At 43.4% G+C, this 130,420-nt stretch overlaps 1 protein-coding gene across 1 annotated transcript; it reads left to right on the top strand.

Annotated features, from left to right (window-relative positions):
• Nucleotides 1-55,850: 55,850 nt before the first annotated feature.
• Nucleotides 55,851-129,387, top strand: RHOJ (ras homolog family member J). The gene is made up of 5 exons (XM_087819991.1): nt 55,851-56,047; nt 107,173-107,231; nt 115,893-116,057; nt 117,900-117,995; nt 126,950-129,387. The coding sequence occupies exons 1-5, from the start codon at nt 55,885-55,887 to the stop codon at nt 127,094-127,096; spliced, it is 630 nt and encodes a 209-aa protein (XP_087676117.1). The 5' UTR covers nt 55,851-55,884; the 3' UTR covers nt 127,097-129,387.
• Nucleotides 129,388-130,420: the final 1,033 nt, after the last annotated feature.

Below are 130,420 nucleotides of genomic sequence, written 5' to 3'. Positions count from 1 at the left end.
GAGGTGACAGTTAAGCTGCAGACTAGGGGAGGGAAAGAAGCTAAGCCCGAAAGGAGTAGAAGGAAGGGCAGTCCGGACAGAGGGAACGGCTCGTGCATGGGGCGTCAGGCGGGGAAAAGTTTGGGATGTTAAATAAACCCTAAAAATGTGGGGTTGGAACGAAGTGATGAAGGGCAGAGAGATACAAAGTGATGTAAACAACAAATGCTATGTAAAATATGTCATTTATTTGTTAGAGATAAATAAATAACAATATTGATATGACTCCCCAAAAAAGCCTTTGAGAAATATATACACCAAAATTTGACGGTGGTTACTTTCAGTGGTGAGATTCTGGGTTTTAGTCTCTTTTTCACACTCTAATAATGCATTACCAGATTATTTTTACTATAAACACACATTTATATGTTTGTGTGTGTGTTCTTACATCTGCTGTATAATCAGAAAAAAACAAAACAAACATTTTCATATTTTCATTTAGGAAGATTCAGGCAAACAATGGTGTGGAAACTTCAGGTGGAAGCCAGAAAGAGATAGGTGGCAGCCAGCTGCTCTGCTGCTGCTGTGATCAAAACTTAGTATTTACTCAATTCAACAAACCCTTCCCAAGCACCTACTCGGGCCAGGCTCCAGTTAGGTGATGAGGAAGCATCGATGAGTCTATCTGATTCCCTGACCTCAATAAACTCACAAGGAAATAACCTGGCTTTAATACACATTTATGGAAGATTATATTACTTTGCTGGGACTGCCATAACAAAATGCCACAGACTAAGTGGCTTAAACAACAGAAACTTATTTGCTCATAGTTTTGAAGGCTGGAAGTCCAAGATCAAGGTGTCTGTCGGCAAGTATGGTTTCTTCTGAGGCCTCTCTCCCTGGCCTGCAGACGGCCACCTTCTCACTGCATCCTCACATGGTCTTTCCTCTGTGTGCACCACTCTCTGGTGCCAGTGTGTCCAAATTTCCTCTACTTATAAGGATACCAGTCAGACTATATAGTAGGGCCCACCTTAAGGGCCTCATTTTAACTTCATCACCTTTTTAAAGGCCTTACCTCTAAATATAATCATAATTCTGAGATACTGGATGTTTTGCCTTCAACATATGAGTTTTAAGGGGACACAATTCAGCCCATAATAAGAATCTGCAAAATTAAACTGTCAGTAGTAAGATTCCTATTTATTTTGTGATTTACTATTGATGTCTCTTAAATTTTCTTTGTGAAATCTGAACCAGATGTTCAGAAATACCTGACAAAATCATTAATAATCATATCAATAAACAAAGAAAATTAGTCTTGTCTTCTTATAAAATAGATACTATATGGCACACTTAGTTTTATGCTTTACATTCAAAATATGGAAAAATTAATCAAAATGTAATTATTTTAAAATGAAGAAATTTTCATTCTAGTACCTATGAAACCTAGCAAAGGATTACTTGGAATGAAATTTCCAGAGAGTGAGATTATATTGATTAACACAATAGATCTATTAGTAACCCCTCAAATCACTTTTGTCTTATGTGTAATGAGGTGAATCAGGCTTCAATAAAATCAGGGATTAAAAAGCTGGAACCACCTTCAAGATTTAAAATAATTTTTCCATATGTCATATTCAAAAATTCCACTCACTTTGTTCAGGATTACTCAACATCCAATCTGCCTTGAACTATATTCCATATGGAAGGAAACAGAAAGAACTTCCTAACTGGTGAAAAAGGTGGCCTCCCAAGGTGGCAGAATCAAATTGTATTCTAAATTACAAGCAAGTTTCATTCTCTCCCAGCAATATTCAGGGTAATGCCAGTGACATGTCCTCCTCAGCTTATTTGAGAAAAAAATCCCCTTCCCACCCTCTCTGCATTCTCTTTTGTCCAAGATCTTGCCTGGTAAAGAGGAAGAGAGCCAGCAAGGCTGCCAAATGAGCAGCAGCATCCACCACCCCAGGCCAGGGACAGAGTAAATACTCAGTAGAGGTACAGTGTGCGTTTGTTCGCCCCTTCTCTCAAGTGTATTCCCCTCTAGCCCCCTCTCTTTCCTCAACTGTACCCTAAGTTCCTTTGGCAGCATCCATCTCCCAACCTCAGTGCTACGGTGTAGCTCGTCTTGACTGCACTGCGCTACCAATTCTAGAAGAGGGGCTATTTAGCTTAAGTCAGTCAGCATCCCCTCTCTGCTTTGTCCATGATGACAGGTTTAAATATGACCACATTGCTTAAAGTGAAAGAGATGTGAAAAGACCTGACTGAACACTCCTGGGAAGGAGAAGCTTTCTCTCTCTTGCCTAGTTGATAGATTATGACGCTTAGAATTAAAGCAGCTATTTTGGTAACTAGGAAGGAGGGAGGGAAGGAAGGAAGGAAGGAAGGAAGGAAGGAAGGAAGGAAGGAAGGAAGGAAGGAAGGAAGGAAGGAAGGAAGGAAGGAAGGAAGGAAGGAAGGAAGGGAGGGAGGGAGGGAGGGAGGGAGGGAGGGAGGGAGGGAGGGAGGGAGGGAGGGAGGGAGGGAGGGAGGGAGGGGGAGGGAGGGGGAGGGAGGGGGAGGGAGGGGGGAGGGAGGAGGGGGGAGGGAGGGAGGGAGGGGGCGGGGGGGAGGGGGGAGGGAGGGAGGGAGGGGCAAAGGCAGAAGCTGGAGCTGTTTGTAGGTCTCAGACCTCTGCTCTAGCTTTGAGCAGAGCAGAGGGATGTTAGGGAAGGGGGTAATCAACTAAATTCAAATTAAACGATATTTATACTTGTTTATATTTATCAGATGGGCTAAGCTATGTTTGGTTTATGAGGAACCCATGTTTATTCCAGTGTGTAGAAATGGTCCTCCACAGATTTCTTGTGGTACTTGCCCTGGTTGATAATTTTCCAATACATCAAAATCATTTTTGTAGACTTCTACTTCCAGTAGCAAAGACTATGATTAAAGTCTGAAGCCTACCCCATATATTCCCATGATCTATTTGGATCCTCCTTAGACAACCAATTGGCCTTCCCTTCCGTTTGGGTAGGAGCTGTTCAACTTTGCAGTATTTAAAGAATTAGTCACATATCTGGTCATTGTCAAGGATGAAGAGTTTGAAAACACTGTAACTAAAGAAGAGTGTTGCCTACTAATATTTTTTTCATAAAGGTATAACAATAAAAAAGAAGAGAAAACAAAAACATGCACAGAAGCTCATGGCAGTCGGGGGCTCTTGGAATCTGGGAGTCTTATGCCAAAGACCTGGGGAGGAAGCAACCTGCTGGATTCCAGAACTAAAATCAAATCGTTAATATGGCAGCATAAAAAACTGGTCCAAAATTCAGTGGCTTGAAACAACTCTTAATTGCACATGGGTCTGTAATCTGAGCAGGACTTGTTAAAGGCAGCTCATGGCTTTACTAGTCATCGGCTGGGACAACTTGAAGGGGACTGGAACCAAGGGAAAGCCGCTCAGTCACTTGGCCAGTGGTGAATGCTGGCCATGGACAGAGGCCTTAGCTGGAGATGCTGGCCAGACACTGGATGCATGTGGCCTGGCTTCCTCACTACATGGTCACAGGTTTCCAAGAGTGAACATCCTGAGAGGGGCAGAGGGGGCAGGGGGAGGTAAGGGAAGAGGAGGGAGGGGGAAGGAGGGGGGTGAGAGCAAGAGAGGCAGAGGCGTGGAGGCGGAGGGGGGGGAACTGCTGCAGTCCTCACTCAGAGTGTCTTCGTACACTTTCAACAAGACACATTCCGGATCTGAATCTCGCATCAGAGGTCTTTAGGTGAATGTACTGAAGGGGCAGAAACCCCTGCGGATGAAACAATCAAACGCCAAGTGCTCTGGTTAATTCAGTGTAACAGCTCACAGAACCAGAATGGAGGGCAATGGAATCCTCGACTGAGCTCTAGCACACAATCAATTTTATGAAGATTTAGTCACTGATTAGGCTGGGAGAAAGATTTTATTATGAAAAGTGAGAAAACTGACAAACCTCCAGGCCTTTAATTTATACCATAAACTATATTATGATTGTCCCGATTTACACGAGTATTAAAACCTAGAAACAAAACCTTTCTGAAGATATTGTCAGCCTTTGTACATGAATGTGATAATGCTTATTTTAATATGAAAGATGTACCATCATTGAGATCTATTCATATTAACACATTTTATTCATGCATAAATGCCCTAGGAAGGCTGAAACTCTCTCTTGATTTGTTGGTTTCATGTATTGTTCCTTTATCCAATGTTTGGTAAACTCTCACAATAGTTTTGAATTAATTAAAATGTTGAGAATGCCAAGCCAGCATAATTATTCCTATACACTGTCTTTTATAAGGATAAAGGGGGAGAAAACCTTTGTGTCTCCTGGTGGCCACTCAGGAAACCCAAAGATCATTTAGACACAAAGGCCATCTTAATAATTTTATTATTATGAATCTAAGGTTTGAATTTAGGAAAGGCAACCCAAGAAGACTTGTCAGAAAAGACAAGAACATAAGCCATAAGTCCAAAGACAAAAAAAAAAGTTACAGGCAATATTTTTAAATAAGTAATCATAACTATTAATACCTTAACTAAGTAATCTTTTTTCCAAAGTAATTCAAGAGCATTCAAAAAGCACAGAGTTAGAATAATTTATTAATAAAATAAACATATTATCTGGACATAGAATAACTTAGCTACGTAAAAGAAAACAAAAAACCCTCAAATTCTAGCTTTATTCTTTGTGAATTTAATCTATGTGACAATGTGCAATGGAGGACCCGCAAGCTTTTTTTTATTTATGTGTAAATCCATACAAAACTTTCCACACCTTTCTCGCTGCTTTTCGGATCTTTAGATGAAGGCATTACAAACTTATAAGAGAACCTCAAATTTGTCTTCTTTAGCTTTATGAAGACCAACATCCTTCAGGAACATAGGTGCAAAATTCCTTTAGAAACAACTAGCAATTGAAATCCAACAAAACATAAAAATGCAAATACTGCATGACCAAGTGGAGTTCACCCTAGAAATGTAAGTCTGGTTTAACATTCAAAAATCAATTGATGATATTCATCGTGTTTTAAAAAAATAAAGGAGAGAAACCACGTGATCATATAAATCAATGCACAAAAGCGTTTAATGGGATTCAATAGCTGTGTATAATAAATCTCTGCAAATGAGAAAAAGAAGGGAACTTTTCTAACCTAACAAGGGGCATCCGAGACCCTAACATTATATATAATTGTGAAATATTTAATGCCTCTCCCCAAGATCAAGAACAAGACAAGAGTTTCTACTCTCGCCACATCTATTCACACGGCATGGAGGTCCATTTAACCAGTGCAGAGGCATAAACAGTAAATACAAGTCCGAAAGATTGGGAAGAAAGAAGTAAAACAATCTATTCACAGATTACATGAGCGCTTAAGTAGAAAATCCTAATGACCCTAAATAAATTTAGTAAGGTCTCTGGGTAGGAAGTCAATATACAAAAATAAGGTGAACAGCCCTGGCCAGTTGCTCAGTGGTTGGAGCGCTGGCCCTCGGACTGAAGGGTCCTGGGTTCGTACCTCGGTTGCAGGCTCGATCTCGCGTGTGGGAGGCAACCAGTCGATGTGCCTCTTTCACATGGATGTTTCTCTCTCTCTCCCCTTCCACTCTCTCGAAAAAACAGTGGAAAAAATATCCTCGGGTGAAGATTAAGTACATAAATAAAAATAAGGTGAATATACTAGCAGCAAACCATTGGCAGAAAAAAAGATTTTTAAATATGATTTACAATAGCACCAAAAATTAAACAATTAGGAATATCTTTAACAAAAGACATTTGAGATATCTACAATGAAAATTTAAAATACTGCTGAGATTTAACAAGACCTAACTAAATGGAGCAATATATCATGTTCAGGTATTGGAAACAATATTAAGAGGTCAACTATACCCATATTGATATAGCAATTCAACACAATTCTAATTACAATCCCAGCAAATGTTTTGTAGAAACTGGTGAGCTCTTTCTAAAATATATATGAAAAAGCAAAGAACCTAGAATATCCAAAGCTATCTTGAAAAGGAAGAATAAAGTTGGAGAACTTAAACTCCCTGAAATTCAAACTTCCTACGAAGTATTATAATCAAGACTATAGCACTAGCGTCAGGATAAAATAGGAGATCTGTGGAAAGGAGAGAGAACACGGAAATAGACCCCAATTCTGTGGTCATTTGATTTTCAACAAAAGTGCCAAAGCAACTCAATAGGCAAAGAAAAGGTTTTTTTATCAAATGGTGCTGAAAGCAAGTAGATGTCCATATAAAAAAAAAAATTAAGCCTCAACCCCTAACTCAAAAATAATTTGAGATAGATTATAGATTTAAAGATAAAAGCTAAAACTATAAAGCTGTTAAACAAAATTTTTCAATATATAGGAGAATCTCTTTGAGACATTGAGATAAGCAAAGATTTCTTAGGATATAGAAAGGAAAAATCATAATAAAATAAAAATAATATTCAATTAAAATTTATTAAAATGAAAACTTCCTCTCATCAAAAGGTACTATCAAAAAACATGAATAGAGAAGCCACATACCAGAAACAAATATTTGTAATACATATTTCTGACAAAGAACTTGTATCCAGAATATATAAAGAGCTTCCAAGCTCAATAATAATATATATAATAACTTTCAAATATATGTTTAAGGAACATTTCATAATGGTAAACAGATCAATTCACCAAGAAATCATAGCAGTCCTAAATATGTAAATGCACTGTGTGGATCTGGATTAGAATGAAGAAGACATAGTTATTAAGATCAATGTTGGGCAACTGATGAAATTTTAATATGAACATAAATGAACCCTGACAACATGTTAAATGAAAGAAGTCACAGATAACCACATATCGTATTATTCCATTTACAGGAAATATGCAAATTAGGCAAATCTACAAAGACAAAAAGTAGATTAGTGTTTGCTTAGAGCTGGGGAAGACGGTTGGGTAGAGGGGTGATAGCTAAACTGTTAAGAGTTTTCTTTTTGAGGTGATGAAATGTTCAGACATTGTGGTGATGCTCACACTCATCTGTGACTATTCTAAAACCCTTGATGTGGTCCCTTTAAAAGGGTGAATATATGGTATGTAAATTTTATTCTCAATAAAGATGTGATTTAAAAAACCCACGGTCCTTCATGTATGCCCTTTTTCTTATACATACCATCTAGGTTTTCATCATTGTCTTAGGTCATGTTCCCTGGAAACAGAGCTGGAGCCTTGGAGTCTAGTGAATATAATGTGTTAAGGGGGTAGGACTGCAGCTCTGGTAGAGGCAGGAGTCGAGCAAGGATAAAGTTTACCTCTGAAGCCTAAATCCCCCTGCAGAACTGTCCCCACCTGGAATCAAGCGGGCTGGTCTTTATGTGCCCTCATATTGGTCCGTTTTTGGCTGAAGCTGCCCCCAGTGATTGGAATCGTAACCTTGTGGGCAATGGGTTCCCATCAGCCGAGAGCAGTTATCTGTCTGGTGAAAGGGGGTAGTTGTTTATCAGCAGCCGGAACAGTCACTGGGGCGTGGATGCACTGGTCTGTTTAGGGGGGTTGGGGCAGTTTAAAGCTATGAAATCTTGTCAGGGTCATAGCGGGTCATGGAAAGTCTAGTACTCACTGAATGTTAGACCCTTTTCATCTAAGAGTGAAAAGCTCTATTAAGTTCACAAAGGTATGACTTCACAAAAGTAAGTAGGCCACCAACTCATATTGGAAAAAATACTGAAGAAATATATGGAAGCAAAAACATACAAGTGCCTAGAAAACCACAGAGAATATTTAGAAATTCAGAATAAAATGATCTGAAGTCAAATAACCCCTGGCTGTCTTCCTATGAAAGTAAGTTACAAGTTTCAATTTAAGGTGCACCTTTCTTAGGAATTTATCTCTTTAAGAATTTTCCTTTAAGGCATGAATTTAAAGTGTTCCTATTTCATTGACTTGAAACTTGAGCATGAGGACCTCTTCAATTTCAACAGGAACCCATGGGATTTATCTATAAACATTTTTTTACAAATAGATCAAAGAGAGACACTGTCACAATATTGAACATAAAAGAAAACTATGGAAGAGTATGAGGGTGCTGTGATGTGTGTTATTTTTCAGTTAATATTTCATTCTTTAGAGGGTCATATAATTGTTAGGCCAGGCAGTGTCTCTAGGCTACTGTGAATCTCACTGTGCTCAGGCCTGGAGTGACTTAAACCATGTCAGATAGATGGGGCCTCTATCATTTTAAAAGAGCACTGTGATAACTTCTAGGGGTTCACAAACCTAAATCATAGCAACAAAATTCATAGAACAAGCTTCTTGAAGATTGCCTGAACTTGGGTGAGGGCAATCAAACAAAATGAAGCAACTGGTACTGGTATGGGCATCTCTCAAAGGCCATTTGTCCAGCAAACAAATTCAAGGAGTGAACCAAGATGACTGAATTGGGCCTTTGGGGGGTGGGGGTGAGCTTTCTTTATACAGTGATCACAGATAAGGGCAAATACACTACACTGGGGACCACTTAAACCACACAAACCTTGAATGTGAAACCCGTCAATGTGGTAAAATGATAGTTTTCAAAGCCATCAGTGAAGATAATGTCTTAAGCCCAAGCTTGAGTCTTGATAATAGATCAAGTCAAATAAATTGGATCAATATCATAAAAGTAAATTGTTGGCATGAAGGTCACTTATTAAGAAAGATGAAAGGGCTGACATACCAAGGACGGGTCATAGGGTATGTGGAGTAGTATAAAAGTCCCTCTTCTCTCAGACCCTTCATTGGTAGGTTAGATCCCTGAGATACAAAGAGAAAGCTCAAACTAGAAGCAAGTACTTTTAACACTGTGTGGGTTTTTGTAAACATTCCATTAAGTGCAGGTAGAAATGCTCTAAAAACCAGAGAATTCTATAAAGGATAGGAACACATTTATCAAGTAATAGTAATTATTCTCTTATTATGAATAATTTTTAAAATATCAGTATTTGGCATCATGCTTAAAAACTACTTTCGCATTCATAATCTCTTTACACCCCCTATAAACTCCACACGTGTGTTATTGCTCCCATTTTACAGGTGAAGAAATGGAAGTACAGATGTTAATTACCCTGACCAAGATAACACAGCAGGCAAATGGCCCAGCTAGCATTCCATGTTGTGTTCTCTAGTCTCACAAGTTCATTCAGATGGCATATATATGACATATTTAACAATCTCATTCAAAAATATCATAGGATAAAAATTAAAATCATAAAGACCCAAAAGTGCAACAGGAGTCCAGAGATCATCCGTTCTTTGGAGAATAGTGGCCATGAGAGGCCAGCACAGGACAGTTATTATTACTCATTAAGGGGAAATCATTCTCTGGTGGCAGTTAATTTACTGTAGTGTTAACAAAGCTTTAGAAAGCCCAAAGGATCGTTCATTTGGGCAGATCACACATGACCAAGGACACCCTGGGAAGCCTGCTTGTCTCAATTGCTTTGCCTTTTTTTTTTTTTTAATTCATTGTCTTTACTTGGCCCAGTAATTACATTTGGAAGTTTCACAGCACAGAGAAGCTGATGTAGCAAGTAAGCCGATTTCAATAGGCTTTCAGCGTTTCCCATAAAAGCATGATTTGCGATTACAATGTTTTCCTTCACAGAGTGCCTACAGTGATCAAATTCTCCCTTCGAGGAAGGAAACAGAATCAGCCAGATTGCATGTTCTCCACGTCTGCCACCATGTTGTGATGAAGGCTCTCATTAGGTTTTATTCTTTCTTGAATCTAAAATACTAACATAAAAAGACATAACATCTCTACCTCTATGATTGGATAATGCCCATCCTATAGAGCTGGTGATGAGCTTGACACTTTGCCATTTTCTTGAATTATACTGTGGGACAATTTGCAAGTATTTTTCTTAAATGATTCATTTCACACATTAAAAATATCCCTCTAATACACAGAATGAGCACCTAATGAAGTTTCTCCTTATCTGAAATCAGTCACCCTCCATTCCTACCTAATCAATGTAACCAAGATTCCACAATACTGAGACTCATTCAAATGTAAAAGACTGATTACAAAATTCAATGTTTTAACAGGCCGAGTAACATCTGAACAGAATCAGAGGTGCAGCAAAGAACATTTCCGAAGGGAGTCAGGGGAAAGGACGGCACACACAGAGTTGGCTTTCTCAGCCTTGGACTGAGCCTTGGACATGCCCAAACACTTCGGAAGAACCCCGAAGGCCAAAAACCAGGAGACACCTCTGCGAAGATAGAATCCAGGACCCAGAGGTGGCAGGAAATGCCACCAAGAGCAGAAGTGGGTGGCTCCAAGGATTATTCATCACCATTTCTAGAATTCCCTTATAAATGCCTCGCAAGCGGACATCTACAGCCCCGTGTGACCCAGATGCACTGAGATGACGAAGATGCTTCGTTGGCCTCCGTCCCGCACACAGTGGAAGGGGGCTCTGTTGCCCATCGTTGCCAGGGATTCTGCATAAACGAGACAGGGCTGGGAGAGGGGAAATGGTTGGAGAGGTTGCCTTTGTCTTTTCTAGTAACACTGACTCTGCCCTCCCTGTCTTGTGTCAGAGAAAGACCACCAGCCCTTCTTCTTTGATTTCTACCCAAAACACAAGACATGAAGGTTGAGCGCTATGTACTGCATGGCAAACAAACTCTGAACCTTAGGCTTGGTGCTTCTCTGCTCCCCACCTCTCCTCCTCCAGGAATCTTCTGGAAACTCAATTCCCCCTTCTTTAATTTGCAAAACATGGGAGCTCTCTGCTCCCTGTGGCTTGGCTTGGGCATCTCACTGCTTGTCTAAGATTCATTAATGTGCTGTGCTTGACAATGGACCGCCTTCTCTGGGTTCCCTGATTTATCTGCCCAGAGAGGGCAGAGATCCATTTTCTTCTCTTTTCCTTCCCTCCCCCCCATCAGCTCCCAGATAGAGGTTTATTTCTCCCACCTATGTAAATTATTCTACCTACTTTAGATTTTTTTTTTTTTTTAATTTATTTCAGAGAGAGGAAGGGAGGTGGGGGGAGAGAGAGAAAGCAATGGAAACATCAATGATGAGAGAGAGTCATCGATCGGCTGCCTCCTGCACACCCCCTGCAGGGGATCAAGCCCACAATCCGGGCATGTGCCCTGACCGGGAATCCAACTGCGATCTACTGGTTGATGGGTCGATGCTCAACCACTGAGCAACACTGGCCAGGCTATTGTACCTACGTTAAAAGTCAGATGCTGCTCATTGTAATTTGGGGTTTTATTTCTTTTTTTTTTCTTTCTTTCTTATTTTTTTTTTTTTTACATATCTTTATTGATTTCAGAGAGAGGAAAGGAGAGGGAGAGAGGGAGATAGAAACATCAATGATGAGAGTCATTGATCGGCTGCCTAGCCCACAACCCGGGCACATGCCCTGACCGGGAATCGAACCTTATCTCCTGGATCCTAGGTCGACGCTCAACCGCTGAGCCACGCCCGGCCGGGCTGGGGTTTTATTTCTTTTACTGTCTCTTACTAACACCTTCATTACTTATAACTTACTGATACTTCAATTGCACAGAAAACATCCATCTTTTTGAATGGCGGTGGCAAGAGGTGCTCTTACCATTTCCCCAGAGCCACTGGCAGGCCAATGCTGTTCTTAGGTTGTAACATTTTAGAGAAAAAAATATTATATTAATCCCAGCCCATGCTATTAACATACTGAGTTAATACCTTCCCACCCAAGCTTCAGCAATAACAATTTAGTAACAAAGGGACTGGTCTAGGTTTTAGTCACATGGGCTAAGGGGCAGCTCTGTAAATTCCTATTAGGGCACCACAGGCAGCAGGGTGGCTCCAGGAGGTGAGGCCAGCTCAGCAGTGTGGCTGGGCATTGCCCAGACCCTCACTTGCAGGTTACATCGGAAGCGAGAGAAGGGAAATGAGCTCCTTTGAGACAAGGGGTAAAGAGGAGAGTATAGAGCAGAGCCTTGGGGGGGCCCTGTTTCACCAATGCAGGAAGAGCTAAACAATATTTCTACTATTTTTTTAAGTTAAGTGGTTCCTGAAAATAAGATTGATGTTTTATCTAAGTTCGGCCTTTGTGGCTGCTGGAATTTTATATCTAATATCTGCCTTCCTCCAAATGATGCTCTTGGAACACTTCTCTGAAATCTCAGAGGTAAAAGATAAAGGCAAGCCAGGACCTCCAGCATTTGTTAAAATGTTTTGTGTAATCCATCCCAGTTCATTCTGCTCCTGGGCTGGCTGATTTTAATCCTCATATGCAGTCCATTCTGACCCTCTGCCCACAAAGATAACAGGAGTCAAGCTTTTACAATAATGGAATATCATATCTGAAAAGGATTCCACAAATCCCCCTGTGAGATTTGTACGAAAAAATCCAATTTAGCGAAAGCTTTAAACACACAGGCGCGCACACGATGCAGTGTACCTCTGATCCATACGCTCATGGTGCAGAAGGGCAGGTGAGACCCAAAACCTGAATTCCCCAAAGGCACCACTTCACAACGCAGGTCTACATTCTGCATTTTTTTAAAGTGACACTGAACTAGTTATTAAATGAGTATTAAGATCTTTACACTTTCTTTTTTTTCCCTCTTGGTTCTGAATCTTAGACGATCAAAACATAACATTTCTGTTTTATATTAGGAACCTCCCAATCTTTCCTAGGAGAATGGCTAGGTCTGACAAACTCAATTTTGCTTTTTCTTCTCCTGTAGGATACAGTGCCATGAGATTTCTGAGTAAATTCAAAATCTTTTCTAATTTTAACCTTGCTGCTTTATGCTCATAGTATTATCCAGATCTAATGGAGAATTAATAAACAAACAAACCCCAAAACCAGCCTAATGGTTTGCCAACCAACAGCAGTACAGATAAAAGCAGTCGGTCTCCCCGGGCAGATTCTGACCAACACGATCCCAGAATCTTTATCCTATGCAGTGATCAGCTCCCCCTAAGGCAGCCACCCAACTACCTGCCTGAGCTATTAATCTCTTTTCACTGCCTTCGCTTTTGTCCCGTGTGTGCCCCTCCCTGCCTTTGGGCTCAGACAGTCGCAGGCTGGGGAAAGGAGATGAAGTGGTAGAGTCCCCTGCATCCACGAAGCGAAAGCGCTGGGGTCCTGGGGGGCGGCGCTGACAGAGGCTTTTTTTGTGTGAGAGCCGTCGAGTTGTATAAAGAAAATGTTTTAAATAAAATTCTGTCTTGTCTTTGAAGAGAGCACTGCTTATTTATTCCACGGTGAATTCTTTCATATAAGCAAATATTATTTGGTAACATAGTTCATCTTACTCTAATTTATCTGTTTACACCCAGATGTTCATTTATTTGATTTCCTAGAGTGATTGTCATTGGTTCACAAATTTGGTCTTCATTCCTTCTTTTGTTTTTTAATCCTCTCTGGAGGATATTTTTTCCATTGCTTTTCAGAGAGAGTGGAAGGGGGGGGAGAGGGAGAGAGAGAGAGAAACATGGATGTGAGAGAGACACACCTTTTGGCTGGGACCGAGCCTGCCCCGAGGGCCCTGCCCTTGGCCGGAATCAGCCCGAGACCCTGCAGTCGATGGGCTGACCTCCAACTACTGAGCGCCCAGCCAGGGCTTCACGCCCTTCTGATCCCGCCGCATGCCCTGTGGCAATCTCTCGGTCCTGTCCTGTAAACTCACTCTCCAAGGCATTCACAAAAGCCATCTAGGCCCTTGGGCCTGGCCCGCCTTCCCCAGAGCACCCGCAGGCCCGCAGCTCCTGCCTCCAAAGCCCTCCGGCTCCGCTGCGGGCCTCCTACTGTAGCCAGCAGCTTGCGTGTCTCGTCGCTACCAGCCGATCATCTCGATCCTCTCGAAGGTCAGAGCGAGTCTGGCCTCGTTTTTTATTACCCAGAGCTTACAAAATAGGCTCTGAAGAATTATTTGTTGAATGTAAACGAAACTATTTCTCTCGTGATCACCCAAGCTTCCTGTGACATGGGTTCAAGCAAACTGAGCCACAGCACAAAATCTGAATACTTTCTGTAGCACACACGATTAACCATACACTTGTCCCCGAATCGGCCTTATTTTGAAGCAATAATCTCTCCCATCCACCCCAAACTATATGCCCAACCCATACGTACTTCAAGCCAAGTTCCTGAAAGAGCAATGTCGTGTATTCTTTTAAAAGAACTGGTCATATAACGTGAAGCAGATCACTTGTCCTTTCTGCACTGTAACTTTATCTCAGTGACTTTATTCTATGACTGTGCGTTTCCTGCTTTAGTTTTTGGTCCCCCAAACCCACACTGCCTTACGCTCCTGTGCTTCGGCACATGTCCCTCCCTCTCGGGGCTCCCGCCCTGCCTGCCTCCCGTTTCCGCAGCATCCCATGATGTCAGCTCCACCCCTGTGCCCTTCTCTGCTGTATCCTCAGCACCTAGGCAATGCCTGGCACGTACACGTTCAATAAATATTTATTGACTGTATCAAGGAATAAATGGGTTTTGAGGATCATCACCTTTATACCAGAGAGCAGCTGGATCCATTACGATCCTTTTAGCTGCAAGTATGGATGATCCCACTGGCAGAGGTCTACACAATAAAGAATGTTATTGTATCACACAACTAGGAGACCAAGGATAGGGCAGCTTCGGGCCAATTATTTCAGCTTCAGAATAATATCTTCAAGCCTCCAGGTTCTTTCCTTCTCTCTGCTTGACATGCTCAGCATGCATGAGCGAGACCACCCCCTCTAGTCACAAAAGGAATGGAGCATTTCAGATATCACAGGTAGACGACAAGATCCAGCTAACAATACGACTGTTTCCTCCATTCAGCTCTTTGCATTAAAACCTTTCCCAGAAGCTCCTCAGCAAAACTGCCCTTGGTTCTATAGGCCAAGATTGAGTTGCATGTCCTACCCATTCCTCACTAGCTCGCTAAGAGCTAGTTAGGGAGTAAGACTGCCTCAATTAGACCAATTATCATTTATCCCTTGGAGATGGGAGGAAGTTCACTTTTCTCAAGCAGTAAAAGAAAACAATAAAACAAAAACAGAGTTGTGCCAACAATAAAAAGTTGGGGGACAGGGAGAAATGAGAAATGGAGCTGACAAGTAAAAGGCAACCAACAGTGTCTGCCACCAAAGAATATCATCATCGTTGTCAAAATTCAGAAATACTGTTGGCCAAAACACATTGTCTCTATTGAAATGAGTTATCAGGACTTGGGTCTCTAAGCAAAGACTTAAAATTAATTCTAAAAACATTTTTGAGGTAGGTAACTTGATATGTAAATGCAGAGTTTCTGTTTATAACTGACAAACTTCAACCAAAGTAGCTATATTTCACCTTTTTTCTGTTTATTATATTGAGGCTCCACAAAATATTTCATTTGAGAAAAGGATTCTGTGGCTTTAAAAAAGGAATTTAAAAATTACTGATCTATGTGATATTTTCCAAATGAGCAACTGAGTCACAGAGAGATTATATAATTTATTTAAGTCACATATCGGCCAAATAGCCTGATAAAACAGAACATCTTCAGGATCCCAAGTCTCAAGGCAAAGTGATAGACCAAATTCAAGACACCAATAACCCAAGGTAAGGTGTTTGGTAACAATTTGCTTGAACTCCAATTTTTTTTGAGAAAAAAAATCAGTATTTATTTGAGCTCTAATATGTAGTTTGCCCATACATACAACTCTCTAAACGTTTTCTAATTAAGAGAGAGCCCAAATTCTTAGGATGGCTGGCACTAAGCTTCCAGGTGAAGGTAACACCGTCATCTTATGACTCCTGGTTTTCCTCCTCTCTCTAACATCCCTTCTCCATCTGTTTCTGGTTTCCTCTTCAACGTGTTTCTTAAATGTTAACTTACCACAGTCTCTTCTTTCTGTACTTTTTGCCTCGTATGCTTTCTTTCTTCAGCTTTGACTACCAATGTTTTGCTAATGAACAGAAATTTCTACCCCCAGCACCTCTCTCCCACTTCAGATGTGAACTTGCAATCACTTGCTGGTGATCTCCAACTAAATATCTCACATACACCTCTAAATCCACACCTTTAAAAATTACACCCAACACCTAGTATCTCCTCAGTCACCCCATACTTGCTCTTGCTCAGTTGTTCCCCATGTAAAATATCTCCCCATCCATGAAGAACCCAAGCCAAAAAGCTGGCCAGGCATGTTCCGCCCTCTCTTTTCCTCGCCTATACATCAAAAAGTTGTCAATACCATCACTTTCAACACCTAAATCTCTCTCAAACCAACTCTTTTCCACCCTGCTCCCTGAAAACTACCCTCGTCATTTCTTGTCATGTCTTGTTTTGTAATAAACCCTCTGGTGGTTCATCTTCCCCCCATAGTCCATCCCCCCTCCTACAACTACAACAATATTTCTAAAACAAACATCCAAAGTTATTTTCTTAACAATTTTGTCCACAGCTACGGGATGAAGTTCAGCTCCTTTGGGGGCCCTGAAAGCCCTATCATGATTTGGCTTTCACTTTCTCTGCAAACTATAAGCTCTAATTTTTAATATATACTACTTACAAGTATTCTGCTGAAGTACTTGAAATTTTTCTACTATTCATTTAGAAATCTTTGTTCTTTGGGAATGGCATACGGGTAAACTCCAAACCAGCCTTTGTTAAAATTACTTATTAGTGGCATCTAAATAGATGAGATTTGCTTCTACTAATTTTTAAAAACACCATCAATTTAGCAGCCAACAATATCATGAGCTGGCAAGAAAGGTGATTCAGTAAAAGTACTTTACTGAGCTGGTGGACCATGTCCAATTTTCTCCCCTTTGTGTTCTAAATATCCATGCTGGCTCTCTTAACTTCAGAATAGCTAAGTTTCAACTTAGTTTGAATGCTTCTCCTTAGAGTAATAACTCTTTGAGAAGCTGGAGCACCCGGGTACACTGTAGTAAGAACACAGCTTAATATGGTGGGTGCAATGCACAATTGCATGCCTGTTCTTCAGGGGGTCTGAAAGTGTAGCTGAGGAGAAGCTCTGCAAATGCCCACCTCCCCGCAAGTAGCAGAAGATAAGAGGAGCTTGGAGATCCTGAGTGCGTGGGCACCGGTGATTGTCCAAGAGGCACACTGCAGGGGAGGTCAAATATAACCTACCATATATTGTATAAAGTATTAAACAAGGGTAACAAGATTTAAGAAAGCCACATACAAAGAAAGGAATGTTGGAGAAGTGAGGCAGTGAAACCTGGTGCAAGGTAGATGCAATTTGGGCATGAGACAGGCAGAAGGTGGAGCCCAGGTCTAGTGAGGCTGCTTTGACTCTTGCACCACACGTAAGGCAGATTCTTTGGTATTTCTTTCTAACATAAGCCAACTCTAGAAGTCAAGAACGTGACTTCCTTCCCCATTAGTTTACAGCCACGGTGTGCTGGTGAATATCTAACAATGAGCTTTCTTGGTGTAGTTCTGACGTGAATTTTAGTTGATGTCTTGGTCAGTGTCAGTGAGTTGGATGAATGTGAAACAATTAAGATATTGAAATTTCATGTTTGTCATGTGAACAACTTTGCTGAACCAGATGATTTCCTAACGCTGAAATAACATTTTCTTAATTTTTTTGTGTTGTTCACAGTGAAACAGCTAAAGGCACCACACACTTAGGTGTAATCGGAATTGTTAACATTTTTCTTCATCACTTTTTTAGGTCTAGGTACACAATCAACAAAATAAATGCCTTGAGCCTTAATTTGTAGTGTTTATTGTTTGCTATAGCATAAATATTCCTCCATGGCCCTTACCAACATGATGTCTTTAAATGCAAAATTGGGAAGAGATGCAGAATCCCACACTATTATTTCATTTTCACCATAATGATAAACATAAATAGCATCAAGGATATAGATAATAATTACAGAGCAAAATAATTAAGAAGTGATGAGTTTTCAGTATTTTTCCTATATTTTTAATGTAATTCATTTCATTGTAAGTTTACATAATTTACTCTTAATTGTGACTTTGTTTAACAGCCAGCTTGCAAAATTCCTGAAAATTCAAAACCAATTCTTGGAGGATAGTAGAGCTGGCTCCATCCAGCAGACCACTGGTCCAGTCATGGCCTAAAAATGTAAAATGCCATCCTGAACAAGAGTAACATGCAATCCACAAGTATCCTTCAACATATGAGTGTGTGTGAGCTTTAGAGACTTCAGAGAACAGGATACTGTAGGAAAGAAACAGAAGGCGAAATACAACAACAAAAAGTCGGAGAATATTTATAACACCTTAAAAAATACAGGAATAGCCCGGCGTGGCTCAGCGGTTAAGCGTCAACCTAGGATCCAGACGATCGGGGTTCAATTCCCAGTCAGGGCACATGCCCAGGTTGCAGGTTCAATCAATGACTCTCTCATCATTGATGTTTCCATCTCTCTCTCTCTCCCTCTCCTTTCCTCTCTCTGAAATCAATAAAGATATATTAAAAAAAAAAAAATGCAGGACTAGATACAGGGCAGTTCATATGTCAAAAAAGGTTGTTGCATTAAGCGTTCCATATAGATGAGACTCCCAGTTACCTACTCAATCAAATCTGTTCTCCTTATAGATGAGACAGCCAGCTGCCTGTCTCCCCTTCCTGTTTACAAAAAGAATGCCATTGTTAAGAGCACCCATGTACCCAATTAAGAAAATGTACTTTCCAGCCTTTGCAGCTAGGGGAGGCCATGTGACAATTTAAGCCAATGAGAAGTAAGTGAAAGTCATTTAGTGGGGCTTCCAAGAAAGCTCCCCTAAAGGAGTCATTCAGCTGACACATGATATTTGTTCTTTGGTCTTTTTCTTCTCTGTCTGAAATTCTATGTCAAGGCCCTGAGTCCTTAAGACTGAGAATCCATGCTGGAGATATCTGAGCAGAAAGGTAGGTCCCTAAAGACATCCTGACATCCCTACCCTGCCTACCTCCAACTCCATGTAACATGAGAAAAAAATAATAACAAACCTAATTAGATTAAGCTAGTCTCACTTGGCTTTTCTGTTACATGCGGCCAAACAAAAAATGCCTAATTAATAAGAGATCAACATGAGATGACAGTCAAGCTGAGCCATCAGCATCACCAATCCAGTTTAAAGTGCAACCAAGAGGCATTCATTAACTCTCACTCAACCTCCCAACTAAATATGTACAAGGACCAGGAGAAAAGTCAGGCTGACTCTTAATGCATTCTAAGAATTTGGAAGGAATTTCAACTAACTGTGAGGCTGTTAAAGTAGGAATGGGAAATAATTGGTGACTTATGAGTCATGCTTTGCTACCGAAGCGTAGGAACAATACCAAAGACAAGGCAGAGACACTCTGCCGCTGTCCCAGCCAATGCTTCTTTGTTTCCAAATAGGAAAGATCCAGCTCAAATGAGCATAAAAGTTCAGGCAGAGGGTAAGCTAGAGGACTGTATAGTATCATTAAGACCCAAGGCCCCTTGGTGTTTTAACCGTTTCTCTGGTGTTCGCTGAATGTCATGTCTCTCTGGCTCCGTGTGGCGGCCACTACAGCTCCAGGATCGTCCTGTCTTGGGCTCACACGCAGAGCAAAGCGTCTTATCTCTTTCTCAGCCTGAAGCATTGTGTCTCATCGGCTCCGCCCTGGTCACAGCCCACCCTTGAATGAGTAACTGTGACCAGGGGGACGTGCAATGCTCTGACCTGCCATGCCACAGCCACCTGCGTCCTCCCTAGGGCCGGGGCTGGGGGCTCCTTTGACAGCTCAGGTTCCACCAGCAGGAGTGAGGGTCCGCAAAGCGGCGCCTCGGCCGCTTCCTCAGTGCAGCTGACCTGCCAAGGCCTCGTTCTGGGAAAATGTGCTCCAGTGAAACAGCTGTGTCCCTTTTCCCTGGAGAATAGAGAAGGGGCATTTCTCTCAAAGAAAAAATTAAATTTGATACCAGAAAAAGAGAGAATACACGTGGGATGGCAAAAATAATCGCCCCTATGCTCACTGTGGTCTTCGGATCAAAAATCCAGATTCCGTCCCTGGCAGGAAGGACAGTGAGGCAGCAGATTTCGTTCCAAGAGGCGACATCCGCAGTGTAAAACCGTGCAGGTCGGTAGAGAAGGGATGAGCAGCCCTACGTGAAACAGACGCTGGGGATTATAATTTCCCATGTGCCACAGTGATTCACGGAACCAGAGGTGGTAAAACGTACACTAAGGTCCTGCCCCAGCCTGTGAGGCGTCGGCCCCTGCACCAAAAGGCGGCGGTTCGCCCGGCAAGGGGCGTGCAGGAGGCAGCCCATCGACGGCTGGCTCTCACATGGATGTTTCTCTCTATCTCCCTCTCTCTTGCTCACTCTCTAAAAATCAAGTAAAATATATTTTCTAAAATGTTTCTAAAAACAAAACAAAAAATACACTAAGATCCCTCCCCAGTGAGGCAGGGCCACAAAACGTGAATGCCTCCCAGAGAGCAGAAAACAAACCGAGAGCACCTCATGTCAAAAACAAGAGGCTCACGACACAGTTATCAGGTACACAGGAACCAAAAGTAAGCCAGGGACACAGCCCGGTCACAGGCAGAGGCTTGAATAGCACAGAGTCGGGTTTACGTTGACAAGAGAAACAAACTACCATACATCTTTATAAGGCAACTATATAAAGCATAACATATTGTTAGAAGGAAAACTGATCAAAACATTATTTCAGATTGAAAATAGCAAAAATAAAATCGCTACATGTCAAAACTTCTCAGTATTGTAAGTATTAATATAATAAAGGATCGTTTTAGTGATTTATTCATTGAAGAAACAGACTACCCCAGGACGAAGATTTTAAAATCGGTTCTCTCTCTCCTTTATCATCCCAATTAGCGACCTACTTGAAACTGAATAGTCTTGAATGGTTCTGTTTTTCATAATGGACTTTGTTCTCCTTAGAAACTAATATGATATTGTAAGTCAACTGTAATTTAAAAGTTTTTAAAAAATTAAAATTAAGAAAATCTCTACTGGAAAAAAAACAAACAAAAATAAATCCTTAAGCATAAAAAAAAAAACCCACCAGTACATGTATAGGTACTTTAGGTTGAAAATTACACAGCTCTGATCAAAGAAATCAAAATTAGGTCAAAAAGATCTAAATAAATGAAAAGACATACACTGTTTATGGATTTGAAAACAATAACTGTTGTCAATTTTCTCCAAATTTATCTGTAGATTCTACACAACCCCAGTAAAAATTCTAGCATTTTTTGGTACATTAGAACAAGCTCTTTCTAACATTTATATGAAAGGCAAAGGGGCTAAGGCAGTCAAAAGAATTTTTTTAAAAAAGAGCAAAGCTAGAGAACTCCTATTACCTGATTTCAAGACAATGCAAAGCTCTAGTAATCAAGATAATACAGTGCTGGTGAAAGGACAGACACAGATCCAAATATCAGAGTAAATGTTCCAGACATATAAACTTTTAGCTTCATGGCAATACAGACTTTTGACAAAGATGTTAAGGCAATTCAGTGAGGAGGGCATAGTTTTTTAAGCAATTGGTCATGTATATGAAAAGAAAATACTCTCAAAAAAACTAGAAATAATTAAATTCCCATCAACAGTGGAATGAATAAACTGCAGTATGTTCACACAATTGAATATTACACAGCACTAAAAAAGAACAAATTACTAAATACTCAAAAATATTAAATTTCACAGACACAGTGTTAGAAGCCTACATATGTAACAGACTACATACTGTATGATTCCATTTTTTATGACTGTCTAAAACAGATAAAACTAACCCATAAAAATAGACATCAAAATAGTGTTTTCCTTGCCTGGCCGGCATGGCTCAGCGGTTGAGCATCAACCTATGATCCAGGAGATCAAGGTTCAATTCCCGGCCAAGTCACGTGCCTGGGCTGCAGACTCGATCCAGCAGGGGACACACAGGAGGCCACTGATCAATGAATCTCTCTCATCATTAATGTTTCTCTCTCTCTCTCTCTCTCTCTCTCCCCCTTTCTCTGAAATCAGTAAAGACATTTTTAAATATATATATATATAGTGGTTTCCTTTAGGAATATTGACTGGGAAAAGACCAAAGGGGAGCCTTTTGGGGTAGTAATAAATTTCTGTAACTTGACCTTATAGTGGTTACACAGGTGCACACATACGAAAAAAATTTCAACGAGTTGAACGCTTAGGATTTGTGTACTTTCCTGTATATATATTGTTATACCTCAACTTTTCAAAAGGTAGAAAGCAGGGGAGAGAGAGGAAGAGAGGGAAGGAAACTCTATATGCTCTACTATGATGTGATGTGATCTACAAGATGTATCACCAACCGGAAAATCAAATCGCAGAACTATATTCATTATATGACACCTTTTATCTAAGAAGGAAGGTAGAGAGGTACAAATATGTGTATTTACAAAAAAGCAGCCCTTGATGAATAAACCACAGGTGAATGAAGCATTGCCCACGGGGGGGAGGAAGGGTGCCAGCAACAAGATGAATGCTATGGCTCCAAATGTACTTTGTTTATTGTTTCTATTTTGGAACCATGTAGATGTTTTCACATGATCTTTAAAAGTACATGTTACAAAGCATACACTGTATAAATAACAAACTGAAACAAATGTACCAAATAGTGTATCAAATTGATAGTAGGAATACCTGGAGAAAAATTATTTCCAGTGACTCTAAAACATTATATCACACACAAACAGCATTTAGCTATATTCTTTTTAGTGGAAATGTTGCCACTGTTAACCTTTTAAATACTGTAAATAAGAAATGTCACTAGGAAGTAATATCTTCAACATAAAAGAGATACAAACATAAAATCAAAAGCAATCTGTTTTAGTCTCAATTGTTATCCCTACATTTCTTCGAAATGCCCGTTACCATCTGGGTTGTGGCCTGGGAGCAAGCCCGCAGGTCTGGGAACCCGGGAATCAAGTGTGGGGCCCAGGAGAACCTGAGGACCAACCAGCACTGCCTTACACAGACCTGATTCCAGTGAACAGTCAGCCCAGAAGCGTCCTGAGTCTGGTAAGAACTCAGCTGCGGCTTAGTTTTGAATCTTCCCACCATAAAGAACAGCAAGAAAAATGAAAACTAAACCCATCCGTTGTATTTTCAATGAAACCAGGAGACAGAAAACTTCAAACTGCAAATAACTGCTGCCCAAAGATGGAGCAGAACCAGAGGGAGGGGTAGGGAGTGCAGAGGAGGCCCGAGGAGGAACAGCCTCAGAAAGAGCAGCAAATATAAAAAATACAAAAGCGTGGGTTGCCCTGGAAGCCTCTGTCTCTTGCTGCATACCGTCTAGGTGAGCCCAAGGCTGATGAGAGAAATAAGAGGGGGCCACACAAGAAGCCATACTTTAAACCTTTTTCTAGGGCAGCAGAAGAGGGGGCCCTTGAGCTGTAAGCCCAGAAATCCTCCCCAGCCTTTTGCTTCCACGGGACCTCCTGCTAAACATCACAAAAACCTACCTTACTAAAATATGAGTAACAACAAGGCATAGTCTCTGTATTCACACAAAGATACTACAAGGAAAATAAAAGAGATGAAAGGAGCCAGCCTTCTTAGAGAGCTTGAGAACACCAGAAAAATATTGACACAAAGCAGATACAAAGTACAACCTAACATTCCAACTGAGGATTTTAACCTTTCTGCAGCAATTGGGACTCTAAAGGAGCAATACCAAAATTCAACTCAGAAAAGAAATAGAAGAAAAGACAAAGCCATTTCAGAAACAAAGACTCAATGATAAGGAATAGAAGGAAGAACAGACACTATAAAAATCACCTTAAGGATGTAGAGGACCGAAATGAGAAAATCAAAAATGCAAAATAGGCCAGGCCGGGAGTGGCTCAGCGGTTGAGCATCGACCTAGGATCCAGGAGATCGGGGTTCGATTCCCGGTCAGGGCACATGCCAGGGTTGCGGGCTCGATCCCCAGTGAGGAGTCATGCAGGAGGCAGCCGATCAATGACTCCCTCATCATTGATGTTTCTATCTCTCTCCCTCTCCTTTCCTCTCTCTGAAATCAATAAAAACTTTTTTTTTAACGCAAAATTAAATAGAAAAAGAAAAAAAGACTACATAAAAACACACATTTAAGTCAGGACTAAAAGGTCATATAACATCAAACTCACAGCCAACAGCATATAATTCATGTTTGAACGAACCCTATAAGGTACTTCACAGCTTTCCTGCACTTAAAAACATTAGATAGCGCTTCATCACTCTGCTTAGGGGCCATTTTAAGTAGTGAAATCACCAACAAAAGCACAAAAACGCAAAAAAGATGGGGCTAAATAGACTGCAGGATGAAAGCTGAAATGAGAAGGCCAAGCATTGCCTTGTCCGCCCTCAGCTGGGCTGTGCGCATCAGGTGACAAACTGCTGGGCCCTGCACACATCCACCAGTGACCACAAGTCACCATGAGCGTGGATTTGGGTTTACAAATTAAAACTCCCTAAGTATCAAGGGGAAATGACTATAATCAAAAACATTTTTAAAAAGATACATATACTAAAAGTTTTTAAAACTTTTATAAATAAACCAGAAAACATAACATGAAATAACAGAACTAAGACCAAACACACATTTTCTATCAATACATGTACATAAGCTTAAGTAAGCTATTAAAAGGAAAAGATCTTCAGATAGTATCTTCAGATAGTATCCAATTCTGTACAGCATACAAAAGACATGCCTAAAACTAATTTTAAGCAATTAAAAACAAAGGAAAACACACCAGAAAAAGCAGAGGTTGTGACTGTAACATTGCATGTGGCAGAATTCAGTTCAAGCATCGAAAGAGACAAAGAATGGTACCATATTACTAAAGGGTACAATCCACAATGAAGACATAAATTACATGTTTTATGCCCACCAATCACGTTGGGTTTAGTGACAGTGTTGAAACAAGGAAGGCCACACTCCAAGTTTCCCGGTGAGTCATTCAGGGCTTGCATAGGACTGGGGCCTGGTAGGTGAGTGGGAGGGATATTTGAGGAAGCATGGTTTAGCTCTGGATGGGTGGTGTCTGCAAGTGGCAACAATTCTATGACAAGGTATCTTAAGATGCTTATCTAGGAGGTGAGAATTCACAGTAAAGCTAACGCTGTAATTGGTAATTGTGATGGTTAATTTTATCTGACTTGACTGGGCTAAGGGGTGCCCAGATAGCTCGTAAAACAATATTTCTGGGTACATGCATCAGTGAAGGTATTTCCAGGAAAAACTAGCATTTGAATTGGTAAACTGAGGAAAGATCATCCTCACCAGTGCAGGTGGGGATTATCCATTCCACGGAGGGCCAGGATAAACCACAAATGTGGAAGAAGGGTGAACTTGCTCTCGGCTTGAGCCGGGGCAAACATATTCTCCTGCCCTCTGACACTGGTGCTCCTGCTTCTTGGGCCTTCAGACTCTGACCAGGACTTACGTCACTGGCCCCCTCAGTTCTCGAGCCTTCAGATTTGGACCAGAACTATACCACCAGCTTTCCTGGGCCTCCAGCTTACTAACAGCAGACCATAGAACTTCTCAGCTTCCATAATTGTGTAAGCCAATGTCTCATACTAAACCTCTTTCTATATATCTATACAGATCCTGTTGTTTCTGTTTCTCAGGAGAACCCCAACTAATAATCACAGTGATGAAGCAGCAGTCTCTCATGTTAGCTGGGAGGGACAGACATGTGAACATTTTTCTGATGTGTACAATGTCCTTATTTTTGCCTTTGTTCACACATGATTACAGAGTGGTCTTGTTTGGTCAGACTCTATCCTGTCATGGTCAACATGTGCCTGATGTTGGTACTCTGTGAAATAATGAGTTCAACAGCAGAACATCATTGCCTAGCTGGAAGGGTCAGGCCAGGTACCAACTGTCAGCCATCGGGGGCTGCTCTATTTTTTTTTTTTTTATTTTTTTTTTTTTCTGCTCTTTTTTCCCTCAATATCTATGCAGAAAAAAGCAGAGCAGCAACTTTCATAAAACAGAAATTACAGAAGGCTATAATGAGATACTAACAAAAGGAGATTTAAATTTATCTCTCTTTGTCTGAGATCAATTTGAACAAAACGAAGAACACAGAATACCTAAACAACATAATCAATAGTGTAGGCCTGATTGATATATTACCAAGTTTCCTATCTGAAAACAGAAAATAGAGCTCATCTTTGAGTGCCCATGGAGCATTCATTAAAATTGATTACATATTAGTCTACAAGGAAAATCTTAATAAATCCCCAAGGAGTAAAATGAATATAGAGACTATTAGCTAATAATAATGAAAGAAAGCTAGCAATTAATTACAAATTCAGAAAATAAAGACTTTTCTGCCGGGGGAGAGGGGATCTTGATCTCATAAGACAAATGAGTAATGCAAAGAGAAAATAGAATTTTTAGAAAGCAATAGTAATGAAAACACTACTTATCAAAACCTACAGGCTACAACTAAAGCAATGAACAGAAGAAAACTCCTGACTTCAACATGCTCACATCATTAAAACATGAAAATAAATAATGCATAGGGCTCAAAAAAACTTTAAGGGAGTAACAAAATAAACCAAAGAAAAGCAGTAGGAAGGAATTAACAAAGGCAAAGCAGAAATGAATGAGTTAAAACAGAAAATCAATAAAACTAATACATAACACAACATTATTATCACTGTTAATAAGATTTCTACCAGGCAAATTGCTTTCAAAGAATGACTCGGTCCTGGTATGAATTATTTTCACGTCCCTATGTCTCTATTATTGCAGCTGACTCTGAAAGATAAAAGTTTCAAGATAGTATTATCTTGAAAGTAGAGAAAAAAATGTAACATGTATAAACAAAATGTACAAGCACATTTGTATTTGCGTGCACATTGCATTTGCCTTGAACTCACGATTTTTAGAAAACAAAGCCATAGGAAACCAACGCTCCAAGTCTCACCCCTAGCCACCAAACAGTGTAGAACAAGGTCAGCAAACTTTTTCTGTAAAGTACCAGATAGTAAATATTTCAGGCTTTGAGAGCCATATGGTCTCTGTCGCCACTACTTGATTCAGATGCTGTGCTCTAAAATCAGCTATAAGCTGGGAATGTTGTTAGAGGAAATCTGAAGGTACCTATTTCAAGGGAGGTCGTTGTCTACATTAATTCAAGCACCAAAATGGTGCTTGTGCATATCTTGTACCATATCCCCTGCGCCAGGTGCATATCCTATAACCTGGAAGAACCTGCCCATTTTGATTTCTCATTATAAATTTGCATCTACAAAAAAAACCCTTGCATCCTGGTCGTATATTCTATTTCCCAGGCAGTGTGATGAGAGTACAGTTTGAGGAGCCACTCAACCGGGTTTAAATCCCAGCCTTCCCACTTAGTAACTGTGTGACTTAAAGGGAGTTTGTCCAATCCTTTAAATTTAATTCCTCATTTGTAAAACAACAACAGTATTTACAGGTTGTAGAAAGTGGCAGGAGATCACATATCTAATGCACCGAGGGCCACACATGGTTCCTTTTCCTCATTCTGTTTCCAATTTCAAAAAATATTTCAAAACCCATCTGCCACTTTAAAATTAAGTGAATTCTCATTTTTTATTTCTCCCTTTGTCTGAAACAGGAAGATTACAAGAGGAACCGCGCATGTTTCTAAAACTCTTATCACACATTAGTATAAATGATCACAATTTATCTACATTTAAAAATGCCTTTTAACAATGAAGCTGATTGTTCATTTTATGGAAACATTTTGGATGCCTCTGTTTTTAAAGTGGAGAGATTCATAAGAACATCCAAGAATTAACTTCAAGGTACAATATATCAAAAAGTTTCAGAAATCATGCATATTTTTCCTTGTAAAACATTAATATCCTTTAAAGTTGTCAAAACATGCATCTACTTTGTTTTCTTTTTAGAAGTACAGTTCTTTAAAATTGTGGCTCTTCCCATTCCATCAGACACCAAACCGAAAAATCTCCTGAGAATTCTCATCACCAGACTGGAAAAGGCTGAGAGAGAGAGAAACTCTCTTGGCACTGAAGGAACAGCGATCTATGGACATCACAGCCAATCAGTTGCACTTGCCCAGCTATTCTCTCACTTGCCCCTTAGACCTCAGTTTTAGCAGACAGAAGGTTCTGGAGTCAGGCTATCTCTGCTCAAATCCCAGCTCTTCAACTAGTAGGATGAATAACACTGGGAAAATTTAGTAACCTTCTCTGTACCTGTTTTCTCATCTATAAAAATAGGGTTAAAGATAGTACTATCTCAAAGGAAGGCCTGTTGTGATAACTAAGCGTGTGTCTCGCCCTGGCCGGTGTGGCTCAGTTGGTTGAGCATCACCCCATGCACTAGAAGGCCGCAGGCTCGATTCCAGTTGGGGCACATGCCCGGGTTGTGGGCTCCGTCCCCAGTCGGGGGCATGCAGGAGGCAGCTGATCAATGTTTCTCTCATCATGGATGTTTCTCTCTGTCTCTGTCTCTCTCTCCCTCTCCTTTCCTCTCTAAAATCAATAAAAACACATTAAATGTGCGTCTCAATTTGGGTTCTCCCAAAAACCAGAGCCTGAGACAGGACTCGGGTTCAGGCAGCTTGTTTTGGAGGCGCTCCCAGGCGGCAAGGGGCGCGAGGCAAGGGAGGGAGGAGCGCCACGCCAGCACCAGACACCGCGGCTCAGCCGGGGCCTTCTCCGAACGGCGCCCCTGAAGGACGGGAGCCTTGGGGCATTTATCCACTAATTCCCACTCCTCATTTGTTGGGGTTCACTCCTGGGAGCTTTAACTCCCCCCCACAACCTGGCTGGCTTGATCATTCACTGGGTGACCAGCTTCAGACAAGGCCCGGTGACAAGTAGAGGCAAGTCCTTAAAGTGAGAACTTCTCACCACAGCTGCACCAAAACCAAGCTGGCATGGGTGGAATCAGGCATGATCTGGTCCGAGGCATGAAATACTAAGCACAGCGTATGAAAAACAGTCACTGCTTAATAAATCATAGTCCTTATTAATATTAATTTTGTCATCAGAATCTACACTGTGCTGTGGGAATACAAGCACCATTTGTCCTCTGGATAGTGACACAGACCAGATAGGAAATGCAGGCAAGGGTGCAAGCAGAGGAGGCCACAAAGCAAGGAGCTCCGTGAGGACTGCACAGGGTTCTGGGTGCCGGCAGGACGTCGCGGGGGGGCTCTCAGCGGACAGGCAGGGGTTCGGGTCTGGAACTCAGGAGAGAATGGGCGAGAGCGGGAGACGGAGACCTGGGAACCGCCGGTGTCTACATCAGAGTTCAAGTACCCGTGCGTGATCATGGAGGAAGGCGAGTGGAATAGGAGTAGGCACTCAGGCCAAGGTGGTGTTAAAAGACTCTGAAAGGAAAGCACACAAAAAATAATCCAGCCAGGGTAGTACAATCAGGAAAGGACATTGTCATGGAAACCAGAAGGGAGGGAGAAAGTTTCTAGAAGGAAGGAGTATTCAACAGTGTCCAAGTCTGCCAAGCCCGACATGAAAACAACTGAAAAATGCTCATTACGTGCATATTATAAAAAGATATATTTGTTTTTAATGAAATATGATTTAGTTGGGTAAAGTAGAAATACTAAGAGCAATTTAAAAATTGAGGTGCGGGGGATCTATCAAACTCAATTCAATGAGTAATTTTATTGAGCACCTACAGTGTGCAGAGCATAATCGAGACTGATTATCCAAAATTCACATTAAAAATATTCACATAAAATGAATAATTAAAGATTCTTTAAATCTCTTCTCATTTTTCTCTGCCCTTCAAAGGTGGGTTTCACAGTGTGACTATCTGGTATTATGACATTGGACCTGGTATTATGACTGGCGTGGAGCTCTAATTGCACTTGCATTATGTGATCGGCAAGCGTTCCTCACTGCTCATGAACGCAAAGCGCGTCATCTGAGCAATGGAAGCCCTGCAGCCAACCTAACTAGCAACACGCCCACCAGTTTTCCCAAACATACGCTTAAATATCTTCTTCATTCCAGGATTCCATGGCCTAGTATCAAAAAACATAAAACCTCACTTGTTTCCTTGCCATAGTAACCAGTTGTCGTTGAGCTCTGTGGTTGGGAGGCACTGGCCACTAGGTGGAGAAAGATACCCAGTGACCCCCTAGGAAAGGGACTGAGCATTTAGTTCCCCAGATCCACTCAGTGACTTCCCTAGACAGTAGGTTGGATTCAGTTCTGAACAAAGGAAATCTCTATGAATGGTGAGGCCAAGTATTCCATGAACTTTGGGTCAATCCTCCTTTCCCCGGAATCTCTGCATTCACCCTCCAAGAATGAGTTCCCTCCCCTCTTGATCAAGATAACCCTCAGAATTTGAATTAACAAGTTACTGTTCTGCCCCTCAGCCTTTAGCCTTCTACACAGCACTGGTGAAATAGGGGGGATTTATACCCCCTTTTTCTCTTCCTCCAGTCCCTTCCTTGCCCTCAAAAAAAAAACCAAAAACACCAAAAAACATAAAGGACCGTACCCTCCAGAAATATCTGCATTTTTACTGGAGACTTCAGAAGAACAGAAAATCTTCAGGATCTAAAGGAATAAAACTCTTCAGGGTGAAATTTGAGAGCCATGACCTGCACACCCGTAATCCACCCTAAGATCTGTCTGGACCTGAAATCACAGTAATTTTTCCCACTATCTTTGCAGAATTTATGCGAATAGCATTTTATGAAGAAATCTGTTCCTCCAGCTAAAAGACATTTTTATTCAAGTAAACTAAAGAAATTAACTCTATGAAATGCCTTTTGCTATATTTTTTATCTCTCAAACTTTTTATATCAGAGCATAATTTTTGTGGTTTTTTTCGTTCTAATGCTTTCCTCTGAATACACATCTCTCCTATTTTTAATACCTTAATCACTTTCACAAAAGACCTTAAAGATTTTTAATTTTCTCTTTAAATGAAGTTATGTACTTTTTTCATCCCTCATCTAAACAGTTAAGCATGTCCAAGTATGTGAGTTATTTACTAGAAACTCTTTTTCTACTTTCCAACTGATCACTGTTGGCAGAGAGAAACAGTAAGACTGTTTCATATGTTCGATTCTCTTCTTGTCCAAGAATATTCCAGCATCAGCCATTTTAAATCTTATATTAATAAATTTTAAAATGTAACAGAGTAGATCCTAAGAGTTATCATCATAAGGTAAAAAACTTATTTTTTTACATCTATGTGAGGTGATGGGTGTTAACTATTGTGGTCATCATTTCACAATATACTTAAGTCAAGTCATATGCCATATACCATGAACTTATAAGAAATGAAAAGATAAAAGTGGAAGAGTGGATGGTCAAAGATAGGTAGAGAGGAAGATAATGCTAAAAAAGAAAGCCAGTGAAAAAATAAATGAAATAAGGGTTGGGTGGGAAAACATCTGACGGGGCCTGGGGTTGGAGCTGCAGACCTTGTTGCTGGGTTTTACCCCAGGCCTGTCCCTTTCTAACTGCAGGTCTTTCCATGGTTGATCCCTTACTCCTTTTATTTCCAGATTCGCTCTCCTCCCTGATGTTTTACTTCTTGTGGAGATACCAATAGATCTAAAGATGGCCATTAACTGATTATTTCAAGAAATCATTATAATTAACTTGGTGATTAACTACCAACTTATTACCTTTTTTAATCAACTTAGCTGGTCTGAAAGTGCTGAGATCAAATCTTTTACTCTGCTAGATCACATCATCCTTCAGTGGGCCCCGTGCACACAGGCAAACTCTGTGCACACACGAGATCACGGAGATCAGTGGAGACCTTGGCAAGATCTAATCCTGGCCCTTTCATCAGCAGGACAGGGCACAAAGCCTGGAGGAGAGAAGCACCCCGCACGTCTGCTGGCCCCGGGCCATGGATTCAAACCTTCAGCAGTGCCCCCCACTCCTAGTCCAGGGCTTGTCCCGCACCACGACTCTCCTGAAACAAAGACAAGTTCAGCCTAAACGCGCGTCTTTTATGCTGATAGGAAAACGGCAGACACTCTCCAATCTTTACCAGCAGAGATGGAACAGCGGTCCTTGCAGCCCAGATGTCTCTCACGTTGGGGGTTTAGCACATGAGGGCCGAGGAAGGCCATTCACCCAAGCCTCAAATTTAGACTTTTCACCTTATTTCCAAATAAGGTTAAGCATTCAGTTATAGAAAGACACAAACAGAACTGAAAGACATTCCCCACCCAACTTTCAACTTGGGTCCCTTCCAGACCACCCTGTAGGGCACCGGGATCGGATAAATAACACAGTTATGTTAGACAATGCTGTGTGTGTGTGTGCGTGTGCGTGTGCGTGTGTGTGTTAACAGCATTGACTTGTTAAATGTAATCATGAAAACTATATATCTACTTTTGTATTTCACATCCTCATATAACAGAGGATTCAAAAATGAAAGTGTTCTGACCTCTTTGGACATCCAAGAGCCTGCTGACAGGAAAACCAGGTTGTTTTGTGGGAAAAGAGAGAATTCCTTCAAAACAGAGGCACCATTCAAAAACCCTCTTCTGGACATTCTATGTGGAGCGCTGCAGTATCATATCATGTGATAGCATGATCCCATGCAATCCTCACAATACCCTCTGACGTAGTACCCAGTTCACAGATGAGGAAAGTGAGGCTTAGGTCAAGTGCTCAGGCACAAACAACTAGCACGAGGTTGAGCCAGGCCCAGGAAGAGCCCAGGCCCGGCTGACACCACAGCCATGTTCCAGCCACTCTGGATCACCACGTCCCAGGAAAATCACCTGAAGGTTTCCACTCCTACCTAGCGGCCTATCAGTCAGATACGAGGCTCTTCCCATCAGCCCGCACTGCCCTTCTGAACATGGAGGCGAGGTTCCCCAGCCTGTCCTGCAGAGGCGGGCAGCTCTGTGAAGGTCTGAGCGTGACCATGCCGCTCCAAGTTTAATGTGAGTGATGTGTGAACTAACTGCTAGTTCACTGACTATGACCCTGCATCCTTTCCCTACCGTTGTTCCTAACTCACATCTGACACTATGTTTTGGGTCCCTATTTTACATGATAATCTATTGAACTGGTGCAGCTGTGGCTCACTCCTCAGCTTTTCTGCCCACTGCCAAGTAACACCCAAGTCCTGTTTCTGTCTCTTTCTCCAGCGACCCTAAAGGACACTGTTTTTCTCCAATATTCTCTCAACGCTCATGATGTGCCAAACCACAAAAGGCTAAAGTTATGTGAGCTGCTAGCCCAGGACTGGGACAAGGTAAGAGCAGAAAAATGGGGAAAGCTGTCCTCAGCACTTACCTCTACTTGTTCCTTGTAGAGGTCTCTTCTGTTCTGCTGTCCCTAGACCTCTTGTGCCAGCCTGCTACCCTAGATTCCTGTAGTTAGGAAAGACAATGAGATTATTAACTAATGGCCACTCGCTGGTCACTGTCCCTTGTCCTTGCAGAGGACTCCGAGAGTGAGCAATGCCTTTGGTAGAAATTCAGACACTGAGCACCTGGTAGAGAAATATTTTAGGAAGGAGTAGTCATTATAGCACATAAGCAGTTATTTGCCCACATAAAGTTATCCCCTCCCAAAGCTAAGTGCTACTTCTTAGGAATGTGCCCTCTTCTCTGAACAGCCTGAGGCAGCCCAGGAAAGAAAAGACATTAAACCAGACCTGCCCAATGGAGGGAGCCAGGCCTCAAGGACAAGTTCAGCCCAAGAAACAGAATACAGTACCCAGAGGATTTAAGGCAACAGAGTTGGGAAGTGGCTCAGGCAGCTGTTGATTCCAGAACATAACACAAATTGGCAAATGCATCCAGACAGGAGGAGATTTACCCTGGAGAGGGTCACATTCTGGGATCCAAGCAGAAAAGGCATTGGGAAAACTAGACGCATCAACCAGGCTGGGGAGCAGGAGCACTGCTGAATCCCTGGCAAGAGGATGACCAGACCAAGATAGGTCCCTAGCTCTAAAGGGACCGAGATACCAGGCATGTGTCTGAGATATCAATTTAGCTCAGAAAATAAGATAAGAATCTATCTCTTAAGTGGGGAGCCTGGGATACAGGGTAAAACCTCCCTGATCAGAATGGAGAAATGAATTCAGGGCCAGACCTGGTACTCTGGCCCCTGGACAGAGCCCTACAAACACTCTCTGGTTTGCAGTCAGGATGGAGCCATCCTGGAACTTGAGTGCTGCTAGCCCAGCAACTGAGAGAGCGGTGGTCCCAGTTTAAAGGCCTGAGATGGGGTCAGGTTGGGCTATCAACCCATATAACACCTTATAGCACTTACTTAGGAAAAGGCATCTGTCTACACTGAGATAAACCTGTGGGCACAGGCTTGGCAAGTGGACAGCATCTCTGTATTATTTGTAAAAAGGTGCCCCTCCCAGTCAAACGCAGACTTGTGCAGGCCGGGCACAGCCTCGTGTGTGGAACATGGGCAAGATTCTAGCCCCCACCTGTTCATCACTCAGCCCCCCTTGGGCAGTAAACAAGCTGTTCAACCACACCCATCACACCTGGAACGTAAGTGGCATAATAGTAGGAGAAGGTTCATTCTGGAAAGGTCTAGAATCTGGGGCAAGGGAAGGGTTTTTCTTCTGTCCTCTAAACTGTGACCAAGCCTCCTCCTCACACCCTATGGGACATAAAAAGTAGAATCAAGCACAGCATGCGTTCACAGCTGATCAACAGACGTTTTTTCCTCCCAGAAAGGACATTTCAATATGAATTCAAGCTGAGAAACTCCAAAATAAAATAAATGCTCTGGCAAAAACACATATTCCATGATTTTCTTTTCATTGTCGAGTTATCTTCCTTCTTTGTTTTTTCCGGGCCCTCCCAGCAGAGTTTTCATTACCAGGATCAAGTAGATGATAAGTTGGACAGATGCACCATTCGGAGGCCAAGTCTCACACAGCAGTTTTTCTGGAAGTAACATCTGGCTCTATAGCTCTGTTCCCCTTGGAGACTCGGTGGCTGTGGACGTGGCCGGCTGCTTGGCTTGCCTCCCGGCTGCGGAGTCGCTTCCCGAGTTGCTTCTGGCATAAGCTGTCGCTGGCCAGCTGGCTTCATCTTTCCAGCCTCCCCCCCTTCCACCTGAGGCAGACCCGGCAGGAGTCAGGGGGGTTGCTGTACAGTGTCGGCGCCCTGGCCCCAGGCCCCGGCAGCCACTGGAAGTGAGAGACCTGGCTGGGTGGGGACAAGCCTTCTGCACCACGTTGTTGTTTAGGAAAGAAGTTAGTCCCTCCCATCAGGCTAGACCTGAGGAGAAATAAGTTTCCATCCTCTGGGACATGAAGCGAAAAATCCTTTTGGACAGCAGGGACTTGTCTGTCAGTGAAGCCTGGAGGTAAGAAATGAGGAAGAAACATAGATACTTAGAGAGAAAGGAGCGCAACAGCCTCTAAGGGTCCCAGAAATACCTTTAAATTGGGAGAACTCCAGTATGGTAATTTTTTAAATGTTTTCATTTTCCAAATGGCACATATTCATTAAAGAAAATACAGAAAAGAAAAAATAATGCATACCTAGAAAGAACAGTATTTCTTCCATCCAAACTCAGCCCATTTGGGGTATTTCCTTCTTACCCTTTTTTCCTCTATATATGGAGAGGGGGTTGAGTTCCCTTCTAGATATAATCATACATGATATATGTTTTTTTTTAATATTTCTACTGATTTTTAGAGACTGCCTCCTACACCCTCCCCCCCCCCCGGACTGAGCCTACAACCTGGGCTTGTGCCCTGACTGGGCACCCAGCTGGCAACCTTTCGGTGCCCAGGAATACACCCAACCAACTGAGCCAAGCAGGCCAAGGCATAGTCATGGTTTACAAATGTTATCATGTTAACACTTCTTTTTTAATTTGATTTTTCAATTACAGTTGACATTCAATATTATTTTACGTTAGTTTTAGGTGTACAGCATAGTGTTTAGACACTTACACACTTCCTTACAGTTTTTAAATGCTACATCATTGAGTAGTTTTATCAATTTTCTAAATCATTCTAACATAATTTAGATTCAGTGGACACTTAGGAGACATTTTCAAAGAGGAAACAGAATCAGTGAAAAATTATTGGATTTAGGCAATAAAAAGGCAGAAAAAGTTGATGCAAACTGCAAGATATACACAGCCCAGGAAACTGGCAGGGTGGTGACATCAATAGCAGAAATACTGAAGCTAGAAGGAGCCTCAGGCTGTCTAGCTCCTCACCACTCAGTGTGGTCCATGAACCACCGGCACCAGCATCACCCGGGAGCTTGTTAAAGATGCAGCATCTCACCCCAGGCCTACCGACCCAGAATCTGCATTTTCAAAAGAGCTCTGGGCCGTTCCTGTGCACATTCAAGACTGAGAATCCCTGGTTTAGAACAATCGTTTCCCCTAACCAGAGCGTTAAAGTGTGGCCACAGTCACTCAGTGATAAAGTGATGGACCTTTAAATAGGGAAATAAGCTGGACTAAAATAGAGCAAATGTCTATCCATCCATCCATCCATCCATCCATCCATCCATCCATCCATCCATCCATCCACCCACCCAGAAGGGGACGGAGTCCCCTTCTCTCGTCTTCCTCTTTCACATATAAGGCCCTTTGTGATTACACTGGGCCCACGCACATAACCCAGGATAATTTCCCTATTTAAAGGTCCATAACTTCATCACGTCTTCTACTACAGCAAAATGTATCTTATTCAACTAATAAAATAATAATGAATAATATTTATTGATGACTATGTGTCAGGAATTATTCTAATTGCTTTATATCTAATTCTTACAACAACCCTATTAGTGTCCTCCTTTTACAGATCAAAAAATAAGTTTTAAGTAACTTGCCCAAGATCACGCAGCCACTGGCAGACTGAGCCCCGGCTCCAGTAACTGTGTTCCTAACCACTGAACTGGACAGACAGGTGAGTGGGTGGGTGGGTGGGTGGATGGATGGATGGATGGATGGATGGATGGATGGATGGATGGATAGACATTTGCTCTATTTTAGTCCAGCTTATCTGACAAGAATCACATTTAAGTATGTTCGGGACATACTTCAGTATTCCCTGCTTATTAGATTTTCTATTATTTTTTATTTACTCTTTGGTTTCTTCTCCCAATTCCCTCATTCACTTTAATCTTTATCATGCCCATTTGTTCTTTATTAGCTATTACAGCATTGCTCAGGAGATTATGGTGATCAAAACATTCTGCTCCCTCATAGAGTTTGCAATCTAGAGGAAACGTCAGAGATTAAATAAATAGTACATAAACATATATTTCACTTCAAGCAGCGCTATGAAGGAAAACCACGCAGAGGGTCAGAACCTCACCTTGGAGCCAGCCTCCGTTTGCTCTACCCTCCCCGCAGTTTCACGCTTCCTTTACCTTCTTCACCCGTCTCTCCCCTCAGACGGCAAACTCATTTTGCAAACATCTGCACTCCTCCAAATCCCATAACCTCCTAACACCCCCCTGCCCACCCCATTACATTTGGCACCTGTACTACTTTCCTACTGCAGCTCTAATTAATTACCACAATCTTAGTGGCTTGAAGCAAAACACATTTATTGTCTTAAACTTCTGGAGATAGGAAGCTCAGAATAGATTTCCCTGGCTAAACTCAAGACCTTGGCAGGCCTGCGCTCCTTTTGGAGGCTCCTGGGGAGACTCGGGGTCCTCCAGAGGCTGCCCCCTGCTGGCCAGCAATCGCGAGGCTCCGATGTCTCCTGCGGCTGGGTGTCCTCGGAGTCCCCTTCTCTCGTCTTCCTCTTTCACATATAAGGCCCTTTGTGATTACACTGGGCCCACGCACATAACCCAGGATAATTTCCCTATTTAAAGGTCCATAACTTCATCACGTCTGCAAAGTCCCCTGTGAAAACGTAGTGAAATTCGCAGGGTCAGGAGATGAAGATGTGGCTATCCTTGGGGCCATTCGTCTTCCTACCCCAGCAGACAGCCCGTTTCCCTCGCCCTGTTCCCAGACCCTGTTTCCATCCAGTCCCTCACCCTGTCCCCACCATCTCCTCCTCATTCTTTCCCCGCATGATCCAGCCACGTAACGATTCCAGAAACACACCAGACAGACAGGAAAAAGGAAGCGTAACGGCCCAGCGGAGCCATGACTTCCCCACTGCAGCGTAACCTCTCTTCTTTTTTTCAAACAGTGCTTTTGTCTCGGGTTGGATTTTCTAAACTCCAAAACAGCCCATTTCCTGGCTCAGAATGTGCCTACAAACAATAGGAAGACAATCATTTTTTCCAGGTACCTTTTAGAAAGGAAACCGTTACGCTGAAACAGTTCATTAGTGGTACAGACACCGGCAAGGTCAATTAGGATACAGCGAAAGGAGCTGCAGCTCCAGAAATCTATCCTAATACTCATTAGGGATGAGCACAAAGATGTGCATTTGTTTATAATGATGAGCAGAAAGCAACCTAAATATTCAAGATTCAGGACTGAATTATGTCTGCGCAGCAGTTCGCTGTGCGGCCTTTAAAGTAACATATACTAATGTGGTATATGCGGCACTAAGTGACACGGAAAATAGAGCAGTGGGATCCGTATTCAGAGCACTGCAACGTGCTTGGTAAACATGCACGATTCTGCCCAGAGTTATATAATAAAATCATCACAGGACTTCGTTTGTATTATTTTTTTGGCTTTATCTGTGGCTTTCTAATTGCTCCACGACAACACAGATTACTAAGCAGTAAAAAAGCTGAGTTATGACAAGTAGGGTTTAGTGGTAACACATACAGATATTTAATAATATATCTCTAGTATATTATTAAATATAATAATATATTAAATATAATATATTATTGAATATAACATAATGACTGAATATAATATTTTTGTTTTGTTTTTACTGCTTTCCCGGAAAGTTCTTCAAGTCTCCTTGTGTTCATTCCTCTTCATTTATCCCATATACATGAATAATTTAAACTTTATCTTGGTTTTTAGCTGTTGTTGTTACCATAGAAGCAGATTTCTTCCTATTCTTCTATATCATAACCAGAAGGAGAAGGTTTTCTACCCTGATTCTGATACATACCCTTGCAATGTAGCATATAGGAACTCTAAAGGCAACTTATACAAAAACTCAGGGGCTGCATCATTGTTCTTGGGTATATGTGTCCAAATTTGGTTCAACCAGACAGAACCTCTTGATGTAATCAACAAATCTTAAACACTAGACAGTGTACGTAAGAGCCAACTAACAGCTGCTAGCAATGCTGCTCACAAGGAATATTACTTTGCCCAAAATGATAAACCTCAGTGACAAAAAGAGAGAGGAAATTTAAAAGTTAGATTTGATAGCACGTGTAAAACTAAGGGCAACAAAGAGCTACAGAATTGATGCTAAGAACAATATCGCCATATTGAAAAAGACTTGAAAATGTGGAACTAGTTGTTGAAAATCAGTAATTTAGTACAACTGGGATCATCTGCCTTCAAGATTTGGGGATTTAGCTATATAATTTAGTAAAACCCCTATAAAATGCCCCACTATGTCATGAATTTGGCTTTTACTGAGAGTCAAATTATGTCCATGAATGGGCACATAGAGACTGTATTTCCCATAAGATCAGAGACCATAACAGAGCGGTACCATGGCTCTTTTAAGCACCTTTTCCCACTAAACGGGCAGAGAAAAATCCCTATGCCCACCCCTCACCTCCACCCCACCCACCACCACTACCACCCCCACCCCCCATTTTCAAAATCACAAATTCTGGCCAACTAGCCTCCAGGCCTTTTTGTTAGCACCCACTACTACAAGACTTTATTAGTTAGGAATTCTCTGACTTCTTCAGTATAAAGTTACTTTACTTAAATAAGCATTTATGAATATCTGCACATGCTCAACACTAATTTGCCTCTAAGGACGTGAGGATAAATGGGAGGCACTCACTACCCTTGAAGATTTCAGGAGTAGTTTATCTCAGGTTTCCATTTGCGGTCTCAGCTCTTCTCAGTCTCCTCCTCTTCCATGCTCCCAATCCCAAATAATCCCCTTGTCCATCATGTCCAATAAACTTTACTTCCTACTGTGGACTGCCTTTCAGATCCCTGACTCCTACTTGAAACAACTCTGGCCCCTCTACTTTGCCCTAGAGAGAGTCTCTACTTCTCACAGTCTCTCCCTAAGATCTAGGTCTTTTTATTCAGGAAACATCTCCTGGTTATGTCCCAGATGAAGCTATTCCCAACCTCGAGTGCCCTCTAAAAACAAAACTAACGCATATCCACTCATTAAGCCTCCTAGTTCCTTGAACACACCCCAAAAGGTAACACATTATGCCGTAGGAAGCCAATGGCATGTATCACCCGTTCAGAAGCAGACATTCTGTCTTAGTCTCTTAACCTAATCCCGCATGCTTTCTGTCAGGATCTTCCCTTAGGACAGAATGAAAAAGGGAGGACCACAGACCCTATATATCTGTTATATGAATTTCAGACCTGAATCAGAGGATCTCTTGGGCTATACTTTTCCTAGGCATTCTCCAGTTCTAGATTTTGAGAAGTGAAATTGCCTAGTACTTGCTGTAAACTGTTCAGAAAGATGGTCACAACAGTAGCCCATCCCATATACCTGTAGCAGCCGAGTTTTCCACTTTTCTCATAAAGCTGTGGAGCCTCCCCTTCAATGAGAATTGGCCCTCTGACTTGATTCTATTAAAAGGTTGCAGTAGAGTGTGGCTCCAATGCCAGGCTTTCAGAGAACGTACAGCTTCTATTTCCATGCTCCTGGACATTCCCTGCTGGAATGCTTCCTTGAGAATACAGCACTATAAAGAAGCGCAGGCTAGTCAAGAAGCCACAGGAAGCCTGGCTGGGGGTGACTAAGTGGTTGAGCATCCGCGTAGGATCCAGGAGTTCGTGGTTCAATTCCCGGTCAGGGCACAGGCCCGGGTTGCAGGCTCCATCCCCAGTGGGGAATATGCGAGAGGCAGCCAATCAATGACTCTCTCATCATTGATGTTTCTGTCTCTCTCTCTCCCTCTCCCTTCCTCTCTCTGAAATCAATAAAGATATATTTTTTAAAAAAAGAAGCCACTGGAAGAAAATCAAGGTGTCCCACTTGCAGCTCCAGTTGAACCCAGTCCTGAACCAAACCTCCAGCTGAATGTAGTCACATGAATTACTCCAGGGAACGGAACAACCACCCAGCTAACCCGCAGAATCACAAAACATAAGTACATTTTAGGACCACTGTCATACAGCAATGAAAACTGGAACCATATTCAAGGCCAATATTTAAAGAACAAAACTGCCAGGGTTTGAATCCCACTTACTCTTCCACTCACTAGCTGTGTGACCTTAGGCAAGGTATCCAGCCTCTCTGTGGAGCTAGGCGGCCACCCCTTCTTCCAAAGGAATACAGTTTTCACTGGGTACACGGCTGGCCAGCTGGACCACATTTCCCAGCCTCTCTCCCATTTAGTGACCACGTGACTAAGGAATGAGAGCAGGATAGCTGCGTGTGCCATCTCTTGGTCTGGGCCTTAAAGACACTGGGCATGCACTTCACGTTCTCTTCCCTTTCTGAGGAACTGCAACACAGATGTGCCCAGCACCCAGCTTCAACCAAGCAAAGGCAGGCCACATCCTAGAAAACAGTGGAGAAACAAGATGGAAGGAACGCGGTGTCCTGAGCCAGCACATGAAAGCGACCTGCCTGCCAGCCTAGATTCACTAGACGACACACAGCACGAGAGAAATACGTTCTGTGCTCTTAAAGTCACAGTATTATCCAGTTTCTTTGTTATGGTATCTTAGTCTTAACCTAACTAATATACCCTCTGTGACTTCCACCTTCTTCCTTCCTCCCTCCTTCCTTTTAAACAATGCTTGAGGTCAATTTGGAATTAATATTCTTTTTATAAAGGGGAAATGATAGGAACATTATAAAGTTATCTAGGGTCTTTAATAATCCCCTACAGAAAAAAATGTCTTGCTGAAGTTGAACACTATAAGATAGTCCAAAACAATGTTGTGCAAGAAAGTTTATTGTAATTTATTATAAAGCACAATGTCTTCAAGGCTACCAAAAAGATATTTTGTGCAATTGTGACTTGAGTTGAAAAGGATTCTAAGAGCACTCATCGCATCCAACCTACTACTGGGCTAAGATTAGTTGTTCATGTTAGCAATGTATGTGTGCGTGTGCATGTGCGTGTGCATGTGCGTGCGTGCGTGCGTGTGTTTGAAGTGTCCAATTTCAATTCTTGACCAAGTGAGGGGAGGTTCTTATTGCAACTTGGATAGTCGATATTTTTTAATTTAGTAATAGTAAATAAGGCAATTGATTTTTACCAAATTTGATATACTACTTAACAGCATAAGACATACTTTCTATTTTGTGGTTCATTCCATTACCTTGGGGGTCAATAGTGAAGACAATATGACTAAATGGAATAAATTTTCCCTTATTGTTTTTGACCCAGTGGAGTTCGTTTGAGGGTCAAATAACTGGAAACGCAGGACTAAAAAGGCAATTTTTATGAAAGAGAATTAAGCACAAGTGCTTTACTTAAATATTTATGTTTGAAAGGAATTCCCTCTGAAATCTCATTTAGAGCTGTCCTTATACAGCAAGAATTTTGGTAAACTTGTCGCAAGCTTTGAACAGATGTGGAACAAGGCAAAAAATGTGTCCCAATGTTATCAAAGTCGGAAAAATCACAGAGCTGTACTATTATTTCACACTAGTCTGCTAACATTCATGCTGGATGACTCATTAGAAGTTTATAAAATAAAAATGGATAAAAAATGCATAAAGCGTTACACAAATATGTTGTTTTTTCATGTTTTTAATGGTTACAGAATTTGTGTTAAAACTGAGGATAACGGCCTGAGACAATAACCATTTAATTCAAGAATAAAATGAAAATAAGCTCAGCTGTGTATTTCTTCATACTTGCATGAGTAGATTCTTGATGCTTTAAGGTCTGTTTTGGCATTTGCAGAATGACAAATGTAAGAAATAAGAAACAAGGGGGGAAAGCCAATACCCAATCTCAGGACATTAAGAATATTAGAATCCATGTAAAGGGGAAAATAAGGCAATGGGAATTCATGTGAAATAGTTGGGATGCATACTGAATAAAAATCAGGCAACTTCTCTTTAGAACTGGATTGTGAGGGAAAGTAGGTGGCACAAAGACCAGATGTTCTCTTCTGCCTAAGAATGGGCTGGAACCACATCTGACTGATCTCGCGCCACCACCCTTCCACTCGGCCTGTGGTGTGACCAGGACCTAACGCAGAGGATCAGAGGCCGAGCAAATGAACGTGGGTCCGCAGGCCAGGTTCCCTTAGCTGGCTGCTGCATTCCTCCTGAGTCTTCCTCCTGGGGATCTGGCAATTCGCAAACCAGATCTTGAGTTGTGGATACAGCTTTTAGGGGGAAAGTTTCACCTTAAAATTAACTCTTTCAGATTACTTAATATTATAAAGAAACAAATTATAACCTAATATGAGGAAACCTGACAAATACCACTCTAACCAAAGTTAACATCATCAGCAGTCAGGCAAACTGGCACCACTCACCTCCTGACATGACACACTGAGAACAACACACCCGGCTCTTACACTGTTCCCACCCAAAATGCGTCACCTGAATCTGATCCTGAGGAAACCTCACATAAACCTAAAGCGAGGAGCATTTCACAAAACACTGGTCTATATTCTTCAAAATGTACACCTTGAAAGACAAATAAAGGCTGAGAAACTGTCCAAATTAAAAGAGATTTGAAAAGACATGATAACTAAATGAAATGCATGTTCTTAGGTTGGATCCTCTATTGAAGGAGAAATTTGCTATGAAGAAATTGGGGGAGTTTTTTAAATAATTTTTTTTTTTCAATGACAACTATTTAGAAATTTGAATGTGAACTGCAAATTATCAAGATGTTATATTTCCTGAATTTGATAAATGAGCTCATTCTAAGGAAATACATGCTAGGTATTGAGACATAATAGGATATAATGTCTACAACACGGGTCGAATAAATACTATGTCTATAAAAGGAGAAAAGGCATAATAAAGCAAATGTGGCAAAATGTTACTAATTGATGGATCTGGATAAAGAATTTATAGGAGTTCTTTGTACTATTCTTGTAACTCTTCTTTAAATTTAATAAATTTTAAAATGCTTAAATGTAACTCTTTTAAAACATGAGGTTATTAATACTTAAAATATAAAAGAAGTTATTAATGTTGGTGAAGTCAATAACTTAGAAAAATGTTTATGTCTTTGCAAACTAAGACTACAGATCATCAGAGCTATTCACTAAACAGTTTTAAGTCTTCACGCACATGTTTGAAATGAAAATTTTTCAGAGTGCTTTTCTTTCATAGTAGTTTCACTGAAAATATCTGAGGATTAAGACTGTTTTGAGTGGATATTATTGACCACCTAACAACCATATTATAATATATAGTGCACTCCAAATCCAGAGTTCCATGGCTCTTCTACATATCCATTCCTTCGGCATATTACTGGGCCCCATTATATATCAAATACTGTACTGCTTATGGGCCAACTCAAAGCCCAAGTATAGTTTCCAATAAAATGCCAGTTCCCAGATGGATATCTCTAGCCCAGGACGCTCTCCTGAGCTGCAATTCCAATTGGGCCACAGCCTACCATATACTTTCACGTGGATGTGTCATAGGCATCTTAACCCGCACATGCCAAACTGCACTCTTGATTTTCCCTTCCAAATATGCATGTCCTCCAGTCTTTCTGTTTCCATTAATACTGAATCCTTCCAGTTGATTAAGGGAGCAACCTGGGAGTCACCTCTGCACGATCCACTTTCCTCACTACCCACAGCTAATCAATTATCAAGGCTTCTTGATCCTATCTCTAACACGTCTTTATCTACCTTTCTCATCTCCATCTAAGAGAGGCAAGTTAGTTTAGTGACTAAAGTCATGATTTACAGAATTGGATTACTTGGATTGAAATCCAAGCTCCAATCTCATAGCTACGTAACCTTGGATAAATTACTTTGCCTCATTGAGCCTCAGTTTCCTTACCTATAAAGTTGGGACCAATAATGGTGTCTATTTCATAGGATTCTTATAGAAAGTACTCATTAAGTGTTAAATATTACTGTCTACCTTGCCACCACTGCAGTCCAAGTAACCATCTTCTCTCAAGTAAACCAGACTTTTATCGATCTTCCTAATTTCACATTTGTACCTCTCTCCCCAATACAACAACTAGAGGATCTTTATTAAAAACACTAACAAAAGGCCCTGGCTGGTGGTTCAGTTGGTTAGAGCACTGTCCTAGACACCAAAAGGTTGTGGGTTTGATTCCTAATCAGGGCACATACCTAGGTTGCAGTCAGGGAGCACATGGGAGTCAACTGATCAATGTTTCTCTCTCACACTGATGTTCTCTCTCTCTCCCCTTCTTCTCTCTCTAAAATCAATAAAAACACATCCTTAAGTGAGAATTAAAAAAAAAAAAATCACTAATGAAGGCATGTCAGTCCCTATGTTCCAGTGGCTTCCCATGGCCCTTGAATCCAGTCTAAACATTTTTCCAAAGGCAATATGCGTGACCTAGCCTAGTGTTTCCCCACCTTTTGACAGCTGAAGCCTTCATGATGGGCAGTCAATTGACCAAGTGCTATGAATTTTAGGTTGATAAAAGAAACAAAGGCTTATCCCAATACTAAGTAATAAAAATACAATTAAAAAATAAAAACAATGATGGTTATGAGAAGTAGAATATTGTTCGCAATTTTTCAACAAGGCATCCAACTCCATGTCACCTCAGATCAGTTTCCATCCACTTACAGGTGGCTTATTTTCTGATATTTTATTTCCAACAAACTTTAAAATCCTAAGTCAGAAGTGAGGACATCAGGAATGGCAATTTAGGACGGAGCTCATAACTGAATTAAACAGAAGATCCAAAACATATAGCTTGAATTTTCACCAATGACCACTCTCAAAGCTCTGTCAGGTGCTAAGTCAAGGAACATATCACACATAAAGGCTGAAAGGTTCGCGATTTGAGCCAATTCCCAGTCCACTCTGACAGCCTCCAATCCTGACAGCATTTTTTCAGGCTCTCCTATAGCACTTAAATGTGATTTTCAAATATACCCCAATAATACAAAATTTTTTTATTTTTTATTTTTTGCTGGGACCGGTGAAGAACATCATCATATCATCATGTGCTGGTGGAAAAAAATCAAACTCTCAGGAATGAAGCCTTTTTTACTGTAGATCATTCTTTGTAACAAATCCCATCATTTTACCCTTAACATTAAAAATCTTGATATGCCAGCTTTCAAGGAATGGATCAGGCTATTTGAGATTCTGATAGCACTAAAATACACCACTTGAAAACATTTCAATAACACAGGGCTGTCATTATCAGACCATCATAAAGAAATATTTTATCTCTTTGCTCATTGCAAAAACTTGTAAAGACCTTTCCTCTCACCCCCAATTTTCCTTCTATCTTCTATATCAATTTTTTTCCTTTTTATTAGGTCATTCCCATCAGCACATAAAACTGTGCTGTTATTCTAGCTTTAAAAAAAAAAAATAGCTCCTTTTTCTTTATTCCTCCCTTAAACCTCTCCAGTCAGGTTTTTGTACCCATGAACTCCAGCAAAACCACTCTTGTCATGATCACCAATGAGAGGAGATTAAAGAGGGTGGCGGACTGAGTGGAAGCTACACTGACACTTTCCTGGGATCAAATTGGAATTACAACTAAAATATAGAAAACCCATCCTGAATAATCAACCGCAACTAAAGACGAGCTGGAGAGCACCCTCATAACCAAGGAGGAAAAGTGGAGACCACACAGAGACGAGTAGGAAGCACGGAGCCGAGAGAGCTGGCTGGGCTCCCACAGGCAGCAGCTGAAGGTCCCAGAGGGATATCTCAGCTGTGGGGGGTTCCCACTGAGGACTCTGGGGCCTAAACCCCAGGCTGGGCTTCCCAGCCAAGAGCACCAGAACTGAGAAAGGTGCCCACATAACATGTAGCTGTGAAAAGCAGCAGGGTTTCTGTCTGCCAGGGAGAGACAGCTGGAAATGCAGGCATCCTCTTAAAAAGCCAACACACAGAGTTTCATGTGCAGCCACTCACCTTGGGCTCCAGCAGAGGGAGGGCAGAGTGGACTAGAGCTGTGTGAGGAGAATCTAGGGGTGTGGGCTCTGAAGGTAGAGCTCAGAGGGCACCCCTCTGGGCTCCTGTGCCGAGTCATCCCCCCATACTGCAGAGGACATCTTTCTCAGGCAGACAATTTGCTGCTTTTGCCTGAGGGGGAAGCAATTGCCCCACCCTGCTAGAAAACCTCTCAGCCCACCTAGAGGCGTTTCTATAACCTGAGGCTCATTAAGAGACTGATAACAACCAGCCTCCCCACCCTGTGGAGTTTCTACAGACTGAGGCTCATTAAGAGAATCAGATTAATCAACCTGCAGGCAGAGGCAGACCTCAGAGTACTTTGAATCTTTGCCTAATCTGCTTCTGGATCTGGGCCTTGGAAAAGCAGACTTTGGTGTGCACTTTGGTCCTGTCCAAATGCACTCAGCCCCATTAGAGGAGACCTCAAGCCCAGGGTTGTTGAGAGCGCCAAATGGGGTACTCAGGGTCAGTCACAAAATGTGTCTGACATCGGCCTGCACCAGAGACCCTCCAAAAGACTGAGAGTCCTAGTAGATCTACCTAATACATAGAAACAAACCCAAACAGGCAGCCAAAATGGGGAGACAAAAAAACAAGCCCCAAATGAAAGAACAAGAGAAGTCCCCAGAAAAAGAGCTAAATGAAATGGAGATAAGCAATCTATCAGATACAGAGTTCAGAATTCTGATTGTAAGGATGCTCAACAGCATGAAAAAAGATATGGAAACTATGAAGGAAATGAAGAATGGCATAGCAGAAATAAAGAATACATTGGAAGGAATAAACAGCAGATTAGAGGAAGCTGAGGATCAGATCAGCAAATTAGAAGACAGGGTAGAAAAAAAAATCACTCAATCAGAGATCCAAAAAGAAAAAACAATTAAAAACAGGAGGACAGTTTAAGGGAGCTGTGGGACAACATGAAATGTAACAGTATTTGCATTATAGGAGTGCCAGAGGAGGTTGAAAGTAAGCAAGGGTTAGAGGACCTGTTTGAAGAAATAATGGCAGAAAACTTTGCTAACGTGGTGAAGGAAAAAGTCACACAGGTTCAGGAGGCACAGAGAGTCCTAAGCAAGAAGAATCCAAAGAGGCCCATGCCCAGACACATCATAATTAAAATGCCAAAAATTCAAGACAAAGAGAGAATATTAAAGGCAGCTAGAGAAAAGCAATCTGTGACCTACAAAGGAGCGCCCATAAGGCTGTCAGATGACTCCTCATCAGAAACTCTACAAGCCAGAAGGGAATGGCATGAAGTGTTCATGGTAATACAAAACAAGGATCTGAAACGAAGACTACTCTATCCAGCAAGGCTATCATTCAAATATGATGGTGAAATAAAGAGTTTCCCAGACAAAAAAAAAAAAAAAAGGCTAAAGGAGTTTATCACCACCAAACCAGCATTGCAGGAAATGGTAAAGGGACTGCTATAATAATAATAAGAAAGAACGAGAGAGAGAAACATAGGCATAAAGAATTAAAATGGCAAAAAATAAGGACCTATCAATAATAACCTTAAGGACTTTAAGGGAGAGATCAACAGCAATACAGTCAGTTGTGGACTTTAACACCCCACTTTCTTCACTGGATACATCTTCCAGGCAAAAAGTCAACACAGAAATAGTGACTCTAAATGGCACACTAGATCAGATGGATTTAATTGATATTTACAGAACATTTCACCCCAAAGCTGCAGAATATACATTCCTCTCAAGTGCACATGGGTCATTCTCAAAGATAGACCACATGTTATGGCACAAAACAAGTCTCTACAAGTTCAATAAGACTGAAATCATATCAAGCATCTCAGATCACAATGGCATGAAATTAGAAATCAATGACAGTAAAAACATTCAAACACATGGAGGCTAAATAACATGTTATTAAACAATGAATGGGTTACCAATAGGATCAAGAAAGAAATAAAAAACTTCCTGGAAACAAATGAAAATGAACACACAACAACCCCAAATCTGTGGGACACAGCAAAGATGTCCTGAGAGGGAAGTTCATAGCACTACAGGCCTACCTCAAAAAGCAAGAAAATTTTTTAGTAAACTATCTAACCCTACAACTTAAAGAATTAGAAAGCTCCCCTATGAAGCTGTCCCGACCAGGGCTTCTGTTTGCTGGGAGTTTTTTTGTTACTGCTTCGATTTCATCAGTTGTTATTGGCCTATTCAGGTTTTCTGATTCTTCCTGATTCAGTTTTACATGGTCCCACTCATATGTGGAATCTAATAATCAAAATACACTGAGGAACAAAATAGATCCAGAGACAAAGAATCATGGAACAGACTGATGGATCTCAGAGGGAAGGCAAAGGTGGGGGTGTGGGTGGTGAAAGATTAATCAAAGAACTTATGTGCATATATGCACAACCCATGAACACAGACAATAGTGTGGTGAAGGCCTGGGGGGTGAGGGGTGGATGCAGGGTGGAGGGATCAGTGGGGAACAAAAGGGGAATATCAGTAATACTTTCAACAATAAAGATAAATTTAAAAAAAAAATCACCACTGACCTTCACATTGCAAAACCCCAGTCAGTTGCCGGTCCTCCTCTTGAATGTCAGCAGCATTCGGCACTGTTGGTCACTACCTCCTCCAGGAAACGCGCTCCTTACTTGGCCTCCTGGACACCACACTCTCTCAGGTTCCTCCCTGTACTCTCTGCTCCTCTTCAATCTCCTTTGCTCCTCTTACCTGAAGAGGTTTCTCCTTTCTCCAGGGACGTAGATCGACATCTCCAGCCCAGCTCTCTCCTGAAATCCAGGACCATATATGTCCCTATTTGCCTTATAGACACACCATCCCCAAAACTAAAATCTTGGTCTTTCTTACCCTCAAATCTCCACTCACAGACTCAGTTCATAGAAGTTCCATCTTCCCAGTTGCTCAGGAAAAAATCTTTAGGGTCCATCCATGACTCTTCTTGCTCTCTCATAACCTACAACCAATCCTTTCGATCATTGGTATGCCCAGAATATGGCCTCTTCTCTCCACTTCCTCTCTGGTCCAAGCCACCACCATATTTCACTTGTATTATTACAACTGAGCTCCTTGCTTTCATCATCCCCTCACTTCCAGTCTATTCTCTTCACAGAAGCCAGAATGATCCTTTTAAAGTACACCCGATCGTATCACTCCTCTGCTCCAACCCTTCTGAGGCTCCGCATCACACTTGGCCAAAATCCATACCATGACCTAAAAGGCTCCTCAGACTGGTGCTCTGCTCCCTGCATCGCTCACTCTGTTCCAGGCACACTGGAGCTCAAACATTTTAGGGATACCCTCACATTAGGGCCTTTGAACTGGCTAGTCCTTCTGTCTGAAATGCCCTTCCCTCACATATCAGATACCCCCTATTAAACATTCGGTCTTTGAGAACCCACCCCTCTTCTCTGGCCAATTATTCTTATCTTGCTACAGTCTTCTTATTTTCCCATAGCGTTTATCACCTATGAAAGTAATTTACATATTTACTCTGTTCGTTGTTTGTTATTTACCTCTTCCCACTAGAATGTAAGTTCCATCAGAAAACAACTTTTTAATCTGATTTGTTCACCACAATATTCCCAGTACCTGGTAAATGCTCAATGAACATCTGTTGCAGAAATTATTAAATCCATGGAAAACTGTACTTCCAGCCATTTCCCCAGACCTATACTATACATTTAAAAATCATATAAACAATTAGTTTTTAGTAATGATTCTAAAAAGACTTGAAGAGCAAGTGTGATATGGCCTTCAGATTTAGACTGGGACTTGAATCCCTGCTCCATCATTTAACCTACCACCTCTGTGACTTTGGGCCTGAGACTGTTTCCATTTAAGAACAGTGGGAATCGTGACACCCGCCACTCTGATTAGTGAAAGGGTTGAATGGATTAGGTGTGCACAGTTTCTTAGTACAGCGTCTAAATAATAGTTGTTCATTAAATGTTAGAAGATCCATCTCCCTTTTCTCCTTCCTCCTTGATTACCTAGGAAGAGTTACTTTCTGTAGCTGTGGAAGGTTGAGCAGGGTTAGAAAAGGATTTCACTTTATATGCCCACCAGTCTGTGACAGACGCTCCTGGAGCACAAGTTTGAGAAGGATTCAGAGGCCTTGTCTGGATTCAGCGGCCTTGTCTGGATTCAGCTGGAACACGCACCATGGTGACATTTACCCTGGCAACATAGGGGAGATTGGGGGCATCTGAACAGAATCTACCACCCTGGACTTAATGGCTTAGCCTACCGCCTCATAGAAGAGCTTCTGCTCCTCAAAACGCTCCTTTGATTCTTCTAGCATAACTGTGAGAGGAGCTGTATTACACCAGCATCGATTGTAGCATTATTTGTGAGGTTAAGGAAAGGCTTAAGGAATGAGTGTCCCTGGTGGCAATGACTCACTCCCCCAGGGGAGGGGCAGCTCCTTTCCGGGCTAGTCCTAGGACAGTATGTTAAGTTTTAGCAGCGCCCAGTGGGAGATTTAGGTCAGAGCTCCTACAACTAGCAGCCCCTCCTGCCTCACACCATACCCACCACGACTAGAGGCCTGACTCTGGAATGGGGGTGACTCGTGATGATGTGCTGAGCATCCTGAATCCTAGAAACCACAGGACATTCCTACGACAGAGTTAAAGCAGTCTCCTAAGCAGAGGTTAATCCAGCATCAGAGTGTCTGAGCCAATTGCATTATTTCCCTGTGTAGCTTCGAGTTTCAAATATAAAAGAAAGAAAAAGCAGAGGAGGAAAGTCTAGGCTCTTTTTTCTTAAGTCACACTAAAGCCGGAAGCAATCGGAGGAGTCAGAATTGTATGCAAAAAATGTTCTGTTGGCATTTGGCAAAATTCATGTGAGCCAAGAAATTAAGATCTCTTAGAAATAGCAGGAAATACCGCCCAACAAAACTTCACCATGTACTGGTGAGTTTGTGTAAACTTGGTGCTTGAGGTAAACCAAATAATTAATGGCTCTGAAACCACTACCCAGTCATTTCACATGGCCCAGGATCCTAAAGTGTAGGCATCGGGTAAAGACTATTTTAGCAAATGGTCTTCATACCACTTCTAAATTCATACCTATAAACCTCTGGCATTAAAGTATATTCTTTACCATTCAACTGGGACAAGTAATCACAATTCTTTAAACTCATGAACCTACAAGGATAACGCTGAATTGTCTCTTTTTTGTAAGATTCTGTTATTCTGCTTCACGTCTATCTTTTAATATTTAAAAAGATTTATTCTCACATGGATAAAGTGATCCATATAATGAGCAGGCTATTAAAATTTTAACTTTCCTGCCATTTTTACTAGAATGTCTCAGACATCTTTCCCTATAAATATTCAGTAGGGTGGGGGGACAAGTAAGAATGATGAAGCATGTTTGAGAAATATAGCCCATGTTCTCAACAGGCTTGGCCATCTTTGCATACTGTCTAATCCGGCAAATGTACCAGTCCTTTGAGTCAGAGGTAAAAGGCTGTTTGCGTCAAGTCTCCCAAATGTCTCTTAAACTGCAGTCCACGTAGCAATCAGCATACACTTAAATATCTGTGTCTGATGGCCCAAGGTTTAGGTTATACATGAACATAGCAAAATTTCACCCTATCCGGTTTCTCAGTTTTTTCTTAAACCAGGTGTTCAGTGGGCTGGGGAATATTTGTAATGTAGGACTACAGGCTGGGCCCACAGTTTGAGAACTCTGTATTTAAACGGTGTACTTACCCCAGGCCACATTCACTGCCTGATCTCAGAGACAATATCAAAGGCAGAACTCCCTCAATGGTCTGCCAAATTTGTATCACATCACATTGTGCTCAAAGGGGCCTTGTTCACTTCAGGGTGGAGTTCTGACTATCAGTCACTCCTTCACCTGCACAGATTTATCTGCCGCTTTCCCACTTGAGCCTATTTTCTAGAAGAAAAACATAAGTTTTCAAATTGCAATTTCATTACCACATATTCCAGATGTTTCAAGTAGACTAGATGAAAATATAATTCTATAGATCACATGCAGTAATGGGTGCTTTCAAATGCTTCAGAAGGGCACTAAGCATAAGCAATTCAGCTTTTGCACTGCTAGCTCAACCTTGACTAAATGAGCCCTGGCTTTCCAAACCACCTCTGACCCCTGGACAGAGCCCTACAAACTCTCTCTGGTTTGGAGTCAGGATGGAGCCATCCTGGAACTTGGGTGCTGCTAGCCCAGCAACTGAGAGAGCTGTGGTCCCAATTTGAATACCTGAGATGGGGTCAGATTGAGCTTGCAGCCTGTGTAACACTTTATAGCACTAATTTAGGAAAAGGTATCCATCTACACAGAGGTAAACCTGTGGGCACAGTGCTTGACAAGTGGGCAACCAAGTCCAGAAGGAAGCTCTAAGAACCAATGCCACCTCACTACATTGATTTCTTCCTCTGTCACAGTGATCATCAATGTTCTCAAAATCCCAGAATGAAGGTAACAAAAATACACAATGTAGATACGTAAGCAAGACATACATGTGTTATTCTATATCATTGAGCATTGGAAGCTGTTTGTTACAGCAACATGACCTAGTAGATACACCGTAACCTGACTTAAACACCAATCCTTCATAGGAAAGATTTGGGGACATTAAGCATCATGGCAAATATAACCATAATCCAAAAGAGAAGAAACCTGAGACTGTTTCTATTACACGGTAGCATACATATGTGGATATATAGAAAGATTTCCCTCCCACCCTCTCCACACACACACACAAAAAGAAAGAAACCTCCTCAAATCAATTAGATAATCTGAATACTTAAAAATCAGTGCTCCAGCCCAGCTTGTGTGGCCCAACTGCTGAGGACCAACTTATGATCCAGGAGATTGCAGTTCGATTCCTAGTCAGGACATGTGCCTGGGTTGTGGGCTCCATCCCCAGAAGGGGGCGTGCAGGAGGCAGCCAATCAATGAATCTCTCTTGTCATTGATGTTTCTATCTCTCCCTCCCTCTCCCTTCCTCTCTCTGAAATCATTTATATATGTGTGTGTGTGTGTGTGTGTGTGTGTGTGTATAAAATCAGTGCTCCAAAATCTCTAAGAAACACACAATTTCTCCATCAAAAAAGGACTTGACCCATTTGTCAAAATCATTTGCAGAGTTCCACTTCCTTTCTAAGACCAAGCACATTAATCAAGTGCAGAGCTTCAAAGGGGCTTCGTTTTGAGGGATCCAACAGACAAATAAATTAGCTGCCAGTGACTCCTTTGTAATTGAAGGGAGCCAGCTGATTCCCTGGATGGGGCTAAATCCAAAAGGGAACCGTCCCAGTCAACGCAGCATTTGGGGGCCTAAAACAAAACCGTGACAGCATCCCACACACTCGTTTCCAAGAGAAAGGGTGAGCCAAGCACATGCGTGTTTAGTCACTAATAGGAGGACGCAAATGCCCCGCGTCTGATTGATTTATGTGCTACGGCAGTAAAAATGTTTGTGTCTGGAAGACACCTTTGTTTCAGCCAGAGTTGTGCTCCACCGTGGCAACTTATAAACCTGATCGCACACAGTACACCTATGATCTGCGTTTCCCTTTGAACAGTGCAACTCTGGGAAGTTTTGTGTGTGTTTGTTTAATTGCGGGGAGGCATTGCTGAAGATTTCTCATTTAAGTCCGTGAAGAAGTGTCCATGTTTAATTTACAGAGCTTTTCACTGGTGACTCAGCGAGGGGTGAGGTCATTCGTTATCCTACAAGGGCTGGTGGGGTTCTCCCCGCTCACTTACCCCCCCCCCCCCCCCCCCCCCCGCTTCGTTTCCGTGGCGGACCGGCCTCCAGCGTCCACGCTTCCGTCCGCCTCCTCCCGCCGCCGCAGGCAAGCGGCCTCCCCGCGGTGGGCGCCACGGAGGCCTGACGGCTGGGGCCTGCGGGGGCGCCCCCACTGCAGGTGCTGGCAGCGTCCCCCAGGGGTGCGCGCACACACAGAGCCCCAGAAGTGCACACACACACACAGTTCCCCAGAAGTGTGCACACACAGTACTCCAGAAGTGCGCGCGCGCACACACACACAGAAGTGCGCACACACACACAGTTCCCCAGAAGTGCGCACACACACACATACACACACACAGTTCCCCAGAAGTGCGCACACACACACACACACACACAGTTCCCCAGAAGTGCGCACACACACGCGCGCACACGCACAGTTCCCCAGAAGTGCGCACACACACACACACACACACACACACAGTTCCCCAGAAGTGCGCACACACGCGCACACACACACAGTTCCCCAGAAGTGCGCACACACACGCACCCGCACACAGGCCCCATTGTTGCCGCCTCCGGGCCGCGGGCCCTAATATGGAAAGCAGCAGGAAACCCATGATTTCCTGACGCCCGCGGGCTGGAGGAAGCGGGGGAGCGCTGGAAAGCCCGGCTCTCCTCCATGTTAGATGTGGGGCGGGAATGCGCGGGCAGCCGCCGCCTCCCGCGTCCCCAGCCAGGCCCGCGGCGAGGAGGCAGCGAGGCGGCCGGCGGCGCCCGGCGGGGAATGAGGGCGTCTGAGCCCCGCCCGGCAGCGGCGCGGGGCCGGCGCGCGCAGTAGTCGTCCCGGGCGGGCCTCCCCGGCATGGCCAGCGAGGGGCCGCGCGCCCGCCGCCTCGCTCCAGCCCGCGGCGCCCCGGGCGCCCAGGCGGAGGCCAAGTGATGCGGAGCCCGGCGCCCGCCGCCCGCCGCCCCGCGGGCTCTGGGACCGGCGCGGGCTCTGGGACCGGCGCGCCCGCGGGGGCCGCGAGGATGCACTGCCGGGAGCGCGGCGACGGCGACGGCGACGGGAAGACGATGCTCAAGTGCGTGGTGGTGGGGGACGGCGCCGTGGGGAAGACCTGCCTGCTCATGAGCTACGCCAACGACGCCTTCCCCGAGGAGTACGTGCCCACCGTGTTCGACCACTACGCAGGTAGGCGCGGGGGGGCGCGCGGGCTGCGCGGGGGGGGGGCGGGGGGGCGCGCTGCGGGGGGCGCGCTGCGGGGGGCGCGCTGCGGGGGGCCCCCCGGCCTCCCGGGGCCCGGCTGAGGGCTGCGCAGCCCTGGGTGCGGGCCTGGCAGCCCCCAGGGCGCCCCGCAGGGCACACGACCGAGGGCTTTGCTGGAATTATTAGAGCAACTGGTTCATCCGTCTGTATTGTAACAGCCCCCCGCCCCCCCAAATCAAAGGAAGAATCCTGGAGAAATTCCCTGAAATGCGCCTTAGATCTTGGGGCCAGAGGTGTCACTCAGCACGCGCCTAAGACGTGTCAACTTTTTATTCTGAATGTAGTGCAATTGCACCACGATCCTTCTTTTACCAAAAAAAAGATCTCCACTAAGCACACAACTGGCGAAAGACGTGTTTCGCCGCTTTCCCCTTTCTCACCTCAGGCCATTCATAAGGGAAAACGCTGAGATCAACACGCACGGGGCTTGCCGTTCTCCGTAACAACTGCTGCTCTACTACTGCGCTTTGATTTTCCTGGGGTTGTGGGGGGCGGGGGGGGCTATTAAAAGAGTTTAAATATCTTGAAGGTAAAGAAACACTTTTAATTGATGGGTTTTAAAAAGTAAAAATAAAGAGAAAAATAAAATCAGAAGTGTTTGAAAGTATATGCCAAACGGACAAAATTGGGGATAAAATATGTTGAAGCCTGACAGTTAACATACTATAGTCACAACTTAATTCTTTCTGGTATATTTATTTTTAAGTGTTTTCCAAAGTTTAGCTTATCAGTGTGATATCTTATCTAAATGTTTCCACTTTACTCTTACTTTTTCTCTTAATTTCCAAAACAAATCTTACTCGATTTCTTAAAAGCAAGTTCATGAAATTCTTCAGAAGTTCACAATAGCCTCGATTTTATAACTTGTGTAACACAGTGATCAGCCTGGTGAGTTAGCAGAGATTCGAGGTTTTGTAAGAGGAAAATTTCCTTCACCTTGGCTCTGTGTCAGATGCGGCGGAGGGGAAGTGGCCCACAGGAAACCTGTGTGAGTGTTGGCTTTGTTATGTGGCCTTTTGAAATCCTCTGTCTGCGGGAAGTAGCTTCTTTTCCAGAGCTAAACAATCACCTAAGTCCCCTCCTCCTGCAGCTCCAAGATTGATGACAATATCACAGAGCAGGCGGGGAGAGAACCGTGGAGTCCATTTCCCAGCAGGTTTTCTGTATTTGTAGAAATTAAGAGCAAATTCCAATGCTGGTCCCCTGAAGCTTTTCTGAAAATGTAACGACTACGCCCAGGGAAGAGCATTTTAATGAGAACAGGATAAAGAGAAGAACAGGTAGGCTTTCACCTTGGGGGAAGAAAAAAAAAACAAATTATGAAACTATGGCATCTGTGACTTAAAGTTACTAACTAGGATAGTTGACTGTAAATGTTTTAATGAGGCTATTTATTCTCCACCCTCTTTCTGCCAGAAAAGGAAAACTGGCTGGTACCTAATTTCAAAAACAGACCAAAGGTGGACCCCCAAATCTACAGTGTCGTGTGAGAAACAGAATAAAACGATCTTCGCAGATACGGTCAGCTTATAAACGAAAACATCCGAGCTCAGAGGCTGCACCACCACCAAGTTCCACGAAGGTCAATTGTCTTATAGCCCATGTGTACCTATGTGGTGGTGTTTGAGCGTCAGAGCATCTTAAAGGTTTGGGCTACTCCATGATTTTAGTTCTCAAGAAATCACAGCCACTGCACCCGCCGCAATAATTTGCGCATAGTAGGCATTGCCGAACATTGTTGCTCCGATTTACACTTTGTGCCTTTTTAGTATGCAGTCTTTTCATGTGCTTGCAATTAGGTTATAAAGGAAACGAAGACATGAGTCAATACGTCTAAGATAGTAATTTTCCGTCGATAGAGGGATCGCCTCCGTCACAAAGACGCTAGCTCCTTTTACCACCATCCCCTGAACATAAGAGCTACATTCTGACACTGTCATGTGAGAATCTACAACCAACGGTAAAAAAAACTAATGCTCTCTTCTCCATGTGGAGAAGTAACCGGTATCCAGTCGCTGGGTCCTACCAGACTACGCTGAAATGACAACCTGCCTGCAACTAGTTTACTGAGTCTTTAGAAAATTGTAGTTCAAGTCCAAGAGAGCCTGTTCCTTGAAAATGTTTCCCTAATAGATGCCCATCCCAGGAAGGTAGAAATGTAATAGTAAGGACAGAAATGCAGCATGGCCCTCAAAATGGTAAGCTCTGAAGCCAGAGAGCCTGGTTCTAGTACTGGCTCTTCATTACTGTGTGGCCTTGAGCAAGTAATTTAACCTCTCTGTGCCTCAATTATCACAAATGGCATAAAAGGATTGTTTGTGAGGACCAAATAAATTAATACATGCAATCCTTAGAACAGTGCCTTGCAATGATAGGCTTTAGGTGCATCGTAGCTATTATTATTAAGAATAGGTTCTCTACACTTACGCACACTTATAAAAGGGAATTAAAGTCTCATTAAAAGATAAAAACTATAACAAGAAAAAATTTAACTCCAAGAGTAGCCTCCAAATGGAGTAGTGTGTGATGGAATGTGTGACTGTCCTTATAGTCATCATGTGTATTGATAATTGATAAATGTGTCCTTATAGTTATTATGAGTATTGATCATTGATAACTATGTCTACATGGAGTAATAATAGTGGGATATTCACTTGGGAGAGGAAATATTAGTTTTGCATGAGTGATTACAGAAAAATCAACAACCAACGAGAAAAAAGTGTTTTAAGTTTTGTCAATCTTAGTCATTTTCCCTCTTCCCACGTATCAGAATCTGGAAGTACATCTCCTCCATGTAACTTTCCTTGACTCTCCAAGGGGAGCTCCTTGCTCCGTCTCCAACCCACCTCCAGAAACTTGTTGACATTTCTAGAACACAACTTCCACCACTGGGTAGCAACTTATCTGTTTCCTTATGTTCCCACTCTCTCTGTGCTGTGAGCTCCTGAGGAAAAGGGTCATGTCTTTCCAAATCAGTGTTCAGTTCTCAGTCCTCATCATACTTGGTCTCTTGGAGGCTTTTCTTATAGTTCGTTACTGCCCTTGAAACACTGTCTTTACTTGGTTTCAGAGACACCACAGTTCTCCTGGTTTTTATTCCCCTCGCTGGCAAATCTCTCTCCATCTCGATGCTGCCTTCTCCAGCTCTCCCAGCCGTGAGTGCTAGTCCCTGGCCCTCTTCTCTACTGACACTCGTGCCCTGGCTGATTATATCTTGTCTCAGAGCTTTAAATATTACTTACACCCTGATAACTCGTAAATCTATACCTTCACCCCCAATAACCTCCTGAGACCCAGACTCATATGTCCAGCTGTCCATTTGGATATCCAATAGGCATCTCAAACTTAACCTGACCGAAACAGAATTTTTATTTCCCCCAATCTACTCCTCCCCTAGCCTTCCCCATAGAAGTACATGAACCCAGTTGCTCAGAACAAACAAACAAAAAATTGGTATTCTCCTTAAAGTCTTTCTTTCATTAACAATACCCCCTGCCCTCTCCATCCAAACCTGCCAATCAGCTCAACATTCACAGTACATCTCAAACCTGACTACTTCTCCCCACTTCCATTGCCTTCGGGCTTACGGAGCCAGCGTCATGTCTCATCCAAACTACTGTAAACACCTCCAGATTCCCTGCTCCTAAGCTTCCCCCTGTGGTCACTTCTGCACATGGCTCGCAGGGGGACTGTCCACAGCCACGCTCAGACCCCATCATTTATCATGGTCTATAAGGCACACCGTGACTTTGTCCCTGTTATCTCTCCAAGCTCACCTCCTAACTCTGCTCTTAGTATTTCTGCTCTAGCCACACCAGCCATCTTGATATTCTCCAAACACACTCACCTCCTTCCACCCTTGAAGACTTTGTATTTGCTCTTCCTGCAGACTGACACTTTCTCCAGATCCTCCTCAGCTTCAGCTGACCTTGCTGTTTAACACATTCACCACATGCAGAGTCACTCTCTAGTCTCTTATCCTGCTAGGTCTTTCTTCATTACATTGAACACTACCTGGCATTATACTTACATTTATTTGCTTACCATTTTTAACCCACACTGATATGTAAATTCCATAAGGGCAAGGACTTTGTCTTGTTCGCTGCTCTATCCCCAACTTCTAAAACAGAGCCCAACACAGACCCTTGATAGAGAGTCATTGAATGAATGAATTAGTATGTCTTAATCATCTTAGGCCCTCCAGTGCTGAGATAATTCCTGGTCCATGAAAGCTTTGATGAATAAATTGCTGGTCCAATAGATAGCTCTTTAAGAATGAACATATAAAAATATTTAATACATTTATTATATTTATGAACTATTTTGTTCACATATTAAATGAATATTTCATCTCTGCTGGAATTGTAACACATCATTGGATTTTCTTAACCTAAGTGGCCAATATCAAGTCTATCAAATATGTAACTCTAAATGTGTACATTTCATTTGGTAACAAGTGGGATGTACTCAAATTCCTCCATATACCCAAAAGCCTGCCTAAATTTTGGGTGACACACTCAAACACTTAAGTTCTTATATAAAGAACATGCTCCAGAGTAGCCTCAAGTTCAACTAAGGGCTAGGGCTAAAAATTGGGGGCACTAGGATGACAGTAGAAAGGGTCACTCACGCTTTTTACAGGTGTACCTAAGAAATGTCTCTGGGCCCTGCTTCCTGCTCCCCTCCAGGATGACCCAAGATGTCCTACCAGCCTTTAGAGCTTTCACAGCTCACCATGGAACAACCACATTTCCTCTCCCAAACTATCTTTTTACCCTGTCTTTAGCTTTGAGTTTTGTAGTGGACCCCTCACGGAGAAGGTACTGTTGATTAATATTTCACATGACGTGACAAAAGGCTAGCATTTCCTTTTTGAGTGTAGTCAGGCTGCATGTTGAGTTAGACTGTGTCCGTGGTTTGTATGTTCCTGTGTGTGTGTGAACTAAGCTGATTCAGCTGAAACCTGGGATGATGTACCTCACGCACCATTTCCATCACTCTCAGAGTCAGAGTTGATTGTGTCTGCGGCTCTATCTTCTATCATCCATCCCTCCTAGAGTTTGTCGAAAACCACCTGTGTTTGGAAAGTCCTTTTAAGCCACTATTTGCAAACTCAGGCCACCTATGCAGGAAATTAACACAATTCATGGAAAAGGGGGGAAATCTAGTTGCTCTATCAACTGAGTGATATATAAAAGGAAATTTTCACAGAGAGCTGAAAGTCAACTCTAACTTTTTCCACCTGATTAAATGGTGGTCCGTCTAAGGTAGACTCAGTCACAACCTTTGGCCAGAGTAGAGGGGGAGTCGCATCCGCAGGGGGAAAAAATAACATAAAAGAATAAAAAGTGAATTAAAGCAAAGCCCCTGGCCTATGGAGGGTTGTGGCACGGTGCTACCCATTTGGAAATATTTACTCAGTAGTTTCTCTTTTGTTCTTTCTGAAGACACCCGCGAGTCTCTGGAGAATGGATGAGATTCATGTTTTGTAATCCAAAAGGAAACCTAAAACAACTCTCATGGGACTATGAAATAATCATCAGGATTTTAACTTTAAACAAAAATATAAAAGAAACCAGTGGAAGAGGAGACAAGAATGGGCCAGTGGAATCATTCACTCTGTTCCTCCTAAGTGCAATCATGCTCAAAACCCTGACTCATAATATTTTTTTTATTGATTTCAGACAGAGGAAGCTAGAGGGAGAGAGAGAGAAAAAAACATCAATGATGAGAGAGAATCATCTATCGGCTGCCTCCTGCATGCCCCCTACTGGGGATGGAGCCCACAACCCCGGCATGTGCCCTGACCGGGAATCGAACCGTGATCTCCAGGTTCATAGGTCAATGCTCAGGCACTGAGCCACGTTGGCCAGGCCCCTAATATCTCTTTTTTGCGCCTGTGTGATATGTGGCTAATACTTTTTCTGAACTCTTGGAGACTTCACCCAAGGTGTAGTGACAGGAATTACATGGCTAGCTCCTTCCACAGTCTACACTACAACGCTTATGAGAGCAATCACGTTCAGAGGCTCCCGGGGTAGACCTTACACTCAGAAAGCGAAATTGTGAACTGCTTCTCTCAGGAGTAAAAAAGAAGACTAAAAGAGGAAAAAAGAAAATTAAGTACCTATGACCAGAGTGACCCAAAACAAGCCATGCTCCCACGTTTAGAAACTGCATCTGCGGGTTCTAATGCTCCTGCATCCCAGCTTTAGCTGCCCACAAAGCAAGGACTGTGACCAAGTCAGGCTGCTGCGGACAGGCTCCCAGCGACCAGGCCCTCAGCGACCCATGCTTTTAGTTCCACGGGGCCTGGCTCCCTTCGCTGTCCAGCTAGGAAATGCTTCATCACTTTTACAATTTAACTGCCCATTGAGGTTGGGCTTCAGGTGAACAGTATTTTATTTCTGAGATAGCTTTCTCAAAATCTGCCGTCTCTCTCTTCTTGTGAGTCAAATAGCAAACTGGGCTTAGAGATAGCTTAGTACACTGGATGTCTATGTTTTTGGATGTCGCCGGCCTGTTCTACACAAGCAGCATAAAGCTGGACAACAAACATGAGGCCTCTTGGGAAAGGACAGGAAAGGAAACCCAGCAGAGACTGTGTCTCTCTTCAATCATGAGCCCAAGATCACAAGGATTTGTGGAGGTCCTGCCCTCTGCGTGAGGATGCAAGTTCTGATCAGGCAGAAACTTTACTTTCCCACAAACAAAAATCCACACCACCCCCCCTTGGGTTAGTTAGCAGAATCCAAAGAGTTAATTTTCCGGGTGTAACACAGGAGAAATCTCATCATGAATTCAGTAGGGACCATCTGTGAGTCACGGAGAGGCCTGGCATCATTCCTGAATACTCTGAACTTTTGGATGTGTCCGATTTTCACGAAACAAAAAGAGCTGATTCATGGGCATTCACTCAGCATTTTGTCTTGGTTCACAACACAGCTTTTATTCGGGGTGTTCTTCACTCCCAGTCTCAGTGTGCGGTAGTATTAATTACGAAACCCAAAGGCCACGAGGATGTGTGTTAACAACGATAAGCACAGCAGTACACTCCCATGGCCCTGCAGTCACACTTGGGTTCATACGCTGACTCATTGCCTCCTCGCAATGACCCCACGAGGTGCTATTATTTTCCCAATTTTACTAATGAGGACATCAAGGCACAAAGATATCTGCCAGTTTGCCCAAAGTTAGATACCTTGTGATGGAAGAAGTGAAGGCCATGAGACAGTAAAGAATTAAGCAGTGTATCGGTGGTATCAGTGGTACCCTAGCCAGTGGTAGCTAGGGCACACTAACCTGCTACAACAAACAGACCCAAACATGTAAAGGTTTAACCCCATGGCAGGGTGTTCCTTGCTAACGTTGTGGTCCTGGGCAGGGGTTCGAGTCAGTGGGGCTGCTTACCTCCACGGGGCCATTTAGGGACTTGGACTCCTTCCGTCTTGTGACCCTGCCTTCCGCTAGGATCTCAGTTATCTGCATCCAGCCAGCCCGGTGAGAAAGAATACAGAAAAACTTGAATGGAAAGTTTTATGGGCCAGCTCTGGAAGCGAAAGGCTTCATTGCTAGTCACACTCAGTGACAAGGCCACACCTCACCCTGGGCGAGGCTGGGAAGTAAAGCCCACCTACGTGGCCAAAGGAGGGAAGAATGGATTTTGATGGAAATTAGCCATCTCCGCCTGCATCAGACTCGCCAGCCATCAAGTATCCTTGCACACTTTTTCCTACAGGCAAAACAATCCCACCCTTTCCTAAAAGGAACCGCCCAAAGTTCCATTCTGTCACTGAAGCGGGTCATCTGCAAGTGGCACACTGTCCTTTCCATCTGATGGAGATGTGGCTCCTTAGTGTCCAATGGAAGACTAGTGATCTGTCCTATATACACAGTCACCCCTTGGACAGTGATAGAAGGGGGGTGGGATAACCAAAATATCCAGACCCCCTTTCAGAAAAGGGGAGAACGGGAGACACATCGCGATAACAGACCCCCGATGGCCAGCACAGGGAGGACCCGTGCCCTGGTGGTGGGAAGTCTCTTGCATTGATCTCAAGGCTGTTCTCCGAGAGGAATTCCTTCACCCATTACTCTTGACTTTCCCTGGCTAGGCTCCCCGGTGGCTTTTCTTCTTCAGCTGCTGTCCTCTAGGACTCACATTCGAACTGGGCCTTAGAGGGTATGTCTTCCTCGGGGCTGCACAACTTCAGAGCCTGTTTCTTGTGCAGTTTGGGGGCTCAAATGGTGTGGGGTTTTTTAACAGTCATAGCATATTTAGTGCAAGCTTGAACTTTCTTTGGAAATACAACTCTCTCCACAACTTAACAGGGCTTCTGGTAAGTTCCATGTGTCAGCAACCACATCCAAGACTGAAGTATGCCTTTCCTAGACATATTTCTTAAACATGCTTTCTTTGTCTGCTTCCTCTAGCCAACGCCTTTGGCTCTCACACTAACGATGGCTCCGTGGAGGCCATAGGAAGCAGCAGGCTTAGATGGGAGGGCAGTACTTGCTGGACCTTATCTTAGACACAGAGATAATTCTCCTGTTTAAGTGGAGGAATGAACATGGTTGTTCAAATCTTTTTTTGATTGCATCTCCTGTTTGTGAAATCTAAAAATAATCAGTTTGTCCTGGCTGGTAGCTCAGTTGGTTAGAGCACCGTCCCGATATGCCAAGGTTGTGGGTTCAGATCCTGGTCAGGGCCTCTGCAAGGGTCAACCAATGAGTGCGTGAATGGGTGGAACAGCAGATCGATGTTTCTCTCTCTTTCCCTCTCTTTCTCTCTCTCTCACACACATCAATAAATAAATATTTTTTCAAAGATAATCAATTTTCCAACTCTACAAGGCCATAATATGTGTTCTATCAACCTCTGCTTTCAAAACAACAAATTCAGCTCTTTTCTTTCTTGTAACACCTTGCTAAACAAAGTAACAATTCTGGCATTTCCCAACCTTTTCTTTGAGTGCTGTAGACTCTGTAGGAACTAGGTCTACCTTCCAGGTTTCACAGGCAACAGTTCTGCAAAATATTTTGCCACAGTATAACAGAGATCTTTATTTTCCCAGCCTGTTCTGTTTTTTTCCATCTTGTGTCTCTGCTGTTGCCTAGGACTTTGTAGTGCTCTGTATCTGGACAGTCGAAGATGAAAAAATATGAAGAAGTGAAGGCAAGGAGTGGTGGGTAAGGCAGGTCCTCATGTGGCATAAATCAGTTCTAGTCACATTTCACTGGAGAGAAGTTAGATCCTCGGCCACATATAATTGTAAGAGAGGTTTGCTATAGGCCCAAAGAAAGAGCAAATAGATTTTAATGGATTTTACATTAAATACAATAGACCCACATAAACAATATAAACTACTCTAAGCGCTATATTTAGTTAGGTGTTTACTCAACTACAATTGAGATGCCTGTATTTCTTGAGGTTGCCTGGTCATCAGAAAAACCTGCTTGTTAAAAATGCAGAGTCTCTGGTCCATGCCAGGGCTGCTATCCCACTAAGCGATAGATCCACTAAGAAAAAGAGCTGTAAATATACATTTCTGCAAGCATCTTAGGTATTTCTAATTACATGAAGCCTATGAAATTCCCATGTCATAGTTCAAAACCTTGTGGAGATCATACGTTCATATGGTTTGATCTAATGTAATTTAGCATGTTCAGAAAACCCTTTTTTTATGCTGTAAAGGTGCCTATAAATCAAGTTAAAAGGAACAATTCTATAATTCGCTGTCAATCAGCAAAAAGCATTTAAAATATATTAATTATATACAATTAATCATTATATAGTAATTATGTATATATAACAACAAATTATATATGTGTGTATATATAATTTCTTAACTTGATAGTTTCTAATGGGAGAAATTGTATAAAACCAGAAGAGGCCTTCAGAGCTGCTCAAAAACAAGTATCGAATTCCTAAATGAGGAACCAGAGTGCTTGTCAAAAATATCTGTACCCATGACTGGGACATAGAGACACCCAGAGAGAGAGAATGTACAAGGCTGAGAACCACAGAGTGCTGGGAGAACGCCGGTGTGAGGCTGAGAGAGGCCTCGGAGACTCAGGACAGAAGGAAGGGGGAACTGGAAACCATGACAGTATGGGACTAACCAAGCAGTGAGGAGACTAACCAGGCTAACGCGGGTGCACCAAGCGGTGAGGAGACTAACCAGGCTAACGCGGGTGCACCAAGCGGTGAGGAGACTAACCAGGCTAACACGGGTGCACCAAGCGGTGAGGGGACTGACCAGGCTAACGCGGGTGCACCAAGCGGTGAGGGGACTAACCAGGTTAATGCGGGTGCACCAAGCGGTGAGGGGACTGACCAGGCTAACGCGGGTGCACCAAGCGGTGAGGAGACTAACCAGGCTAACACGGGTGCACCAAGCGGTGAGGGGACTGACCAGGCTAACGCGGGGGCGCCGAGCGGTGAGGGGACTGACCAGGCTAACGCGGGTGCCCCGAGCGGTGAGGGGACTGACCAGGCTAACACGGGTGCACCAAGCGGTGAGGGGACTGATCAGGCTAACGCGGGGGCGCCGAGCGGTGAGGGGACTGACCAGGTTAACACGGGGGCACCAAGCGGTGAGGAGACTAACCAGGTTAATGCGGGTGCACCAAGCGGTGAGGGGACTGACCAGGCTAACGCGGGTGCACCAAGCGGTGAGGAGACTAACCAGGCTAACGCGGGTGCACCAAGCGGTGAGGAGACTGACCAGGCTAACGCGGGTGCACCAAGCGGTGAGGAGACTGACCAGGCTAACGCGGGGGCGCCGAGCGGTGAGGGGACTGACCAGGTTAACACGGGTGCCCCGAGCGGTGAGGGGACTGACCAGGCTAACGCGGGGGCGCCGAGCGGTGAGGGGACTGACCAGGTTAACACGGGTGCCCCGAGCGGTGAGGGGACTGACCAGGCTAACGCGGGTGCCCCGAGCGGTGAGGGGACTGACCAGGCTAACGCGGGGGCGCCGAGCGGTGAGGGGACTGACCAGGTTAACACGGGTGCACCAAGCGGTGAGGGGACTGACCAGGCTAACGCGGGTGCCCCGAGCGGTGAGGGGACTGATCAGGCTAACGCGGGGGCGCCGAGCGGTGAGGGGACTGACCAGGCTAACGCGGGGGCGCCGAGCGGTGAGGGGACTGACCAGGTTAACACGGGTGCACCAAGCGGTGAGGGGACTGACCAGGCTAACGCGGGTGCACCAAGCGGTGAGGGGACTGACCAGGCTAACGCGGGTGCACCAAGCGGTGAGGGGACTGACCAGGCTAACGCGGGGGCGCCAAGCGGTGAGGGGACTGACCAGGCTAACGCGGGGGCGCCGAGCGGTGAGGGGACTGACCAGGCTAACGCGGGTGCACCAAGCGGTGAGGGGACTGACCAGGCTAACGCGGGTGCACCAAGCGGTGAGGAGACTGACCAGGCTAACACGGGTGCCCCGAGCGGTGAGGGGACTGACCAGGCTAATGCGGGTGCCCCGAGCGGTGAGGGGACTGACCAGGCTAATGCGGGGGCGCCGAGCGGTGAGGGGACTGACCAGGCTAACGCGGGTGCCCCGAGCGCGAGCTGCTGGGAGAAGAGCATCGGCCGCGATCAGCAAAGCTTCTGAAGTATGAGTGGCTGTGGGCTGAGCCTTCTGCCTGTAAACAACCATCGGCAGGGCTGTCAGCCTTCAGAGGGGCCGCGGGGAAGCGGGGAGCCCCTACCCTCGGAAGCAAGGGGCCCTGAAGGAGGAAAGGGCTGGCCCTCGGGTGGGCTGCTGTCTGTCCTGGCCGCTGCTGCCGTTCCGCCAGATCCATCCGGCCCTACGATTATGAAATGAGCAGGAACATCTGTTTCCCTTCTGCACACCCTCTGTTCCCTTCACGCTTTGACCCAACATTTAGGGAAAAGCAGAAAAACACAAAATTGGAAGGTCGCCTAAAATTCAGTTTCTCAGAGTCCAAAGAGTTTCAGGTTGGACTGGAATCCTAGAGCCCGGTTCCTGAGAGGGCCTGCCAGTCACGGAGGAGGCAGAAGCCTCGGCTGGACTCAGCACGCTTGTCTGAAAGCCAGCGACAAGAACGCCCGCTCGTGGGGACCCAGCCTTCCTTTGGGGTCTCTCCAGCTATTTTAAAACAAATTAGTAAATCAGGACTTAGAATGTGACCCTACCTGCAAAGAGAGAATCAGTGATCTGCACGGCCGAAGCAGAGTGAACCACAATGAACAAAACTGCTTCCTGATCCTTTTGCAGTAATATTTACAGCTTATTAATAAAAAATCATAATTAGTTGCCCTGGCTGGAGGGGCTCGGTTGGTTGGGCATCGCCCCGTGCAGTGCACCAAAAGGTTACTGGTTTGATTCCGGTCAGGGCACAGGCCTGGGTGTGGGCCCCGCCCCAGGTAGGGGGTGCAAGAGGCAGCCAGTTGGTGCTCCACTCTCACATCGATGTTGCTCTCTCTCTCTCCCCCCTCTTCCCCTTCTTTCTCTCTAAAAATCCATTTTTTCAAAATCTTTTCCAAAATAGTAAATTAGCTAATTATTTAATATGTGCCAAGCCCTGTGTTACCGTTGCTGTCTTCCTTGAGCCTCGCATTACCTCCAGGTAACAAGTAGCTTCATTTCATAGACAAGGAAACTGAAGCTTAGAGAAGTAACTTGTCCGACATCGCATGGCTGGGAGGCAGAACTGAGACTCAGATCTGCCCAGCTCAAACGTTACTCGTCCAGGGAGGCCAGCCCACCCTGATTAAACGGGGCTCCCCTTCAAACCCTGCTTATTCCCTCTGTAGTTACTATCTGATTTCATTGCCTATTGCTTGTCTCCCCAAAGAAAGTACAATTCATGAAGGTTAGGTTCTTTCTGTCTCATTTACTCTTATGTCCCCAGTGCCTAGGAATGAACCTACAACCCAGAAATGTCTACTGAATAAATGACCAATTAATTGACTGAATGAATGACATCCAAGCATCTCAGTCTTAACCACTGCACTGCACTGAACTTAGCACCTTGTGGATAATTTTCTGTGTTGAACTTGACCCTTCCACATCCTAAAAGGATATATCCTAAGCATCATGAACATACATTCAGAAATATTATATAGGCTTTGTTTAAAACATATAAAACAAATTTATTTTTCTAGGGAAAAAATTCCAAAAGGTCTTGCTTCCAGTCAAATTTCAAGCTTGTGAATTCTGAGTGATTTAACTAGGCAAAAGTGATTTGCCCAATTATAGTAAAGATTTCTGTTTTATATTTGTTTTTCTGGGGCCATATACTACAGGCCAAAATAAAAGAAAAAGTTAAATCCTTAAGTAGGTACTTTATAACTTTTTTTTTCAAATAATGAGATCAATTAAGAAGAAAAACAGTAAGTCAATAATCTCCTTAATGTATATCAGATATAAACCTCTTAAGAATTGTGAATGTTGTTTATAAATTGCAACCATCCTTTCACTAGGAAGTGTACTAATTTTCAGCTGGTATGCTTGCAAGAAATTCAGTGAACATGTTCATATATATTAATAATGGGGCACTTTATACTTGTCAAAGTAAGAGCTGTTAGGAAGCATGGCTGTGCTCTCTCTCCCCTCTGCTCAGACTGGGTTAGCCTGCACTGTGAGCCCTAAACGCTGCTTCCCTCAACTAAAATTAGTTTCATATGACACTTACAATGGTTCAAGAGGGTAAATAAGAGCCTTAAGAATTTTCGATAATAAACAGGGTTTTTTGTTGTTGTTTTTTAAATATGATTTTATTCATTTCAGAGAGAGGAAGGGAGAGGGAGAGAGAGAGAGAAACATCAATGATGAGAGAGTCATTGATCGGCTGCCTCCTGCACGCCCCCGACTGGGGACCGAGCCCACAACCCGGGCATGTGCCCTGACTGGGAATCGAACTGTGATCTCCTGGATCCTAGGTCAATGCTCAATCGCTGAGCCACGCCCGGCAGGGCCAATAATAAACAGGTTTTAACCAAACTTTTAAAAAGAGACAGAGAGTGACTGTTCAATCTTGAGTGTCAATATTAGGCAGAAACCTTGCTGTAGAGGTTTATACTTTACTCGTCTCATCATTTACCCTCCTAATAACTCTCCGTACCATCCCCCCTTTTAGGTAAACTGAATCTGTCAGGCTGCAGGTCAAAGCCACTTCCTCTCACTTAAGTCAGCGAGCACAGAGAAATCCCCGTTGTCACCCTCAGAGTAACGGGTCTTAATGTATTTGAAGACCAAGGAAATGTTCATCCTTGTCATTCTCAGATAATAAATACATCCAGGTCTTTCCAACTCCCTTTAAATATGACCTGTTCTTTCCCCATTTTTAATGGGCAGCTTCTCATGAATTCACCTCAAGTCGGTCATAAACCACTTGTCTTTCAAATGCACAGCCAGCACACAGTAGCTCTTGTCATTCTGGGGTCAGGAATGGGTATCTTGTCAACATGGGTAGGTGCAGTCCTAACAGGATGTAGAAGTCTAGACTAACTAATCTTTTTGATCACCACTATCTTACGTCTTTTCCCTCATTATTAGGGAAATGATGTGTTCCTAGGCTGACACGTGTTTTGGCATTACCGGAGACGTTTTGGTCCCTGTGGCTACCACAGATGACTGTTTTATAGCAGAGAACACTCACACTGCCACTATAACAGACAAACTAGTCTTACCAGGACTTAGCATGCAGCAGATTACAAATCGCCCTAACTGACTTTTATGCTTCATTCACTTTCTACCAGTTAACACATGAAAAGCTTCATAAGAGTAGTGCACATCGGCCAAACATCCCACTTAGCAACCTCACCTATTACCACAGACCGAATTCCAGTTTCATAAAAAAGAAATGTTCCAGGGTCATCTAGAGCTCATCCCAGGGTCATCTAGAGCTCAGTTCAGGACGGTCTAGAACTTGGTTTGGGGTGATCTAGAAGTCAGTGGATTTTTCTGGACACGGGAAGGAGTCTTAGTGCCAAGCTATAAACCCTGAAGTATCTACAAGAGGTCATAAGTTAGTTTGGACCCTACCACATTATCAATTAACCTTAAGTATAGCCATTTACACAGTAAAAGAGATTATATTGTGTCTATTTCTATATGTGGGTGCTCAAGTGATTTCCAGAATTTCAACTGATACCCAAGTGTTAGAGCTTACAGGGGTGGGAAGTTGGAAGGAGGTCAGGAATATAGATTAATCGATGCATAGCTTTCAAAGGATCCACACATCATTTGGAAACACACACACATTTTATTTGCTTCACTGTACCGAGGAGCTAGTGCATCCATCATAGTTTTCCTGTCTGATACCAGCGCAGCCTCAGCTTTCCCACCGTTTGCCGTGTCGGGAGCAGGTGAGACCTACGTATTGCCTGTGAAATGAGGGAGAGAAACTCTGTTCCATTAACAGAGACACTCAGTTCCACTTTCACAGCCAACGTCCGGTTACTTTCACCAACCTTGCAATTAACTCCAAGCCCAGAGAAAAAGGGCACCAAGTAAAGCATTTTGAGGGTGGGAAGAATCAGCCCACAGAATGGCCCATTTGGCCCATTAAAAAATGGTTCACGTGTTTTTATTTCTTTGTAAAGGAATAAGACGAACAACCTTTAAACAAAGTAACGGAACATGGTGACTTCAGATTCCATGCACAGTGTTTTTCTTTTCGTGGCTCTTAAAATCAATAACCTGCTGTTGAGAGATATGACATATTCAAAAAAGAGCCTCACTGAAATGGTTTGGGGTCTTACTTCGCCTTTCCCTGGTCTCCTGCTGTGAAGGACCCCGACCCTGCTTGGTAAGTACGTGACTGTGCCCCCTCGGAGGTACCTTTATCTGGTGAAAGGGGGCCCCTCTTCTAAAAGGCAGGCACCGGTATATTTACCTGACAAGTGGCTCCTGATTAGCTGGATTTCATGCCAACCCCACTTAAATGTTACCTTTTATTAAGGAAAAACCTAAGAAATGTTTTCGTGGTACATGTGAGCATCGGAGAAAACCAGTTGTGGAATCGCGCTGTGGGAGGGGGGCTGAGCGCCTCCTCCTCAGACTACCCGGCGGTTCAGAGGAGCAGTGCAAGTCTGGCCCCGAGCAAGGGCCTTCAAATCCCTCAGATCCTCGGGGAGAGAAAATGAGTCACATGGTCCTCTGTGCCCCCTCAAGGACAAGGTTCCTTCAGCCTCCAATCCCTGTGCTTCTCCACGGGGAGCCAGAAGGCTCCTGCCTTCATACAGACAACAGTCCTCTATTCCTCTCCAAATTTCTGCTGTTTTCTTGTTTTAATACCAGGTCTCAGAAACAACAAGAGTCTTATATTCTAGGGATAAAGGCTAGCAGAGGACACACCTTGTCCCTGGGTAACTCCACCTCACTCCCCAGGAGAGGTGCTGTGTAGACCAGGGTCTATCCGAGTCCTGATCCGCTGAATCAGCGGAGGCAGGTGACACGAGAGAGCTGCATGTTCTTAGAAAAGAGCCGTGTGTGTGTGTGTGTGTGTGTGTGTGTGTGTGTGTGTGTGTCAGAGAGAGAGAGGGAAACCCAGCTCCCTTGGTAGGAAAAAGGAGGGAAGGATATATATTAACATGCTCCTCCGGTATCGCCCTCACACGAGTCTGCTTTTCCAGATCAGGGTTCAATCTCATCCCTACAAAATGACTTCAACATGTTTTATTTGGTTTTAAGAGAAGACGCTATTATCCCAAAACACTCTTTAAAAGTACCTATAGTCACATTTTGTGGTTCAATTTTACTCTACCCTGAGTACCTCTAAAAATATTTTGTTGAGCAAATTTATTACCACTCTAACTCTCTAGCATATAATTCGGCATTGAAACCAGGTATCTAGGAAGTAACCTGCCTACAGGCAACCAATCTATCAGCCAAACAGCCTTAAGAAATTACAAATTATATAATGTACATGGAAGCGTTTTATGTGCTGGAAAATACTACCAAATGTTATTTTTTCTTATTAGTAATAAATTACCTTATTTATTAAATGTACTACAAGTGTAGAGTGACATAAGATGTAATTAGCCACAAGGTAGAGCAAAGACATAAAACCAAACCCTTCCTCCCCGCCCAGGACCGCGTCTCTAGGGGTCCTTATTTGCTCCTGCACATGTGCCTGAGCAACACAGATGCGTGCGCGCCAGAAACAGGGCTCAGGACCAGAGGTGTCTGCTCGCGCGCTGGAGCTCGTGCACACAGGCTGCTTGTTCCTTTCGTAGGTGGGAACGCCTCAGAGCTGCTGGCATTATCCCCGCAGCAGACATGGGGAGGGGGGTGGGGGTCTCCACAGCCCAAGCCCTCCAGCTGCAGTACCAGAAAAGTGGTTTCTAATCGAGCATGTAAATCCATTTTTATTACCTTAAAAAGACTCACAATAAGAGCGTGTGGATATTAAAACACTCTGTTCTAAAGACATCATTGTAATTTTCCTGTTTACTGTTGGTAATGTAGCTCAAACAATTGATTGCCTGCTGAAAAACCCAGGCCTACTAATACCAAATTCGGAGTCGTTAACAAGCGCAGTTAGTCCCCGCTGGGGCCGGTCCAGACGCTGGTGGTTTGGAAGACTTTGTGGGCTTCTTTCCTGATTTCCCCGCATTCCCTGCCTTCTGAAGTTAGTGGCCACCTTTCTCCCACACCCCACCCCACCCGGGGACGCTCGCTAACTCCCAGCCTTGCTCCTCTCCAGCCCCTGAACCCCATCAGGAGAAAGCACGTTCCCTGATTGCACCCAACTATCACTTAAACAACGCTTATCACTTACACAATTATCATTTATACATTTGTAAGCTGCAGTTGGAAGTTGAGGGAGGAGAAGAGTTTTCCCTTGAGCAATATAAATTGCCTCTAGCTTTCCGGGAGGGGTTGTGTTCGCTACCAAAGAAGATAAATTATTAACTTATAATAACCTCATCCTTAGTCCCATGTGCTGAAATCTTTCACTTCTCAAGCAATTTCTACTCTAAAATGTTTATTGAGAGTTTGTGAAAATCAACTTAATATTTTGATATTTACTTCTATAAAAGTAATAATATTTCATTGGGACTTCTGGTCTAACCATAATTGCATAAACCCAGTTTCCTTCTCTTCCTGAAAACCATCCCAAAGAAAAAATGGAAAACAAAAATACAAACTATATTTTCAGTAAAACCAGGATATATAGTCCAAAATATTTTTTAAAGGATGTCAAAAACAGCAGAATTCTCAGAAGAAACAAGGGGAGCAGAAAGAAGCTGAGGAGACAGAACCTAGTGGTGATAGGTCTCAAAAACTGCCAACAAAAAATACTTTTTGAAGAAAGTGAGGGACATACCTAGAAAAGATCTATAGCCCAGGAACATAAGAGTAGAGAAAAGAGAATAGTCTGAAGGCATCAAAGCTTCCACAGAACTAGTTCGATCACAGAAGCTAAGGACCTCATTAAGAATCAGATAAAGCTATGTGCAAGAGAGGTTTTTGGCAAGTACTTAAGGATATTTCAATATTAGAAAATCTATTAATAAAATTAATCTAATTAGTAGGTCTTAGGAGGAAATTAGTATGATCATCTTCACGGAGATAGAAAAAGCATTATAATAACTATTCATTACACTTTGATTTAAATAATAACAACAAAATAGGGAATTGATTATATAATAGCCTCCAAAGATGACCATTGTCAAATTTCTCCCTTCCCTCTATAACTATGTGACTCCACCCTCAAGAGGTGAAGTTCATTCCCCAACCCTTGAATCTGGGCTTGTCCTGTGACTGTCTTGACCAAGAGAATGAAGAGGAATTGATTTTCTGGGATACTGAAGCCCAGAACTTCCATTCTCTTAGAACCCTGCTGTCAATGCTGTGAAGCCCAAGCCATATGGAAAGACCAAAATGAGAGCTAAAACACTCTGGTCAACAGCCTCAGCCGAGCTCCCCAAGTCAACACCAACTACCACCGCACATGGAAGTGAGTCATCTTGGAAGCTCCAGCCAGGTCAAGCCCCCAGAAGACTGCAGCCCAGGATGACATAAAGTAGAAAAGCTACCCAGCCAGGTCCAGTCAATCCACAGAGACATGAGATGATTATTGTTTTAAGTCACTAAATTTTGGTGTAGTTCCTTATGCAGCAATAGACCACTTAAACACATGGGTATTTTGCTTATGTATCTATCTCAGTCCAAAAGCCAGGATCATGCTTAAGTGGAAAAGGCTAGAAACAGTTCCACTAGAGTCATAAATAAGGCAAGGTTCCCATATTGCCATTGTTATCTAACATTTTATGAGAGGTACAAGATGATGCACTTGGATAAAAGAAAAATATTAGTGGTATTTAAAAAAAAAAAAGTTTACTCTCCTCCAATCATTCTGGTCTCTTTGCTATTCTTTGTAAATAAATTCCCCTTTTTGAGATTTTGCTCTTGCTGTTCCCACTGCCTGGCACTCTGTCCCCAATAATCATATGACTGGCCTGCTCACTTCCTGCAGGGATCTGTTCAAATGTCACTGACTTAGCGAGGTCTTCCCCAATCTCTCTATATAATAATGAACTGTTTCCACTTATCCTGCTTTATTTTTCTGCAGAATTTATCACCACATAATATATTGCGCGCACACATGCATGCACTCACAGAGCACATTTCTTTACCATCTGTCTTTTAAGGTGAAGGGCCGTATCTCTGGCATTTAGAAGAATGCTTGGCACTCAATATCTTTTGAGTGAATGATTAAAGTTTACAAGGGTCTAATGCTTTCACTTTCTAGATATTTTTTATCTTGGTTCTTTCTTAATTCCAACATTTTTTTTGTATTTATCTCTACTTTTTCCATCTGATTTTTTTAGTCCTTTATAGTGGATATTAGAGCATACTTATGAATAAGCACAGAAAATTTGAACAGTTTCATAATTCAGTGAACCCCACCACCTTGCTGGGTGACATTAACAACTAGGCAAACAAATCAAAATTCCTTTTTTTATAACATGCCATGCTTGCACTATTGTTTTTCCCAGTTATGTGGGCAAAGAACTAGTCATACTGTTACAAAATTTCATCATATAACTACGTTGCATATCCGTGGTAGGAATGATGCACACACATGTAGAGTGGTTGCAAAGATGTGCTCTGGATCAGCTATACCTCAATGAGACACTCAGCTCTGTCTTACAGTGTAGTTTCATCTGGCCTCACTTAAGCTCTCTAAGCAATAGTTTCTTCATGTGTAAAGTGAGAATATAGTAGGCCATATTTCAACAAGGACATATGAGCATGAAGTGAGCCAATGTGTCAATACATGCCTCAGCGTTGAATAACTGTCAGTGGCTTTTGCTATTATTGTTTTTGTTCATGTGGGAGAGATACTTGATCCAACTTCCGTGTCCTTCTGTAGCATCTGATCTTAGAGACTGTATTTTCCCTGACTGTGCTCTGTTCCCAACATCCAGGAAAGAGTGCACAACACAAAATGTCCACAGATTAAACCCATATAGACTGATGGTAGTTGATTTGCTTCATGAGACCCTGAAGTGAGGATGGAAGTTTATGGAGTGTGCATATGTAAAGATCTCTTTGTAAAGAGAACAGAAAGTCACAGTACTTGGGCTGTTAGGACACTGACATGCCTGAGGCAGCAGATGATGTAAAAGGACTTCCTAGGGTCCCTTCTAAACCTACATTTTATTTTTCTTGGTAAAGCCTTCCCACACTGTGAGTTTCATCGAATCGTTTTCAACTAGAGAATTATTGCTGCTTGCTTCAACTAAATTCTTACATTCTTGGGTATTTGGCATACTTTCTTCCTTTTTGATACTTGAAAAGATTAATTTTCATAAGCACTTATTACATTTAAATTCAGGATAGGAAAAGCTGTCTTATTTCCCCAAAACTACACTTTGCTATACTATCATCTCAAGGGGTATTCAGACAACAGTAGGAAGGAGAAAGATACATTAGGGTGCCTGGGAAGGGGAACACAAGGAAAACAAAGTCTGTTTCTTAGAGCCATTTCACTGCAAAACTGTTTAAGGAAGTTTGCCAAAATGTTGAACATGAAAGAGTTTAGAACAAATGCAATAAACCATTAAAATAGATCCGTTTTCTCACATGTTTTTTCCTAAAAACTGTATGTGAACTTGTACATGTGGAAACAAAGGTGAAGGTCCCTGTCCCCACAGATCTCCGTCTGCTATACAAATAGCCGTTTTCTTTAACCACAGTTTCTCTTGAAGGCTTCAGACAGGCATTCCTAGCCATTTGCTAAACATATCTACTGAAGAATGATGACCTGGTAAAGAAATTAGCTCCCTTTCTTTTGATTGTAGAATATTTAAAAACCAGAAAACTTGTAAACACTGTGATCCCAAAATACTATTATATTTCCTGCCAAATTTATTGTTTCTTATCTAAATCTCCTGGGGCTTCTATATTGTGAAAGCATTCACCACTCGTAACTCTCTCTTTACTCATATACTAATCTAAGTTCTTAGACTGCTGCTTTTGTGATTCAAAATTATTGAAAAGCATATGAAAACTATTACTAGCCAGGCCGGTGTGGCTCAGAAGTTGAGCATCAATCCATGAACCAGATGGTCATGGTTTGATTCCCAATCAGGACACATGCCCAGGTTGTGGGCTTGATCCCTAGTAGGGGGCGTGCAGGAGGCAGCCGATCAATCATTCTCTCTCATCACTGGTGTTTCTGTTTCTCTCTCCCTCTCCTTTCCTCTCTCTGAAATCAACAAAAACATATTTTTTAAAAAGGAATTTTTAAAAAACTACCAGTTCCACAATGTGACACTTTCCACAAGAAAACTGTCCTGGACTCTTATTTTTTTAAAAACAGGCACTATCATAGATAGGAAAAAAAGTAGAGACCACTCTATTTTAAATGCCATGTTTTAACCTGGTTGGGTCCTGACTTTAAAAAAAAAAAAAAAAATTGGACATTTTAATATGAATTACTTTAGATTCTATGAGAAAATTAATGTTAATTTTCTCGGGTATAATAACAGGTTGTGTTTATTTGGAGAATGTCCTTATTTTTAGGAGATGCTGCTAAAGTACTATGGGTACAGTGTCACCATGTCTGCAGTTCACTTTCAAGGGGTTCAGTGGGGAAACTGTGTGGAGAAAGAGAGAGAGAAAGAGAGAGAGAAAGAGAGAGAAAGCGTATGTGACCTAATGTTAACACTGTTGAATCTAGGTGGGGGATAGAGAGAGTTCATTCTTTCAAGTTTTTAGAATGTTTCAAAATTTTCAAAACAAAAAATTGGGATAAGATCTTCTTTAAAGGAAGTTGTGTTTGCTTGTTGTTTTTTAAAATATGTCTTTATTGATTTCAGAGAGAGGGGGAGGGAGGGAGAGAGAGAGAGAAACATCAATGATGAGAGAGTCATTGATCGGCTGCCTCCTGCATGCCCCCCGCTGGGAATCAAGCCGAAACCTGGGCATGTGCCCCTGGCCAAGAATCGAACCTCAGTTTCCTGGATCATGGGCTGATGCTCAACTTCTGAGCCACACCAGCCCGGCAATTGTGTGGGGGTTTTTAATGATAATTGTGCCCTGTGTTACAACACACTTTTTCAAATTGAGGTAGTCATTAGGTATTAGACATAAGTAAGTGTGTTGTTGAAACTAACACAACAGAGGTGCCTTGTTTCTGATTATTATATCTGGACCTGTGTTTAAATTAGAAGATTAAATTCTCTAATCCTACTCTAGAATATACCGAAAGACTTCAGTTAGAATTATTTTCACACAGAAAGGAAATATCAAAATGCAAATGTATTACTTTCTTTAAAAATATACTTCTTTTTTTTCTTAGATAAATAGTTTTCCCAAGAGAAAAGTGTGCATATGGGACACATGGAAGAAATTTCCCTTCATAAATACATTTCATTATTTCAGTGTTTTGAAAGCTAAACACAGTACTCACAAAGAGTTTCCATTGTTCCCACAGTTTTCTACATACATCATATCTCCCCTTTGACATCCTTTCTGCTAACTGAGACTCCAAAAAGTCTCTTTTATGGCCAGCAAGTGCCAAGCGAGGCTGCAGGTTCTAATAGAGGATGCAAGTTTCATGAGTCACTTGACATAGTTCCTTTGCGCCTGACAAAGCCTTGTCAACAAGACTGGCCATGTGAAGCAGCTGTGCTGGTAGATGGCCCAGCTGAATGCCTTTTGGGGTATTCTTTCCCAAGTCCGTATGTGGCATGGAATGTTTTCTAGTGGCCAAAAAGTAGTGAAGGGGCCAGAACTCTCTCTCTGTAGAAAGAACTTAGAAACACACACACACACACACACACAGTGGGAAATTTTATTTTAATGAACACTGAGTAGACAAAAGAGGGTGTTTTATGAGATATAGTTTGTTTATAGAAATAGAAAATATGAGCAAGAGAAAAAAATCAGTTTCTCCATTGTTAAGAAAGAGCTTGGCTGTAGCAGGAAACAAAATGACATAAGCTCGAAAGTATGATCTGACAAAACATTAACCAGCTCAATTTATCTCATGAGAAAAAAAACTTTAAAACTTAAAAAGAATAATTTCCTTTAATTTTCAAAGTACAATACACAACACTTGAAACAGTGTGAATGTCAGATGAATACCAGTTCCTGGAAAACTTTAAATGTTAAAACATATCTGCTCTTGCCCTAGCTGGTTTGGCTCAGTGGTTAGAGTGTCGGCCCTCGGACTAAAGGGTTCTGGGTTCGATTCTGGCCAAGGGCACATACCTCGGTTGCAGGCTCCATCCTTGGCCCCAGTTGGGCACCAATGTGTCTCTCACACATCGATATTTCTCTTTCTCTCTCTCTCTCTCTATCCCCCCTCCAGCCCGAAAAGCTATGGAAAAATATATTCTTGGGTGAGAATTAAAATATATATGTCTCCTCTTAAGAGTCACCAGTATTTCTTAAATTCTCCTGGTTTCCCTTGTAGAGCTATAGCAAGAGATTGGTGCGTGACATGGCATTTGATTAGCAATCAATTAGTTAAAAACTCCAGTTCCGCACATGTTAAGTTTTAGCTTCATTCAGCTCTAAAGAGTAACATCTTGTTCCTTTTTTCCAAGTGGTATCCAAATATGGTAGAAACAGGAGCTATAATTGAGAAATGCTGATGAGAATGTAGGTATACCTTTTGTAAGTCAGATTTTATGAACTTCTACTGCGTTTGCAGGTTAGGCTGAATTAACTGACGTGTAACATCGGACCATCTCCATCACACCTGGCCTTGTTATCACACAGCACCGTGAGGTTCAGGGATTTTTCACGAGCTTCTCGTTTTCTAGCAAGTACAACTTAGGTATGAAATGAATTTTCCTTGCCACACAAGCCTGGCTGTTCCCCCACCCGGCTCCGTCCTGCTGGTGCTACAGCTGCCAAGGGCTGGCAAGCTTCAGACTGCGTTCAACACATTTTCTATTCACCCTAATGGGTCCCTCTTGGCCTTGGTTTCCACAAGCAGTAGATCATGGCTTAGTGTGACAAATCTTTCACGTAGGGAAAATTCTTTTCTTGATAACTCATAAGTAAGGCCCGAGGGGGAAAAATTTGCAGAGTTCAAGTGTATTTAGAAAGCTCATTCAAGTCCATCGTAGAAGTGTTATTACAGGTAACTGCAATATTTTGCTTGTTTATTTGTCTGTTTCTTTGTTTTCCTCAGACATAATAAAAACATAGAGTTCAGAGCAGACCACCTTTAGGAAGCTGTGGAAATTGCTAAAGCAGCAGTCATCATCAGCATGGTCTAACACAAGCTTTTCGGAAGTCAGGGCCAGGGAAAACCTTGAGCTGTGTCCTGCTTAGAATGGTAACACAATCATCCTGGAGTTTATGGGACACTGCTCTTGCTCAGGAACTGTGATGAGGACATGGATAGATACCAGCACATTTTCACTGTGATCCTGGGAGGTCACTCTGATTTCTCCATTTCTGGAAACGAGGACAATCCAGCACAATTAAGAAACGTGTCCACGGTCACATCAGGCATGAGCAAGCAGCAGACTTGCCATCCCAGCACACGCTCAGACCCTAAAACCACACTGCCTGTCACAGCCTAGCCTGGGTGCTGGGGGTCTGGGAGCCCCAACTCGGCCCATGGTCTTTCGACGTCATTACATACTGCTGATCATAACTTGTTCGAAAGAATAACAAATCATCTTAAAGTAGAAATAGACAGAAGAGTTCATCCAACAAATTTGGCCCATGTTACCCGAGAAACTTGGGGGCAGTCTCACAGAATTTCTGTGGTTCCCATGACATTCTGAGAACATTAGAAGTCAGCAGTCCAAATACTTTCACTGACTCCTTTGGGAAATCGAAATGGCTACATGTTGTTTCTGAACATTGCTGTGACCAGAGCCTGGCCTGACTGACCCACTGCACCTGTCAAGGGCCTTTCTCTACTTCAGGGGTTAAGAGAGTCGGGTCTGGGTGCCGTGGCTGTAATTTTGTCACGGTTGCTGCCGTCTACTTGCAGGACAGAGCTAAGTGAGAGCAGACCTCTCAGGATGAGTAGAGGAAGGGAGTGAGAAGGTTCTTTACCAACCTGTGTGATATTTTCTGGAATTAAGAGCAGCAGAAAGGGGAGAGTATGCAAGTTGGCTCTAAGCTGAAAGACCGGGTGTGAAGAACTAGAATAGAAACCTTTGTGGCTGTCTGAACGGCACTGTTTCCAGTCCTCGGGGGTAATGGCCCCGACTTGCATTTCCTTTGTAAAGTGTCACAGAATTTTACATTTTATTCTGTCTGGTAAGTACTCTGAAAGTGTGGTAGAATGATAAAATGAATAATTTATAATATTGAAAATAGGGCCATTGAGAGAACACTAAAGGAGCTGGATCTGGTTAATAGGAAGAAACAAGGGGTGGGAGGTAACTCGTGTTTAAAAAAAAATCATAAAACATTTTAATATTAAGAGTATGTGAATGTACTTTCTTTCTAGAATAGTCTGAGTCGTTGTGTTTAAAAGAAAGTAAAGATCCTACCCTTTTCTACAGTATGTATTTATTATTTCCATCAAAACCATTAAGTACTTTTTGGCATGAAATGTTACTATACTGGTTGCTATGCGAAGCGATTTGGCATGAAGTCTTCCCCCATTCCTTCAGGAATTACAGCTTAATTCCTGCAAAGCCTGCCACAACAACAGTGTAACAAATAAACACTTGCTGGCTGATTGCTCACAGAAGGGAAAAATGGCATAGCTGGAGATGTGGAGGGCTCCAGGCAGCAGAACAGAAATAGCGGGTGAGTGAGAGGTCCTGGGACGTTTACAGGGGACACATGGCAGAAGCAGTGACGGAGGGGCAGGAGATCAATACCCAGCGGCCACTGCCAGGGGGACGGCCTCCGCGCCCGCAGGCTCCGGGGCCACTTTAGAATCTTGTTATTAGAGACTTCATAAATACCTACCAGCTTTACGGAATGAGCAGAAAATAATGAAATCATAACAGGACTTGCCTGGTGAAATTAGAATTTCAAGGAAAATTATCCGACTCCTTTACTGTAACTAAGACATTCATCACAGGGTTCCCCTGGGTTTGTTTCCCCATTTGTGATCACGGTCCCACGAGAGGGAAACCGTATTTTGTTAAGAACGTGCTCAACAGTGGACTAAGTATCGAAAGCTTCTGATTTCCCATCCGACCCAGGGCAAGTCCTCTCTCAATAGCTGACTAGCTCCCTTCCCAGGGTGCTCATGAAAAATAATGACTCATCTATACAAACTGCAGCCACCGAGGACGCTGAGCAGGGGCGTTCCCTTGAAGTTATTACCAGCTCTCCGGGGGCTCACGGAACGCCACTCGGGGACAGGACAAGCACCCCGGGAGGCCGCACCATGCATGCACTCTTTCCATGGTCAGGGGACATCTGTGTCTTAAACTGCGAGTCAAAGATGCAGCGCCCTCCTTAATAGGATTCGTCTTCTATCCTCCAGGCTTCCAGGAAAGTAAGAACCAAACATCTTTAACAGCCTCCCAGGACTGTGCCAGTCACAGATGCCCAAGAGAAAGAGGGAGGGAAGAAGAGATTTCTCGTTTCATCGACACCTTGCCAGCTTTATTTTAAAATTTTAGACAGACACTTGTCCCCCCGCCGTCTCTGGGCACACACTCAGAGGAATGGCTTGCTAGTCGTTTTTGGTCACTTCAAAGGGAGAGTTTAGGATTTACTGATACAAAGAAAAGCAAGTACAAGCAAAAGACACTCGCATTAACTACCTTTACGGGCTTTCTGTGGCTTTGCCGATGACAGGGACATCGATACCCAGTTCACTTCGCAGAGCAGTTAGTTATGTTGTTAAGAGCTTAAGAGGAAAACCGTGCAGGCCGCGCCCAGGCCCTGCGAAGTCAGCCGAGGCCCGCAGGGGGTCTGCAGGAGCAGGGCCCCTGTCGCACTGGTTGATCCTGTAGCTAAATGTCAGGCTCATTTGCATTCAGGCCAGGAGGCTCCATGGTATCAAGATAAATGAATAAATGGTATAAGGATACTATTTTTAAAGACCACATTACCCTCAAGTGAATTAAAGGGTCAGGGTAGAATCACCAGCACCTCTCAAAATTTTCCACCGAAGGTAGCCTTTTGGTAGAAATGACTACAAATAAGTCCTTTAATGGTAAGTCCGAAGTGGAGGTGAGCAACTTGGAAATAGTAGGGGGCAGGAGAGGAAGGTAGGGGAGTATACCCAACAACGGCAAGTAAAAAATTTCTCTGCAGGTCCATGTTTTATCTCTAATACCCTCATGAACTTGGCATTCTCTCCCACGTGTCCTCCTTTGCTTTAATGTGAAAATGAAGTGTTGTTTGGCTGTTTCATTGGGAGTTGGTGCTGCAGGAAAAAGTACCTCATTTCTGTCTCTCTGAGAAGCCTGGTCCTGACGGAAAAGCACACATTAGCTATCATCAGCGTTCTCCTTAACAAGCCATTCCCCACCCCCATTTCCTGAAAAAAATCCATAAGCTCTTCTCCAAAGTAAATACAACTGTCAACAGACCCATGCAGGAAGTTATGTTCTATTTGGCTGTATAAGACAGAGACGCAAAATGAAATGGTCACAATTATTTGCTGCATTTAAATAAAAATATATGATTTTTATATAAATGAAAAACTCTGACAAATAATTCAAAAATAAAGGCTCATTTTCTATTGAATTTTACAGTCCAAATCAATCGAGGGCATAAGCTGTGTCATCCATATCATCAAACACAAGAACCTGCTATGTTCCAGGGGGCATGGAAATATTCAAAATGATAGGGTGACCAAATGGAGAACTCCAGTACTTGCACTTTGTTGTAATTTTTTTACTTTATTTTTATTGTTGACACTATTGCAGATGCCCCCACTCCACTCCACCCCCCTTTGCCCACCCCCACCTAGCTCCCAGGCACCCTTCCCTCACTGTTGTCTGTGTCTATGGGCTATGCCTGTATGTTCTTTGGCTAATCCCCTCACCTTCTTTCATCCAGTCCCCCCTTCCCCCTCCCCTCCGACAGCTGTCAGTCTGTTCCATATGTCTCGTAATAGTTTTTTAATTTAAACTAAAAACAAGTTGAAAAAAACTTCCAAGGAAAAAGGTGATAAAATACACCTTCAGTCTGTCTCCACTCCCAGTGTGAACCAGCCCTAATAAAAGCCAAGGAAGGAAAAGTATCTCTTCCCCATATGTCTCGAGGTCACCCAGATGGCATCATTAACTGGTCTCTCAAGTGGAATGACCCGCCCACGAGAACCAAGGCTAGCTCCTGCTATTCCCCGCTCTCTGGAATGACACGGTGGCATGAAACTTGGTATTTCTGATGCACCAGCAAAAGAATTTGACCCAATGACTCACATCATCTTTTGCCAAATGGCAAGAATACCCTGAAAAGTATCGCCATGAAACAACTCCCCAGGAATTGAGGAAGACTTAACTCATGACTCCTTAAAACATGCAGGAAACACAGTAACAGTAACTACTCTGGAGAGGTGAAAGTCTTTTGAATTAGACACTTCTAAGACATAGTAGTTATTTGCATAGCTGCATAAAAGGCGCTATCTCCGATGTGATGCTGAAAGGAAAGTATGACAAGCATGTTTAATAGAGGAACTCCTACAACTGAATCACACCGATTGATTAACGGCACCCGTTCCTACTCAGAACATGCACAAAATTCATTTCTGAAACAGATGGTTCTGTTGAATTCCCGCCCCGGGCTCACCATCTCTAACATGGAGATGGGAGAGCTCTGACTTCACAGGCTTTGGGGGAGGAACATGTGAGATACAACAAACTCAGAAAGAGTGCTTTGCTATTAGTACATTACAAGAAGACAATACATTTTAGCTATTATTACTATTATTATTGCTAATAGTGAGACTGTTAGAAACGTGATCAAACCAAGGTAATGCCTGGTTTAAAATCGCAACTTTAGAACTTGCTGCTGGCTACCATTCTTGAACACCTGTCCCATCACAATCAAGGTTATATGAGAAATATGTATTCACATTATCTCTAAAATCCTTACAACAGTAGCACAAAGGTATTTAGGTCCCAATTTCAAAAACCAGGAAGCAGACTCAAGTACATTAATTAATTTTCCCAAGGTCACAAAACTTCATAAAAATTAATTTGCAACAAATAAAGGAGTTTCCAGGCATGCACAGCCTTCGCTGTCATGTTATCATTCTTGTCTCTGACGGAGCCCACTCACGCATGGGTGTCTTTGTAGACACTAAAGAAGCACAGCTTGCTGAAAATAGCACAAGCCTTGGAGTCAGACAGGCAGGAACTTAAGCACAATGTCCAGCACTTACTAGCTGGACCTCTTTGCACTTCAGTGTCCTTAACTACAAAGTATACTCATGCGGACTTTGAGAGTCATCGATGACCCTCTTCACACTGACTGTGGAAAGCGCAGGACCAAATCTATGTCTACCTCTCACGAGTCAGTGTACAAGAGCTTAGATGGTGCATTTTGAAGACCTTTTTTTTTTACATGTCTTTATTGATTTCAGAGAGTTCAGGAAGGAAGAGGGAGAGACAGAAACATCAGTGATGAGAGAGTCATTGGTCGGCTGCCTCCTGCACGCCCCCTACTGGGGATCAAGCCCAAAACCCGGGCATGTGCTCTGACCAGGAATCAAACTGTGACCTCCTGGTTCAATGCTCAACCACTGAGCCACACCGGCTGGGCTAGATGGTACATTTTGTATAATAAAATTTTTTTTGCCTTCACTTAATTTTTCCTTCATTAATTTCATTTTCACTCTGATTTCCTCACTTTAAAATATCTTATATTGGTTTTAGCCAACCCCATTGGGCCCTTTCTGGAAAAGCATAATATTGAACACATAAAGAACAAAACTGAATAATGTATCAATTATTGATAAATAAATAATTGATCCAACACAAGATAATATCACATCACTGAATAACTAAATACAAAACATTTCCTCATCACCTCAGTCACATACATGGAAATACCAAACCCCAAGTGCTTCCATCTAGCTCTAAAGAACTCTGTGTGCATTAGGTACTGAAGCAACTTAAACTCTCTCTGTCTGCCGATGGTCAACTTACTTTGTCTTACCTTTGAGTCATCGCGGTATAAGCTCAATAATGGAAAAAGTTCAAGATGGTTTTGCTTCATTGAAAAGAAAGGCAGAAGCCTCAGTTGGCTTCATTAATACATAGGGTATATTGATTAGAAAGGTATGTACTTTTAAACTGCTTGAACCTGACCTGAGTGTAAACCAGCAAGTCTATGGTAAATGCTTACACACAGAAGAGTCTGGAAAACGTAAGATCCATAACCACCAATGGCAGGGACACCACAGAAGATGTCCACATATCCACAGTCACACAGTATCTCAGACCATCAGAGACATCAAAAGAAGGAAGTGGCTAGAGCCCAGCCTTTGAATTTGCACAGACCTGGATCCTAATCCTGGTTTTATCAGCAATTACCTGAGTAGCTTATGTTACTATTAGATGATATGTAACTGTTTCATAAACCCAAAGGAGACCCGTAGTCAGAGCAAGGATCCAGGGTTAATGCAAGGACTCCCCACATTTCAAAGACCCAGCTTAGGACTGTCTTACGCTTCCCCCCTCTCCCCACCAGCTCTCTCCTGGCAACAACCAAGGGAACTGGGCTGAACTCCCAGGGAAGGGCCCAACCCCACGTCGGTTCACTGTCACCTTCTCAGGTGCTCACTCTCCCCTCCTGCCCTTTCCTCATGTTCTTATTTCTCATCACTCATCTCTAACCCCACCTTTCATCTTGGTCTTCAAAATATTTCTCTTTTAGTCTCTCCTCTTAACATTTCATGTATAAGCTAAAAAAAAAAAACAAAAAAACAAAAAAAACCCACAGCATGCAATAAAAAAATCAAAAAGTCTTGAGCGTTTAGGAAAATTGGGCTTCATAATATGCCAGTTACATCAAGAGCCTGGTAAGTTTCCAGAATTTTCTTCAGAATCTACAAAAACCGCATAGTGGGTAAAGACTGGGCTTTGAAATCTGACCAACCTGCATTCCACTCGCAGCTCTGAGTCTTACTACCAGTGTGTTCCTGGAAAACTTGTATACCCTGAGACTCTTTTCCGCTTAACTGTTAAAGTGAGAAGTTAAATGAGACAGGTCAGGTAAAGCCCTGACCTGCTCCACGAGCGCGCAGGGAACCTTGGCTGGTGTTAATGGCTCTCCTCCCATTTCCTGCACCTCGCTTTTCTTTCACCACGAAGATTCAAGGTACTTCTTTTTTTAATTTATCTTTATTGTTGAAAGTATCACAGATGTCCCCCCACCCACCCCATTTACCAAGGTGCATCTTTAACGATTTTTTTCTGTGGCAGCATGTAGAGTAAGAAGGCAGAAGAGAGTGAAAGGGGATAAGTGGGGATGGAAGGAGACTTGCCTGGGGGTCGCGAACACAGTACCACATACAGAGGATGTGCCCCTGAAACCTGTATAATTTGATTAACCAGCATTACCCCAGTAACTTCAATTTTTTTTAAATAAAAAACTTCCTACTGTTTTTTTATATACATTGTAAGAATTCACATTTATTATGTGCTGTTGTGGGCTAGCCTAGAAACCTAAACATGGAGAGATGAGGGGGAATAAATTCCAAGTTGCCAATGCAGCTTGACAAATTCCAATCACAACCCGTTCACAGGTTTGTAAGAGAAGATTAGAGTCAGCCCTTAGTGGAAATAGACTGATTCGTTCCTTTTGACCGTTCCCCGGGTTTCTCCCAGGCTCCACGCCGCAGGTCCGGAGACAGAATTAGAAGGGGCTACAGAACAAGGCTGGGATGGGAAAGAATTCGAGATGATCAGGGAGGCTCCCCACAGACGTGGCCCTCGGCCCGTGTGTGAGGGGGAGTGAAGAGCGGCGCAGCCAGACCAAAGGCTAAGCTGAAGTTGTGTGGCTGTGTCTCTCGTTGTGGACACTCAGGACACACTGTCTCCCCAGACCCTCCACGGGCCTCGTAAGCGGGGGGCTGACAGGGTCCGCTCTAAAGCAGCATCGCCAACGGCGGTTACCTGCTCGCCAAATGTGCCTGAATTTCCAAAGCATGAAATCCGAAATGAAAACTTTTATCCTTCGCAGGCTGTGTCGGTTTTTGTCATTCTGCTTCTGCTTCCCCGTTTCCTGCAGGCCTAGAATCCATGCGCTCCAGTGAGCAGGTGGAGAGAGACGGAGAAATCAAGAAGGGAAGAGATTGTGATTTTTTCACTGTATGTTGTCTGGAAAGAGGATATACACTTCTATTGGCAAATCCAAACTATCTTTTTCCCCACTTGTAAAAGTGAATCGCCCCTTTCTCTTACTTGAGTATGTGGTTGGGTAAAAATCATCGGAGAGGTCGCTGGTAGCTTTCTTTTGCCTTTTTCTCATCTGTGTGTTATGAGTGAAATGGGACAAATTTCTTATATAAAGTATCTTCGTAGCCCCGATAACTTATCATGTAACAAGTTATGAGGTAGTTCACTGACTAGGCCTGTTCATCTTTTGATTAGTGTATTGAAACGTGGACCTGTTTTCTTTCATGATATGGTGATTCTACAGATTGAAATATGAGCCAAACGTTGATCATGTGAGTCAAGGTAAAGGGGCTTAAATGAAGTGAGCCATTTGTAAAGCTGAGGAAATAATGAAATTCTTCAGCTTGGGGAGTTGCTGGCTTACATGCCTTCCATGCGAGACAGGTTTCCCTCGATGCTGGAGCTACGGAAAAAGGACTTCTTCACCCCACGGCCAGATTTAATGCTTATTACTGATCTTTCCCACGTTAGCTCCCTTTGTCATTGTAAGGTAGTCAGAAGGAAATTCCACAGTTTGCTATTTTAAGTAGATTTCAGAGGCAGAAGAATAATGAGTTTGGCCTCTTAGATAATGGTCTTTTCTTCTGCAATTACATAAACGCAATACTGATTTTTATTTCCTACCATTCTTTTCTCTGTTTATCATTCATTCACTCAACGAGCACGTATTGTCATGCTGGAGCCACAGTCCTTATATCATTGCAAGTTGCCAGGGCATCCTAGCTTCTGATGGAGCTTCATACATGACTCACAGGACATCTTTCAGCCCTGCCCTCTCGGGACTGGCTCGTTCTCAGGGAGATTTCTTTTCGCAGTTCCTAAATGGCTACCAGCCAGAAAGAGGGCCCATTCCCCTATAGCTCAAATAAAGGACCTGGAACTGGGTCTTGTTGATCCCAGTTGGTCTGACTTGGGTCATGTACCAACTCCCAACCAATTAATGCGGTCAGGGATATATGTGATAGGCTTACAGTAATCACAGCTCACCGTTGCAACCAGTGAGAGCCCACAACATAATGCTGAAAAGCTCAGGGCACTTTTAGGAAACAGAGGAAGGTGTGAAATTGATGCTGGAACAAGACACATGCACTACACCCCCTGCCCTTACAGAACTAGTAGCCTCTGAAGAATTGGCAGGAGGACGGGGACCCACCAGCTCAGTGCATGCGTGAATCATTGCCGATACATGAGTGCTAACAAATGGGTAGCCCTGGGACCCTTTCCATAGCAACAGGACGCAGACTGACTGTTCTGTTAAAGGCTGCCACTGAGCAGCCACCATATGCTCAAAACTGCTGGCCTCTGGTGGTGTTTCAGAGATGAAACCTTTTGTATCCAATTAGCCCACATGTTGGTTCATGCAGTGCCTAAGAATTCACCTTATTTATAAAGTTCAGGGTTTCAGATAAATTTGCCAAGAGATGCTGAAATACAGTGTTTGCAAGGATGTTAGTTTCCTCGGCTAATTGCGATTTAATTTTCCCTATGTAGGAGCTGGTCAGAGAAACCCGTAAATAGTTGGCTCCATTGCAGCCTCATGTTAGTAGAAATATTCTTTCTCCAGCTTGTTTACAACCTTGCATGTTGGATTTCATTCTAGCCTCACATGTCACACCTCACCATCAACCTAACGCTCTCAGTCAGTGGTTCTTAATCTTGGCCACACAGTGGAATCACTTGGGAGCTTGAGAATATACCTGTGCCTAGGTCTCAGCCCCAGAGGTTCTGTTAGCATTGGTCCAGCCTTGGCCAAGGTTGAGAGCCATTGCTCTAGGTAGAACCTTGTCAGAGATGCAGGAACGTCTCTCCTCGGAAACATACCTAATTTGCACATACAACTAATTTAAATGTTATAGTCCATTAAGAAACAGTAAAATTGATTTAAGATTAAATCAAATTCAGAAATAGGGAGACATGTTCTCTAGATCAACAGCAAGCCACCTATCTGTGCACGCTTGTGTCCTGGCCACCACAGACACATCTCCACATCTCTACTGCCACCTCCTGGTCTAAGCCACCATCATCTTCTCCCAGGGCCACTGCAACTGTCTCCCATTCTCTCTTGCCTGTTGTCACATAGCGGCCAGAGTTGAGCTTCTTAAACTATAAATTACAACATATCATATCCTTCCTCAAAAGCCTTCAAAGGCTTTCCACTGCCAATGCTACAAAATACACACGCCCTCCAGCCCATTGTCTGCTCGCTCCCACCCCCACCTCATTCAGTACACAGTGACCGTTCATCTCCTCATCTTCTCCATCTCAGGGTTTCTGTACATGTGATTCCTTCTGCCTAGAAGGTTCCACACACACACACACACCACACCTGGTCTCTTCCCACTACACCCACAAACATTCTTTGCTTGCTCACTTATTGCTAAGGTCTCAAGTTATATGTCACTTCTTCAAAGAGGCTGTCCTTGGCCTCTAATCTAAAGTGAGTGCCCTGTCTCACACCGTCAAGTGCCTGATTTTATACCTTCATTGTGTGGTGTTACTTGTATGGTGTCTGACTGCCCTTCTAGACCATAAGCTCCCTGAAGACAGGACGATCCTGTTTTGCTCACCCGCGTATGCCCCAGCTCCAAGGGTTGCCCCAACCCAGAGTAGATTCTCAATGAATTCGCAACATAAACGGAAGAAGCATTTTTATTGTACCATTTTCTTACACTGGGGAAATACTGTAAGAAATAGCTTATGAAGCAGATAGCCCTATTTACTCAAGACGACTACATTTTCTAAGTGTTCTCTTTCCCAAGACCCACAGGAGAGAGTTTCAGTCTCAATTCGGGGAATAGTTATATTTCTCTTGTTTAACCAGTTGGTGTTTTGCTACCATAGTCCATAAATCATTTGATTTTGATTCTATAATAATTCTACAAATCATTAACCAGCCAGGCTTCCCTCTTTGCTTTGACTGGTCAGAAGCTCGGAACCGAATGCGTGGCCCCCAGGCTGGCCCAGGCCCAGCGCCAGAACGCTCCCCCCCCCCCCCCCCCCCCGTCGCATGTGTTTTCCATCCTGATCTCACTCCAGTTGCATCCAGCAATCAGTCCTTCCTTCATTTTCCCTCTGCTCCTCATTTTTTATTATTATGTACTTATAAGCCATCTTAAATACTCTCTAGCATTAAGCAAGACATAGTAAATAAATTAAAGAATGACAAATCAGTGACTCAGGGGAAAGAGGGAATGTGTATGTGATGAGCTGTGCTCCAGGGAAGCCAGTAACACCCCTTTGCCCTGCTCGAGAGGGAGAAAGAAGGATCGGACCGAAAAAGACCAGGCGGGCTTTGGACCCGGGTTACAGTGGGCTTCGCAGTCCAGCACGAAAGCACTGAAAACGAAGGCCTCAGTTCCCAGAGAGAGCAGAGCTTTTACTTCCCCGGCAGATGGATCCAAAGGGAAAGGGGGGAGAACCGAGCAAGGCTTGCCCGGTCGCTGCTCCCAAACTGACCAAGCGCACCGTTCTCCATGTCCCCGCTCCCCCGGGAGGAGTAGGTCCGAGGGCTCGCCTTAAGCCATGCCCTTCACATGGAAACATTAAGCCAAGGGAAAGGATGTCCTCTCTCCCCAAACAGCACCAACTTCAAAGCATCCATTTCAGCTAGTAGATATTTTATAACAGAAAGTTTCCTGTATTTATTTCTTACTGCTGCTGTAACAGATTACCACAGTTTATTATCTTACACTTCTGCAGGTCAGAAATGTATCTCACTAGGGAAAAACCAAGGGATGTAGGGGAAAATCTATTGCTTGCCTTTCCCAGCTTCCAGAGGCTGCCTTCATTCCTTGGCTCATGGCCCCCTTCACCTCTCCAAACTCTGCTTCCATTCTGACCACCAAGTAATCTAGGATAGTCTTCTCAATTCAAAATTCTTAACTTAATCCCATCTGCAGTCCCTTTGCCATGTAAAGTAACATATTCACAGTTTGGGGGAATTAGAAGGTGGATATTTTTTGCTGGGGGGGGGGACATTAAATAATCAGGTGCCTGTGGAATGCCAAGGTATGAATTTGGGATGTATTTACAACCACATCAGTCTGGTAGCATCCGTTCAAGCCAATTCATGCAGTCCAACAGTTCAGTCCAAAGACATGATATAAAATAATTTTTCACCCTGAAAAAGTAGTCCAAGGATATTTCTAAAGTTTATTTTAACCCTAAGAAAAATATCACTGCTTCCTAATCAATAGCCCTCTGGCACACAGTTTTGATGAAAGATGCTGTTTGCTATTCCTCCTGCCTGGAACTCACCACCCTCTCTGTGGTCTCCCAAACCCTCCCTGCCCACTGCACACCACACACACACACACACACACACACACACACACACTCACTCCTAGCATTTCCTACCTTCCCATCACGCCTCCACTCCCATCCCCAGAACTGCAGCAGCTCCAGAACAGGGATATGAGGATAGGATAAGAACAGGAAGGTAAAGAGATAATATTTGACGGAGAAATTAGGAAATTCCCCATAACTGTTTAAGAAGAATTTGGCTGGATTTTTAGACAATTTTTCTAGCCCTGCTGCTAGCTTTAGATTTTTATATTGTTCATTCCTCTTGCCTTTCCTTACTCTTTCCCAAAAGGTCAAGGCCTCTATAATTCTCAAGGTGAAAGCCCTTCAGAACCCAGGGTAGTGTCATGCAAAAGAACATAAAATAGGTAACTTTTTTGTTATTAGTCATGAATATCCAGCTGCCATTTCCCTGCAAATGCCAATTCTTAATTTCCTCATCTGCTAAAGTTACACTCACTTAAATACAGTTGACCCTAAACAATGGGGGTTTGAACTGCATGGATCCACTTATATGCAGATTTTTTTCAATAAATACGCTTGGCCCTTTGAACCTGTGGGTTTTGCATCCACAGATTCAACCAACCGCAGATGGAAAACAGTATCTTCGCACTCCCAAGCATGGATTCCCAACCATGGGTCAAAAGTACTGCTTTCTCCCCCAGTTGATTAAATCCCTGGATGCGGAGGGTTGACCGCCCACTCAAAAGTTATAGGCAGATTTTCAAATGTGTGGGGATTGATGCCCCTAATCTTGCCATTGTTCAAGGGTCAACTGTACTTCAAAAGCATGTAGGTTTTAGATATTTTAAATCATTAATTTTGTATTTTCTCTCACTGGTTTAGGTCACTGCCCCCTTCTCGCCTATCTCTGCTTCCCTCCAGCCATTTCTGTTTTCACGTGGGTCAGCATTTATTGATGGGCTACTCCCTTCTCACTCTCCTTGGGATCATATAACAAAACAGCCAGTTACAAATGCCTGCCTTGAGGAGAGCCAGAAGACTTGACCCTCGGGACAAAGTCTAAAACAGGAAACTTGCTAACCACACAAAGGTCAGCCAATGTGATGATTTTTTTTAAAAAGCAAAACTAGATTTATCGGAAGAGGTACAGTTAGTGTTCATTTATTCTCACTAGTTTTATTTTGTAAAAATGAAACATAATTAGCAGCTTGCTTTGCTATCTTTCTCTCTGTTGCTTGGTTGGGAAGTCAGATTTGGAATCAGAGCCCGCAGCTCTCGCGCGATTCCCCGTAGTGGTCCCAGCGGCGTGGTGGCTGGAGTGAAGATGGAGCCAGGCCCTGGCAGAGGTCAGGGTCAAGGGCTTGGGCTGCTCCCCTCAGGCCCTGAAACTGACACCCTCAATGGCTGCCTTTGTCCCCCAAGCCTGAATCAGGCTTCCTCAACTGTCAACGCTGGGAACTAGCCAAAGACTCCACCACTGTCTGTCTTGGAGTGAGCCTAAGCCATGGGCTCAATGGCTTCCCTTGTTTTCTAGAATTGATCACTTTCAATTTGACAATTGTATCTCCTGGCGTCCATGCCAGACATATCACCAGGAACCTCCTGCTGTGCTCTCCGGAGTGCTGAGAAAGCTGCAAATCTCCACAAGCTCCCCCCAGCCTACCAGCTGCTCCTGGGATCTGGATTAGAGCTGTAACAGTTTGGCATGATCCTCTAAAATGTATTCCCTCCTTGCAGGGGGGCACATCTAAAGCTATCCATTCCACAGAGACCCATTTATTGAATGCCCATTATTTTCAAGATACTATGCTGGGCCTTAGAAGTTTGTCTTTGCGTGTAAGGAGTTCACAGCCCTGTCAGTGATTAATCATTTGCAGAACCTCTGTGTGGGGAAAAGCGAAGAAGATAGATTTTGATAAGGGAGAAAAGGAAAGGCCAATTACGGTGCTAGAGAGGAGAAACTGGGGTTCGGGGAGCTTGCCCAAGAAGATAAACTTGTCTGACTTTACCAGCTGCTCCTAAAGCCCTTGTGGGGCCAGGCAGACAGGTGATAGCAGGTACTTCCTAAGGAAGGTCCAGAAGCACACTTTTGTAAATTAGGTCACAGAGCTTCAGAAAGATACTCAGAAATCCCCATGTAGAAGAAAGCACATTAGTTTTTATTATGCTCCAAGCTGCTGGGTACAATCTACTGAAATATTGAAATAAATGACTGAGAAAATCAGCCCATTTTATGGTCTCATTTGCCCAAATTGCTTGCCTCCCTCCCTTTACTCATGCGCTCACATTTTGAGGTCAATTTCCCCTCAGTGATGACCCAGGGGAGTGAGACAACATTTTCCGGGCCTCAAGATTACTTGTTTATAATTTCATCGTTTTACAGTCCTCTTTTTTGGCCCAAGTCCCTTCCCGGTCTCAAATCTTCCCTGTGGAAAGTGGCAGCCCTCTCCGCAGGCTGCCCTGGGAGCAGATGTCTCCAGCTCTTTGCAGGACTTATAACAGGATTAGCCCCCAACCCCCTTAATTTCTTGCCAGGGAGTGGGCCGGTGAGAGTGAGTGCTCCTGCTGCTGGCCAGCGTCCGTTCCTTCTGCATTTCTTTACTAGACTGTACTTCATACCAGTCAACCGCCTGAGGGGCTCAAGCAGCCGCGTTTAAAGGGAGCCTGGCGCTGAAATCAATAAAGACATATTTTTTAAAAATAGCTCCTTAAAACAAATACCTAAGCAAAATCTTCACTGTATTCGTCCTCTTTTCTTGCTTTCTAAAGACTCTCTCCTTACCTGCCATAAAAATGGGTTAATTTTAATTATGAACTTAACAAAAAAAGTATGTTATTCCAAAAAAACCTCAGCTATCAGTTCATACATACAGTACTCCTAGATTATATTATTAGTATTTTACATGTTTAACTTTTAATACCTCTGAAATATTTATTAACATAACATTTTAAAAAATAAAAAAATAAAAATAAAAATAAAGGGAGCCTGGGACCTGCAGACCAGTAGCAAGGGCACCACCCAGAAGCTTATTAGAAATGTAGATTCTCAAGCCCCACCCAGAGCAACTGAATCAGCATCTACACTATGAAGAGAACCATCGTTGCCACCCAATGCCAGCTCCCCTATCTAGCAGGAACTGAAGTTCCAACTACCGGGGTCCTTGACAATGTGGTGAATGGCTGAGTGTCTGTAGCTTCCAGGAGAAAGACACGATGCTAGTATCCTAAGAGAGTTTGACAAATGACCCCTTGACCTGTGAAAACGCCTGTGTTGGAGACACAAAAAGGATATTAAATTATAAATGCCTATAATCCTTCCCTTCTCCCAAACCCTCCCCCCTTCTGCTGAGGAGAGAAAGTGCCTTTGGCTACTCCGCTTCCCTCTCTTCCAAAGCCCAAAAGGAGAGGGCCAGTCAAGCCCTGGGCTTTCTTGTGTTGGCAGAAAGAAGACTTAAATATTTACAGAAGCTGTGCCGGTGACGAATGGAGGGGAGCGGCAAGGCTTCAAGGCTGGGCTAGGCTATGAAAAATACTGAGAAGTTGGAACCTCCCTTTGGTGTCTTGCTCTTTCACTTAAAGTCAGAATAGTTTATAACAGGGATGGGGAAGCTTTTTTCTGCCAAGGGCCATTTGGATATTTATAACATCATTCGTGGACCATGCAAAATTATCAAGGTAAAAATTAGCTATGAAAAACTCCTAGGTTTATTGAATTTCGAGTCTCTCCTGTGGCTGCCTTGGCAGGGCCAAACCAAATGATTTTGAGGGCCTCATATGGCCCTCAGGCCTGATGTTCCCCTCCCCTGGTTTATAAGGACTTTGGGTTGTTAGTGTTGTGTGTCCTTGAGTGTGAAACCATACTGAGACCATACCACATAGTTCTCCACTTACCTGTTATATTTTTTTAAATCTTTGAAAATGCGCAGAAACTCTGCTAGATTAATTGTACCTCACCTAAAACCTGATGGAAATGCATCAGCAAGACCAAGACTAAGAATTCAAGCGTCAGGTTGCTAATCCATTGACCCGTCGACCCCAGGTGCCAAGCACTCCATGGGGCCTTCTAGCTTTGAGTGACAATACGTGACACAGGTTCTGATGGTAGCCACACTCAGCGCATCCTTTCCCTGGCTCTCCTTAACAGGGCTGGCTAGCCGTGAACCCGACACTGCTGATAAGCATCCCCAAAATATTCTTTTATTTTTAGATGTTTGGGGAAAAAAACTATTGATGGAAAAATATGTGAACAAGGACATAAAAGTGGTAGATGTTACCTTATACAAACTCTAAGGAAATTCTTAATAAATTTGCAAGATGGCTCCCAGATATTCATTGCAGAAAGGACCCAATAACTGTTTTATGTCAAACTGTTGTACATACATCTTTCTTTATCATAATTAACCATAATTAACCATTTATTGACAGTTGTTAAGAAGTAAATAAAAAGGGTTACCTTAAAAGAACACCTGTTCTGGTTAGGGATATTAGACTAAGATAAATGAAATAAAGAAAAAATTCATAAATACATCAAATTCTAGGATCTTGAGTAACAATGAGGCAGACAAGTAACTAAAATCTAAAACAACCACACACAAAAGCAGAAAACAGAAAAACTGCCTAATGTTCTCCAATTATCTGATAATACTTTGGAAAAGAAGTTAATGAGAGCAGAAACACACACTCCAAATATTCAGTGGCTCGCGCATTTTGCTCAGCCTACAGTGTCAATAAAGGGCTATATTTAGAACCAATTTACGGCTGTTGTCTTTACAGCTCATATACTTCTTTGGGTTTACAGTGAATGCGTCTTGGCAGATTCTAGCATCTTCAAATGCACAATATTTTCTTGGTACCTTTGAAAAGCAAGTATAGGTAAATCATTAGTGGTTCATCATAATTCTCTGAAAAAGATAAGCTGCCCTGCAACACACAGTTTTTAAAGCTGCACTGCAGCAGACCTGTTCATCACTTGTTTCTACTTGTGAAAATACTGGCTTGGTCCTACAGCCAGAAGTAAATCTGGACAAGTGTAAGACAAAATCAGAGAGTGGACCAAGAAGAAATGATAGAAGTTAAGTGATGGGAGGCAACTGTGATGACATTTAATCCAATCTGTATATAACAACAATAATAACAACATAACCATGATTGTTGGGCACCCAAATATCGTTTGTCTGATTTATATGTTCTTGGTAACAAAGTATGGAAAACATTTAAAGCGTTTTCTATAAATATTTTTACATATGCAAGGTAGAATTTTATCTCCTACTACCTAGCATTATATCCTCAATATTTTACTACATTCCTCAATATTCTTTAAAAAGTTGCATAGTGCCTTGGCAGGTTTGGCCCAGGGGTTAGAGTGCTGGCCCACAGACTGAAGGGTCCCAGGTTTGATTCCAGCCAAGGGCCTGCACCTCAGCTGCAGGCTTGATACCTGCCCCCGTCTGGGTGCGTGCGAGAGGCAACCAGTCAATGTGTCTCTCTCCCATTGATGTCTATACCTCAACTGCAGCTTGATTCTAGCGATGTATGACTATGACTAAAGGAGCCAGCATTTTTTAAAAGTTTTTCTTTATACAGAGGATTCGGCAAAGAGTATGGTCTGGTTTGCAGACCACAAACCTCCATGTGCTGGCTTCATTTATAATTCAGTCACTTTTTCCCAAAGTCTTAATTAAAAGACAGCTCGCTGTACTCTGTGGCTACTGCCAGGGAGCCTGACTACTGTAAGTTGCACAGTCACAGTGGCCCTCAGGACACCTTGGCAGTGGCCCTGCCCGCTGGCCTAGAGTCAGCAGCCCTAGAGCTGGTGAAAGTTGCCTGGAAAAGCAAAAGAGTGTCTGAGCACAGATGCCACCCAGGAGAGCCACGTTTCCCTGGCATCCCCTCACAACAGGTAGGCCTGCTTTAGTGTATAGGGTGTCATTGCTGGTGACTCCATCCTGCCACTCAGTGTCCAGAAACGCCCATGGTGACCCTTTGAAAAATGATAAAGACTAATCTATTGAAAATAGATGCCTCAGAGAAAACCTCCAGTTTGGTTGGAGTTTTTAAAATGCACTGTTTAGTTACTCAACCAATATTTATAAAGCTACATGCCAGGCCCATTCTAAATGCTGGGACATGAGAATAAATAACACACAGCACTTTATGGCCTAATGGGCAAGTAAGCATGGAAAAGAGGCTTAAGGTACTTGGCAGGCATCAAGGAGCAATTATGGAAGTGAGCTTTCCAGGTTATGGGAGTTTTCCAGGCTGACAGGTATAGAGAGAGCATTCTAGAATTTCTTTTCCAGATTCCAGAGTGAACAGCTTCGCAAAGGCATCATGAGTATAACAGATTGCAGTAACTCTGGATTGTAAGCTGGCAAAAAATCAGAGATCTGGAAAGGTAAACCAGAAGCCAGATTACAAAGATTCTGTAACTCTTGGAAGGTATTTGAATTGTATCTTGGTGACGACTGGGAGCCACAGCTGCGTGGACTGGTGGCAGTGAGAAAAAACAGCACAGAAGCTGGAGCCTGGAGAAAGAACGTGGGTTTGCAGCCCTTCACAGTGGGCAAGGCTGGGGCGAGGGGCTGCAGTGAGAAGGCCGCAAGGATGGTAGAGAGGAGTTGGGTTCTGGAGGTGCTCAGCAAGGAGAATTGGCAGGACGTGGAGCCCAAGCGAATGTTGAGGGAGGGGGTGTGAGGCCAAGCAAGACTCTAACATTTCAGGATGCGGGTGTCATAGAATCATGGCCCCATCTTTGGTCTGGCCCCATCCCCACTCAGTCCCAAGTCCTCCTTTCCCCACTCCCCTCCTCCCTCCTCTTCCATCATCAAACAAGTACTGGCGAGGAAAGATCTTTCCTGAACAGCCACCCTACACCCAGAACCAGTGCGACTTCATTCCAGCGAGCTCTGGTCCCAGAACCTGTCATTTAAGAAGCCGTGCACTTGGTGATGCCACCTTACATTAGCGTAAGCTTTGGTGGACAAAGTTTTCATAGTCATGATCTCCTCAGCTCCTCAAATAAATTCCATTCTGTCATTAAAAAAAAAAAAAAAAAAGAAAGAAATCAAGACATAGGGAAGCTGTGGCTTGCTGAAGGTCCCAGAGTTATTTCACAATAAGCCACAGGCTCCGACCAATTCTTCTGCCTTAAAATCCAGGGTAGTTACAACGTGGAATAACTACAAACCAAATGCCCTGTCCCAGCAGGCATACCTATCCGATAAAAGAAACATGACCAGGGAGGCAAGGTGCCCGACAGACACGTCACCCTCTTCAAATGGCCTCTCGTTGCTGTCAGATGAATATGCGGACCTCGCCAAAGCAAGCCCTCGGCTCAGAGTCCTAACGGATTTTCAGGAAGCTTATTGGATTTTCTCCTCAGTCTGTTCGACAGAAACAGGACCTCCTGCCAGTGCATCAAATAGGAGGTTTCCCCCAGCAAGTTTTATCTCAGACACACACACACACACACTAACACACACACACACCTCTGCTCAGGGAAACAAGACGCGTTCTTAGCAAACAAGGGAAAGGAGCAGGCGGAGGTGAGCCGTGCAGAGGAGTAAAAAGGGTTTCAAGCCACCTTAAGAGGGTCACGCGTGTGGGACAGATAACATCTCACCAGGAAGGATTCACCACCGTTCATGTTTATGAAAATGTATTGTTTACTTCTAGTTTCATACTGTTTTCTAACTTTTTTCATGTTTTAATTTATCTTTATTGTTGAAAGTATTACAAATATCCCCCTTTTTCCCCCATTGACCCCCTCCACCCTGCACCCCCCCCCCCAGGCCTTCCCCACACTATCGTCTGCGTCCACAGGTTATGCATATATGCATATAAATTCTTAGGTTAATCTCTCCCCACCCACTCCCCCACCCCCACCTGCCCTCAGATCCCTCAGTCTGTTCCATGCTTCTGTGTTTTCTAACTTATTTTAACTTAAGGGGACTCTGAGTTGGTTCCTTATAAAATGTGCATGCATATCTGTGAGGTGTAAAGCAGGCCACAGACACACTCAAGCTGCCCCCAAGAGTGGACAGGCGAGCTCCGTGAGTCACCGCGCAGAGGAGAGCTGGGGAAGGAAGAGGGCGGGGCTGAGGGTCGGTGGGAGCGGAGGAGAGGAGGTGGCGCCGCTGAAGATCTCCGTCCGCCAGGGCTGCGAACCTCCACTTAAGCTCCCCATTTCCTGCAGCCCCCTAGACACAGACGAGCTGCTGTGATGATTACCCCCTGGCTTCTGAACAGCTTATGAAGAGTGTGCATGTCCCTTTAGGGTAGATACGATTTGGTGAGAGAGAGACATACAGAATTGCCTGACATCTCACCAAGTGAGTAGCAAAGTACAGACTTCAGTTCAGACACCGAGAAAAATTATCTGAAACTTGGATATAAGGCAGAAGCATGCAGTTGTCCTTCCCATGTCATGCTGGGGCAGTTAGTGTTCAACACCCTCCCCCAAGGAGTAGTAAGCTAGGGTAATACACCTTCACTTGATTCTACCATTAACTAAAAGCTTAGACTTTCTGAAGTCGCGTGTCAATTTGTAAATCTTATTGGGTAGAGATGCAAACAATCACTGTTTAGTATAAAAGAAAACACCAAAGGCTCTCTTTTCCACCGGACAATAACCAGTTTCCTGTTGAACACAGCCACGTCATTCTGACATTTTGCTTTTTAAGTACCTGTCTATGCCCACTTCCTCAAAACGCTCTTGGAACAAGATTTATCATCCTACTGGTTCTCTCACTATTGAGTTAATAATCTTTGACATACCTTCATCCTATATTTCCATGAGAGCCATGTTATTAACTTTCTTAAAATTCTATTTCTTGCTATGTCTATAATCTAGTGTTTCTTCCTCCAAAATAACACCTTTATGGCACTACATCCACACACCCAGTCAGCTCTGCTCCCCTCTGCTGCCAAATAGAATACACTTGACGTGAGTGATGCAGGCAGCTGGCCACGTGCTGGGACTGAAGGGCACTCGGAGGCTTCCTCCTAACTGGCCTGACGTTTCCAGCATTTGAGTTCTCAGCATTCACCATATATTCATAATATTGATTTCAGAAGACCGCTCTTGGCAGCTGAGATGACCAGCCCGCCAGCCAACAAGGAAGGGGCTTTGACCCAGGTTCCTAGTACTACTGATGGGCTGGACTGGTGGGCCGAGCTGGTTTACAGGGAGTGACCAACATGTCCTCATTCAGGTTTACAAGTGACACACAGGTTTCTGAGGTAGCTGAAATGCTGAGGGGGGCAAGCTCGGGTCCTGCCTGGGACATTTTCTCTCTGGGTGAAACTAACTGACCTTCAAAAAAATCAAACCCATGACTTAGATTTAGCAAAATTAGCCACTTTGATCTACACAAGGAAGAAACACTGGAAGCAAAGGGTTCGGGGGATTTGGCAAGAAGAAGGCCTTCATTTTACATACTTAACAGGTCGCAGACAACTTTTCACACTTTGTGGAGAGAACCATCTGAGCCATTAGCAGGTCATTTGACCCACTTGCTTTAAAACCTCTCTAAACTCAGAAAACAACTCTAATAGCTCCGAGAATAGAAGGTGATCTGGGATTTTAGCCTGACCACTGACTGCCGGGCAGATTTGCTGGCGGCAGGCGCCTCCCAGCAGTTAGCACCTCACCGGGGAGCTTCGAGCGGCAGGTCTGCACAGCCTGGAGGGCTCCCCTCTGCCTGAGCTGCCCCTGGTGCTCCATTTCCATCCTGTGTGTTCAGCGGCTACTGCATTCGCCAGCATCCACACTGCGTACTGTGCAGGACGTGGGGTGTGGAAATTCTGTCCTCAGGGGTCTTCTTGCCCAGTGGGAGACAGAAGCGATCTAAATGATCTAAATAGCTATCATTTAGGGTAGAAAGTGGCTAGTAATTCACAAATATTAAGACCCTGCTCTGTGCCAGTTAATGCACATGAGGTATACAGTTGAGAGCAAGTTCTTAGAAGAGGTTCAATGAGCATTTGTTGATGGAGGGAAAGGAACAATTGCACCCACTATGGGCCAGGCTGTATGCCAGGCACTTTCTCATTTAATTTCCTCTGCACAAGTCCTCACTTTGATAGGTAACATTATCCCCATTTGTAACAAATAAGGAATCGAGCTCAGAGGTGTTCGTTGACTTTCCCAAGGTCACGCAGAGAGCGAAGAGCAAAGGTAGGATTGTAATGCAGATCCACCTGACTTGAAAGATCCTGCTCTTCCAACCTCACGACGTTTACCAGTAGCGTTTTAGGGCACACCTGCCTTCTGGGCTGCTGCGGCTGATTCATTTCCAAACAGGGGCCTCAGAGGACACGGCAGCCTGTTGGCAACGATAAGGCATCCCCTGCTAGTCCAAGGCAGGGACTCACAAAGCCATTTGGACAACCCACGAACTGTGATTAACTCTTGGATCCGTCTCTGGCTGTCCCTGGATGTTCTCTAGCACCAACTGTGCAATCCACTTATCTGCCTTCCAATAAAATGGGAAAATAAAAGGGCAGAGAAGAGAATAAAAGTGATCTCCAGAGTCAGGGGCACAAGCTCTGCTCCCTTCCTTTCAATTTCTCCAGAGCTGGCCAAACACACAGAGGAGAAACCCACTACCCAGCGAAGCTGAGAGCCCACAAGGCTTCCACCCCAATGTCATCCTCCCTCTCCTCACCATTTGCCAGAGCCCAAGGAAATTACTTTAATTCCTTCTCTTTCATTTTCTTTGGGGAAAAGAAAAATTCGGGACTTTCATAGCTAAACAAAGCCTTCAGGATGAAGTCTCCATTAGTGAGCCCGCACAGTCCCACCCTGCACTCCCACCTCTTCTGCTCCATCTCCCCCATGCACCCCGGGAGCTCCTGAGCCCCCCTTATCCCTCCTGCCAATGCACCTGGGGTAACTCGGGCCATCCTTGGGACTCAGCTCAGACACATCCTACAGAAAGCCTTCTCTGACTGCGCTCCAGCAGTGTGTGTGCGCACACGCAGCAGGGTCCCTCTGGTGTTCCCATGTCCCATGAGCATGCACATGCACATGTATGCACATGCACACACATGTACACACAATAATACCCCTACCGCGAGTTCCTACACCTCTCCAAGCCGCCCTGGCATATTGCTTACTATGTTGCCCCGTGCCCAGGCCTTGCTGGTAAACCCTTCCTCTCCAAGCTGCACAACAGGAGGCTTCCTACTCCCAATACTGAGCAGCCCAGGAACTGAAACCCAGGAGGAAGGGAAGGCCAGAGGGAAAAAAGGCTCTCGGCCCACAGCCCACCTTTCCTTGGCTGGCGCTGGCCTCACAGCTGCCAGGGGAGAACAGGGTGAGGCCTGAGGACAGGCCGACTGGAGGGAATGGTTGTTCTCTGAGAAAACCAGGACAGGAGCTTCAGGGCTCCGGTGGCCAAGGTCAGAGCCATCGCTTAGGAATATTTGCAGTGCTCATTGGAGCCGCGAGGGTGACTCAGCTTCTAGTGCTCGCTCCACAGATGGCTCTGGGCCTCTTGGTCGTGGCATGGTCCGAGGGGGCCACCCAAACGTGCCCCTGGCCAGCATGTACTGGGCTCGCTAGAGGCAGGGAATCCCATGTTTCGTGGCTAGATTTCCTCCCTTTATTACTGACCCATGACTAGGTAGTGAATTGGTCACTAAAGACACCATTTAGGCAGATTTTGGGAACATCTGGTTGGACTTAAGCAAAAGCATGCAGGAAAAGGAAACCAGAACGGGAAAAAGAGCTCCAGGCCAACGCCATCTCGTCTTCATTTCCACTGCTAGCCTGACATTTGAAAGGAAGTCAAAATGTTTAAAATCTCCTCTTCCGTCAGCGTTGTCACCAGGGTTGGATGGAGCCGGGTTCACCACTTTAAAATACACATTTCAAAGCCCATCTGAGTGGCTGCAGTCATGTTATCAAGCTGCACACAGAGTGATCTGAGTAGATAGAAAAATTGTTCCCATTGTCTGTGGAGGCAGTACTTTTAAACAAGTGCTTTGCAAAGAATGAGCCATTAAGAACTACTCTGTAGCCCGTGAACCTGAAAACAAATACAAGTAAAATAGGTACGAATCAGCAACTCTGAGCAGCAGAGTAGAGAATTTGCCTGGCATAGGTTGGAGATATGGTTTTAAAAGGTTGCTAATTCAGCCTTGGCCAGGTAGCTCAGTTGGATAGAGTGTCATCCGGATACACTAAGGTTTTGGGTTCAATCTCTGGTCAGGACACGTAAGGGAGTCAACCAATGAATGTGTAAATAAGTGGAACCACAAATCGATGTTTCTCTCTCTCTTCCTCTCTAAAATCAATTTTAAAAAATTTTAAATATAAAAATAAAAGATTGCTAATCCAGTTTATCTTTCAATTCCTGCATAACTCCTGGTAGGAGGCATCAAAAATCAGCTGTACATTGCATTTGCACGGGTTTTAATCAACTAGGAAAAATCACATTCTCTTTTATTATTTTACTTCCTTTTTCCAAAAGAAATTCAATTTCTTTGGAAATCTAAATTTGCTCTTTCCACTCACCAAGAGAAGTGTATTATGCATTCAATCTGTTCAATCTCAGTTTGGTTTCAAGTTGAGACTTTATTTCATTTCCAGACATGTACAGAGTGGTTGGTATCCCTCTATTACTTCTCACTTTCGGGTGCAATTGCTTGGCAAAGCAGTAAGCCTGCTGGGTGAATCAAACTCTCCATTTTCACTCTATATACACCCTTTAGGTATGTGAAACTGAACCCGTACAACATGTCCTCTTGCTACCAAGGTTCAAAGTTGTAATGAATCAGTTAAGCTAAAGCATAGGAATATTCAATTTAAAAAAAAAAAAAATTCTTAAATAAATATGGAACCCATCTTGTTTCATTATTTGCTTTGTCTTTTTAGGTTATAAAATATGCAGATGGGTTAATAGTCTTTGTTTGGGGGGGTTTATTAACATTTCAAAGACGGATAAAAACAGATTTCTAAGAGAGAAATTGCTTACACAATTCTGTGTCCTGAAAGGCGGTTCAGACCAAACAAAAGGAGAAAATAACCTAACCAAGAAAAAGTCCTGGGTTCTTGACCTTCAGGAGCTTGATATTCTGGAGCCTGGTAGAAATCAATGAGAGGCACCAATAATATTCATCTTGATACCGTTGCGATTAACCTAGTTACTAATAACAGGAAAGGAGCAAAGGGAAGGCCAAATATTATAGGCATGTCATTTGGGCAGTTTGCCAGGAAGCTACATCTTTACACTCCCCAGGGGTCCGGCAAAGGGAAGATAGATACACACCTGGTAAAGCTGGGGTGACAGAGAGAGGGTACTCGCCTGCCAGTCACACCTGGAAACAGGTCATTGGCCAGAATGGGTGTGGCCACTGCAAGGGTGTGAAATTTGGAATATTTAACCCCCTGAACAAAGAAGTTCGCTATCTTGGGACTCTTCTTGCAAGGGTCACACTCTCATGGTTCTCCTGCATTTGCCCTCATGGCCCACGGCCCTGTGGACCCCACACACAATGGACGAATGGACTGCAACCGGCCTGACGCTGAGCTGGACCCGGCTGCAACATGGAACAGAAACTCTGGACACTGGCTTTGCTTTTAACTCTACCGAAACCCCAATTACACTTCTTCCAGGACTGGGTTAAGGGAAATAGGACTTTGGAAACCCGGGGATGTAATTCCATGCAAATAAAAATCACTCATCCTCCTGTGGGAGTCTCAGAAAATTCTTTTTCTCAAGGTATCGTAAGGACTCCACCCCCAGCACCCAGTGGGGAAGATAAGACCCCAGCCTCCCCGATAACAATCTCATTTGAGAAATTTGGACTTGGCTCAGCCCATCCACTCTTACTGTAGCCCAAGGTTGTCTCTCATTTGGAAATCACGCTGTCATCTTGCTTTAGAATACACATGGATGGGCGTATGCCAGGGAGATGTTGGCATGGAAAGATGTGAAGGCTCCTGATTGCAGCTTGTATTTATGGACTCTCCTTTTCTCTTCCCCTCTAGTTACCGTGACAGTGGGAGGCAAGCAACACTTGCTCGGACTGTATGACACTGCTGGACAGGTAAATTTTTATTACCTTGATTTATTTTTATTATCTTGGTTCATTCAATAGATATGACCTCTTCTGATCACTGGGGGCAAATTTATTGTCTACCTAAATGACAACTAAAGCCTATTCTTAATGTCTTAAAAATATTTGTAATTACAAAAAACTAAACCATTACATGATTCAAGATGTTGATAGGCAAAGTAACTCATTCATTGACTGATGACTAACAATAACCAAAATAATGTATTTGGCCAAGACTCTTAATTTCTTCCTACCCATACCAATTCCAAATCTACAATTACTGAGTAAATTTCATAAGTTTGAGTCTCACCCATTATTTTTTTCCTGCTCTATTCTTTGCCCACCCTTTATTTGAACCATCTAATGAGCTGTGAAAAGGTCCAGACGAGATAGGGGATAGGGAGTGGCTGGTAGGAAGGAGGGGGAGGTGTTGGGAGCAAGAGAAGCCAGGACTAGATGTTTTCCAAAAGTGAATAACTGAATAGCTAGAGGTTGACTCTAAACTCTCTAAGATTTCTGAAATATTCTCACTCTGTAAGATATGTTTCTTCAGGTTGGAAAACCTGGCCAACCAATAACGTAAGGCAACGAACTAGAGCTCTCAGCACTAAATCAGCACACGCTCTACCTGGTGGAAATGCCACCTTATCTTTCTTTCCTCACACCCCACACCCCATTATGCAAAGTTTCTGATGTTGTAAGTTCATGGGTTGGAAAAGAAGTCCTTAAGCAATTGATAGCTGGGGGCCAATTTCTTCGATAGAGCTTTTGTTACCATATGTCTTGGGTCATTTATTTAGGTCAAAATCAGCGGGTTGTTTAGTCTTACATCTTAAGTCCTTTGGAGTGAAGGTCTGACCATGTGCTTTCCCACTGTGAGTTTCCTGGTACTTGTTATTTATAGTTATTTATATTTGTCTAGGCCTTTTTTTAAAAAAACAAAAAAAAACAAAAAAAAAAACAATTATCTGGAGATCTGTCTTTTTGCTCAACTTGAAAGCTCTATTAATAGAGAGAAAAAAGGAAAAAAAACAGGAAATTTTGAGAGGATTTTCTTTGGGATTTCTGTACACATTTGCAAGGACCACTGTCTGTGGACATCAAAGGCTGGTGTTGGGCAGGTGGAAGTGGGGAACCTGGAAAACCTAGCACCAGACTCAAGGCTCCTTCCAGTTTCCCCTCATCAGCAGATGGCTCTTTGGGTCAGCTCCCCTCAGGAACTGGAAAACCGCATCAATACCAAGACACAGGACTAGGAAAGGATGCCCCCTAAGCTGGCCCAACATGGAAAAATTGGTTTGGCCCCTCTGTGCTAAGTACAAGGGCCTGAGTGCAGGTCCTACTTGGCTGCTTCTCCAGCAGAAAGCATTTCAGCAATAGGGGTACACTGCTCTTTGGGCTGGAGATGCTGAACCCAATCACATAATCGTTGGGGTGTCCCCATGCCTCAGAGACTCGCAGCCTTAAAGAGAGAGAAGTTTACACCCTTCTCCCCTCTAGTCAGATTTTATAGATATTAAATCCAGTTTGAAAAGTTCAGTACAGCAAGAATTATTGCCTGACTCCGAAAGCTCTGTTTCCCTTGCCTTCTAAAGAGCGCTCTGGGCCCCTCGTGCCATCCAGGGCTCCCTCTTCTATAGCAGTCCATGGCAATTGTAAGCTTCTGTGCGCTGATTGCCCCCGTAACAACCTCCCCAGGCCTCTATTTAATTTCAAATTCAATAAAACGGTTTAAAAGCTCTTGTGGAGTTTAATTCTTCTTTCCCACTGCTCTGTCCTTTTTAGAAAAATTTTTAGACAATACTAGCATAGGAGCTGAAGCGCAAGGCAGGGTAAAAATATCTTTAAACTCCGAATTGAAGAAAGCAGAATGGCCTAAGCCTCTGACACAGGGAAGCTATAGCAACAAATGGTTACAGGCATTTCTTCAACTTAACTTTCACTTTAATCCTTTCCAGCAGCTACTTTGAAAGCTCAGCGGTAGACAAGGCTCGTAGGGGAGCATAAAACATGAGGGAAAGGATTCAGAACATGTCTTACATTTTCTCTGAGCCTCACAGTCTATGATTAGGACCTTTAAAGATGACTCCAAGAGCCCCAGCCGGGTGGCTCAGCTGGTTGGGGTGTCATCCTGTGCACTGGAAGGGTTACAGGATCGATTCCCGGTCAGGGCATATTCCTGGCTTGTAGGTTCGATTCCCAGTCAGGACACATATGGGAGACAACCAATGTTTCTCTCTCACATCAATGTTTCTCTCTTTCTTTCTCTTTCTCTCCACCTCCCCCCCCCCCCCAATTCAATGGATTCCTCAGGTAAGGATTAAAAAAAATAAAAAGATGACTCCAAGAAAGCCTAAAAGAAATGGAGTAATTAAGCAAAATGATTTGCGGCTGGACCTCAGGGAGACCTTTCGCAATACAGGATCATTAAATGTTGGAATTTGTCACACTAAGGATGACAGGTAGTTCATTCTGTAGACCAGAGTGTCTCACATTTGAACAGGCAGGCAGCACAGTCACCTGGAGGCCTTGTAAAAATAACCCAGCCGCCAGGCCCCAGCCCCGGAGTTTCTTATTCTACAGGTGGGGTTCAAGAATTTGCATTTCTAACATGTTTCCTGGTGATGCTGTTACTTTGAGAACCACTGTTCTAGAACCTTGTCACTCAAACAGTGGTCCAGTAAACAGCAGCATCAACGCCACCAGAGACCCTATTAGAAATGCAGATCTCAGGCCCCGCCCCACCTACTAATTCTAAAATTTATCTTTAAAAGACCCCCAGGGGACTGGTGTGCACACCGAAATTTGAGAAGCACTCCTCTAGAAGTCTTTGGTGGTTGCAGCCTGGTTTCTAGTGTTAGGAGGAAGGGGTGGAAAATATCACATGAGTAGATTCCCATGGTTCTATGACTACCAGTAAGACTTTGTAACAAATTTAATTTTGTTAAAAGCATTGTCCCCAAATTTCCATCCCCTGCCTCAGGAAGAATAGTCCAGCCTCCTCAGTTGCAGTCTAGTAATGTTGCTGCAGCCACATGGCTAAGGAACATCTATAACTAACTCCAAAATACTCATTTAGCCAGAGTTGCTAATAAGAAAGAGTAGTGATCTCTAACTCGGTTGCTCCTTGAACCACTAAAAGGAAATCAGTCTCTGAACCCGGCTATAGAGTTCCAACTTGCTATGAATAATTAGATTGTCTTTCATGAATAAACCAAGGAGCAGTGTCCCTCGTCTCTGTCTTGAGCTAACTGTGGGTCAGAGGTGACGAAACCAACCTCAAGAAGCACATGTGCTCTGAAAGGTAAAGCGATAGGAGCTCATTATTTCTACCCTCAAAGTTACCCTTGAACAAATTGTTTGTCCTGGTTCCCACCTTCTGGCCGCGCCTCATTGCCTTGGGCACAACTGCAGCCCCCCCCCCCCCCCCGGCCCTACCTGAGACCCTCTCCCAGCTCTGCGCAAGCCAGCCAAGCATTTGCTAAAGAGGGTTTATAATGAGGTTCGTGTGTCCACGGCCGGCACACGGCAGCTGCTGGTAAACATTAGCTCTCTCCCCAAAGCCTGAAACAAACTAATATTTGGATTTGAGTAGAGTCTTTTCAAAACAGTCTTCAGAACATTGCTTCATCTATCAGGTAAAATTCCAAACATTAGGTTAGGCCAGTGATTTTCAACCTTTTTTATCTCAGGCACACATAGACTAATTACTAAAATTCTATGGCACATCAAAAAATGTATTTTTTGCCAATCTGACAGAAAAAAAAAAAAAAAACAGGTAGAATTTGGATTTATTCACACCGGATGGCTATTGTTGTTCTGACTGTTGTCGTTTTTTTATTTGACCATCTGAGGGAAAAGAGGCCAGCGCCCCTGACTAAACAGTCAGGTGCTGCATGTTTTAAACATTCTTGGGGCACCCCTGTTGAAAATGGCTGGGTCAGGCAATGAAGTGAGAGCTTTCTCACAGGGTGACTCTGCATGGTACCCCTCAGCTCCCACTGGGGAGGCAATAAGGCCAGGCCTGTGAGCCAGATCTCTTTAGGTCTTGCCAACAGTATATTTCTGAGAGGGATCTCTAGAGTTTAGATCTTTGGCCGAGCTACAAAGAGTCCGAGAGCCGACTTTTCCATGACGTGCTTCAGGCCAGCTTGTTTAGAATGCATCACGAGAGACCCAGTGGAGAGCAGGATGCTGGGGTGGGGATGCTGGAGCAAAGCCTGGACATTCCTGCCAAACTAGGAGAGGGGTCTTTCCCAGGTCATGGCTCTGAGCCCAGCATCCTCCCACCCCCTTCCCTCCACCTAGAGCGCAGCCAGCCATGGTACTAACACGTCTTGCCTCCTTCTCTGAGTGGGCCCTGGCTTCCATGTGGGCGAAGCCCTGCTCAGTTTGTAGCCTCTCTGGCCAAACTCCAGGGTGGACATATCTCAAAGGCAACATTTGCAAAAGTGGCCGTTAGTGGCACTGCCAGGGGGAACAAGAATCTTTTGGTGTTAGAAGCCTGGTCCTCAGCAGGATAAACCCCCGAGTTCTCTACTCACAAGCCCTGTAGGTTCAGCATGTGGACAAGCACAGAATGCGCTCTGTTACTGTGAAACCACAGCCCACAGCAGCTCAGCTGTCACCAGTGACCATAAGAACGTGGGAACAGGAAGGCCATCAGCTGTACCCTCAGCCAGGGCTGCACCCTTCAGCTGGGGCTGCACACTGCATGTCTTCACTGGCCCTGATTTCTGAAGCCCCTTTTCCCCAATGGGCTGAAGAAACATGGGACAGTCAGGGAGGCAAGTACAGCCGGCATTCATTAACGCAACCCAGGGTCTACTTGGAAGGACTCCCATCTTCCCCTTTGCTATTGGCTCAGCCCGTGGGGCCATCTGGAGCACAGAACCTGGCATCAATCCTCTATGGAAAGTTTGCCTAAAACTTCAAAATAAGTGTTTTTCCTCAATGAGCAGCTCACCCTTTCTTGCTCTCATGCATCTTACTGTGGTTTTACAAGTGTACAAATTGGGGGTTAGGTAGCATTTGCCCACATGACATGTTATTGGTAAAAGTAACCTTAGGACACAATCTTACTTCTCCCCAGATTATGAAAAATGGTCCTGTAGGGACACTGATTCAAAGTTTCAGTCAGGACCATGTAAACATTTGGGTCTCATTACGATTCAGTTTAGAAAAAGTTCGTTTCAGGGCCAGCCTTGACATCTGAGGACAGCGACACTGCAGCCGTCCTTGGCATGGGATGCAGGATGGGCTCTTGACCACTAAAGGGCTGACTATGTCCAACACTCTGTTCTAAGTGGTGTGCAAATATTAATACATTTTATACCCATAAGAGTCCTATGAGGCCAGCACTGTTATCAACTTCCTTTTATAGGTAAGGAAACTGAGGCAGAGAGAACTTACCCGAGATTATATGGTAGCCACAGGCAGGGCTGAGATTTGGACCCAGAGAATGCACCTCCCTAGCCCATGCTCTTAAGCACCGTGCTGCAATCCCATCCTGGGTCTGTTGCCCAGATTTTCCAAACCAAGCCTGACAAATATGAGTGTATTTAGGGGAAAACATGAAAATGAGACCTGTGCTGAAAATCTGGGCTAAGTGTCACTAAACCCAAGACGACTTGGAAGTAGAATCCTACTTCCACTTGACCGCGGGTACAGGGGTAAGAGGGGTGGAGGGAGTGCGCAGTGCAGCCGTCCTTGCCACCCCAAGTGTGATCCCTGGACCGGCAGTGTCAGTGTCAGCGTGATCTGGAAACTGGGCTTCATCCCAGACCTGCTGCTGAATAAGAATCTGCGCTTTAACAAGACCCCAGGGGATTCAAAAGTGCATAAAGTCTGAGGAGGGCAGGCCTGATGGTTTCCTCACCATCTGTGCCATTTGATGCTAAGGCCATCCCTGAATTTTTCTAATAGTCACCTATAGTCCTCCCAGAACACCAGATGTGCCTTCAGACCAAACCCTCTCCTGGCTTTGGGATGAAGTTGGGTGGGAAGTACTCAAAGCCTGCCTCATCCCAAATCCTTCCCTACCCCCTTCCCCACCCCTACCTTCACCCCAGCCTCTTTGTCCACTTTAACCCTCCAAAGCCCTATGTGAGTTGTTCTTTTACATTAAAGCGTTGTCCCTTCAAGAAGCACTCAGGTGCTGGTCTTCCACTCTCAATTTCAAACACCAGCTAGACTACGTATCCACTCCTCACGGCCCCTTTACACCATCTCAACCTCCAACCTAGGCTCAAATCACGCTCGATCACACACGCAAGAAAAATCCCTTCAGTGATCAGCTGGTATCAATTCAAATTCCTCAACCTCCCACCGCCCAGCCCTCAGTCTCCAGAGGATGCTTCCTGTCACTAACCCTCAGCCCCCTGCCACATTTCATAGCTGCAGCCAGTGGCAAGTGGGAGCTGAAAGGAGCCCAGCCGGCCCAGGTGTGAGGCTTCCCGAAAGGTGTGTTGGCTCTGTAGTTCCAATTCAGTCTAGACTTTGGTTTCTTAAACCACAAAACTGGCTGAGGGGGGAGGGAAGCATAGTAACCTCTGGTTCTGGAACTCAGCTGCCACAGAGTCACCTGGAAGACCCACTGAGACACACGAGTGCTGGGCGGGGCCTGGGAGTGGGCACGCCTACCGGGCTCCCAAGGGATGCCAGTGCTGCTGGTCAGGGACCACACTTTTGGGAGCCACGGTACTAACTGATCTGTAATACCTCTTCCAGTCTTGAAATTGTATCTTTTCAATTCCCTCAAATAACTATTCTATTATCAGAGAGCTGACAAGAGAAACTTCACCCGTCTCACTTCCACCTAAATCGAATGGTTTTCCATATTTTCATTTCTTTCCCCCGGTTGGATTGCCAATTCTTATTCAGTTCATGTAGTTCATGTAGCATCCCTAACAGTGCTAGACGTTCCAGAGGCAATCCACCCATCTTTTAATGGATTAACCCTGCAAGACGAAGGTTTCCGCAGAAGACAGATCAGAATTCAGAGCAAGATAAGGCCCAGGAAGGATGTGATCAGAAGCCACTCAGCCAGAGGGACTCCTTTGATAGCTTCTGGGTAAAGAATCCAATAAATGTGACGCTTTCGGACTACTAGTTATCTGCTCCTACCTCATGTAGTTGTGCATTTTTCCCAATTGTATTTGGTTTTTTTAAGCTTCAAGGTTTTAAATATACAGTATCTGCTGCCACCTGGTGGTATTTTCTAACAGATACAGGCCATGAATAGACCTTCCGTGGTCCCTAAATTTCTTAGCTCCCTGGGTAAAGCATGAGTCTATATCAAGATTCCTGGATAACTGAATTTTCAAGAAAATGCTCAATCTGCCTCTTGAAATTTTGAAGCAAATAGTGTGGTCACAATTAGGAGCTAGAGTTGGATTCAGGCTAAATACTCCATCCTGATATTTAATAGTTCTGCAACATTTCTCCATGGCTGAACTTCTTTTAAGCTCAAGTTCCTCTCCTGTGAAATGTGGAGATTGCTGGTACCACTGTCCCAGTGGTGAGGATTCAACAGGATGATGCATGTAAATGCTTGAAACAATGCCTGGCCCTTAGGAATAAGCCCTTGATGTATCTTTAGTTGACATGAAGATGATGATGTAAATCAGTTGTTCTCAGCTCCAGACCAAGGAAGTCAGAAGGCCCAGACATGCAAGCCCACTCTCCAGAGATTCTGATTTAATTGGTCCCAGAGTAGGAGAGTGGGAAGAGGCAGGTAGTTAGCTAACAAGGCATCAAGATGTTCTCAAAACATGCATAGTATACACATATATATAGTAAAAGTATATACACATACTCATAACATTACTTTTGGCTTATGTGTTACTAAATTATATGAAAATATATAAAATCTTCTATTGAAATAGCAGGTTTTACCTTGCCACCTCCTAAAATGTTTTACATATGATAAAACGTACTTGCTGACATTTTCCGAAGTTGAGATGATCCACCGTTTTATTCTGTCTTTATCATCTCCCACTAAAACAGCATATACATAAACATCTTATGCAGCCAGGAACTCTTCAACCAGAGCATATTCTGGTCTGAAAAGTCTTTGGGGAGAAGACAGTTAAGCTGGCATTTTATTTATCAGGCCACACTATGGTCTTTAGGTAGACTTAGAAACAAATCCCAAACTCTGAACTCTAAATCCTCACGCGACATATTTCTTCAACTATTGTGGTATCTGGTTTGGCAACAACTTTGTTTTTTAAACTAGCTTTTTAAATTAAATTCGAATGCAATTTTTAAAAATTTTATAAGGAGAGAATTTCTGTGCCTCGGCCAATGGCCCACTGATTTAAATCCACATTCCATACAACACAGTTCTAATGTGATAGCAGCATTGCAATCGTCCTTATTGAATTATACACGTTACATGGGTGAACTTTGCGGTACGTAAATTATCTCACTAAAGCTGTTAAAAATATATTTTTTAAAGCTCATCTTAAACGGGAGCAATTCATAATCTCCATACACAACAAAAAGGTGTTTTCCTAACTGATGGCTCCTTTATTTCTAGATTCCGGGGCAGGGGGAGGAACAGGGTCGCAGTGGAATCTTGCCCGCGTGGCTCCCTTGCCAGTGGGAACCGCCTCATCCAGGCTCTCAAACTCTGTGCTCTTCCCACAGGAGGACTACAACCAGCTGAGGCCTCTCTCCTACCCCAACACGGATGTGTTCTTGATCTGCTTCTCAGTGGTAAATCCTGCCTCTTACCACAACGTCCAGGAGGAGTGGGTCCCGGAGCTGAAGGACTGCATGCCTCACGTGCCTTACGTCCTCATAGGGACCCAGGTAAAATGACAGGCGGGTGGTGGCGGGGGGGTGGGGGGAGGTAAAGGGAAGACCCTTTATGTGTCTCTCCAACACCCTATTCTACCCAACACTATAGAAGACAATCTCAGATCAATCCTACAAGCAGCCATTCTTAAAATCTGCGTCATTTAGCAAGAGTTGAAAAGACAAGAGAGCTACTTAATGTGGAGCAGAAAGAATTCTTGTGACCTTTAAAAATTAATCTCTCCGCTTTTTATTTTTAAATAACTAAGTACTTTTTGAAATCGGCACCTTTCTCTAGCTGGGAGCCAGAGGAATGAAGCGGGATGTCAGTTACACTTATCAGTTAATCTTTTTTGTATCTAAAATCCATGATTGTCTGAAAGTCACAAAATAGGTGTGAATGTCAAAGTAAACAGTGGCATTGTGACAGGAACGCCGTGGTGACTCTCCTGGGGAAGGAAGACAGAAATTCACTCCATTCCCTTTAAGCCCGTGGTCTTCCAGTCTTAGAACAGAGTGAAGACAGATACGCCAGATGAACAGACCTGCGGCTGGGAGAGCCTTTGAAGTGTTTTGAGAGCTAATAAGTTTCCATTGTTTGAATTTCCAGCAGTAATTGCACAAAGGTGTTAAATATGGTTCCAACTTTTTATAGTTTTAAATAGCTTTTGTTCTTTGCTTTATTAAACCCAAATTACTATCCCAAAGACATAGAGAGGAAAAATACTGAAGGGTTTTGTTGTTATCTGTTACATGGGCTGCTTGCTCTTTCTCATGGTATATTCCGCTTGACCAAAAGAAATTTTAAAAATAAATAAAGACAGAAAAATATTTCCTAGAGAAGATATGGATATGTAATTAACACATTCATAAATCATAATACAGTGGATGCTTCTGCTCTGACAGCTAATTATTTGTTTGTTTAAATGAAGTCCTTTGCCTCGATTCCAGGTGATGATGTTTGGCCATATTGATGGAGATGGGATCTCCTGGGGTCAAAATATGTGAGGGGACGTGTGACGACAGTTGGTCTCTCTATGATTTGAGCACTAAGTCAAACAATTGAGGCCAAAAACCAAAAAACTACACAAATCAGTAAAGCTGCACAATGTGCTTATCGATGGGACCCTCATATGTGAATATATTAGTTTTTGTTTAAAACACAAGCCTGCACGTGCCCACATTCACATCCATTCATGTATGCGTGGGTTCTCATACACACTGAGATTGTAAAGCAATTAAAATATTCAGTTAAATTATAAAACCTAATCCAAACGTACATGCTATTTTCAGAGTAGGTCTGCCTTTGAAAAGATCGACGCTTAACACTCTTTAGGATTTGCCTTGAGAGCGCGCAGCACATTCGTTAGAATATTCTCACACGTGGCAAATCTTCATCTCTTTGAGGGTAAAGATTGGTTTTAAAAAACCAAAATATATCTATTTTGCCAAGAAATAAACTATTAAAAATGAATAATGTAATTTGGGATCAAATGAGCCTCACTGTAAGGCCCTGACTGATCGATTATCTTGTTTGCCCTATCAGAATGCTCTGGAAATAAATAGGAAATTTCAGAAACATCTGAGACAGCCACAGACTCATTGGAGAAAGTCCTCAGCTCCCAGAGTAATGGCTTTGAAGGGGAAAGGACCAGGAAAGCCTGATGTATACATTTACAAAGAAGTCACTTAATTTTCAGACATAATATGGGCACGTATGTGTGCTTCCATAAAGAAAATTTGGCATCTTCATAGATAGATGTCAAGGTGTGGGAAAATATCTCCATTATGTCACAGTTTAAAATACCTGGTCCTGCCTGAACAGAGAATGTTTATCACAAGTGTTTTTTTTGCCAGATTGATCTCCGTGATGACCCCAAAACCTTGGCCCGTTTGCTGTACATGAAAGAGAAGCCTCTCACGTACGAGCACGGCGTGAAGCTTGCAAAAGCGGTAGGGTCGGGTTTGAACTTAACTTTAAATATATGCCGGGAAGAGTCTGGCGTAGGCTCTGGAATGCGTGAGCCACGCAGGCTTTTGCGCTTAAAGTGCGTCGTGTTCAGAATCTTCTCTCGGCTTCGAACTCCCCCTCCGTCCCACCCGGGCCAGGAGGGGCCATTTGGGTAGCAGCCTAGTCAGCCAGCATTATGTTTTTCATTAGAAAAGACACTTGGTGAGTTTCAAACGGCTGAGGCACTTAGCATTTGATTTAGCAACCTCTAGAATACCCATTTGCCGTATTTAGTATGACTAAAGAGAGCCATTAGATATGTATTTGTAAATCTCGCTGCTTATTATCAGTGTAACTCATTTAAATGACCCCATAAAAGGCATTTTGTGGTTTTCTCGGGAGAAACTTAGGTAAAGCATCTGGCAGGGTTATATTTGTTCAGTCTTTCTCAGCACATGATGCATGGCCACTTGGAGAGGCTGGCTTATGTCACAAACAGCATCTAGGAGAGTCACAAAGACCAAAAGGTAACTAGCTGGAGGATCCAAGCTGCAGATACTCGCTCACAGCTGGGATTGTTCTCACAGACCTTTCTTCATCTTTTTTTTTTCTTTTTTGTTAATTCTCACCCACGGATATTTTTTCCATTGATTTTTTTAGAGAGAGTGGAAGGGAGGAGGTGAGACAGAGAGAAAGAAACATCGATGTGAGAGAGACACAGCGATTGGTGGCCTCCCACACAGGCAAGGGATCCGGGGTAAACGCCCTTGACCGAGAATCAAACCCAAGACCCTTCAGTCCTCGGGCAGATGCTCTAACCACTGAGCTGAACTGGCTAGGGCGGCCTTTCTTCATCCTTGAGAGCTTAACATGAATAGTAATTTGGGGGGAGGGGAATGACACCAAACCTCTGTCTCCCAATTCCCACCGAGATGTGTGCAGAGGCAGACCCTGAAACAGACAAAGGGGATGAGGTACTTTATGCAAGAGAAGGGTTATAAATCATTTTTCATAACCTGAATCCACCCTTCATTGATTTAGCCATAAATCCATCAACCCAGGCCAGATGTTTCAGAAATTTCTTTTACTTTCTAAAGACACTAACCCTGCAAAATGCATGCCCCAAGCAGAGTTAGGAGTGGAAAGGAGGAGGCGAGGCAGAGAGAAAGAAACATCAATGTGAGAGAGACCCAAAACCCTTCAAGTGATCCAGGATAAATTAACCACAAATGCTTCATTAACATCAGCATATGCATTCCTCTTATTAAAGCTTTCTTATAGGTACCAAAACGAAATTCGATACTCTTGAATAGAAATCAATTCAACAAAATTACGTTTTTATGGGGGTGATACATGAGAAAGCCTCACAGATACTTGCGAGACGGAATGCTTCCTACCTCTGAACCGTAACGTCGGAACCACCAGCGGGAGCCTGTCTCAGAGCTCCTAGTACACGCTGCACTTTACAAGCTCTGTCTCATGTCAGCCTTGTGGTAATCTCCTGAGCAGATAGTGCTTGTCTCATCTTTACAGATGAGGAAACAGAGCCTTAGGAAGTAAACATGTTTGATTCACACAGCTGATAATAGCATCAATTCTATCCCAGCTCTGTGGACGTCACACCTGTGCACCTGACTGTTGTGTAAATTGTCTCCTCCAACCATTTATTTTTCCTCCTGTAAAATGGGTATATATGTCTATAGGTTCTTCTATGTTTTCCGCAAACACCCAGCTTAAGTGACCCTCCTACAGTGCATAAATATATACCTCCATAAATAATTGTGTACATTTTTCAAAACAAGGTCCCGGAGGCTCAGCCCCAGCGTTCTGCAGGAGCACGGTGTCTGCATCCCTTGCTTTAGGCCTGTCTCCCACCATCATCGGCATCCTACCCTGACTTCTCATTTGGGAAGTTGTTTTTTCCCTCTGAAAAGAAGTCGTTCCAAAGCCTCCCATCTCATTTCATACTTATTTTAGGAACAATGGCTGAGTTCACCACTTTATTGCCTTTTGCCAGTTTCTCCTAGCAACTGCTCTCAGATACAGAGAAAGTCATGGTTAGCTTACAAAATCCAATTTAAAAGAAAACCAAGCAAGAGTTTAACTTGTTTCATCACAATTCGTGTAATTATAGAGATGCTTTAAGTTTCTCTGCTCCCTGACTTTCCTGTCAAGTAGTTTATAATAACAGCTGGCATTTACGGAGTGTTTGCAGTGTGCTAGGCTTGGTGCCAAAGCCTTACACGCCTTGTCTTCATTAATCCTCACAGCAACCCCCTAACGTGTGTATATTATTATCTCCACTTTCCTGGAGAAAACTAGACTCAGAGGAAAGTCACACCACTAGGAGGAGCCAGAGCTGAGAGATGACAGTGGGCTTCAACTATCATGTTCTTCTGCCCCCTCCTCCAATCTGAAAAGAAACCCTTAGGCTCGAGGCCTCTTTTTTATATGCCGAAGGCCCGTATTGTGTCGGGCATACTCTTCCCATAACGTAAACCCTTTGCAAGCTCAGATTTTTCATATCCGATTCCTCTTGTTCAGTACTTTGCACTTTCCAAAGCATTTCTCATCTAGCATCTCCTTTTGCTCTCAAATGGCATTTTATTTTTTAAAAGGACATCTTTATATCATACATATTTACAATTCTTTACACTCCAAAGTCAAGCACATTTACATAAATGCTTTCTATCAATTTATAATAAATGTTCATTGTGACCGTGCGTGTTCGATCCTCTCTCTTCCTCGCATCGCTGTGTTTTCACCTCCAGTCTACTTTTCCCGTTTCTTGCTCATTTGTACACATCCGTGTCGCTAGATTCATTCAACAATAATTGACCCAGTGCCCAGTCTGTGCGGCGAGCTCTGCCACACTTCAGCTCTAAGATTAAAATTCTTTGCGCACGCTCGTTCCCAGTCCCATCTGATACAACCTAAACGTGATTTTCTAAGCTCAGACTTCCTTAGGTAGTCCTTGATAAAACATTTTACCATTTTTCCGTTTTCAGTCTTTAGCCTCTGTTTGCCCTCTCCTCCCATCTTCCTCGCCCTGTGCCTTATTTATTATTGTTCTCACTTCTTTTTTAGCACCTTTTCTTGCTGGGTTTATAACAGGCACTGGTAGGGCTTAAAGCAGCAAAATTACTGCAAAACCCCTGTAATCAATGTTCAGCCATGTTAATCAACTGTAGGCTTTCATACTCTCCTCCTGACTGCAAAAGTCACCGCTACCCTCCATTTGTATGCCAACCATGACCTCTTCATCTTATTGTCATTGAAACCTGTCACTTCATCACTGAGGTGTGCGCTACAGAGATGAGGGAGACACAGCCCCTGCCCTCGAAAGGCCCACGGGCTAGAAGAGGAGAGAGGCCGGCAAACAAAAGCATGCCCACGGTGTGCGAAGTACCGGGGGGAGGTAGTGAAGGGTACATTCAGGGGAGAGAGAGCCAGAGAAAATTCCTTGGAGCAGTCGCCCTCTGAGCCAGGTTTCAAGGATAAGACGCTAGGAGACTGGGGAGAAAATGTTCACATGGGGCACCAGTGCACGCACAGGCATCCTTTACACCTAAGGAGCACATCGGCAAGGGATGGGCCAAATCTTTTGATCAGTCCACACAGGAATTTTTCATGTGATTTAGTAGCCAACATTGAACCATTTGGAAACTTTACATAAATAGACCCATTTCTGGCTTCTAAAAAAAAAAATCAGGTCTGGCAAAACTAGCCAGCATTTCCAGATCGACTACAACTTCCAAACAGTCTTTTAGACAAGATGTGCAGCCTTCAGTTTGCCACAGTCCCCACCACTCCATATTACCTACACTCAAGCAGCGCACTCACATTATCCACCCTTGAGCTGGCAATCTCTTCTCCATAGTCTTGAAAAAAATCAACAGCAAATGCATCGAGCTTAGAAACGCTTTTGCTCCTTCAGTAATTTGATCATAATACTGATTTGTGGAGATGGACTTTGTCACGCCAGCCATTAGGTTCTTTTCCCTTTCTTGGCTCTCAAGGTGCCCTCTCTGTGTACCTTTTCACATTCTTAAATAAAAATTAAAGAGCTTCCCTGCTCTTAGCCGTTCCTTTATATTCCAGCCTACTCTCTATTCCACTAACCTCTTCTCTTCTCTCCACAGACAGGAAAGGCCTGACTTTTCCTTTGCTTCATCATTTGTTCATTACTTTTGCTCTTTCAGCCACACTTCCTACACCATCTATAGACAGCCCAGCAGAGTGGGTAAGACTCTAGCTCTGGAAGCAGACAAATTCAAATCTCCACCATTTTCTTAGTTTTGGCCTGAGGGAGGTTCCCTAACGTCACTGGGCATCACTTTCCTGAGCTGCAGGTGAGGAGGGTGACAGCCTTACCGTAAGGTTCTTGTGCATGATTCAATCAGCTAATTTAACACGAGGTCTAGCTCAGCAAACTGTAGCTGTTGTTAAATGTGTGCCCTCTCAGACACGCCTACCGCTGGAGACACCTCTTTGTCTGTTCCTTCCAGTCACACTCCCTTATTGGGTAACCTGTCCCACCTCTGCAAGGACAGCCTGGAAGGAGGAACAGGTTTTCTTCCACTTGATTAGTTGCAGTGGGTGGGTTGGTTCGTTGTTTTCAATTTCTTCTTATCAGATGCGTCTATGTTCTGCACACCTCTAATGAATGTCCCAGCTTCAAGACAGTAAACTTTAGCTATTAGAAAATTATTAGAAAAGTGTTCGCTCGGTTTACGTTCCTCAATCTCTATTTTTCTTCTTGAGAGTAAATCTTGGTGAGGCATGTTCCGGATGGCTGACACGTGTGTCTACGCAAGGCCTGCAGATCCTGAGCTCGTACAGGCTGGTTCTACGCACTTGGCTGTGCGGGTCCTTCGCTCCAAGAGGCGGGGGCAGTAGCTGCCATAAGAAAAGCAGTATTTCCTGGAGAGAGCATTCCATTTCCCAGCGAGGGTACAAATGGGTTTTCTTGTTTTCGGGGGGAGTGTGTTTGTTTTTGTTTGTGTTTGTTTCTAGCAATCCCTATAACAATGCTGTGCCTTTTCCTCGCACCAGGATGAGTTCTTCTCTCTGACCCTCAGAGCACTTGATACAGGGTGGACAATACTCATCTCATAACTGGGTTCTGTTTCTCACACACATTTCCCAAATCACACCCAAAATCTGCCTGCTACTTTTCCTAGAACTATGAGGTCAAAATAATGTTACAGTAACCCAGTGACACAGTAATTTCTTCATCTACTATTTCATGATCTTCAGAAATGTCTGAATTGGAAAAGACAAGTTTGGGCTCCTTCTGCACCATCAAAAGGCAAATTGTGACATGTTCAGCAGCACCGTGGGGGGAGGGCAAGGAGAGAGGGCACTGGCCCATCCTGTAGGACCAGATGGCCCAGAACCCTGTGTGTGAGCAAAGCTCTGCCCAGCTCTCCTGGATTTCCAGAATCCGCTGAGGCTTGTGATCACTAGTGGGGAGGTATTCCAGATAGAATGGCCCCACAGCACTTTCTGGGTATTTTTTTCAGGATGACTGACAAGAGCTAGCACATTACAAGGAGACATTCACCAGAGTAGTGGGCTTTTCACACGTGTTCATGTCAAGCACTGGACACAATCCCAAAATGTAACAAATGACATTATTAGGAAAATTTGATCTACCTTTCATCCCTCTCTTGCATCCAACAGTTTTTCATTATTAAAAAACAAAAATTATGTTGTAATCCAAAGGCCAAGCCATGGTCAAATGAAAGCCATACAATGTATCAAGATCCAATATCTTTTCTTTGGGTATTTTTCCTTTGGCTCATGCAGTAACCATTCTTTATACCAAAAAGAAAAGAAAGAAAGAAAGAAAGAAAGAAAGAAAGAAAGAAAGAAAGAAAGAAAGAAAGAAAGAAAGAAAGAAAGAAAGAAAGAAAGAAGGAAGGAAGGAAGGAAGGAAGGAAGGAAGGAAGGAAGGAAGGAAGGAAGGAAGGAAGGAAGGAAGGAAGGAAGAAGGGGCATAATATTTGGGCCCAATTTGGCTCATGCAGTAACCATTCTTTATACCAAAAAGAAAAGAAAGAAAGAAAGAAAGAAAGAAAGAAAGAAAGAAAGAAAGAAAGAAAGAAAGAAAGAAAGAAAGGAAGGAAGGAAGGAAGGAAGGAAGGAAGGAAGGAAGGAAGGAAGGAAGGAAGGAAGGAAGGGGCATAATATTTGGGCCCAATTAGAAAAATTTTATTTCATGCTTGGCTTTTATATCTGTGGGTTTTCAAATGAGTGGACAACCTCACTTCATTGATTGTCTACTTGCCCAGCTTCTTACAGAGAAGCTGAGGGATAAGGGTCACAGTTACTGTCATGGAACAAGGCAAAGAACACACAGAAAAGAGACCCAGATTCTAGTCTAGTTCTTTCACTTTCTATTTGAATGTCCTTAATGAATGTTAACTCCTGGGACTGTTCCCACTCTATTCTAAGCTAAACCACAAATTTCTTTAGTCCACGCGTTACAAACTGGCTGGCTGCTGCCAAAGATATCCCATGTCAGTGTTTTGCTTGGCCGGCAGAGCATTTTAAAAGTTGGTAAATATTAACTAAAAATCCAAATGTGGAACTCTTCTTGAAAGCTACAAAGCTGGGCAATAATGAACCAACAATGTTCCTGCATGGCAACAATTGTCTAAAGCTGAGTAATACTGTCAACTCCAGAGGTGGTGGGCACTTCATAGCGTACCACAGTCTCCATGGCTCCCTATTGCCTGGCACCAGCCCAGCTTTACTCATTTGCATAAGCTACTGGCCCTAATAGGCATATAGTATTTCTACCCTGATTTAGTCATTTATCTGCTACGGGTTCTAAGAGCTCACCATTCAGCCACCTTCTTCTAAACCTGCTTTAATTCTTCAGTTATTCTTATAATGTGAGGCACATAATAGAAGCATTTCCCCATATGTCCCTAATATTAAAAGGCCCACATCAAACTGTTGGCTCATACTGAGTCTGTGAGCACATAAAACCCCGGGTCTCCCTCTCATGAATTATCTCATGAAGTTTACTACAAAACATGGCCTGCTCTGCCCTACAGTTTTTCTAATGAGAACCTATTGCTCTGGCCTGAATTTCTGTATTTTTCAGGGGGATTCTGTGATTATCAAATATGCCATAGTATGAAATCATTAAAAGCTTTAAAACAAGGCCCTAAGCAAGCACAAACTTATTTTATCATCTGAATATGAATAGACTATCTACTGACAAGGAGGTGTCTCTGTCAATAAATGCATTTTGTGATTTTTACTTTTACATGCTTTGGGTTTTTTAACTGCTGAAAAATATGCCTCTAAAGTTTCTTAAAACAAAGGGAGAGGGAAAGGGGAACACCAGCAATAATGTCAACATTAAAATTTTTTAATTAAAAAAAATCCTAAGGATCCTGAAACACTAATCAGAAAGAATATATGCACCCCTATGTTCATAGCAGCACGATTTACAATCTAAGATCTGGCAACAGCCCAAGTGCCCATCAGTAGATGAGTGGATAAAATAGCTGTGGATGGGTGGGTGGGCACGGAGAGATTAACCAAAGAATTTATATGCATATGTGCATAACCCAAGGACACAGACAATAGTGTGGTAAGGGACTGGGTAGGGGGTGGAAGGGGTCAGTGGAAGAAAAGGGGACATCTGTAATATTTTGAATAATTAAAAAAAAAACAAAAAAACAGCCCAGCTCACATGGCTCAGAGGCTGAGCATCAACCTATAATACAGGAGATCATGGTTTGATTCCCTGTTGGGGCACATGCCTGGTTTGCGGGCTCGATCCCCAGTTGGGGGGGAGGACAGGAGGCAGCCAATCAATGACTTTCTCTCGTCATTGATGTTTCTATCTCTCTCTCCGTTTCTCTCTCTGAAATCAATAAAATCATATTAAAAAAAAAAAAAAAAGCCCTAGCCAGATTGGCTCAGTGGTTAGAGCATTGGCCTGCGGACTGAGGAGTCCCAGGTTCAATTCCGGGGTGAGTGCAGGAGGCAACCAGTTGATGTGTTTTTTTCACATCGATGTTTCTCTCTCTCTCTCTCTCTCCCCCCCCCCACTCTCTCTGAAAAAATACCCTCAGGTGAGGATTAAAAAAAGAATTTTTTTAATTTAAAAAAACAAATAACATCAGTTGGCTATTACCTTGCTGAGAGATACCTTATCGGAGGTGCATTTTATTCAAGAATAACCTGTAAAACCATACACCACTCTCCTTCTATATGTTTTATAAACCACGCTGACACTCTGCTGCACTGTGTACAGAAGGAGTAGATACATTTCGCTTGTACTAAACTTACACATTCTGCATACAAACAAGAGGATGCTAAAACCAACATCAGGCAGCCCTAGTGTTCACAAAATATATTGAAACCATATCACAATCCTCTATTCATTTTCATGTTTTTACATTCTTATATTAGGAATAAGTGGTTATAGATCACTTTCAGAATTTATTGCTCACCCAAAGTGATCCATAGTCATTTATTGTTAATGGCAGAAAGTAAAAAATAAAAAACAAAATAAAATAAATCAGGATAGCAGAGGCAAAATGAAATGCAAAAAGGAAGCCCTGGTCTGTCTTCTTAGTGGTTAGAGCACCCACCCACGCACCAAACGGGCATGGGCTCGATTTCCAGTCAAGGGCAAGTACCTGGGTTGCAGGTTTGGGGTGGCGTGGGAGGCAAGCAATAGATGTGTCTCTCTCACATCAATATTTCCCTCTCTCCCCCGCTTCTCTTTAAAAAAATAAAAAATAAAAAATAAAATTAATGGAAAAAATATCCTGGGGTGAGAATTAACAAACAAGCAAACAAAAATGCAAAAGAAAGAAAAAAAATCCAACCCAGCGGCCAGGCAGCTTGTAGCAGCGCTCGGCCCGGCAGGGGCCGACGCGGGGCCTCCCTGTCCCCTCTCACGCCTTCCCCTCTTGTGTTTAAGATCGGAGCCCAGTGCTACTTGGAATGCTCGGCGCTGACGCAGAAAGGCCTCAAAGCGGTGTTCGACGAAGCCATCCTCACCATCTTCCACCCCAAGAAGAAGCAGCAGCACTGCTCCGAGTGTCACGGCTGCTGCTCGATTATCTGAGGCGCCCTGAGGCCCGCCTCCACCCCATCTCCGGGTGACGCTGGCAGCCAGCCTCTGCGACCAAGCCCAAGCCAACGAGGAGGGCATGACCAGAGGGAAGCCCTGCACCCAGAGGCTGCTTCTCGGCCCCTCGAGCCCTGCCGCGCACAGCCCACCCCCAGCCCCGGCCGCGACCTCCCCAGCAGCCCGAGCGTGCACACTGCTCCCTCCAGGGAATGCGGGCCGGGGCCTCAGCCAGTGACCTTGGCCACGTCGGAAGCAAAGTCAAGGACTGCCTTGCATCCCCCCTCCGTGAACGTGACGCTGATGGGAAATCGCGGCAGGAAAACCAAAAGACGCACTCGGTCCCTGTACTGGCGGCCTTACTTCATGTCTTTTCCAAAACATGGGAATACAGTACTAACCCCTTTTTCTGAGGCGCTGTTCTACCTATGTGTCTTACATGCCTCTGTATTATTTTAAGAAATTTACTAATTTACCAGTTTACCCAAGCCTTACAAATCTATACCAAATTAGCCAAACGGCAAAGTATTTTATACTCATGTCTATCTTCAGACTGTTTCTACCAAAGTGGTCAGAACCAACCCGTACCTCTGAATGCCTGACTCTAAGGAGAGACAAGAGGACGTTAAAACTTTTGGAAATTTCAGAGCCTTCATTTTTGAACCTGGTTGAAAGAAAACACTATCTGAATTGTTGCAGGTTCCATTTTTGCCAAAGATTCATCCTGGAAAGGCTTACGTTGATAGGGAGCGTTCTTTTTTCTGTATTATATTGTCATGGCAAATTAGGGATGAACTGTGTTTAAGAAAGTAGTATTCTTGCTTTTCAATCAAATTGATTGGGGGAAGAATATGGCAGACTTATCATGTGAAATATTCTTTATTCAGCAAAGTGAACTTTCCTGCTCCCTCCCTTCCCCTTTCTTCCCTTGATTTCACACTTTCTCCCATGCCCAATAAGAACCTGGTCTAAAGGAAGGGCCTGAAAGGGTTAGAATTTAATTGTCCCCAAAAGTTAAGCAAAGTGCCTCAATTTTTCCTCTAGCTCCAACTGAAAGTACAGTTGTCCCCCAACCTTATCTGTGGTTTCCCTTTCTATGGTTTTAGTTACCCACGGTCAACTGTGGTCTGAAAATATTAAATGGAAAATTCCAGAAACAAACAATTCATAAGTTTAAAATCTCACGCTGTTCCGAGTAGTGTGAGGAAATCTTGCACCGTCCACTCTGCCCCTCTCGGAACATGAATCATCCCTTTGTCCAGCGTATCCGCACAGTATATGCCACCGGCCCATTAGCACTTGGTAGGCGTCTCAGTTATCAGATTAACTGCCATGGTGTTGCAGTGCTGTGTTCAAGTAACCATTATTTTACTTAGGAATGGCAGGAATGGCCTCAAAGCGCAAGAGCAGTGATGCTGGGAATTTGGATATGCAGAGAGAAGCTGTACAGTGCTTCCTTTAAGTGAAAAGGAATGTGTGAATAAGAAAAAAACATAATATATATAGGATTTGGTTTCAGGCATCCACTAGGGTCTTGGAACCTACCCCTGCAGATGTGGGAGACAACTGTGCTTCTCAACTTGCCCCACGGAAGCTCCCATTCTATTTAAATGACATTTTCCAAGTAGAACTGGTACTAAAATGTTGCCTCTCCCTATTTCCCATACTCATTGTCCCAAATGTGTATTCAGGGGCTAGATCTGAGTACTAAGCTCTGGATCCATTTATCCCCCGCTTTTCAAAATGACGTGCCCCATAGAACAGGGACTTTGGCCTTGCGTAAGTAAAAGCCCCTAAGAAGGATTTGGGTCCTTTCTGTGTGACTCTTCCAAACATCCAGGGATCTTTTATCACAGAGTGAGTTACTTCCTAGCTTTTAATTACAGACTGCAGAGGCTTCTAATTAGTCTCATTTGCCTACAATTACCCTAGAAACACCCAGGTAGGCACTTTATTTTTATTCCAATTGCATAAGCGAAGTGCCTCTTTGCAGCATGAAATTACACCAATTTTAGTTAAGAATTTCCAGATTCACACTCCTTTCCTTACAAAAATCCAGTCCTTCTAGTCTCTTCTGCTCCTGGAGGAAGCACATAAAAACAGGAGCTTACAGTGTGGGTCTTTCCTGTTAAGACCTTCTGTGACACCCCCTCAGTGTTTTGGGTTTTATTTGTTTGTGTTTTAGAATTTCTGAAATGTGTTTCCCCTTCTTCCACATCTCAAATTCTATTTCCCTTCTCCCCCATCTAGTTACTAAACATTCTCTTAAATACACACACACACATACACACACACACACCCCCCAAGCTAGAAGAAAACGGGAGTTTTGTAAGTCAAAGCTTGACAAGAAAACAAGGACTTTATACCTTTGTAAATGGAAATCAATCATGTATAAACTTAACTCTGCCAAGGTTATAAATTCATTCTTTACAAACAATAATGAGCATTTAGCCCTGTAATAAACGAAGTGCCATTAGCCAGTTTTGTTACATTATTGCACAGTTACATTTTGCTAGAGGGCCGCTCCTCACTTTTCACTGATGCAGATGAAAATTTGAGAGCAGTATGTTTGCTCGGCCAGAGAGAATTGTCCAGATGTGTGCACTCGACAGGCAAATGGTTCCCTAGGCCATCACCTCCCCAGAAGGCCGCAGGGATGAACTGGGTCCCAGCGGGAAGATCACGCTTCTCCCGAACCAGAACCCGGGGAGACGGTTAGTGTGAGGGTGCCGCACAGGCTCCTAGAGGTCTAACGAGCTAATGATTGAATAAAATCCTGAAGAACAAAGCAACCTACACGAGTTAATGTCATTACACCAAATTAACCATTTATCCCGTTTCATGGCAAGATATAGTTCGTTTCTTGAAAAAGTGTTTTCCACCACAAGATTGAATACAGTTATATCCTGAACCCAAAGATAAGAAGAGACATAGAAATCTGGAGGGTCCTTTAATGGTCTGTGCCATTTTCCAAAGTCAAGAAGGCACAACCCATGTCCATTCTCAGGTAGAGTCTTAACTTTTCAGAGCTAGAAGAGGCCTCAGAAACTATAGTCCAATCCCCTCATTGTACAGATGAGGAAACTTACCTAGATGGGTTAAAGAAGACATTTTGAGACAAAGCTGGGACATTCCTCAGCTTTTCTACTTCCCATCCAGTGCCCTCAGACTCCATATCATATCATTATCACACACATTAAGTTGGACTTTTGTAAATATATTACTGGATAGCATCTGTTTTTCCTATAGATCCCAGCCACATTTCAAACACATGACTTAGGTCACTATACATACGATAATCCATCAAACTAGTAATAACCT

Source organism: Miniopterus natalensis, chromosome 1 (assembly GCF_054644295.1).
Source record: "Miniopterus natalensis isolate mMinNat1 chromosome 1, mMinNat1.hap1, whole genome shotgun sequence".
Lineage (NCBI taxonomy): Eukaryota > Metazoa > Chordata > Mammalia > Chiroptera > Miniopteridae > Miniopterus > Miniopterus natalensis.
Note: the sequence above shows the minus strand (reverse complement) of the source record. Positions and strands in the feature narration are given on the sequence as shown.

Bases quoted from the DNA above. Each gene is read 5' to 3' on its own strand.
- RHOJ (XM_087819991.1), top strand. From the start codon at position 55,885: ATGCACTGCCGGGAGCGCGGCGACGGCGACGGCGACGGGAAGACGATG. The intron at 107,232-115,892 runs GTAAATTTTTAT...CTCTTCCCACAG, and splicing joins TGTATGACACTGCTGGACAG to GAGGACTACAACCAGCTGAG. The intron at 117,996-126,949 runs GTAGGGTCGGGT...CTTGTGTTTAAG, and splicing joins GCGTGAAGCTTGCAAAAGCG to ATCGGAGCCCAGTGCTACTT.